The sequence below is a fragment of the Nymphaea colorata genome, chromosome 14 (genome assembly GCF_008831285.2).
Source record: "Nymphaea colorata isolate Beijing-Zhang1983 chromosome 14, ASM883128v2, whole genome shotgun sequence".
NCBI lineage: Eukaryota > Viridiplantae > Streptophyta > Magnoliopsida > Nymphaeales > Nymphaeaceae > Nymphaea > Nymphaea colorata.
The window spans coordinates 946386-1089393 of NC_045151.1; the positions used below are offsets into that span (position 1 = coordinate 946386).

The 143008-nt window shown below is 38.2% G+C and overlaps 9 protein-coding genes and 1 long non-coding RNA gene across 22 annotated transcripts; 4 read left to right on the plus strand and 6 right to left on the minus strand.

Annotated features, from left to right (window-relative positions):
- Nucleotides 1-9438: 9438 nt before the first annotated feature.
- On the minus strand, nucleotides 9439-23019 carry LOC116267431 (single-stranded DNA-binding protein WHY1, chloroplastic-like). The gene is made up of 7 exons (XM_031649139.2): nucleotides 22713-23019; nucleotides 20766-20860; nucleotides 17277-17369; nucleotides 12810-12904; nucleotides 11619-11692; nucleotides 11075-11163; nucleotides 9439-9822 (listed from the first exon to the last, which is right to left on the minus strand). Exons 1-7 carry the CDS (start codon nucleotides 22891-22893, stop codon nucleotides 9703-9705), a joined length of 747 nt encoding a protein of 248 aa, XP_031504999.1. The 5' UTR covers nucleotides 22894-23019; the 3' UTR covers nucleotides 9439-9702.
- Nucleotides 23020-27174: 4155 nt separating this feature from the next.
- On the plus strand, nucleotides 27175-42415 carry LOC116267714 (uncharacterized). The gene is made up of 8 exons (XM_031649581.2): nucleotides 27175-27547; nucleotides 28597-28652; nucleotides 30019-30181; nucleotides 30711-30799; nucleotides 32110-32236; nucleotides 32761-32853; nucleotides 33244-33346; nucleotides 42039-42415. Exons 1-8 carry the CDS (start codon nucleotides 27341-27343, stop codon nucleotides 42398-42400), a joined length of 1200 nt encoding a protein of 399 aa, XP_031505441.1. The 5' UTR covers nucleotides 27175-27340; the 3' UTR covers nucleotides 42401-42415.
- A 944-nt stretch (nucleotides 42416-43359) lies between these two features.
- Nucleotides 43360-48826, minus strand: LOC116267815 (disease resistance protein RUN1-like). Of its 2 annotated transcripts, none has more exons than XM_031649748.2 (4): nucleotides 48333-48826; nucleotides 46387-47491; nucleotides 46008-46298; nucleotides 43360-45303 (listed from the first exon to the last, which is right to left on the minus strand). In XM_031649748.2, exons 1-4 carry the CDS (start codon nucleotides 48749-48751, stop codon nucleotides 43723-43725), a joined length of 3396 nt encoding a protein of 1131 aa, XP_031505608.1. In that variant the 5' UTR covers nucleotides 48752-48826; the 3' UTR covers nucleotides 43360-43722. The 2 variants fall into 2 exon arrangements, with proteins under 2 accessions (XP_031505608.1, XP_031505607.1); XM_031649747.2 differs by having other exon boundaries at nucleotides 43360-45393.
- A 1380-nt stretch (nucleotides 48827-50206) lies between these two features.
- LOC116267810 (uncharacterized) lies at nucleotides 50207-54554 on the minus strand. Of its 7 annotated transcripts, none has more exons than XR_007572117.1 (4): nucleotides 53179-54554; nucleotides 52659-52758; nucleotides 51283-51339; nucleotides 50207-51180 (listed from the first exon to the last, which is right to left on the minus strand). XR_007572117.1 is itself a non-coding variant. In XM_031649725.2 (4 exons), the coding sequence occupies exons 1-4, from the start codon at nucleotides 53269-53271 to the stop codon at nucleotides 50608-50610; spliced, it is 270 nt and encodes an 89-aa protein (XP_031505585.1). In that variant the 5' UTR covers nucleotides 53272-54554; the 3' UTR covers nucleotides 50207-50607. The 7 variants fall into 7 exon arrangements, 2 of the variants coding, with proteins under 2 accessions (XP_031505585.1, XP_031505584.1); XM_031649725.2 differs by lacking the exon at nucleotides 52659-52758 and having other exon boundaries at nucleotides 50207-50611; nucleotides 51065-51180; XM_031649724.2 differs by lacking the exon at nucleotides 52659-52758 and having other exon boundaries at nucleotides 50207-50664; nucleotides 51065-51180.
- Nucleotides 54555-54737: 183 nt separating this feature from the next.
- On the plus strand, nucleotides 54738-59528 carry LOC116267808 (nuclear ribonuclease Z-like). The gene is made up of 8 exons (XM_031649722.2): nucleotides 54738-55075; nucleotides 56508-56670; nucleotides 56768-56838; nucleotides 56913-57008; nucleotides 57082-57195; nucleotides 58651-58719; nucleotides 58832-58906; nucleotides 59130-59528. Exons 1-8 carry the CDS (start codon nucleotides 54860-54862, stop codon nucleotides 59202-59204), a joined length of 879 nt encoding a protein of 292 aa, XP_031505582.1. The 5' UTR covers nucleotides 54738-54859; the 3' UTR covers nucleotides 59205-59528.
- A 10107-nt stretch (nucleotides 59529-69635) lies between these two features.
- LOC116267631 (uncharacterized) lies at nucleotides 69636-91149 on the minus strand. Its single transcript, XM_050075254.1, has 12 exons — nucleotides 91101-91149; nucleotides 88155-88267; nucleotides 87909-88019; nucleotides 87086-87155; nucleotides 86506-86561; nucleotides 83837-83887; nucleotides 73909-74013; nucleotides 73736-73780; nucleotides 72593-72746; nucleotides 71837-72045; nucleotides 71280-71360; nucleotides 69636-69894 (listed from the first exon to the last, which is right to left on the minus strand). Exons 1-12 carry the CDS (start codon nucleotides 91147-91149, stop codon nucleotides 69718-69720), a joined length of 1221 nt encoding a protein of 406 aa, XP_049931211.1. The 3' UTR covers nucleotides 69636-69717.
- Nucleotides 91150-91178: 29 nt separating this feature from the next.
- LOC116267513 (uncharacterized) lies at nucleotides 91179-98178 on the plus strand. Of its 3 annotated transcripts, none has more exons than XR_004175598.2 (8): nucleotides 91179-91466; nucleotides 91590-91873; nucleotides 92915-93025; nucleotides 93328-93404; nucleotides 93597-93686; nucleotides 97514-97566; nucleotides 97688-97794; nucleotides 98146-98178. It is a non-coding gene; the product is annotated as an uncharacterized LOC116267513 (long non-coding RNA). The 3 variants fall into 3 exon arrangements; XR_004175597.2 differs by lacking the exon at nucleotides 92915-93025 and having other exon boundaries at nucleotides 91210-91293; nucleotides 91383-91466; XR_004175596.2 differs by lacking the exon at nucleotides 92915-93025.
- A 3594-nt stretch (nucleotides 98179-101772) lies between these two features.
- On the minus strand, nucleotides 101773-106881 carry LOC116267511 (uncharacterized). 2 transcript variants are annotated; one of them, XM_031649267.2, is made up of 5 exons: nucleotides 106464-106881; nucleotides 105041-105357; nucleotides 103787-103918; nucleotides 103373-103489; nucleotides 101773-102588 (listed from the first exon to the last, which is right to left on the minus strand). In XM_031649267.2, the coding sequence occupies exons 2-5, from the start codon at nucleotides 105296-105298 to the stop codon at nucleotides 102265-102267; spliced, it is 831 nt and encodes a 276-aa protein (XP_031505127.1). In that variant the 5' UTR covers nucleotides 105299-105357; nucleotides 106464-106881; the 3' UTR covers nucleotides 101773-102264. The 2 variants fall into 2 exon arrangements, with proteins under 2 accessions (XP_031505127.1, XP_031505126.1); XM_031649266.2 differs by having other exon boundaries at nucleotides 105041-105365; nucleotides 106464-106880.
- A 1790-nt stretch (nucleotides 106882-108671) lies between these two features.
- LOC116267510 (nuclear ribonuclease Z-like) lies at nucleotides 108672-113573 on the minus strand. Its single transcript, XM_031649265.2, has 8 exons — nucleotides 113260-113573; nucleotides 111614-111776; nucleotides 111446-111516; nucleotides 111276-111371; nucleotides 111089-111202; nucleotides 109563-109631; nucleotides 109376-109450; nucleotides 108672-109163 (listed from the first exon to the last, which is right to left on the minus strand). The coding sequence occupies exons 1-8, from the start codon at nucleotides 113473-113475 to the stop codon at nucleotides 109089-109091; spliced, it is 879 nt and encodes a 292-aa protein (XP_031505125.1). The 5' UTR covers nucleotides 113476-113573; the 3' UTR covers nucleotides 108672-109088.
- A 3701-nt stretch (nucleotides 113574-117274) lies between these two features.
- LOC116267509 (uncharacterized) lies at nucleotides 117275-140311 on the plus strand. Of its 3 annotated transcripts, none has more exons than XM_031649262.2 (13): nucleotides 117275-119407; nucleotides 121705-121861; nucleotides 124303-124415; nucleotides 124560-124661; nucleotides 125416-125485; nucleotides 126010-126065; nucleotides 128697-128747; nucleotides 130360-130464; nucleotides 130599-130643; nucleotides 131682-131793; nucleotides 132333-132541; nucleotides 138377-138457; nucleotides 140042-140311. In XM_031649262.2, the coding sequence occupies exons 1-13, from the start codon at nucleotides 117407-117409 to the stop codon at nucleotides 140216-140218; spliced, it is 3279 nt and encodes a 1092-aa protein (XP_031505122.1). In that variant the 5' UTR covers nucleotides 117275-117406; the 3' UTR covers nucleotides 140219-140311. The 3 variants fall into 3 exon arrangements, with proteins under 3 accessions (XP_031505122.1, XP_031505123.1, XP_049931261.1); XM_031649263.2 differs by lacking the exon at nucleotides 140042-140311 and adding an exon at nucleotides 139816-140014; XM_050075304.1 differs by lacking the exons at nucleotides 138377-138457; nucleotides 140042-140311 and adding an exon at nucleotides 138013-138041 and having other exon boundaries at nucleotides 132333-132653.
- The last annotated feature ends 2697 nt before the right edge of the window (nucleotides 140312-143008 follow it).

A 143008-nucleotide genomic window follows, 5' to 3' on the forward strand; every position in this document is an offset into this window, starting at 1 on the left:
GAATAACACAATACAGTGCGACAATGACCATCGAATTCGAACTTCAGACCCCTTGAGTGTGAGCCACTTTGCCGCTTGGTTGCACTACACTTCTTCAGGTAATTTTAGCGTCCCTTGCTTCGTACTTCTTTCCCACCATTTTTCTTATTATTTGTAAAAACGAGAGCTATGTTGTATCTTTCAAATATTACGAGACAAATATTTACGCTGGCTTATGTGCATGTACATCACAAAGGGGGCTTACTTAGAGATCAATGTCATCAGAATTGGCCTGAATGGATAATTTGATTTGATGGCCAATTTAAGAGTGCCACATGTCAATTTTAACTATTTATTTTAAGAATTTTTTCTATTCTCTACTAGAAAACTTGGTGAGAAAGCAAACTTTGGGGAGTAGTTGCCTTTTGCTCCACCTCTTTTTTTATTATTATTATTATTATTATTATGAACTGAATGGCCCTTATATTTTCAAATTTTTTTACTCTTCCTCTCTCTCTCCCATGTTGTCGGCAGCCAGCTGGGGTTCAACCAGAGGGAAGGGGAGCCCCGGCGGCACCACCACCCAGCTTCAAAAAAGAGTCCCATCGCCGGGACCCGGGGCCTCTAAGGGGGTTGGGGGTGGGAAGAGAAGGCAGCCGTGGCCCCTACCAGCCCCCCTGCCAGAAGAACCCAGGGCCTTCAAGGCTTTTCGAGATTTTTTCACGGTGGCCCATTGTATCTTTTAAAATTTTTACAAAGATCAAACTAAACTTGTTGAAAAATATACCATGGCAATATTTTTCCTTTTAAATCTCAAGACAGCCATGGCCCCTGCCAGCCCCCCCTTGGCTCTACCCAAGACCGTCATTGTTGTTTCTTTTCGATAATAGAGAGACCACTTTTTATGTAGGCGGAACATCGCGGCATTAACGTGCTTACGCCCGCGTCATCCACAGTATGTAATCTTCATTAGCAATAAGTGGTTTTAAGTGTATTATTTGCATAGTAGAATGTCATGTTGTTATGTTGTGTGTTTTTTCTATTTGAAGCCAAGTGGGCTTCTAATCCATAAGGTAGGTCATGGTGTGGGGGAATTCGCGTCCTTTTGTGTAGGAAATTTATCAAAGCTGCCTGGCTTTTGTCCTCCAGTCAACAGCTCAAATGGAAATGTTATAGAACTTGTGGCAAAGTTAGAGCCTAGAGTAGCCTTGTTAAGACAACCTTTTCCAATGTTCAACTAATCTTGCTCCCCGCTAGTCATGAGCCACCATCATTGCCTTCTTTGATTTCCATTATATTGGTAAGAAAGAAAGTGTAACTACCCGACAAGGCAGTCATACTCAAGGGGTTCGAGGTTCAAATTCCCAGGTAACTGTGTGTGTTACTCCTCTGAACTGCAAACGGTTACAAATGTGACACCCAAGTTAAAAGATGTATCGTATGTCTACCGAAGCCTAAAGCTCACTAGAACTCTTAAAGGCATGTGGGTATTGGCGTTAGGGGTTTTGTGCAGCAAGTGGTTTTTCCTATGTAAATATTGAATAAAAAAAAGAGCAATTTACATATAAAAGTCTCATATTGTAACACGACTTTACAGATGCTTGAGATACAACTAGTGCATATAGGGGCTGAGGTTGTGTTGGCTATGTGTGGGCAATTGCCAACACAGTCCAACAAAAAAGTGTCTATTTTCATATTGATATATCAAGGTAACTTTTCCCATTTACATGTTGGTGCACTTTCAAAATTGTAAAATTTTACCAGTGCCCTTTAGCCAACGATTCCTAGCTTCGCCCCTAGACTAGTGTCATACAATGTGAATACAATAAACAGTGAAAATGGTAAATGTTAAATTCGATCAGCTGAAAATTAAGCAATGGCATTCGATGTTTTCATTGCTTTTAAAAGAAAACTATTAATAAAGCCAAACATGTAAAATTTTGAAACTTTTTTTTTGCTTATTTATTAGCTTTTTTTCATAAGAAAACTACTGGGAGATAGACTCTTATCCCAGATATTGCTGGAAAAAGTAGGTATTAGGATGATAAGCATCAGCCATGAGAGAAAACACAGGCAACAGAACAACTGTATCCCAAAACACTAGATTTTATATTTATTTAGCTAAGAAGCCCTCAGAGACCATCCATTGATGCATAGATAAATCACAGGTTGAGCAGGCTTTTGTTTTTCTAATGTTTTTCGGTCAAAGAAATATAGTTTAAGGTTCTTGAGCTTTTAGCCGATGGGCGTCGCACAACTGGTTGGGTGAGGTACTGGTAAGCGGCATAAGAGTGCCCCAACTCATGATGAAGTCTCTTAGCCCGAGGTGGTTTACCCCAATCAAAAGGCCAAAAAAAAAAAAAAAGTCTACTTTTGGAGGGAGCTGGTAGGTAGGGGCAATTTTTCATGAGGCTAGCAGAATTAAAGTTTCTAAATTTTGATTATGGCCGAAATATCATTTTTCAAATTTTTTATATAAAACAAGTGAAATTTTTTAAACTTTACATGTAAATTTAAAAAAAAAAATTGAGGTGGGGTTAGGGTCCAAGCGGCCCCTACCTTGCCTCCACCCCTATTGTTTGGCCAATGTCCACTTCAAATCTCGGAAACACTAAGTTTTTGTGCTGTAAAACCGATGTGTAAGTTGAGACATACCAAGGTGTCTTATCTTAAGTACCGAAAGCAGTCCTAAACCTTACGGGAATGGGAATTGGTGGGAGTTTCGACTTTCCTTTGGGCAGTAGGAAGAAATATTCCTCTTGTTCACACAGCATTAGACCCAAAATTTATAGTTCTTTTGTACGCTGGACGGGCTAGCACTTAGACATTCAAATTAATTTATTTTTTAGAATGTCAAAATTTTGTTATGAAGTAAGAATTAATACGTAAATCCTAATAAAAATCGTGAGTAGCGATTCATTGTTGCTTACTTTTTGCTCCTTTTGAAAGATGATCACAATGTGGGCCTGTTTCTAGAGCACTGTTTTTTCCAAGTAGCAGTCTCTTTAACACTGTTTTTCCAAGTAGTAGTCTCTTTAACACTGCTTTTCCAAGTGCAGTCTCCTTAACGTACTCAATACATTGATTGGCCTCCACCAATAACAGAACTAAAAAGTAGAGTTGAGGTCCAGTAAAGTGTTAAAACTTGTCTAGACATTCGAAACTCTTTTCACAAAAGTTGATGTGATTTATTTGGATGATTAAATTGACTTAGACGTTTTCATTATGTTCCTTCCGTCCAATAATATGCTCCTTCAAACTATAGAATCATGGCATTTTTATTTAGCCGTGAAACTAGGCATCACTAGTTAGGGATGTACAATGAACCAGCGAGCTTGGCTTTCATGGCTCGAGGTCGAGGCGAGCTTTATGAGTCAAGTTCAAGCTCGACTTGGTAAACCAAATCCAAGTTTAAGCTCGACTCATTTAAGTTGGTGTCACTTAATTCATATTTTTTTCTTTCAATGAAAATGAAAATCACAAAATGGGTGTTAAAATTCATTCAAATTATGGAAATGGTCCCAAAAATCAACAAACATGAAAGACACAAGTAGTTTAAACGAGACAAGCTAGTATGACTCAAAACCCAGCTCATTTATAACTCGAGTTTTAGCTCAAGCTCGAACTTGGTGAGTGTAGCTTTGCGTAGACCTTACATGGATGAGCTCGAGTCGAGCATGAGTTGGCTCAATTTGATGTACATCCCTACATCCGATATTTTTGCAATTTGAGAGGTGATTTGCATCAAATTAATTTATATGTCATGCAATATTGGCCAACTTGTTTTCGAGGACTCCCAAATATAAAATTTTGAGGAGGCAAAGGGTGTGAGAGAGGGAGACAGGCATGGCTGCAGATGCAAGAGGCAGAGAGAGAGAGAGAGAGAGAGAGCTTGTAGACCAAGAGGGACATCAAAAAATCCGTCTTTTTTCCCTTTATATAAGAAGCCATTTGGCAACAGTAATATTACTGTCTCATGAATCTATCTTACAAAAAACACTTAGGTAGATTCATATTCTATAATAAGTGTTCTATGAATTTACCTTGTTTTTCGAAGCAGATTCATATAATAGTAATAGTGTTTCTGCTACCAAACGGCTTTTAAACTTCCCTTGGGAAAAAGTTTTATGGATTTCTCTCCCTCATATGCACACTCAAGGCTTGACCATGCCATTGATATTTACAGATGCAAACAATTTGGATTTGGGTCGGATCGAGCCTTTACCAGATTCAACTTAATTTAGATGTAAACTCTAATTGAAGCACCACTTTCTAAAACCAAATTCAGATCCAAACATCATAAGGTTCAATATTTATGTTTGATCAGGCAAAATTCAGATTCATTTTTAATAATCAAAGTGTTTTGTCCTAATCCAATTAATCAGATTCAACATAAAAATTTTGAAATCAAATCGAATCAGCAATTATCATCTCCCAATAACTTACCACCACGTAGACATGAAAGATCACATTGGGTGGGCCATTTTCCTTTGTTTTCTACCATTTTTTTACTCCATTTTCAAGTGGGATGCAAGTAACATGACTGTTCATCTAACATGTTTCTTCTTTTAGAAGTTATGAAGGAACTTGTGACAGTCGCCAAATCAAACAAACAAAATAAAAAGGGTTGTTCTCATAAACGATGGATCCGTACCCTAATGGCATGTGAATGGAGCCTGCGAGTCAGTAAGGTCAAGTGCTTTCTCTGATCGAGACCATTGGAGACGATGGGAGAAGCCTCGTGGCCTCTCAACTCACTCAATTGGTGTACCTTACCTTCCTCGCTGTCCACATTCAAGAGGAATCAATCTCGGGGGAAGAAAACAATTTCATCTTAAATATATATATATATATATATATATATATATATATATATATATAATATAATTATGTTTTTGCATAAGATAGTTGGTATATATAATATAATTATGTTTTTGCATAAGATAGTTGGTCGGACAAGCAATATAAAAGGTACATCATCCATTCAATTCTTTGTTTGGGAGCGCGACATTTTAATTTTCGATGCAACCCAAGACTTTTAGGGCATGAAGAATAGTGGGCATTTCAGCTTTTTTTCAATGGTGGATTGTTAACTTCATGTTCACGTGAATATATATATATATATATATATATCAGAGTTGATCTTATGGAAAACTTAAAACCGTGGATTATCAGTTTATTATTTGCTTCAGCAAGAGTTACACTGATGAAGATTATATATATATTTATATATCAGAGTTGATCTTATGGAAAACTTAAAACCGTGGATTATCAGTTTATTATTTGCTTCAGCAAGAGTTACACTGATGAAGATTTGAGATAAGTCATAGTGGATTTCAAATCCGAGGCTAAGAATGCCACATATAGTTTAAGGGTGTGTAGCATCGAACGTGAGATATGAGGTTGATTTGAAATCTCTTTTACATTGGATCCACAAATAAAAGCAAAAACAAAAAAAACTATAAAAATGAGGGTTTGAGATTCCAAATATGTTGCCAAACCCAGTATTTGAGGTCCAATTAGCGGGGATCAGATCTCAATCCTCATATTTGATATCCTCAATGATTTCATATCACCAGGAATTTGAAATCCCAGGGAAACAAACACGCCCGATTAAGTGTATGATTCCTTCACAAGTTGGCTGTAACCGGAATGCTAGGACAATGAGATGTTTTTGTTGGTAGCTACTCTGCTTTAGATGCTCAAGTCAAATTTCGAGATATTGGAAGAACCAGGACAAGCAGTTCCCCAACCCACACCTTTTTCTCCCATCATGAACACACTAGTAGCAAAATCATTTACAATCTCCATATTTACTGCTGTCATTCTTCTTGAACCTCTTTTTATTTCTCTTGCCTTCAAGGTTTAGAGTTGTTGTAGATCACTGCATTGGGCATCGGATCAGCTCGAGTGGAATAAGATATTTTTAATATTATTTTTATTGATTTGATATATAATTATAATATTTTATTACAATTAATTATATTTACATATATTATTTTCTATTAAAAATATATTTTTTTAAATTTTAACCGGATCAAACCTGAGGTTGGGTTTCAGATGTCGAGAGGAAACCTAACTACAGTTTATCAAACCGGCCCGATGCTTAACCAAAAGCAACAGCTTCAATGTCTCGAGGTTACCAATTTAAGTGATTTTACTTTGTGGGAAAAAAAAAAAAAAAAAAAAGTGTTGTCTGCCGGATCTGGTCACGTGTATTGGAGTTGACGCCGGTCTCCGAGAAGCCAGACGTGCGTTAATGATCTTGATTTTTCTTTATAAAACATCTGCCAGTGGACTCGATGCCGTTGAACTTTGTGGCTCAAGGAAACGTGTCCTCGTTGCTTATAGAAAATGGCAGACCATTCATGGTCTCTTCATACAATATCTACCACTGGATCCGATACCATTTAACTTTTGTGGCTCAAAAAAACATGTCCAGTTTGTTATAGAAAATGATAAAACGAACGGCTGGTTCCTGTTGAATCCAGATTATTCAACATATGAATGGCGACAGATTTTGCCTAACATAAAACCATGGCACACAATAATTATATATATTATATATGTATGTATATATATCATCTTCTTCAGCCCCTTGTGACCCCGGTTGTCCAATGCATTTCATGGTGCGGGCATGATTAAATACAACACCTTCCGTCCAAACCTATATATGTATATATAAAGGACTCTTACAACATCAAATTTTTAATAGTAGAACAATCAATGTTTTTCTTAAAAGTAGCTTGAACTAGAACATATTTTATGTTGAATTAGAATTAAACATATTAGATTGTTCATATGTTGTTTAAAATATCTTTGATCAAAGATTTAAAGGGTGTGGTTTTGGTCCCTGACCTAAGTGGTCTGGGATACACCAATTTTCTATATATATGTTCTCCCTTCTTTATTTTGCAGAATGACGTAAAACCATGGTATGAAAGAATTAAATATGTTTGCTAAAGCTCCGTCTCTCTCTCTCTCTCTTCCTCTGTTTGGTTAACAACATAAAACCATGGCAAGCAAAACCTAAAGATGTTTGTCACATCTATTTCTCTCTCGCTCTCGCTCTCACAAGATAGCCTGGCTTCTGCGGCAGCTTTCTTTTTTCACCAACTATTGTTTCATGGCCATAGCTTGCTTCAATCTGCTGCAAAATGAAACAGTAGTTGGAACGAAGTCTTTATTGCTGCATTTTCAGAACTAAAAATTGAAGTGATTTTCAGGTGAAAATTGAACATGCCGGTTTCCAGCCTACGGAGCACCTTATACACACCGTGAATGAAACAAGTACTACCTGACAGTTATTCGTATTTTTCGCTGTGTCCATCCAGAACAAGTTTATGATCGGCGACTCATCTTACTGTCTGGAATGTATAATAATTTAACGTCGTCGCGCGCCTCTTCGCCAGGTTGAGATCACGGAGCAAACTATACGGCAGGACTGGTGAAGTCATGTGTTTGCTTCCACTTTTTCAAACGCATTGTAGAAGCACATGCGGGAACACAAGCAACACGTTGATCCAGAAGTAGAAGCAGGCGTTGTTTACGTGTGGACAATTGCCCACACGGACCCCCAAAAAGTTATTACTTTTATATTGATATGTCTGAGTAACTTTTCTCATTTTCATATTGGTGCCCTTCAAAAATTTTAAATTTTATACCTAATGTCCCGTAGCTAGAATTTTCTGCTCCACCCCTGCCTTGACCAATGTGTGTGAAGTTATTACTTTTATATTGATATGTCTGAGTAACTTTTCTCATTTTCATATTGGTGCCCTTCAAAAATTTTAAATTTTATACCTAATGTCCGTAGCTAGAATTTTCTGCTCCACCCCTGCCTTGACCAATGTGTGTGTGACAGAGGAAGAGAGAGAGTGGTGCTTCCTGAGTTTGGTGTGTTCTGGTGTTCAGCAAGCCCAAAAAAAAAAAAACCAATGATTTCACCTGTTCTCATAGATTTAGATGCATTCAGCATAATCTTCTCATTACAAATCTTGCGTATAATGATATTTTTTAGCAATAAAAACTTGATTTTGTAGTTTACCAAGTTTCGTTTACTGCCAATCGTCCACTTTTTATGCTGATTAACTTTATTGCCAAGTTTCGATGCACTTGAGTTATCTATTTTAATACCATCATGATTTTCCTTGCACATCTAAATGAAGGGATCTAAAGTTTGATGATCAAATAAACTATGTAGATGGCATACCAGATAATATTTTGGTCATGTAATCACGCGGTAGCTGGATAATTTTAGAACACGAAACATGGAAGTGCACTGAACTTGGGCACATTCAATTAGTCTATACAGTTTTGCTTCAAACAATTTTGTAGTTTTTTTCAAATTATTCTAGATCCCATCCTTAACGCGATCTATAAGCTTGGTGTTATGGAAACTAGTTTTTTAATCACCGAAATCCAGCATGTATCAACTTTTTCTTTGGGTGAGAGGAAGATTAACAACCCACCACCTGAAGAAGACCCAAAGGTCCCCTCATTCTCCTTGTCTCTGGAGTCCTATATCAGAACCTGAACCTAAGTGGGATATGCTAAACCCATCAACAGTGGAATGTTCATACCTTTTATGATACAAGAAAGTAGCACCCACAGAAATTGAACATTTCGACATACCTTCTACTTGCCCATTTGCATTTATCAAGTTTCTTCTTGTCATTCAAGAACCAACAGCTGAATATGCATCAAATCTCCTATTAATTTTTTCTTTTGGTTAACAGTAACTATTGATTATAAGTTTCACAGCACTTTTACATATTTTAGAAAAGCAAACTAGTTGAACACAAAGCTAACACTAGGAGTCGCCAATTACCAGCTTCCATTCGGGGATGCAACTAGGCGTCTTGTAGCACTGCTTAATAACTGTAGCCCGTGATGCGGCCGTCTTCCGTGCAGACAAATCCAAGGTCACTCCTTGAAAAGACGAAAGAGATGTCCTTGAGCACGAAGTTGGTGTTCAGCTTAATCTATTTAAACAGGTAATTGACTGTTTCTAACCTGTAGTTGGGCCCTGTGATGGGCAGACTTATCAGAAACAGAACCACCCAAGGAACGAACATTCACCAATTCGTATTTCACCACTTTATGCACGGCAGCAGAAAGTGTTCCGCTTATCTCATTTTGGAGAATCTCAGGAAAGAAAAGAACCTTGCTGTAACTCGGCATTTACAACCATATGGAAAGGAAAAAATGAAACATGGAATATAAAAACGCCACGACTGGTTGCATCTGGTTGGCAACAATATAATAATGGAATTTTTCAAAATAATGACTTTGAAATTATCGAACTTGAATTTTCAGTATCCTCACAGCCTTTGTACTTCACCATAAATTTGCAATATTTTTCGAAAAACAAGAATCGCAACTGGCACTAAGCATGGTACGAGGTGAGAATATCCACGTGCAGCACATCGGAAGGTACGAAGAATCGAATCTCACATAGGAGCTTCACAGACCTGCTCAAGTGGCTGTATAAAAAGGCAGTAAAGTACACAAAATTTTCCTTGTGAAGACAACTTCCATGAGCATGAACTGTCCACCAGCAGAGCAGTAACTAGTTTAATCCTTTCCATCAGTAACTTACAAAATGACATCTATGCAACATGAGCTTACAGCAGCAGCCCCATGTTTGAGATAACAAGATTCTTTCTCTTCTATTTGCTTTATCTTCGTTCTTTTACAGAAAGCCACAAGCAGACCGGTAGATCACCTGTTCCATTCTAAATCAGCAGCAGGTTGCTGTTGTGAATTTGTCCAACGAACAGAGTCCTCTGGAGAAATCGTCTCAGCAAATGCTTGCCAACCCATGAGGTATGGCAAGATAAACTGCGGTTGGGAAAGAAGTTTTTAAAGAATTGGAGAAATAAAAAAAGTCTGCAATAATACATCACCCAACACAAAGGCAAGCTGGTGCATAAAATTATCAATATTCACTATCAGTACTAGAATATCATGCATCCCAACCCCATAAAGAAGTAAGGAGGCTAACCTCCTGACGGAACTAAAAACGACATCAACATGATTCAAAGAAATGGAAACTGGAAACTTCAGGTTAAGAACCATGAAACAAAAAGAAATTCGCTTGTAAATGTGTGTGTCCTCAGATGCAGCTGTCTAGCTGCCTGAGTACTTTAAAGTGGCTGGTTCACTTATTTTCTGATCATTTTCCTGCCTCCAATATCCTAATTTCTAGTGTCGACAACTAGAAATGAACTGTTTTCCAGAAAAAAAGAGGCAAGAGAAAATTCATCATTCTCCACACCAGAATTGTTTTCCAGAATAAAAGAGGCGAGAGAAAGTTCATCAGTCTCCATGCCAGACTTGAAAATGAGGTGACCCAGGCCCATATGGCTATGGAACTGTCATCTTTGATTTCCTTTTGCTAGAGGGCAGCAATAAGCAGAAGACTTATCAGCTTGGGTATTTATGCAGAACTTAGGGGAATGACTGCAGGAATTTACATCAAAAAATATCCAGAACCTGTTAAGTGAGCTTAATTGAGGAACCAACTTTAAAGTGCTGTCTCTGCTTAGGCTTTGTCTGTTTCCTCGAGCTTCTATCTAAGCTTACGCTTGGTTTACTTTTATTGGAGACCAAGCCTCAGGCCAAGTTTTAACTAAACCCAGCTGGAGTTAAGTTCGAGCTGGTAAGCTTTTTCTGAATCCTTAGGCATGAAACATGGTAATAAATGACAATCATTTATCGCAAGCTAGGACCATGTTGCATACTAGTGAAGGTAATAAGACCAGCATTCTATGAGGATAGTAAATGTCATTGCAGTCAGCTGTAAAAAGTATCAAATTAATTAACTACAACTATGACCAGTAAGAAGTTTTATTGGCAAATAATTTATCCCTGCAATCATGCATCCAACGTAAGTAATTGCTTATACATCAAGTGTCTGTCCATACATCCAGCTGTGTATCAGTGTATGTGCACATGCATGTATCTACTTGTCTTTTGGAGGCATATGCATGCACAGAAGTTATTATGCTGGTGTGAATAAAAAAGCCTATCAGGACACTAAAGTAGCAAAAACTAAACAAATAAAGAGGTTTAAAAAGGTCAACTTGCTTACATTGCAGGCTGAAATAAGAACAGTGAACTCTGCCTTCGTTATAGGAATGTAAATGCTCTCATCCACATTCTGTAGCTTATTGGAAACACCTTCATAAAATGAAAAAGAAACCAGAGTATTACCAACGTAGTGCAACAATAGCTTAAAGAAAACAAATTGAACGTCAGGAAAGCACAAAATAGTGCGAAATAGCAGGCAATTGTGAACTACTTGCAATCCAGAGGATAACAGTGCCAATTATCATTTTGCTACAGTACCATAGCACAAGATGAAAGAGCTAGAAAAGAGGGTCACTTTCAAAAGTAGCTTTCTTGCATTTGCAACCAAAAAATACAGGATTTAGGAGTAGGCAATTTCCCAGCCTTACTTTCTGGCAGACAAACAAAAGAGAAAGGGAAAACATCTCCATAACCCTCAGAAAATTGTAAGTACTACATCCACCTATTTTCATGACTTTTCTTGCTGTAAATCTATTTTTAAGGGATATATTTTCCAGTCCTATGACAAAATCTGCTTATGAGTATTTGATAGGTAAAGTAATTACTCAAATTAAAGAAGTAACCAGTGCCATCCGAGAAAGGCTCCACTTTTAAAACTTTTCGGATCTTTCCTTCATCACTGCAAAACATGAAATGGGGAAGTTACTGAATTAGTAAATTGGTCTACCAAAAAAGAGAAGGAAAAATGCTCAACAGTGTAAATAGCATGAAGTTCACAACATGAAAAATGATATGATTGCCAAGATATAGACAGAAAGAGTACAAAGAAGAAACTGAAACAAAAGAAAGGAGAGTATCTTGATCGAATTACAAATTTGGTAAGTTGTGAAGTCTTTGAATGGGACTTTGTTGTGATCATTACATTACTACATCAAAGGTCCTTAGTCAGCGGCTTTCCTCTATCATTCCTTCCTGTCCTTTCTTCCTTCAACTTTCTTTATCCAATAGGGGTTTGTTGTGATCTCTATTAAGCTACACCAAGCTATAGCCTATAGGTTGACCTATGCCATAAATAAACTCACAAATTTTAGAAATCTATTAGAAACGAGGAATAAAATCTCTTAAAGCCTAGAAAGGCTGTGCTTGGACTGGAAGCAATTTGCTTATATTATAACCCATCCCAGTTGGGGGAAGGCTTTTCACCAATAAATTGATATTACCAAAACTCTTAACTTTTTAGTTTAGGGGGCATCATCATTGAGTTAAGCTGAATTAGTAGTATCACTTCACACTCCCTAGCTCGATCTTGGTGCAGTGTCCCTACCTATAGACTCAGTCTTCGTTAGAAAGCTTCTGGTATGGTTGTAGCCTTTTAAAACATTCTCCAGCTCTTTCTTTGTGTGCTGGTTGTGCCTGCCCAATATGTGTTGATGATGAATTAAGCCTAGCAAAAAAATATGTGCACATCACTCAGCTCTCATCATCATGAAAGGCAGCCACTTAGATGGAATCAAACAGTTAAGATTAAGGATCAAATTTGCACCCAAATTTCTTATTACTTTTTATCAGAAGGACCATTGTTTATTTTATACATGAGATGCTATACTGCAATTTATGCCTTACAAGTACAATTAAGATCCAACTAAAATTATCATAAAAAACAATTTAGTTGCCACCACTTGCCAATGCCATGATACATATCAGGCCAACATATGAGCAATTACATTACAATTCAATAAACACTATAATGATCATGTCATTTACTTTCCAAAATGAGAACCAGATTTGGATGGCACCTTTTCCCTTTAAAAGGATCGTGAAAAAATTCACAAGAATCCCTCATGCCAAGACTGATTAGAGTTCCAATCTCTGTGATTGAAAGTGAGAAAACCTGTACCAGAAATGAACAACAAGGACATTATGGAACAATAAAGAAACTTTGGAAAGGGAAATACAATTCCAGGTCTGCCATATGAGCATCATGCACACAAAACAAAAAGTGTCAACTGGGTTAACATAAGCAAAAAATCTTCCCTATATACCAAGAAGGCAAGCATAAATCCTAAACTTTATATCCTTGTCCACTAAGGCAATGGTACAAATTGCAGATATATCATGAAAATTTTACACATTCAGATAAAGATGCTGTTTGTTTTCCTCATACGCTTTTAAAAGCATATAATGCAATAAAAGGCAAGCTTTAAGTGTCTTGGATTCAAAGCCTTGTATATTCCAAAGCCAGGCAAACAAAGAGTCAACGTAAACCATCTTTCACACAGAGACTAATGCGAGCTCTTGAATTATAAAGCAAGATTTTCAAATTAAATGCCATGTAAATTAAAAAGCTTTTATTTGCTCCTATAGTATGATTCATGCAGCTACCATTTCCCAGTGTGCAGCCAATGGAATATCCAACTCAACTGTGATATGTTTTCTTCTTTTGTTCATAATAATCATGATGAGTTGCAATTTTGAACCAAAGAAACAAGCATCTATCAACCGCACTCAACAGAAATTAAAATTTGCAAGTCAAAGATGGTAACCAAACTAAGTTGAATTGGTTTGGCTTGTTAAATGTTTTTTTGAAGCTTGACTCCTAAATAACAATACATGAGAAACACCAGATGCGTAATCAGGTAAAACTCAAGCAACATGAAGGCTGTCATAATGTTGAACATAAAAAAAAATATCAAAAATATTTTTTAATGAACTATACCTTTTCAATGATGTGAAGATGACAAAACGCACTTAACAAAACTAAGTTGAATTGGTTTGGCTTGTTAAATGTTTTTTTGAAGCTTGACTCCTAAATAGCAATACATGAGAAACACCAGATGCGTAATCAGGTAAAACTCAAGCAACATGAAGGCCGTCATAATGTTGAACATAAAAAAAATATCAAAAATATTTTTTAATGAACTATACCTTTTCAATGATGTGAAGATGACAAAACGCACTTAACAGAAATCAAAATTTGCAAGTCAAAGATGGTAACCAAACTAAGTTGAATTGGTTTGGCTTGTTAAATGTTTTTTTGAAGCTTCACTCCTAAATAACAATACATGAGAAACACCAGATGCGTAATCAGGTAAAACTCAAGCAACATGAAGGCTGTCATAATGTTGAACATATAAAAAATATCAAAAATATTTTTTAATAACTATACCTTTTCAATGATGTGAAGATGACAAAACGCACTTAACAGAAATCAAAATTTGCAAGTCAAAGATGGAAACCAAACTAAGTTGAATTGGTTTGGCTTGTACTAAGTTGAATTGGTTTGGCTTGTTAAATGTTTTTTTGAAGCTTGACTCCTAAATAACAATACAAGACAAATGCCAGATGCCTCCTAATCAGGTAAAACTCAAGCAACATGAAGGCTGTCATAAGGTTGAACAAAAACAAAATCAAAAATATTTTTAATGAACTATACCATTTCAATGATGTGAATTGACATGGATTGCTAACATGTTATTAGAAAATCACGTTTAAAGCACTCGTATTAGTGGAAATATCTGAACTCCATACAATTATCAATAACCAAGACAACACCAATAGTACATAAGGAACCAAAACTGGGCAACTGACAGACTTACCCACTGGCATGTTCAATCTCATTTATTACCAAAGCTACAAGGAATCGCAGTGCATATCTCTAAGCGCCCGTTTGATGCCTTGGAAATATAGAAACTGAAAGAAGTTTTCACAAATTTATTTCTGGAATTGGTGAATTGGAAACAAAATCCTTATTTCCAAAACCTATTAATGTTTGATGGAATGGGATAAAGATTTCAGGCAATTTATTTATTAGTTTGATGGTCATGGATGGGGATAAGTTGAAAGAGGTGAAATGTGTGCCCTTTTTTAAATTTAATAAGAAGTTGTAGGGTGAGGATGCAATTGTTTTGAAAGCATTTCAAACTTTTCACAAATTTATTGAAATTATTGGACTGATTTGTAAAGTTTTCATAAAGCTGAATCCCTCGTTCTTCCTCTCACTCGCCGATGTTTCCCTTTTCTCATCTCCTTGCTCTTTGTCCGACCACTGTCTTCCGATCACCAGCGACACAATAGAGCCTGCGACTGATGACTCTCTTTTGAAGGTGAACCTCGTTCAGTTCTCTCTCTCTCTCTCTCTCTCTCTCTCTCTAACTGAACGCCTGAAACCCTCAGACTCAATGTGTCTTCATGGCAACGATTCTCTAGCTTCTTCCTCAAGAAATTGGGCAAACAGTGGATTGGTGTATAACGGCATGATAAGAAGGCTCCAGCAGCCAACGCATGCACTGGACATGATTCGAGGAGCAGATTCGAGGCTGGAACTGCTCACTCCCTTCTAGCCATGCTTATCTGGCTTCGTTCACTTCCAAAAAGTTGCAGGATGGGGAGGGAGGAGCTGCCATAGAGAAGCAGCACAAGAGGCTTCAACCGGCTGCCTCGTGAGATCATTTCCGTGCAAGCCTAACAGGCATTTTTTTTCATCCAGAAAAGTTTGTTCCACCCCTTGGGGTGGAATGATATTTCCAGAAATATCATTCCGGAAATCGATTTAACGGATCTTTTTTTCATCCCAAGTTTGTTTAGGTGGGAAATTTTTTAAAAAATTGAATTTTATTCTTTGAGCTACAGTAAATTTCCAAGGCATCAAAAGGGCCCTAATAGATCTAACTTATTTCAAGTTCTCTTTTAACAGTTTCTCTTCCTAAACTGTAGGATAACAAGTCTGAGTTTTCATGATAGCACATAGAAGCACACATATTCTTCTCATGATGAGGAAAGTGGAAAGAATGACACACAACCCATTGCACCGACTTCAGAACTAATCATATCTTAGGAACCACAATTTAACTGTCAAACCATTTTTCTTATTTAAAGGCATAGTCACAAATATTGCAAATTGTAGACAACAAGGTTTTTCTTGTGTATAATAAGGTAGAGTTGTTTTTCTCAGGAAAACCTCAGCAAAACAATTGAGAAAAAAAAGGAAGATCCTAAAAGTAAAATGTGAAAATAACATGTGGTAATAGAAAATGTAAAAAACGCAAACAAAAGAACTTTTTTTTTTTGCATCATTTTCATTATGGCATTTTATCCAAAAAAATGTGTTCGTTTGCCCTTTTTCAGCTGACTCACTTTTAATGTTTTCAATGAATTTTTTCAAAAAAAAAAAAAAGCAATACGAGCAACTATGTTTAAAGGAAATCTGTGTGTTTTGTCCATATACGCATTAAAAAAATCAACACACCACACAATAACTAAAGGGGGTATAAGGCCTGTACCAGTTCTGTGATGATACATCTATGCTGCTAAGGGAAAGATGAGGAAGGGTTGAATGCATGAAGGCTCTTAGGGCTCAATCTTCGACACTTAAGAGCACAGTAAGAAGCATCCATGCATATTCGAGGGAAAAGAGTTGGATTTTAGGTGTGAACTCATGCATGAGGATGAGGAACTTTTACCGATATGGTAACAAGAACCTGTTTTCTTCCTGTAAAGTGCAAATAATCATTAGACTGTGAAGATTGAGGAAATCATTGTTTTGTTATCATAGACTGATTATTCGTTTTATTATAAAAGTTAAGCATGATGGCATTCTTTTCAAATACTATGGAAAGTTTAGCATGTAAAATTATAGTTTTAAATTCTTAATTATTTCTCGTGAGATATGCATGTGATATATAGCTTCTATTTTTTATTTGTGCTTCAAATATTTTGTGCAATTCATGTGTTAGAATATCATATTAGTGGCTGATAGTTCACAAACATATATGAGTTTTTGCATTATGAACGCATGATCAGAACATGAATTTTAAAACATTGTGCCAAGAAGGACCATCCTACAAGATTGGAATCTCCCAAGCATGTTCAACCATAGCATGTCTTACATGAATCATGATGCATAGGTAACCACAAGGAGCATTCTGAACATGATTTTCTGCCCTATTACCAGATTTGACAACTGCATCACCTTATTTCAGAATAAACAGACTGATAATTTTAGCTAGCATGGTCAAAAAACATCAACTAACATAAATCATTTTTTTCCAATGCACGTGAATTGTACATCTGCCAGGAAAAGGTCAATTTTGCACATGAAGATATGGAAAGTTGACTGGAATCCCTACTCTGAAATAGTACCAAAATAGCAGAAAACCTGAGAGGAACTCAAAAAATATACTGACACAAACCTGAGAGGAACACAAAAAATATACTGACACATCTATACACTCATATATACACTATGTAAGAGTGAGAGAGAGGACCTGTTTCCTGTTCCAATCATATTGTCGAGTACCTACTGCAGGGGCAAATTGTAAAATAACAGAGCCTTCTCTTGAAAGTTTAAATGCTCCTGACTGGAGATTAAAATCAAGTCCAAAAAATCATTATCCACTTTTCAAGGGGAGAGAGTGAGAGACGAATATTACTTCTAGTATAGCACTTCACAGTTCACATTGCAACTGAAAAAAACAAAGATAAAAAAGTGAAACTTCAGGAGTGAAAATAAAGATTCTCCTTGATTTAAAAATATGACTAGTTAGCCAACTGTGCAATCAAAAAGCTGAGACATTTGCCGGCTGCTTAGTCCAAGACTATTTGTGCCTCAGCATCGTTGGGTGGGCTCCCTCCTATGTCACATGGGTGTGGGCTGAGGGTGCTGGTGTAGGGCTGTAGGCGCAGAGGCAGCAATTTTTCAAAAAATTTAGGTGCGGGTGTGGTGAATATATATATATATCATTTGTTATTATGTTATATAGTTATTTAATTGCTTAGTACCCTTAATTATCTATATTCACATATTAACTTTTTGTATTAGAGCTAGTTTAATCAGGTGCACATCTAAAATGCCAGTTTTGGCCCGATTCAGCTGACTGCACCAAACGTGCTGTCTCGGAGAAGCACCACAACCAGCATCGACATCGTCAGCCATTTAGGAGCATCCATGTGATATGAGCTCGCTCTCTCTCTCTCTCTCTCTCTCTCTCTCTCTCTCTCCAAGTTTGTCCTTTTCCTCAGTTTGCCATCTCCCTTCCTCCCTTTTCAGTCTCCCTCAATCTTACTAAGTCCCTCCTTCTCCTTCAGTTTTGTGCTGAAACAGAGCTACACTACAGAGAAGAGCAGGAGGAATAGAAACCAGAATAGGAAGGCCTACACATTTCATTTCCTACCACTATTTATAGTCACAAAGAAGGGTACAATGTGTAAAAACAAGGAAAAGGATTAATGAATTTGCTGCTTAATAATTGCAGATTCATGAACTGCCTAGAATGTTCTTTGTAACAGAATTGGTCCCTCACCTTTTACATGCATAGAGACATATTTTCTGCTGAGCGTAACAACCCTGATTTGAGCTCATAACAGAAATATGCTTGTGGTCCACAACATATACAATGAAACTCCTGCATCAACCTTTCACAACTTCCCCATCCCTCTGCCCTTTGTTTATCTTATTCCTGTATGCAATTTTTTCATACTATTTCCATGCCAATGTTTCTAATTTCCTCCTCCTTCAGTTTGCCCATTTCTTCCCTGTCTATATCTCATTCCTGTATGCAATTTTTTCATAGTATTTCCATGCCAATCTTCCTAACTTCCTCTTTCTCTTCAGTTTGCCCATCTCTTCCCTGTCTATATCTTATTCCTGTATGCAATTTTTCATACAATTCTTCTGTATTTCTTTGTTACATGCTTGTATTTTTACCCCTGCTTCTTTTTCTGTACGTTAAGGCAATACTAATTGGTTTCACAAGCATGCAATTTCCTCTATGCATACAAAATTACAAGGGAATAGGTATTGTCGCATGTTTCTTTAAACTAGTGTTTCCCGTTCATAGTTTTATTCATGTTTTAAGCATGATAATGTAGCTCATGTTTTCGTTTTCACCATAGCAGTTCCTGTTATGATTAGGATAATGTTTTGTGTGCTAAAATATAATTTAGCGTCATCTTGCGTACGTTTCTGCCTATCTAATTTGATTTCTTAACCTCATCACATGTTGTAGTTTACATATTTTAACAATTTTGTGATGTCAAAGTCAGTGGGAAAGCTAGAAATGTAAACCAACAGGGACCCGGTTGTACAGATTTCTTGGAACTGGATCCATTGTGCTCCGCATAGTATGCTTATTTAATTAGACTCAATCATTTTTATTACCATTTTTATTGTTTTATTTGAGCACTGCACCCATGTTGCAGGAAACGCATTCTGCACCAATGGAGGTGCAGCTTGCATTCAAGTGACATAATGAGTGGGAATTGATCATCTGACACCATGCCCTTTATTCAAAATATTCAGGCTAAAGTGAGTGTGTGCCTATGTGACATGGATGCACCCTACAGGTGCTACAACCACATTGTGTGGGTGCAGCACTCACCTACAAACAAAAACAAAAAAGAAAAGAGAAAGGATCAGGGAGAAGAAAGAGGTGAAGGAGATGAAATCATAAAAGGAGAAGGGAGGAGGAAGAAAAAGGAATAGGGAAAGAAAAGGAAGAGGGAAAGAACATACCTACCAGTCGTGCATGGATACAAAGTTGAGAACAGCCTAAGGATTAGAGTTTTATAATTTTTTTTGCTCTAAACCTTCTTTCATTAACGTTTTCAAAAGAGGCTCAGTTTTTTTTTAATATTTAACTATTCTCCTTTTAAATTTTCTTTTATTACAATAAGAGGCTTATTACAAAAAGGCTTATTATAGAAAAATGTGTTTGCTTTTAACTTTAATGCACACATATATATAGTTATATATTCCCATACCCAAGTTTTCCTAAAAAATGTTGTACTGGCACCTGCACCTGCACCCATGTGACATAGGCATGCGCCAATTCTGGAGCCTATATAGCTTCACTACTGCTACACTGCATTTTACTTCATTCACTGTGTCAGAGAAATGTTCCTTGTTAATGATTTAACTAGTGTTTTATGTCTCCCAGACTCTGCCTAGCTCTGGCTAAGCCTTTTAGGGACGCTACCGACTAGCATTTTGACTTCATATAACTTGTAGTAAACCCACCAAGTCACTAAAATTTAAAGGTATGCAGATAACCCATCCTTCTGGTTTTGTAGCATTATAGTTTGCATTTTCCTGGACTATCTTTAACAGTTTAACCAGTATCTACTATCTACTGCAGATTGACAATAAAAATGGTCAGTTTCTTTGGTCTTATATATGGATGTAAATCGGTCAGAAAGGGTTCAGCTTTGTAGGCTTTCAATGGTCAGTTCTTTGGTCTTATATATGGATGTAAATCGGTCAGAAAAGGGTTCAGCTTTGTAGGCTTTCCATTTGGTAGCTTGTCATTTCCAATTTTTACTTGACTTTTCCATCAACTTCTCTCATTATTTAGCTCATACTTCATATAAGACAAAATAACTTTGTTAGACATATCATAAACTTCAATACTAGTTTTGTCACTCATTCAATATAATGAATTTTTTCTTAAGGCTAATGGAAGGAATATACAAAAGCTGAGAAACATAGAATCTTAGAAACTGAATTCATGAACATAAGATTCAAAAAAGCTTCTTAAGATGCTTTATGCTTAAGTTATAATAGGAAAACTTTTAGATCCCAACATAATTTTTTTTCGGCAACATAGCTCTAAGTCACCTTATACTGCAAAAGATAATGCAACAAGGCAAAGACATTGGGGATATCCAATGCTAAGGACCATTTTTATACAAAGCAATCAGCATGACGTAACCACAAAAAAAAGAAAAAAATCAACACAACAAAAATAAAATCTACATACATCCAAAGAAGCAAATTCTGGTGCCCTTGGTTCTACTGTCAAGGCAGCTTTTCCCTTAAAAATAGAATGTCCAACAAAGACTCTTGCTAGTGAACCTGTAAAAGAAAATTGGAAAAAAAATTATATTAAATGTTAATCAACTTGATAACATGAGAAGGGAAAAAAAAACTTGAAACATGAATGCATATGATATAACATAAGAACCGGAAATTAATTGTGCCAGCAAGTTCCAGGAAAGGAGGAAAAAAGAATAACACCAAAGAACAGGATAAAGACACAAAATAATTACATTAAACCAATTTACAATAAAAGGAGGATAAGAGTATAGGTAATTATCAATTAAAATATCATGCAAGTCATTCAAATGTCAACAAGACAACCACCAACCAAAAATAGAAAACCAAAAGAAGATATCAGAGGCAGCTTGCAGAATAAAAGAAAAGCCCATCATGTACCACATCAACATTAGATTTCTGTGGTGACTCACCAAATTCTTGATAAGGAATCTCAAAGCAATTGAACAAGACAAACTATTATATCCACAATTCTGATTTTTCCAAAAAAGCAGCTTAATTATCTACATGCTTCACCTAGATAAACTGAAAATCCAATTTTTTTAACCTATAACAAAGACAAACAGAGGAAACTTCCCCAAACTAAAGATCTTGCCAAGTGAAAGGTTAGGTGCAGCAAAGGAAACTCATAAATAAGGAAATAACTTGAATTCTAACTTTTGTTTATACATTTTAATGGCATTACGTTATTATATAACTAAATTCTCACAAATTAGATGTACAGGAATTTTCTAGTTTGTTCTAGTAATAGTCATTAAATGGACATTTGAGACAATTTAAACCAATAACAGAGAAATAATATTAAGACAGTTTACTTGCAAAGAAAATACTCGATACATTTATAGCCAAATGTCAAGTCTAGCTATAATTTATCTTATTTGGTTTAATTTGGCTTTTTTTTCTTATTTTTGTACTTGCTCTGCTTGACGCAAATGGAAGGAATGAGAAGAGGAGAAGATCAATGAACACTTTGAAGGAAACATTGATAGGCAGTATGAAGGATTATAAAGTGGCTACAACCGCTGGTTTAGGCAGGAAGGGATGGAGAATTAGGACTCGTAACCAACCCCAAGTAGTGGTCACTTGTTATGAGGCTTGCCGATATTGGTGATGACTTCTATTACCCTTTCCATGATATTGCTTACTAGATCGGATATCCTTCCATGAACGATAGCTTCTGGCAATGAAACCATAACTACACCTGAAAAAAGTGTCATCCGAACTTTTTTTTTCTAATGTTGGAGGCACATCCCAACATTATTGCATACTATCTACAATGGGCAGTTCTCAAGATTGAATTGTACATTGTTGATTGCTAATGCAGAATATATATGCCCGTTGACAAATAAGCAAAAGCATTAATGCTCAATCTCAACAGAACTATGCTCTCTTGCACTGTCAAGTGTCAACCGTCACCAGCAGCAGCAACAGGAAAAGCAAAACCATTATGTTGCACGTCAAGTAAGCTGTACCATTCCTGTGACGAAGAGAATGAAAATCCATACACAACCTTGTCAGTTGTCTAATGGTGTTTCCTTATCATTCTAGAAAATGAAAAAGAAAAGAAGAATTCAACGACAAATTGCAGGATAATTTGGCGGCTTCACCTATGCGTTAGCCACTGTTTATTTCATTTCGTTCATTGCCCATCCGTCACTTTCATGTTACAAACCAGCTGATAAACGACCTATGAAGGCACAGGTCTCCTAAAAGTTTGTAACGGGAAAGCATGATCACTAGCAGTATTCGACGAGAATTCCTTCCTCCAGTCTATTGCTTTTTTACCATTGCTCATGGAGCATGAAGTAGAAGAGTCAAAAGCCACATAGAGCTGGGAAATAAGATTAAGAATGACAAGAAGCGAAGGCAAGACCTGATGTTTGGCTTCCGGGAAGCACGTCATCGGAATCTCGTGTGAACTTCTGCGACTCGAACGAGTCTGAACGACGGCATCTCACCGAGAAACTCTTTCTAGATGCCGCCGAAACGCCATTCAGACGGCAAGGGAGCTCTCTGTTGATCCTCAGAGGACTGTTTAGCGTCAGACTGATCATCGCTCTCGCTCTCTCTCTCTCTGAGGGTTCAGGGTTTAAGGAGCGGGAAGGATAACGTGGCCTCGCGCCCTCTTTGCAAGGAGAAAGGGAGGGGTTTTCAAAACAATGGCGGCCGAGTCCCTGCCCTCGAACCGGGATCGCATTGTGTACCTGTTTGTGCCATCGAAAAATCGGTTCCAACCCGCATAAATCCGTTCCTCTCTTTCCAACGTCGTTTTGACTGGCATCCAAATTCTTTTCGGTTGGATAAAGGCTTCGGTTTTTTATAGATGGTGAGTCTTATGTGCATTCAATCAACCTAAAGCCGTTGTAGACTGTCCTCCAATCCTGGCCACAGTTACATCCATGAACTGATGCTTGAGTTTAGTATGAGTTTTCTATGCAACAGTAGTGTAGCTACAATGCTACATGGGCAATGAGCAACAAAATTTTTATTTATTTTTACATATTTTTACATAGATTTCTTACAATTATTTACTTATTTATATAATTAGGCCCCTTCAGAAATGAGAATTTTTATATTATGCTGATATATTATCTCCTTTTAAATTTGGTTCGCCATCAAATTTTTGATGTTACTGTTTATGCTGATATATTGTGTGTCATCTTCTCTTATGTAAGCAACTTTGTGATAATGTTTCACCTCCCAAAGGTAGTTCCCTATGTCTTTTTAATTTCAGTTGCCATCAAACACATACAACCTAATGATTAATCTTTTGAACATATATTGTTGAGGCCTTGGCGATTATATTGCTCAACATATAATTAAGGGCAGAGCTATGAATTTTTCGTTGCAGAGGCTGAGCTATAGTTTTAAAATTTTAACAAGGGTAGGGTTGGAATATATTGTTTCAAATTTTTTATATAAGATAAACTAAACTTTTTGAAATTTATATGCAATTTTTTTTTTTTTTTAAATCTGAGGAGAGGCCACGGCCCCCGCCAAGCCCCCACCCTTGTTTACACTTGTGTTCGTTCAACGTTATCGAGTAGGCTATCAAAACAAGTGGCTATCTGCCCCAATTGGCATTCTAAGAGTTGTTTGGTAATTGGAATAATAACAAACTATTAAATGACAAACTCTTCAATGAACCTGCCCCCCAAATTGTCAAATTGGGATAGATTTATGAAACATTGTAACATAGTGTTTCATGAATTTGTCTCAATCAAATTCATATCTTTGAAGCAGATGCATCAAACAATTTGTTATTATTTCCCTTCTATAGATTGATTGAAGTCTTGAAAAAAATCTTTCATGATGTAAATAATTATTAAAACATTAGAAATGAACCTACATAACTTCAAAATCTATTGAACATGTTTGTTTGGAAAATCTACAGAAAAATATCACCATATTACCGTGATATTGTCACAACATTTTCACTTTGTTGATATTTTCAGTTTTTTACATTTTTGCTTTCATGTTTATTGAGATGCTTAAAAAATATTTTACTATGGCTAGTCGAAGCTATTTTTACCAACCATGAGAGGAATTTACTACTGCATGTGGATCTGTTCAATGCTATAATTTAAGCCTGCCTTTATATAGTAAACACCAATGCATTTGATAAGTTTCATTATGTATTGACTGCTTAATATGCTTCTCCATTCCTCCATTTGTTTTGGCACATTAATGGCAAACATAATCACAGCAAGGTTTTAATACTGATGAGGATTTTTCTAAAATATCATAAAGTTTAGATAGTGAGAACTTCTTACCTTGGGGGAAGAAAATGACATCATATGCAGGAAATGAGTGCTTCCACTTCACGACTTAACAATTCAGTGAGAAAATGTGGTTCCTCTCCCTGGCCAGCTTGATGCTCCTCTTACATCTCTTTTTAATAAGGAAAACAAAAATACAAATGAGGATACCTTATAGAAGGACATTTGAGTTTTATATCAGAGCTATTATTAACCAAAACTTCAAAGGGTTGAGTACATGCACATACCATTAGTACAGGCGCAGAGCCAAGATAGGGTCTGCATGGACTCTGGCTCCACCCCAAAAAATAATAATAATAATAATAATTTACGTAAATTTTAAAAAAATTCACTTGTTTTATATAAAAATGTTGAAAAATGATATTTCGGCCCTAGTCAAAATTTAGAAACTTTAATTTGGCCTACCTCATGAAAAATTTTCGGCTCTGCCCTTACATTAGTATCCCAACTTCTGTATGGAACTCCCCAAAAAAACTCCATTCAATTCAATATCATGCACCTTTTCTAAAGTCAGCCTTAATATTTGGCCTTTCTCAAATACACTTTATGTTTCAAAAAGGCCCTCTAATCACTTTCTTTCATTAGTAGATGTGGTCACAAAGCCATAAATTTCTGGTCGAGGGACAGAGCCTTCAAAAAAATCAAAGGCTGATGAGGAGGAGACCATATGTAAACATGCAAATGACTTCGGGTTTTAGTATTTAAACCAGTAATTTTTGTGGGTTTGTGTGGGCAATTGCCAGTAAAGCTCGCATATGCCTCTGCTACTTTGTAGTAAAAATAAATTCCTAGAGGAAGATGTAGATGATCGTGCAGTGGTAATTGCAGATTACTTAGGAAGTAATATTGGGATATCATGAAAACATAATAAACAGTATGAGAGCCAAATACATGGTCACTTAATTTTAGACCCTTAAAGAAAATCTTAAGAGGCATTTTGGATGACATTCCAAAACTAGGTTGTAGAACTAAAGTCTAGTTTTTGCCTTCAAATCTGGGTTTTGAAGTCTTTAGGTGATAACTTGGAGGAAAACCCAGTTTTAACAAAACCTGATTTTGTGAAAAAGAATAAAAAACTTGACCCCCTCGAGCTATTTATTAAAAAAAATCCAGGTTTTGGACATGTCATTCATATAAACAAACTTACTTTTTATAACTCATAAAAAACTTGGTTTTCATCACAAAACTATGTTAGATGAGGGTGTCATCTAATTGCCCCTTCAAACCTTTCAAATACATTATTGAAATATGTAGTTAAATGATTGAGCGACACTATTACATAGTAAACAAATTATATGAGTCCTTGGGTAGTTGCTTGCATTTGCTTGCATGAGCCAACACCTGGCTCCGCAAGTGATACTAATCCTATTTTGCAAACTAGATGCACATATGTCCCGAGGGGCATAGCTCAAACGGGCGGGTTGGGGAATGTTATGCAGCGTATGTTCATGTATCGTAAAAGAGGAGTAGATCTTACATGGGTGCGAGTTGAAGCACATCGAGATCTCACTGCATGGTACCAATGCAGGTCTGTAACTTATGGAGAAGGGGAAGGAGGGACACTTCTATTCTTGCTTGGGCAGTGGGATTAATCCTTCTGGATTCTGATGAATGCCATTTGCACTTTATTGAAATTGGAACAGGGTCGTTTTGCAGGAACAGTAAATCAAACGCCGAGCAAACACTCTCTGTGCACAATTGTGCCCTTTCAAAATTATTTGATAGTGTGTGGTGATCTTTGGAGGATGAAGTTCATCTTGTTCGCCGTGGTTCATTCGGATCACTCGGTAAATATATAAGACTAGAATACTTGGCTTCCTTCGTTTTTCCGAGAAATACTTAACAAAACCATCATGCCTTGGAAGATAATTTTTTATCTAAATTTTATAAAGATTAGCTTTTCACTTCTTAGGCAGAAACTGGAGCATGGGTTGGATGTTATATTGATGGCTTAACAAAATCTCAAAATGATTTTATTTTCTCAGTTGTTTTTATCTGCAAATGAAGTCTCATCAAGGTTGAGAAACTAATTAGAGGAAAACTTTAAAGTTTTCTGCTACGAAGTGAAGGTAGTGATCAATTGATAACTGTACTAGTAGTCTATTGTTCATGAATTTCTTGTTTAAATCGTTGGTCGATGGAACGCAGAATATTTCGTCCCAACTGCTCACGTGAATCAAACACTTGACAAAAGAACGTAATGAAGAAAACACTACTTTGATTTAATACAAGATTCTCGAACAATGAATTACTTTGTCCTACAATTGATAAATTTCACTATATACAGAAATTTTGGATACTCAGTCAAACAACTCGATGAATATTAAATTATAATTTTCTCATCATAACTCAAAAAATCAGTCCTAACAAACAAAAAATTAGCCTATTTTGCATGAATAAACATGCAAATATTGGTTTTCTTTCAGGACTCGAATCGTGGATCCAACAAAACCAAACACACTTGCAAATGGACACGCATCAACCGGATCTGGATCTGAACCATTTTAAGTGTCCAGTCCAGCAACAATCAAAATTGAACCCGGCAATTTGGACGTTTCCTTGCCACACAATCTCCCTCTCTCTCCGCCCATTGTCACAGACTCACACCACACGCCCTGCCTCCTCCTACTGTCTGTCTACTGTCTGCCATTTACAAGCTAGAGAATCTCTGCAAGCCAAACGCATTTGATTGTGAGTGTTTCGATTTTAGAGGAAAGAAGAAATGAACGTTGTTGGCCCAAAAACTGGCAGTGGTTTGATGCATCCCGTTCAACATGTGTGCCCAAAACGGGTTTCTTTGTGGAAGTGGGGACGACTGAACTTGTGGGTCTTTCTTGGGGATGGAAGATACGAAAAGATCAGATTCGTTTCTTTGGCAATTTCGGCCTCCAGCAGCGATGGTTTTTCCCCTCAAATCGGTGACAACAAGGTCCCGCTTTTTCTTCTTCATTTTCTTCCACTTGATCTTTCTTTTGCTACTGATGCTGTGACCTAAACGAAGCAATTGATGGTTGTATGCTCCTGTAACATAGGTACAGAGTTTGGCTTCTTCTTTTGGTTACTATTAGCACGATTAGGCTGGGAAATTCTCATGCTACGTGGTGTTGATAGATGAATTTTCCTCGATTACCATTACTTCTGAAACACAGGTGGTCGAATCAAGCACTTGAAATTATATGAGAAGCGACAATAGTTTACGAGTTTGAGAATTCGTCTCGTAGTATATTTTGACTTAACAATACTATTTAGAAGCACTCTTAAGATAGTTGTTTGAAGGAGTCGTGCGCATGTTACTGAGTATTCTTAAATTTGATAACCTGATGAAGAAGATTCAAATTGTAAATCAACTTAAAGACGGCATAAATAGACCATTGAGATTCGTGTTATTACTCTATTCCACTGCTGAAGGCTCAAAGATACTGCATTCGCTGTATAATTTCCTGGTTTAGTCAATTACATGGCCTGATACTCCGGAATACTCTTTGCCTATGGGCTTGTCACTGTTCAGTAGGATGTCGTTGGCATAACAAGGGTTGTCCCTCGCCTTCCCACCCCACTCTCTCTCGAAGGATAAGGGCAAAAATAACTTATCATTACTTAATCCCGATACACAGTGCTATCTGGAGAGAACCTCAGTAAGCTCTACACCGATAGACATCCAGAAGATTGTTTAAACTGCATTCCACGGGATCATTTTGTTTGTACTTTACTTTGTAGAGTATGACCATGATGATAATATAAATTAATCTACTGGTACACTTCATCCTCGTCTTTGGTGCTTTTGTGAAACCTGACACAATTAAATGTCTCATGTAAAACACAGACTAGAACATTTCATGAAACAAAGTTACCATTCTCTTGCATTTTCATTTTTCCTTTTTCTTGGATGTTCATGTCTAGATGTAAGGGATTTTCTAATGGCTCTTTTCTTCAAAATTTATGTGATTTAGCTGAAGTTCAATTTGATTTTTGGAACAGCTGAAATACAATCCGTCAGAGGACCTTTTTGGGCTTGAAGCTGATCCACAACCAAGGTTCTATTTAGTGGCTACTTGCCAGCTGCTAGTATTTTTTTTTTTACTAAAGTATTTTGTCATCTTGGATAAGTTATCTACTGATATGTATTGTTGAATTATGATTTATGATGGATATAAGATGCTCCTAACATGTTATTCTAAGAAATCACTTCTTATGAACCCACTAAATTTTTAAGATGCCAATTCACAACTATGGAATTCCTGTTCACTATGAATATCAAGTGAATCAATGAGTATACTAAATCAAGATTTTGATCCAAACATCTAATATTGCTTAATTACATGGTCAGTTAACTTCATGCATCCTCCTATTGCAATGTCAAGTATGCTAACAGCTAAAATCAGGTCCATCAATTTTGGAGGTAAGAGTGCATTAGAAGGTGAAAATATGTTAAAACTGCAGTTATTGCTGTCATGGGCTTTCTCTCAGCTGCATACAAGTTACAAACTCTAGTATAGAAACTCAGAGATGCTCCACAAAGCTTCTCAATCCAATCCTTAGCAGGATGTAAGTGGAATTCATCCAGGGGCCAACAGTCACGATATGCATCACCCCAGGGCTGGGTAGGCATACGAAAGGAAATTAAGAGCACACAAGGACATATTTGCATGAGTAGCAAAGGTGACTACTGATGCAGGTGTGATAAGGCTTAGTTTTGGAAACAATAAACTGAAGCAGCATCTGAGGTACATAGATGTCCATGTCAAACACCGAGATTATGTTCATGCACTTATCTGTGATGACTGATATTGACTTTCTCGAGAACGCACCAATATCTTGTTACTCAAGCTTAGTTTTAATTAAAACATATTTATATTGTAAATGTGGTTGCATATTTATATAAACTAAACAAATGCAGGTGCAAATGGATGATGAATTACAAACTTGTGCCACTAATTCCTGCAGCATCATGAGAGCGTAAAGAAGGATCCAGTTCATGTTTTGTACTAACAGTTTCTATCATGACCATCTAGAAGACACATAAACTGTTGGTTATAGGAATTCTTTTTGCATCTTTGAGTTTCTTTTGCTGATATAGTAACTATATGTGTATGTGCCAAATCTCTGATTCTCCTGATGAAATTTTCGTAGTTCACATTTAAAACAGTCTTATTCACTTCATAGTTCATATAGTCATGCAAGGTGCTATTTGAGATGCCTTGTCTTAACAGCTCTTCACATCTTATTGCTTTGGCAAATATGAAAATAAAAGTTTGAAGATTCTCAAGGTTTTGAATGTCTGATTATTGTCACGGTTTCATAGTTTTAAATTTAAATGACATTTTCTTAGAGGCCTGAATTTATTAAATCTAGCTACCTAATGGTACCACTATAAATCTTTGATGCATTTTTGTCATACAGGAAGTTGATATTCACTGGTCCCAAGCTTAGGTCTTGGTTTGGACCAAATGGGCAGTATGTCAGGGAATTGCCATGTCCTAGTTGCAGAGGCAGAGGTTACACACCCTGTACAGAATGTGGAATTGATCGGTCTCGTTTGGATTGTTCACAGTGCAATGGGAAGGTATTCCTTTTCTTACTGCCCTGTTCAGTAGCTGAAAGACTTGCTGGTCACCTATTTTGTCTCTGTATACATGATTCACTTGGACAAAGAGAACCTTGTGGGGTAAAACTCTCGATCTCTTAGCTTGTGAGGGCCAGAATGGCTGGTTCACATGGAGGCTGGCCCTTGCACCTTAAGTTGAGTTTAAAAACAAATTGTATCTTCAAAATGTAAGTGTCTTTTCCTTGTTACTATTTGTTTTTTGTTTTCAAGACAAAAATGCTTATCTGTTAAGGCCACAACTTCTTTTAATTGTTCATTTTTACACTTAAAAGCCCTGCACAGCATTGAATGAAGATATCTTTGTAAGATACATGGACACGGACATGTTTCAAACTTTCATGAAAGAAACAAAGGTATAACCATCTCTGTGTATGTAGTATGCAAAGAAAAGCATGAGAGGATGAAAAAATAGGAATAAGTTAAATAACTAAATGTTATAAAATATGAACATTTCATTGAGATATTATTCACACTCTAATTTATGTAGGGTGTAAGGACATGCCGGCAATGCTTTGGAGACCGTGTGATATGGGAAGAATCTATTGATGAGCGACCATGGGAAAAGGCACGTTCTAGGTATGATAAGCATGATCTGAGGATTTTAAGTGCGGAGCTGTGTCGGGATGATGTTATCTGAGATCTGGTTTCTGGATGGACATGGCAAGATGTTTGGATATGCCACATGTAAAAATGCTATAACATGTGAAACATCTCTATGTTAAACTATGTACGTTTTCAATAATGTGTTTTTTTTTCTGTAACTGCTAAAAATGTATTTGATATGTTAAAAACCAATAATATGGTTCAGCTGTTCTGTTTTTCATGAAACTTCATGTGGCTATATTGTATCTTTGGTCATGCCAGTCGTTGTTATTATAAGGGCTTCTGATAAAAGTACCTACTGAACTATTGATGGATGTTCAATTTAAGTTTTACTTGACTTGATATGTTTTTCTCCGTCATTTTTATTTGTGTCTTGGCTTTGGTCTTATCAACTGTTGAAAATTCACTGGAGCAGTTTCTCTATCAACTGTCAAGCTAAGCTTTTTTGTAGCTTGCAATTTTTTTGTACAAACACTACCGGTACTGTACTGGAGTGCTTCACAAAGTTAGCAGCACAACCTTGGAATGAAACGACTAAAAATGACGGTAAACCAACCTATGTAGAGGGGGAAATTCAAATAAAAAGAAAAAAATTCAGAACTGAAGTATGTTTCGGCAGTACAGATTTGAACCATCCAATTTGTTTAGCTTGTTTGTTTGTTCCCTCATTTTTACCTAATACATATTTTAGATATGTGAGATAAGCTGTGAGTGACTTATTTATGTGAAACTACTGAAAAATTTCAGTAATTTAGCCACCTACATTACTGAGAAATAGTTTTAAAACAAACCTTGATGCATGTAAATTGTAAACTAATGCTGTAATGGACTTGCATATATTGAATGGTAAATTTTCTGTAATTAGGGAACTTATTTTACTGAGAATTATCTTTCAAAATCCTTTTTGATTGGACTTCAGCAGTGTGAACTTAGTTAAAATATTTTTTCAGGATTTGCATCTTATCTCCTTGCTTTGTCATAATCATCACTTTTTGTCATATTATTTAACTTTTGTACCTTGGTCTCTATCCACATGGTTAATTGCAAAAGGGACATCTCTAAAATCAATGCTCGAAATAGTTGCTGTGTTTGTTGTTTTGCTGATGCAACGACACCAGAGCTTGTCTAGGCTAGACTCTTCTTGTCTTTCCATTCTGTCTGTATAAGAATGGAACTCTTGCATGTCTTGTTCTATTTTGTTCCTTCAATATGACTATCTGGCTGACAGACAGCCTGCAACATGGCAAGTCAATCAACTTTAATGATTAAAATCTATTGTGCAGCTCTCCATTTAAGGTGAAGGAGGATGATGATGTTGACAAACTGGTAGTAAAGCTGTCTTCAAGAAGAAAACGGGTATATAAGCCAGTCTCCCCTGAAGTTGGAGAGAAGATCAGCCGCTCTCTGAGAGTTAGTGTTTTACTTGCATTTCTTAATCGTAATTGCAGTTAGAATTATTTTCTTTGTTGTTTTGGTTCATTTATTTGTTAAATGTAGACAGCCTTTCGTAAGTGCTGCATATGCTTTGTGTTTATTTGAAAAGGATTGACTTGTCTTTACTTTACACGGTGTGCCACTGTCTGACTTGCTCTAGTGGAATTGGAAGTTGCATGTGATGTTTGTAGATATACTATCTTGCATGGTAGCAGACCATGACAATGAAATGTCTGATTTCTAAGCTTGAAACAATTAAGTGTGCTGAAGGCATGGTCCATGTTTCCTTTCATCGTCTTGTATCCCAGGATGTTCACCGTTTGCTTTTTTATTATTTCCTATGTTATCTGAACAATTCCTTGGTATGTTGATAATATACAAGCTTCCATGAGACTTTAAATTTCCGGGGCATATATATTTTGTCATGAAAGTTTAAGAAGCAGAAGCTTTGTAAGAAAATATAATCAAGTGATCATTAACAGGTTAAATATTTTTTGCAGAGTTTAAATGCTAAAACTGGAATGTTTACCAAAAGAATGAAGGATATACATTCTGATCCTGTCCTTCGTGCACAGAGGATTGCCGCAATTAAGGTTTGAATTTTAACTTCTGCTTAATTTGGGGATTGTTTTCCTTTCCAGAATTTGGAATGCTCATTGTCTCCATTTTATGTGTATAGGAGTTGACAATTGACTTCCTGTTGCTAAAAGCCTAAAACTGTGTTAGATGTATGGTTTTAGCAGAAACTGATTTTTAATCCTAAACCAAGTGTTTGACATGGTTGTAATGTCATCCAAACAGGCCTTGCCCTCATAATAAGTAAATGACTGAGTGGGGTCATAATCTCTGAGGAGAGTTGGGTTTGAACCCGTTGGTTGGCTACCCTTAGCTATTGAATAAAATAGTTAATTTCAGATTTGATTGCCGTTTGTGGAAATTTAAAGGATGATTTTTATTACTTATGTTTCAAATAATCATTTCAGAAAGCTAAAGGCACTGATGCTGCAAGAAAACGTACCTCAGAAGCTCTCAAATCTTTTTTCAGTGATCCACAAAACCGTCAAAAAAGAAGCATTAGTATGAAAGGTGAGCCACAAAAATCTACTTTGCTCTATTCATTTATTTGTTCTCTCTTAAGCTGTACAAGTTCCTCTCGTTAACTCCACAAAAGGAGGTCATTTCTCTTGCCCAAAACACTCATTATGCAAAATATGTTATTTTCCTGCACTGAGAGTTAAGAGAGAGTGTGGCATGTGTCTCTCTCCTTTCTTTTCTCTACTCGCTGCAAAAGGAGAAAAGAGGGAGAGGTCTATGTATAATTAAGCTTTCTCCTTTCTTCGCGATTTCAAGAGAAGTTTCTTTTTTTTGAAAATTTTCAAGTAAAGAATGAGTTATTGAGTTAAAATTTGATTCATTAGTAACATACATACACACACACACACACTTTTAAAAAGCTTGTCATGTCCAAGACAATTGAGTCTGGCACAACACCTGTAGTGTCCATGCAACAGTCTATTACAATGATGAATATTATTGGTTGGAGGGACATAATAAAATTCAAGTGATTTTAGACAAGTTAGCTCATCAATGTGTTCCCCTGTCAGCATTTTTTCATTGTCTAGGATGGACGACACCATCTCCTTTGAAAAATGTTAGTTGAAGCAATAGCAAAAGGTCTTGTGGAATATTTTTCACATTCCATGGAAGATTCACTTGGTTTTGCCTGGAGAGAAGTGAAAATATTTTCATAGGGGATAATGAATATGGGAAATGTGCACGTAAATTTTGTCAAGAAAATAAAATCACAAAGTGCGCATGCAGAGGAAAATGTGTGTTTGGTAATGGGTCCTACAGAAAATGGCCCTTTTGATGTTTGTTTCACCAAGCTAGGTAAGATCACTATTTTCCTGGCAAAATAGTAGATCTTCCATTGAGAAGTGGATGAAACAAATTGGGCCTAAATCATCTAGATGTGAGCCTTAACATATTCACATATTGATCAGGGGGTCATAGCACAGATATAGTTCTTGGGTTTCTATTAACGATGTTTTCATTGGGTATTAATAAAAAAACTGTTTTTCCTGGAATTAAAAATATGCAAAAGAGAGTAAAAATTATGAGTTCTCTACAAAATTTCTTATAAAAACATTAAAACAAAATAAATTAACTTTAATAAAAAATAAAACAACTGTTAAATGTCTTAAAATGCTTTGTGTATACACACACACCTTTTTTTTGTCAATATTGTTGTGTGATATTTTTTTCATATTTATGACCTGTGCGTGGGATGTTTGGAGTCCATTTGATGCGAGGTGACATAGCTTGCCAGTGTCAATTACATCATATTCGATACACTTTTGTCTAATATAGGATGATCTGTCATGTGATTCATGGTCTACTGTGATTGAATGTGATCACATATTTAGCTGCTTGGGTGTTGGGAATTTAAGCTGGAATGTTAGAGGGAGCAACTGAGCAAGTAATAATTTCCTTGGATCCTAATGACATTAAATCATCTTGCCCAAGCTCTGATTGCACTATGATTGCACCTACATTTACCTTACTGATGCAAACCAACTTGCAAATGAACGAGAACTACTTGCAGATGAACGAAAACTACAATAAACTAAAGTACTTACACTAGAAGACAATAAAGGAAGACAACACAAGACAAAAGTAACTTTAACTTCATTCGACTTCAACTGTATACAAAATAGCTTTGCCGTCCATTTATACGGTCGTGAATAACAATGGGTCGGGTCTTGAACAAGTGCCTGAATCCAAACAAACCCACTTAGATACAAAAATGAATATGCTAACAAAATGGATAACAAAATAACATGTAAACCAAATTTACATTTCAACCCTTGGTCCGCCTTGAGTATCTACGCAGAGGAACCTCCTCTCGCGCAAGCTTTGGGTCCACAGGGGATCCCACGGCTGAAGGCTCAAGGACTGCACTGATGCCTGAAGGTGGAACCTGAGGCGAGGAACTGGACCCAGGAGAGTGATGGGTCTAGTTCTGCCATGCATCATTCTCTCCTGGTTGGAGAAAAGTCGTCTCTACGAATCATTGTCACCAAAGTGGGGAAACAGATCAGAAACATTGAAGATCGACGAAATTTGCCAATCTTCAGGAAGTTCAAGCAGATATGCATTTTTTCCTAGACGTCGACTGATACAGAAAGGGTCATATTTCCTAGGACTTAACTTACTATAGGTGCCAAGAGGACATCGCTCAGGTCGTAGGTAGACCCAAACTTGTTGACCCACTTCAAAATTAACATCTCGGCGACTCCGATCAACACGGGACTTGTAGGTTTCATAGCTCTCTTGGAGCTTTTGCTTCACCTGACTATGGACATCACACATATATTCAATAGCATCTAGTGCCGCCAGAGCATGCTCTCCAACACCTGGTACTGAGGATAAGTCAACAACATGGTTGGAGGACCGACCATACACCACTTGAAAAGGAGTCTTCCCAGTGGAACGGTTGACTGAGTTATTATATGCAAACTCAGCTTGTGGTAGCACTAAGTCCTAGGTTTTGGTATTTTTTTCTACCAGACACCTAAGCAAGTTTCCTAAAATCCTATTGACTACTTCTGTTTGGCCATCGGTCTAGGGTTGATAAGCACTACTGAATTGAAGTTTCGTATTAAGTAGAGACCATAGGGAATGCCAAAAATGATTCAGGAACCTCGTATCTCGATCTGATGTGATGGAACGAGGAAGTCCATGAAACTGTGACACATCTTTGAAAAAGTAAGAGGCAACCAATGACGCATCTGTCGTTCTTTTGCAAGGAATGAAAACGGCCATCTTCAAAAATCTGTCTACCACAACCATGATTGAATCCACTCTACGGATCGTCTTGGGAAGCCCGACGATGAAATCCATAGAAACATGCTCCCAGGGCCTATCTGGAATAGGTAGGGGAGTATACAAACCACTGTTTTGACTAGGGCTGGGCATCGGGCCGGGCCGCCTGTGGGCTGGCCCCGCCCCGCCCGGTTGCGTTGTGAATTTTTTTTGAAAATTATATTATTATAAAAGTTTTTCTGAAAAGTTTGCAAATATGGTGGACCATTCTTGTAATTTTCCAAATTTGATATAAAACTTGTCAAACCCTAAATGTTTTTTCATTTCTCGCCCGATATTCTCTCTCCTCGCGGGAGCTGCTCCAAGCGCGGCTGCTCCTTTTGTTGCGTCCTCTGCTGGTTCGTCTTTTTTCTCATCCTCCTCGCGATCGCGGCCGGCATTGCCGCCGCTGTCTTGTACTTCGTCTTGCAGCCCAAAGCACCCTCCTACTCCATCGTTTCCCTCTCCGTCAAGGGCTTTGACGTCTCGCAGGCGCTGATCGCGTCTCCCGACTTCGATGTCTCCGTCCGCGCGGAGAACCGCAGGTCCGCAACAAGAAGATTGGGATCTCCCGAGTTCGACGTCTCTGTTCACATGCTTGGGATCTGCTCCCCTCTCCCTTCTCCTCCTCCTCTCCCTCTCCACTCTCCCTCTCCGTCTCTGCTCCCGCTCCCTCTCCCTCTTCCTCTCTCGATCCCTTGAGCTGTTTTACGGTGGGTGACGGCCGGCCGTCCTGGCGGCATCTACCGGTGGCTACCCACGAAGTTGGGTGGCCTGCCGCCTACCGATGAAAGACCACCGCCCTACAGCAGGCAAGCAGTGAGTCTGTGACGGGCGGTCGAGCGCGGGTTGGACTGAACTCATTGGAGCGCGAGAAGATCCGACCCGGACCGGCCCGCCAAACGGGTCAGGCTGGGCCTGATTTTGGTGGACTCGGCCCGGCCCGGGCCAGGTTTCAGGCCTGACGGGCTGACCCGGGCCGGGTTTTAGCAGACCGGGCCAGCCCGGCCCGGCCCGATACCCACCCCTAGTTTTGACTATGCCCCTTTGCGATTTGGCAAGTACGACAACATTGAATAAACTTGATGACATCCTTCCTCATCTTGGGCCAATAGTAACGTTCATCCATCAAAGAATGTCTTTTCATGCCCAAAATGCCCTGACATTCCCTTACCATGGAGTTTTGCAATAAGTTGTAATCGTAATGAATATTGAGGGATACACAACTTATTTTCACGTAAAAAATATTGAGGGATACACAACTTATTCCCACGGAAAAGGTAGCAATTGTGAATGGAGAATTTAGAGTCCAGAGGTGCACTTGAGCACTCATAACAAATGCGGCTGAAGTCTGGATCAACATGATACATGTCCTTGCAACTTTCAAATCCGACTACCTTCATAGACATGGACATCAGTAGGTTGTTCTTTCTACTAAGGGCGTCTGCAACTCTATTGAGCTTTCTTGATTGATGGCGAATGGAGAAGGTGTACTCTTGCATGAAATTAACCCACTTGACGTGACGAGCACGCATCTTCTTTTGGCTATGGAGATACTTAAGTACTTCATGATCTGTAAACAGAACAAATTCTTTGTAGATTAAATAGTGTTTCCAATATCGAAGGGTCCGCACAACAACGTGGAACTCCAAGTCATAAGTAGAGTACTGACATTTAGCTCCACCTAGCTTCTCGCTATAGAAAGCGACTGGCCTCTTGTTTTGACTAAGCACAGCTCCAATTTCAACTTTGGAGACATCACATTCTACCTCAAATACCTTAGTGAAGTCTGGTAAAACCAATACGGGGGCATGAGTCATCCGATGGTTGATATTGCAAAAGGCGTCCTCAGCCGCTTTGGTCCACTTAAAAGTCTCACTCTTGAGACACTCCGTGATAGGAGCCATAATGGTGCTGAAGTTTCTGATGAATCTGCGATAGAAAGTGGCTAGACCATGAAAGCTCCTTACATCGCCTATCGTTCTCGGCGTTGGTCAATCGACAATAGCTTGTACCTTAGAGGGATCAGCTTGCACTCCTTCTGACGAAACAATGAACCCCAAAAAGACAAGGTTCGAAGTGAGGAAACTACATTTCTTGGCATTGACAAATAACTTTTCCTTACGCAAGGTCTCTAGGACTTGACGCAGGTGACCAAGGTGATCAGAACTTGTGAGGCTAAAGACCAAAATATCATCGAAGTACACTACAACAAATTTTCCAATGTATGGCCGAAGGACTTGCGTCATGACACTCATGAAGGTGCTGGGTGCATTGGACAGTCCAAATGGCATAACTAGCAACTCATAGAGTCCGTCTTGTGTTTTAAACGCAGTTTTCTATTCATCTCCTTCCCGAATTTTTATCTGATGGTATCCACTTTTCAAGTCAATCTTCGAGAATACTTGAGCTCCCGCTAACATATCTAACATATCATCCAATCTTGGAATGGGAAAACGGTACTTAACAGTAATCTTATTAATAGCCCGACTATCCACGCACATCCGTTTCGTGCCATCTTTCTTTGGAGTTAGTAAAGCTGAAACTGCACATGGACTAACACTTTCTCGAATGTGACCCTTTTGCAACAATGCATTCACTTGCCTCTACCACTCAGCATGCTCAATGGGGTTCATCCGATAAGTTGGTAAGTTGGGTAAACTAGCACCCGGTACAAAGTCTATAACATGTTGAACATCCTGGTTTGGTGGCAAACCTGGAGGTAGGTCGTCTGACATAATGTCTTGAAACTCAGAAATGAGTGGCGCTACCTCTTTTGGAATGTCTGAAGAGATCAAAGACACATGTTTAACAACCAAAGCATAGCAAAATTCATTTTCGTTACAATGATCCAAGAATTCTTTACGAGATAGTCCCACAAAACTGGATGGTTGCACTGGACGACCCACTCGTGGTGTTGTGGTCTCCTTAGTGGGTAGCAAGACAACCTTCCGGCCCTTAAATCTAAATGAATAGGTATTCTTGTGTCCATCATGAACAGTCTTTCTATCATACTGCCAAGGTCGACCAAGAAGAATGTGATAAGCATTCATTGGAACAACGTCGCACCACACCTCATCCAGGTAATGTGGCCCCATAGAAAGCTTTAGTAGGCACCGTTGGGTGACATCAACTTCTTCTCCCTTTTTAAACCAAACTATCTTATAAGGTTGAGTACACTTCTCGAGCTTTAGGCCCAGGGTAGCAACTGCTTCTTGTGAAACTAGGTTCTCACACGCACCACTGTCAATAATCACATCACAAATATATCCCTCATACTTGCATCGAGTCCTGAAAATGTTACTATACAACCATGAAGAATCTGACTTTCCCTTAGGTGCAGTCAAGACGTGACATATAGATAAAAAGTTGCTTATGTCATCACCATCAAAGTGTACAACATCATCCTGATCTGAACTTGCATCAGATGAGCCACTCAAGACTTCCTTACCATCAGAATCTGGCGGTTCCTCTAAAGTCTCTGCTAAGTGAATTTTCTTTTGGGAATTTGGACATTTTGAAGCCAAGTGACCTAACTCATGACACCTAAAACAACGGATGGTTTGGTCAGAACTACGAGTTTTAGACCGGGTGTTATAAGCTGGACCTGATTGCTCGCCTTTACCAGAAGAAGGCGGGACGGGTCTGGACTCAATAGGTTTCGAGAAGCTAGTTCCCCTAGTTGGAAAACTTGACTTGGGGCGATGTGAGGCGTCACCCTTAGATACTTGGGTTTCATGCTTACGTTTCAAGGTTTATTCTATGTTCATTGCATAACTGCTTGCCTGATCTAGAGTATCTACTCTGGTATAATTCAATTCATCAGAAATAAAGGGACGAAGACCATAAACGTACCTGGTAACCTGTTGACGCTCAGTCTCCACAATCTGGACGCGCAGTGACAGTCGATTAAACTCTATCGTGTAACGCTACAGATCTCGAGCCCTGACGAAGATTGAGGTACTCATTGTAGGCCCTTTCAGGGTGGTCCGAAGGTACAAACTTGGCCTGCATCAGCCTCTGCATCTCGCCCCAAACCTGCACGGGTTGCTGACCGCGTCACTCATACGATCTCTGAAGCTCAAACCAGCATGTCTGTGCAAGCCCATGCAGTCTAGTCGCAACAAGTGGCACTCTATGATGCTCTTCCACCTGGTGGTAGTCGAAGAAAAATTGGACTGCATAGACCCAGTCAAAGTACTCCTATGCGTCGAATTGTCCAACAAACTTCGGAAGGTCCAACCTCACCCCATAACTGGCGGGGCGATCTGGACGCTCTGCGGTACGCCTATGTCGATGGTCAACTGGTCCTGCTGGATGCGCACGCCAGAACTCGTCATCGTCTGAATAGGCTGAGTCGCTGTCAATATCGGTTGGCGCACGAGGTCGGTACGGCTCAACAGGAGGTGGCCTCGGGCGGGTCTGTTCTGTAAGGGGACCCATCCGCTGATGCCTCTGTGGTGGAGCCTGCGGTAGTGGCGGCTCTGTGACTGCGCACCTGCATGAAATGGAACTGGATTTGGGGCTTGGGTCATATGGGCAGACAGATAGGGATATGGGTATGGATTTGTGAATGGATATGGGGTGTGAAAAGGATTTACATGTAGACTTGGGTATGGGTTTGTGAATGGATTTGGATAGGGGTTTGGATAAAAGTTTGGGTTGGATTGGGTTTGGATCGGGTTTGCTCCTAAACTATTTGTCGGACCCAGAGTGGTTTGGGTTGGATTATGGATCAAGTTTTGTGGATAGAAGGCTGGATTTGAACTCGATCCAGAATCCGTAAGAGAATGGATCTGGTTTTGATTCGGTCTAGGAAACAAAATGAGAGGGTTTCGGGTCCGATTATGGTCTTGGGGCAGGTTCGAGGCTAGAATTATAGGTTTGGATCAGATTTGGGGACACTAACAGATCTAAACCGGGTTGAAATTGGGTATTTATGTAACTTGGGCCCGGATTCAGACCCATATACCCATGAGTCGGGTGGTATGGATCCGAATCGGGGCCACGTCCCGATTCGGTTCGAACCGGTCTCGTGAGAGATCGGCTCGACCCGTCCAGCCGTTCGAAAGAAGTCGAGTGGTCGGGCTCGACGTTTCCCCTTTCTGCGTGAGGCAGAGAGGGGAAACCAGCGGCAGGGGGAGGGGCGCCCACCAGCCCCCACCCGCAATGATGGTGGGCGAGCGGCGGAGGGCGACTGTCCCTCGGTCCACGATCTGCGGTGGGAGGCAGTGCGACGGGCGACGGTAGGTTGGACGGAGGCGCCACCAAGTTTTCCCTTTTTCGTCGAGTGGAATAGCTTCCAACGTCTCCACCTCCACCACCGGCCGTTAAGTTAGAAGATCGAATAAGCTTCTTTCATATTTTCACTTGATGGATCTTGCAGGAACAAGAATTTCACTGTTTTAAGCATAAATACTAAAATTACTAAATAGTAGTTTTTGGGGAACAGACTTCAGCATAAACAGTCTCACAAACGTACACTGAATAATCAGACAAACATTTCAGTCCATGCCAAGATTGTCCTGGCAGCTGTTACCTGGTTATATGATCTGCATCTCCAAAGCCATCACTGAGATGCTGGTAAGTAGAACATTAAATAACGCCCGACTGTAAAATTTATGTTTAAAACGTTTTTACGAATCCTGTCCAGTGAGACCTTTTAACAAATAAGGCCAGAAGATGGTACTACTTTTCTACTGCTACAAGATCTCTTTTTCTAGATATCAATCTTTTTGGTCTCAAATTCTTGATCGACTCACATATGAAAGAAATTAATGGCAGCCGACATATGCTTCTACCATTCCTTATTAAAATGAAAGCTCTTAAAGTTGAAAATTTCATTAAGTGCCACACCTCAGGTTCTCATTGTCCTTTGATGAACCCAGACTTGTGATTGTTTGTCCTTGTACAGGATTGAAGTTTTACTGCAGAAATTGTGGGAAGGAAGGACACAGGAGGCATTATTGTCCAGAGCGAAAAGCAGGATCTTATGACAGTCGATATAAATGCAGCGTTTGTGGAGGACGAGGGCATAATAGGAAGACATGTGATAAGTTTAAGGGGTCAGATGAAACGAAGAAACCGGAGCCAATGGTCCATCGATGCAGGATTTGTGGTGAAGTTGGCCATAATCGTAGGAGATGTCCTAAGGTTACTCAACAGAGTGGCGCTTCAGGGGCTGGCTTATTGATTTCCAAGGGAGTCGGGTCTTATTCTTGTGGTATATGTTCAAGAAAAGGGCACAATGCTAGAACATGCAGAAATAGAACTTGAAGAACTATTTGTAGATGTTGTGCATCTCTTTCTCTCTCTCTCTCTCTCTTTCTCTCATCTAGATTAAGTTGTTGCTTTTTGCACAAAAATTTTCAGTAGATCACCCACAGATTTTTGAAGAATTTTATCTCCACATGCTTCATAATTTTTTATGACCAAAATACTGCCATGAGGGCGTTTCGTAATAGGAATGATGCAGTCTTTGGAATGTAGTGTTCCAGACTGTTCAAATAAACGAAAGTGTTCCAAATAATACAACATTCTTGTTATCAAACGTCTTCTATAGTACTAAGTATTGTTAAATTGGGTAAACATCAGAGTCATTTTTAAAAGTCTAAAAAACAATCACAAAAATACAAGTGCGCCTTTTCAAGCTTTAGTAAGTGAAAAGTATGATACGTAAGTGTAGAGAGAGAAAAAAAGAGAAAGGGAGGCAGAGAAACACGGTACTCAGACGAGAAGCCAAGGTTCCTCTATCTTCTGGGTTTAAAACATCTGATGGTTTTACTGGTTATCTGTCAACTACAACTAAAGTGTCACACTCACTATTATTTGTAGTCCAAAGACATAATGCCCATGAGAAATCAAATCCGCTGATGGGACTTCCACCCGACCGACTGACCATCCAGCTAACTACAGAGAGAGAGTGGTTAAACAACTCTTTATTACAGTAAACGAATAGGTTATGTGTCCTAATTTTACCATTTTTGTCTCAACCATTTAGGCGCCCTCCTCATGACAGGACACTTTAGATAGTTTGTCAAACAACCCAAAACACACCCTTAATTACCGTGATTAAATGTCTTAGTTTTTGAAACATCTCACCACCACCTGACAAATTGTGGCTAGCTTTTCTGTCTTTCTGATTTTAGGTTATAAGAACAAAGGCTGCAGTGGAAGCCGGAAGCCATAACCATTAAAAAGAAAGTGGAAAAAATTAATCAACCATACACCTAGAAGTCAGCACAAGCAAAAGGAGAACAAATTAAGTAGCAATAAAAGAAAAAAAAATTATATGTATTTCTTATTCATACATACATATACAAACCCAACTCTTAGAAGGATCCAGAACAGATGCGTCGGATTGTGTTAGAATTGAATCAACTTGATCTATCTAAAAGAAAAGAGGGAGAACGAGAGCCAATGTGCATATGTAACTAAATAGGCTTCCCAAAAATCGAGCATGACCGGTGGACCGGTGGTCTATACTCTATACAGTAGATCATTCGGATGATGAGTTTTATAAGCAGTTTTTGTTTCTCTAGACCGAGGCACCAACAGAAAGCAAGGTCCACTAAAATCATTTTCTACAGTGTAACTGTTCATTTATCATCAAAAACAAACTTCTGGGGAAAAATAAGACTCAGCCACTGCATACCCCGAAACAAACCCCATTCCTTTCTGTGCCTGTCCTCTATCACCATCGACCGCTCCTCATCCTGGTTCTGTACTTTTATCACCAATCTCCACTGAACCAGCCACCTGTGGGTTTCCTCTTTGCAGTCAACATATTCGAGCCTTCTGTACTCTTGACCCTGCTCAAAGTAACCACCTAATTTCTTCGTTGTTTCTGATATCTCATAGTATTCCTCATCTTTATACTCTTCCTCGCCTCTTCCCTTCACAAACAGATACTGCAAGTTTTTCATTTTTGCCAGGTCTAGGGTCACCAACTTAGTGCAGTTGCATATACCCAATGCTGTGAGCTTCTCGAGCAACTCTATGGAAGAGGGAAACTCTTGAATACCTGTTTCTGAGACATCAAGGTCGGCCAGGTTCTTCATTTTACCAATTAATTCAGGCAAGGTAGTTAAGGACTCACATCCACCTAAGTTTAGCTCCTCAAGACTGATCAAGTTTCCAATTGATTCAGGTAGGTTCTTCAACTCAAAGCACTTGAACAACAGCAGTCTCTTCAACTTGGAGAGCGATCCTATGGAATCAGGAAGCTCCTCAACGTCAGACCAAGAGAGATCAAGTTCAACTAGGTTGGTCATGTTGCCAATACAGTCAGGAAGCTCTTCAAGGCCGCTCCATGCAATGTTAAGTTCACTCATGTTTTTCATACAACCAATGAAATCAGGCAACCTCGCTGACAAGTTGCATTCACTCCAATCCAGCTTCTCAAGGTTGGTTAACCTCTGAAATGTATCAGGCAAGCCTCTAAGTTTTGTACATTTGTTTATCTTCAAGACCTTCAGGTTGTCAAGATATCCAATGGAATCAGGAAGCTCCTTAAGACAAGTTTCTGAGAGGATGAGCTCAGTCAGATTCTCCATATTGCCAATAGAATCAGGTAATCTTTCTAGTGACTTACATTGATTTAGGTCCAATTTCTGGAACTGTGTCAGCCTCAGAAATGTCTCAGGCAACCCACTCAGCATCTCACAGCATGACAAAGACAATTTATTCAGTTTCTCCAGTGATCCTATGGATTCAGGAAGCTCTTCAATGCCTGTGCTCTGCAGATGAAGCGTCGACAAACCTCTCAGATTCCCAATAGAAGCAGGCAACTTCCTTAGTAGCTCACAGCCACTCAAGTTTAACTCTTCAAGTTTGACCAACCTCCCTAGTTGTTCTGGGAGGGCTTTAAGCTTCTTGCAGTCAAACAGTCGAAAAATCCTTAACTTCTCAAGAGATACTATGGAATCAGGGAGTTCTTGAATATCAGTTGATGCAACATTAAGTGATGAAAGATCCGTCAGGCTGCAAATAGAATCGGGCAGTTTTCTTAGTGACTGACAGAAGCACAAGTTCAAATTCTTGAGTTTTGTTGCCCGTCCAAGTGAACCTGGTAGCTTCTGCAGTTGTCTACACCAAAACATATCCAACTCAACCAGTCTTGTAAGTTCACCAATTGATTCATGGATCATCACCAATTCCATGCACCAACTGAGAGACAACTTTTCTAGCATAGGCAGAGCAGAAAAATCAGGAGTGCATTTCAGATTAAAGCAATCACTCAAATCAAGAACTCTTAATCCATTGTAGACCTGAAAATTAAAGCATCCTCATAAGAAAACCATCCACATTCTTGAAGAACATGAAAATTTGAATATAATCTATAGCTACACTGTAACATAATAAAAGCATGCTGCTTTTGCAGTTTCCACTATCTGTAACTTCAGCTTCAATTTTTCCACATTTATGGTTATATCATGTTTTAACAGGCAAGTCAAATCATATTTATCCTTTAGCATCCTACAGGGCACACCATTCGTTTAATTTAGAGAGCAGCCTCACACATAAGGACCCCTTGAGGACTGCATTTTTTTTGAAATGATTCCAGGTTGTGTCAACAATTACAAAATAGTCTGGGGTTCCGGCCCTACTGGCACCAAATAATACCAGTCATGAGAGCGTTCACTAAGACACCACAACTTTAATCATCACCTCTGTTCCTTAGCACAACCTTACCAACGGCAATTTAGGTGATACTGAAAAGTAGCATGGAGTGAAATATATGGACATTGTAAATGTGAAAGTTCAGCACTTGATGTTATGCAGGGAATAAAAAGAAAACAGCTTGATTACATCTGATGCTAGTTTCCAATTCCAGTATGAGAAAAAAGAATAATTTGTATGTTGGAGATATATTGAGGCTAACCTTGTTTCTCGAGAACATGTTGTCATTCCATACTTGGACCATCTTACCTTGAGACAGATCAAGCACTGCAACTTTCCCAAGGCCAAAATCATCTGGCAGCATTTTCAGTGGGCAACCATGCCACTCTAACCATCTCAATTCTGCTGGCATGAATCTATATTGACCAATGAAATTTGAAAAATTGGCGCGAAGAAGCCTTAGACTGGTCAGCTTCCTAAATGAATCGACGCTAAAATCTCTCACTGGATCTCTTTTGAAATCAATCCCCATGCCTTCAAGATCTTCTCCTCCCTGTAGCAAAACAAGTAAACTATTGAGAAATGATGAATTAATAAAATACAAGAAAAGGACTTGGCTATGAAACTCTGCAATGTTTCACCTTTTGGTTGTCCAGTACATCCAACACTTCTTCATGAACCCATAGCCTGCTACGTTTACTAGGATCTAAGGGGTTTTCTTCGCGAACAATTCCTCTTCCCATGTCTCTAAGTTGGTCATGCATTTCCAATCTATCATGTTCATCAATTTTAATGAGACATCTTTGCATCAATGTTTTGATTTCTATCCTTGGAAAGAAGCCACATGCTTGCCATATGGTAATTGCAGTTTCTCTGTTCATACCAATAAAAAAACATGCAATATCAAGAAATATTCCCTTTTCATCTTCATCAAGTTCATCATAACTTATTCTCAACCTCTGTTGGACGTCATCAAATGGGATTAGTTCAAGTGTTTCCCACATCTGTTCCCAATCCTTGGGGTTCTTTTTATCAAACAAAAACGAACCAAACACTTCCACTGCTAAAGGAAGCCCACCTGCTGCCGCTACAATTTTCTCAGAGAGATCCACATAACCTTCAGGTGGTTCCTCTCTTCCAAATGCATGATGACTGAAAAGCAGCATGGATTCAGTATCGTTTAACTCATTAACCTGGTACCTTTCTTGTACCTTAAGTTTATGGACATTCATAACGTGCTCATATTTTGTCGTCATAATGATTCTACTTCCCGCTTGAAACCAATCTCGTGCACCAGCTAAAGCATCAAGCTGGTACTTTTGATCCACATCATCAAGGACAATGAGAACCTTTTTGGAATGGAATCTGCCTTTTATCACAGCAATACCTTGACTAACGTCATTTACTTTTACTTCGAACTTCAAAACATCCGAAATAAGTTTTTCTTGCATAGAGGTCATTCCTCCATACTGCTTGGACGTGTCCCTGACATTCGGAATGAAGCATCCAGCATCAAAATTTGTAAAGATGCGATTGTAAATGGTCTTAGCTAATGTTGTCTTTCCGATCCCGCCCATTCCATGTATCCCAATCATTCTCACATCTTTAACTCCAATACCCAATAACTCCATTATTGCATCTACCCGAGATTCAATTCCAACAAGGTACCTAGAAACTTCGACCGTAGCATTGCTGAACTCACTCAAAACCCGTTTAACAATCAACTGGATAAACTTGTCCTCATGGCTGCAAATATTCAAAACTAAACAATCACCACACATGCAAGTATTAGGTAATATCAATGTGGCGTGCCATCTCAATTTATTTCTCTCTTATTATGAGACAGATAAATGTTTTCAAATGCATAGTACTAACAGAACGCATATGTTCTGAAAACTTTGATCTCTTAATGGGGCCAATTCCATATTGAAATTCTGACATGGTAGTTTGTCTTATTTTTCTTAACCATCGTTTAGATTTCCGCACGTGCAAGTCTTCAGCATATGCACAGAAAAATGACAGTGGTCCATAAAGTGCAACCAAAGATCTTAGATACCTTTATGAATGTAAAGATCCTTTAACTTGTGATTGCTTGTAACAAGCGTGCAAACTACAAACATAAGTTGAAGAATTACTGCTGCAACTCCTCGGTCCCTGACTAAATAGACATGCACCTCGTACACCACGCAGTTTAGGGAAAACCGGGTCGTTAACTCACTCCGTCTTCATGACTTTGGTTACCAAGTCGCTAATAAGGCTCTGCTTAGGAGTTCGTTCATATGAAAATATGGTTTCCATGTATGGTGAAAGCATGATTTTCAAATTTATGGAGTTGTTAACCCCACAAGCCTTTTGCTAGCTCTTTGCGGTGAGTGGTAGACTTTCAAACTTGAACTTTTTTATTAGATTATTAAAGTTAGCCGTTTTCTGAATTTCATAACAACAAAATCTAAAGTGCGGCGAAGGTCGATTGTACGATCTTCATATAGAACGCCAGTGACAAGATCTTGAGTTTACGCCAGAAATCATAAATTACAGTTTTCTTTCTCCTAACCTAGGTCCGACAATTGAGAGATGAAGGGCGCACCTTTTATCGTCGTCGACGGAAAGGACGTAGCCGACGATTTCACCCGCCTCGCTCAACGCCTCCCTCCACTCCCTCACGTCCTTCTCTTCGGATTGGACCTCATGCATCTTGAACGCTACTTCAAAATGCCCTTTCTGGCGTCGGACATCCGATGGATCGACGCGATAGAAGACGGGAAGGATCTTGACGGCCTTCCCGCTCCTCACAACGCTAGCCAGATCGACAAGGCACCGCCGGCTGTCGGCATAGGATCTAGAGATGACAGGAATGCAGACGCGAGCCGATCCCTCGGCGACCACACTGACGGCCCTGTGACGGAGGGCGTCGTGTAGGCGAGCCGCGAAGCTGCCGACTCCAGCGTCGTCCCCCTCCTCTCTGCTGAAGCTGAGAAAGACTTCCACCGATGCAGGTGGACCCATGGACGGTGTTCGGTCGGAGTATCCCCGTGCACTCGCAGGAAGTGAGAGTTCCGGCTGAGGGGTGCATGAGGAGCGCGTGCGTGGTGAGTGCACGTCAACCAAATATGTTTGTTTCTTTTATCAAAATTTTCATAAAAGTTGAACAGAATTTCTACCTTTACAGTAGAATACTACGTATTCAAACGTGAGCCTAAAAGCAAAGGCTTTACAACCTCACGCTATCTCTAGGCCTCACATTCATCTTTCTTCACAAATATAATGGAAAGGAAAAATGAAAATGACGAAGAACCAAGACTCACCACCGATTCTGAAGTTTCCATGAAGTCGTATACCATGTGGGATCCTGTTCTTTTGTTCATCGACTCTTCAATACCAAGTGAAGGAGCATTTCCCCCCGTGGCTTTTAGCCAAATATCTTATAAACCATGTAGATTACATCTATGCAATGAAATTTAAAGATATATAATTTTACATAAAAACTGCATGGGTACTCAGCTTGAGACTCGAGCATATCCCTAACTACAACTTGGTATATCTCCAAGTCTTTGAAACCAATTATCTATGAATATGAATGATACTGCTAGACATGGTTTTCATAGGCAAGTTTAGAGTAATGTCCATTAGCAATAAACAGCTTTGATATTCTAATAAGAATGAGGATTTCGTTAACAGTTGATTTATATTTGAATCAGATCTGATTCAAAGGGCTTTAGCATTTTTGCTCAAATGGGAGAATGGGAAACTTTCACCAATTGACAGACTCAATAATCAACATCAACCTCCTTTTGGGGTTTCACTCCATCAATCAAGAAAGGGAAACGTTGAGAGTCTTATCATCTTGTAAGGCAAAGAGGACTTGCTTTTACTCAATGTGGAGCTTCCAACTACTCTCTGAATTTTACATTGGGAGGTTGACCCTATTTAGCAAGAATATGAGATACAAATAGGGACTCCACAAATTAAAGGTTTAAGCTAGAAAGGAAGTCTATCATCCATTTCAGATTTTGATAAAATAAGCCCTCTTATCAACTAGCTGTGTTAGAAGAAAAAGCATGATCAACTAAGGAGTTACCATAATAGCAGACCCATCAACCTTGACGTTTATTTCCAAAAAAACCATTAATTTCTAAAGGAGTCTAATGCACTTTGAAGACCTTAAGAGTCTGTTCCTAACCGCCAAGCACCATCAGGTCATCTTCATCGCAACTTGACACCAGAAACTTGACCATCCACAATCAGAATTCCACGGTCAGTAAGAAGCAAAGATCCTCAAAACGCTGTTTAAGCAAGAATAGTATGGTACCCTTTATCACTCAAAAATCTTTTATTAAAATTGGCTTTGATGTTATTGCATATTTTGCCCAGTTTCTTAAGCTTCTAATTCCATCGTAGACATTTTTTAAGTAATCTTCATCCGTTTTGGAAACCAGAAAACTAAAGACCGTCTCAGTAGCCATCCATAAGCAAAACAGCAACAGTTAGTTCCTTTAAGAACATTAAGCTGTCAGGTTACATCATTTAATGAAGACAATAATAATTAAATGAAGCAAGGCTCTTGGTTGAACTCCCACAGTGTGATTCAAGCTCCTTGACGATCATTCAGAAACTCAACGTTGAACCTTTTACAGGTTCTGCTCCAGTTCTGCTCCAAAACCAACATCAATGCCTTCACAAATGACAGGTCCCCGGAAATAGACAAGATAATATAAGTAAACAACAAATGAGAGAGAGAGAGAGACTTGCTTATACCCCTGCCCGTCCTTATTGGCCCTCCAAGTTCCAACACCATTTTGTGGAATCCCTAACCTCCTATGCTTGCCACCAACTAGAAAACCATTTTCTTCTCCTTAAAACCATCAACTGAGAAGCACGTCATGCATTTAACTGATTACTTTTCGCACCTTCAACCATAACTGTACAGGCATATAATGATACATGGACATGAAAGCAGTAGATAACCCATGCTTAAAATGAAATGACATTTCAAAAATGTGCAATGTGCGAGAACAATTGATGCCACACCCTTTTGCATCTTTCTGAGAGTGAGTCTCAGGTCTGATAATATTACCTTAAGGCGCAACTTGGAACAAGTTGCAACAGGAAAATCAGACCATGGTTATGCTTAGTCTTCCAAACTAGAGAGACCACTTACTAGTCACATATACGACTTTTACCTCCAACCCAGGGCCAGGGCTACAGCCTAAGGATAAGACAGTGCTACATAATCTTATCTTAGATAAATGCTCATTTTAGACAAACTATCTGGTGGACAATAACATTAAAAAAGATGTGAGGAAAGTGCAAGACTGAAACCTTGTCAAGCCTTTGAAGTTATTTTCAGATTCATCAATGCCATTCTGAAGCATTGCATTTGTTTTCGACTTCTCATCTGTCCCTGATTTTATGGTATCAGCTGTATATTGAAGTCCCTGAAAAAGAAAAAAAAAAGTGCTCACACAGAAGAATAGAATACAAAACATTGTGCACATTGATTTGGATGTAAAATAAGAGAAAGGTGGATGTGGACAAACCTTAGCACTCACACCATCTGTGAATCCCTGGAGACGCGTGGAAGTTTTTGGCCGCCCCTGAACATTGACAGAGCGCAATCAAGACATACTATATATATGCACGCACACACAGCATCATGGAGAGAGAGAGAGAGAGAGAGCAGCTTCTGGAGATTAAAAGTTGAAAACATGACTCATGATCATTATCAACAAGGATGGATTAGAACTTAAAAATCTCTTAAAGGATTCCATGCTTGATAAATTGATCACACCAACCCTCTTCCATTAGTTGTCCAGATGAGTCAAGAACTATTTCGTGAAAAGGGAATTACAAAACATGAAAAGTCACTGACCCAGGTGGAAGGGGAAGCAAAGGAAAAGATTGGCAATAACCTGCCATGCATGTCCAGAGAAACCCCTCACAATTACAAGTTGCTGCCTAATCAAAGGATAGCCCTTGGAGTTACTTTCTTTGAATAAAGAACAGGATGTCTCAGAATATAAAAGGTGCAGAGAAAAGTTTTTGAGGCTATGGAATCCCATGGTAGAAAGAAGAAAGAACATACGAAAAATCCCATGTGCCAATTTTTAAGACTTGAAAATTCATGTTTTTATGTCTAAAGGTCTAGTACATCACTTTCATCAGATAAGTCATGCTGAATGTGGAAACAGTTTGTGGTAAACACCACTACCTGGGTTCAGCTTCAACAATGTGAAAAGCCCTAAACTCACACGCTAACAACCCTAATCACAGATTAGGGCATCCCTCCCAGAAGGACACACAACTCAAACCATTGTGATGCCCCTAATCGCAGCCCCAACCCTTTATTTATAGCCAATCCCAGTTCAGGACAATGGATCCATGATCCAAGATCCAGTGACTATCAGTCTGAGTGCAATAATACAACCTATGGTTACCACAGCTTGGATATAGCTATTCCAAAAGCAACATATAATTACTAATACACACACACACACGTCTTTATATATAAAAGAGAGAGGATTCTTATTTTTAAAAAAATCTTCTTTTATGTCTAATTTCAATGAGATTGCAGTATCGGGCGAGGTTTTATGACAATTGACAAGAATTGCCCTCCAATTCCTTTTCTGGATGCTTTGTATACAAGGACACAAGGTGTTGGACATCCAATTCCGATTTTGCATGTTAGGAGAAATGAAGTGCCACATCGCATGTCAAGGAGTTTCAGTTTTCACTGTTGGTGTTTCAAAAGTGTTGGATGCTGACGGATGTCAAGGTAAGACAAGAGGAAGACCTTCCTGTTGGGATTTCTCCCATCATGCATATACAAAACCAAACGTATATACCTTAAAACAGGATCATGCTCATGCTAAATCATTGAATTAAACAAAACCTTAAACTTAAAGTGGAAGTGTACCTGAATCCATCTGATCTGATACACGGGAAGATCGCAGCAGGGTCTTCCAGGGTACGTGCGGCGTGCTTGAGGTCTCTCTCAGATGGGGAAGAGGAAAACCCTAGAAACCAATGTTTCAGGCAACCATTGCACGACCCCAGGGACCACTACCATTTTATAATAAGGACAATTACAGATTCCACCCATCAAAGAGTCCGTAATTCCATACTAGTATCTATACATTTTAAAATTGCCTCATACCATCTAAAAGGACGTAATATCCCGAAATGCAATCACTTAAGCGGATATTTACATTAAGACAACCATAATGTCCGAAATTCCTCATAGACATATGCAGGCCCACCAAAAGATCTTACACTTCCCCCTCAATCCAACTGCATATCAGAATCTGACCAAGCGCACATATTTGTCGAGCAAAACCGGCATACAGATTGTTTATGGTCAGAAGCACTTGATGAAAGCACCATATGTAACAAAGAAAGACTGATGTTTGATTTCAGGTATTTCTTATATATCTTACCTTTAAAAAACTCTGCCATTTTCCCATCTTTTGCACCTCCAACAAATTGACACAAGTACCACACCCCAACATTTGCAAAATCCTGAAAACCATGTTACATAGGTTGTCTACATTCCAATTTCATAGTGAAATATGAGAAATTTAATAAGAGAATAGCAACATTCATTTAAATTACAAAGACTTGAAGAAAAAGAGCATCTTGACAGGATGACCACATAAAGGCAGAAAGAAAGAAGTAGACTTGCAAGCTTCTTGTGAGTGCAATGTATTGTATGTGTACCTTAAATTTATTTTTTTAATTCAAAAAAGGAAAAAAATAGAGAAAGTTCAGATAAATCAAGAAAAATAAAAATTATGTTTTTTCAAATGAAAAAACATGTTATACATAATGGCACGCTTATTATAACCATGAAGTTACTTCACAAACATTAGCAAGTGGTCATAATATCATATAGTAACACAACATGAACTAAGACATCAAGAAACATAATTTATAAGATGATCTACATAATAACTCATAAGTAAGTCATAAGATCCATAACACATCAAAAACCTAGTTTTACGTACACTATACATCACATCACAGGACAAAATTGTTCAATGTTAATGCAAATAACAAAGGAAAACAACTTCATTCATAATCTTTATCATCTCATTCTCATTTTCATCTTTCATAAAAGACATAACCCTTTTTATCTAAATAAGAATCAATCATCCATGCATAAATCTGTCCTCAAATTGACGATTTCATGGTGAAACTAATTATTCCTTTTGAAAATTGCCACAATCTCTCCCTCCTTCAACTATTAGATATGTTCAAAAATGAAGAGGGAGACAAGTTTAAAAAATTAGTTTGAAAAAGGTAATTTAACCCCATATTTTTCAAAATAGACATGTATCGTGTGGTACAGAGTGTATCGCCTGTATCGTGCGATACAAGTTGTGTATTAAACGAAACATGCGATACACATATGATACACTACCTGTTTGTGATAGAGATGGTGTATCGTATCATAATTTAAAAAGCGATGGTACGTATCGATACAACCCTGTATCGTATGATAAGTGACACTAAGACGGATACAAAAAGAATCATCAATTACATGTCATATTGTACCATGATTTAGAAAGTGGTTATTTTTGGCATTCTTGCCCTTCTGTTGTAATTCTATAGAAAATTGTGCTAATCTAATACAGTAATTCAAAATGACTCTTTTTTTCTATCTCATTATCATTTGATGTATTAATATAAAAAAAAATTAAATAGGCTTTTGCTTAACTGAGCTGGCAGCATCTAGCGACACTCGACATAACCTAAAAGAATTATGCTTAGCTCCACATAGAACATCAACTACGGCAGACCTGAAGTTCATACGTGCATGTATTCTGAGCCCTCTTTGCCTTTTTCGGTTAGCTTGCTACTCGACATCTATTCAATTTCACCCTTTTTTTTTTTTTTGCTTGCCCAGAGAACATTCCTAGATAATGGGACAGCAGTACAGCATGCTAGGGATTACGGTCACACTCATGTTGAAAAGGTTTTCGGATCTGATGTCCCGGATGTTGGAGGTAAACAAACGTCCCAAGTTGAACAGGTTTTTGGCCGCCCATCTTATGAGAAGATCGCCAGATAGAGGGAGGGAACTGGGAACCCCAAGGTTTTGGAAGGAGAAGCGGATAGATGATGGCGGGAAGTGGAGAGTCGGAAGCAGGAGGAGGAAGGAAGAAAGGGGCGATGAAGATTGAAGGGTACCCGGTGGAGGGGCTGTCGATCGGAGGGCAGGAGACGTGCGTCATCTTCCCAACCCTCAAGATCGCCTTCGACATTGGCCGCTGTCCGCAGCGAGCCATCGGCCAGGAGTTTCTCTTCATCTCCCACGGCCACATGGACCACATCGTGAGATGCCCTCCTCTTTTCTCCTTCTCATGCTTCTTCTGCTATCCCTCGTCGCCGCACCGTCGATACCTCGTTTTTTTCTGTACAACTTATCTAAATATATTCAATATATATCATCGGATGACTCATGAATGAAGATGCTTGAAGGAGAAGGAAGCCTAAGATTCATTTGGGATAGGTGCATGAATCATAAACCTAAGGAAGAAATGAAGCCATAATACAAACGAAAATTTATTTTGCTCCAAGTGTTCACCCATGCTATCTGTCAGTCAAACCAACAATTCACATAGAGAGAGAATCTGTAGACTGTATCAAGAATTTACATCAGCACGGTGAAAGAACCATCTTATTCTATTGGATTCGTCTCCAATTTTCCTCTTGAATGCTTTTAGTGGCACAACCTGATCGAAAGATTGAGATTAGATACCCTTGTATAGATGGCGGAGCCTGGAATTTTTCATGACATGAGCTGAATTACAGTGTCAAAATTTTGACAAGTGCAGAAATACCATTTTTTTAAATTTCAATATAGGATAAATATTTAATTTTAAATATATATATATATATATATATATATAGAGAGAGAGAGAGAGAGAGAGAGATCTACCGGCTGCTGTAATTAGACGGATGTTTTTTTTTTCAAACTAAAAGCCGTTGCAAAAATGCATTCCATTGCTAAAAACTGTAGCCAAACAAGTGTTGTTGCCAATGTATCTTTTGCAACAGCTTTTAGCGACAGAAAACAAAATAAACCATCCAGCCACATACAGCAGCCGGCATATTTCAGTTTCTCTCTCTCTCTCCCACTCTCTCTCGATATATATATATATATATATATATATCATTGATTCTTGCTAGTTTCCTTAAGAGGATGTGGACACTTTTCTTTTCCTGAATCAAGTCAAAAAGGTCGGTGTTATTATCCTTTTGAGATCCGACCATATTAAGAAAAAACATTATATTGGTGGAAAGTAATGCTCACATTCCCAAAACTGCATATATTTGCCAAAAATTTTCAGGAAGATGATTATAGGTATTGGTATGAATTGTCAACAGTAAAAATGGTGTTACTATTTATGCATTTCAACCCTCTTTAGCATCTGATTCCTACAGAACCTGTTATATCTCAACACTGTGATTATCGTGTTTCATCTGTCCACTGACTGTGTGACGTTTTAGACACGAGAGAAGTTTTCCAGGATGCTAATCTTTCTCCACTTTTCATTTTCCCAATTGTGGTTTACCACTAGCAATATCTTTCTCTCCTTTTTATGTTATCTTTTGGCATGAATAATTATATATCCTACTGGGCCAGTCGAACCTTTTTTAGTGGACATACTTTGAGATGGTACCTGCCTTTGTGTTTCATGGTGGATGATGAATTATAAGTATTAGTGCTTTTGGTTTTTGTAACATTTTTTTTTTTATCTAGGGAGGATTGCCAATGTATGTAGCAACTCGGGGCCTATATAGCATGAAGCCTCCAACTATTTTTGTTCCCAGATCTATAAAGAACAGTGTGGAGAAGCTTTTTGTAGTTCACAGAGAAATGGATCAGTCTGAGCTTAAACACACACTGATAGGTCTAGACGCTGGTAAAGCTCCTATATCTTCTCAATCGTGTGGTTCAATATGATGTCATGTTCCAGGCTAAGTGTATGGCTGCTTGCAAGTAACAACGTCCAACTGCAGGAGAGGAGTTTCAGTTTCGAAGGGACCTTATTGTTAGACCTTTCAGAACATATCATGTTGTACCAAGTCAAGTAAGTCAGATTCTTTTGTAGCATCTTCTGCCTATATCTTAACACTTACTTTTGTAATTCTATGTTGGATGCAGGGTTATCTAATTTATTCGGTAAAGCAGAAATTAAAGCAGGAGTTTGTTGGACTTTCTGGAAATGAAATTAAGAACTTGAGATTGTCAGGTGTGGAGGTCTGTCTTAGCAGACAATAAGGAATCCCTCATATTTCATTTGGCCAGTACTTATTTGAAGATAATGTGACAGGTTACCAACACAGTCAGATCACCTGAAATTGCATTCACGGGAGACACCATGGCTGATTTTATAGTTGACCCTGACAATAGTGATGTTTTGCATGCAAAAGTTCTTATTATGGAGGTAATGAATTATATCAATTGAACATCTTTTAAATTTATCAGTCTCGAATTTGTTGGTGCTCACCCAAGGTTAACATCTCGGGAGACAGGCTTGTTAAGTGGTCTAGTCTTTGGAGGATTCTTAATGATAAGGAAAAAAAGAAGAAACATCAGATATTATGCAAATTAAGAAAAATTGAAAAAGGATCAGTTTAAACTTTAAATCTTAAACCATCATGATATTTTTAGTGAAAAAAGTTTGTTATTTTAAATCCAATAGTTCTTATGTATATAAATGTGTTTGTGCGTGTAAATCCTCCAGGTTTCTCCAGATTTCTCACCTACGGCCACTTATGTTTAGACTTTAAAGCATGTTCCTTCATAGACTTGTCATGCAAGAAATTCCATAAAAAAGATGGGGTTCATATATGTCATTCTTGTTTAGAGAGAGAGATCCTTGACTGACTCGTCAAATGCACTTGCATTTTACCATGGCATATGCCTATGCTTTGGTCTTGGGTCTCGGCCCTGGCCTTGGCTTTGGTCTTAGTTAGAGAAAGCTTGACTAAAACTTGTATGGATCTATGTTTGATCTTTACGTATGGAGTTAATTTTGATTTGCTTTTTATCTTTTTTGTTTGTCAAATGTTGATTGCTGACATGGATGGGCTTGACCATTAAAATGTTACAGAATTCTGTTAAGAAAATGAGAAGTGTTTGGGGCTAAAACTGACAAAATTCATGTTTGACCAACTGGACAAGCTTTGTTAGATGTCTTCGTTGAGTCTGAAAAGGTGTTTTACTTCGATATTATGTGTAATTCATAGCCTTTTGTACCACAAACTACCAAGTACCACCCAAGTGAACAAAGGACTCAATAACTTTTCTGTCAGCTCAAGGGAAATCCTTGCCTCCCGTGCAGTATTGAAATCCTTGGCTCCCGTGTGCAGTATAGAAGGCTATTTGTTTGCCCTGAAAGCTGTTTTCTTAGGGTACATTCATCTACTCACGAAATTATACATGCCAATTGAAGATTAACAGCAGGCCTCATTCTATCTTGACTGTTGACAATGTACAGATTTTTACCATTGCCACTGACTATCTTTAAGCATTAACTTATTGTACCATGATTTAGAAAGTGACTATTTTTGGCATTCTTGCCCTTCTGTTGTAATTATATAGAAATTTGTGCTAGTCTAATACAGTAATTCAAAATGACTCTTTTTTTCTATCTCATTATCATTTGATATATTAATATAAAAAAAAAATTAAATAGGCTTTTGCTTAACTGAGCTGGCAGCATCTAGCGACACTCGACATAACCTAAAAGAATTATGCTTAGCTCCACATAGAACATCAACTACGGCAGACCTGTAGTTCATACGTGCATGTATTCTGAGCCCGCTTTGCCTTTTTCGGTTAGCTTGCTACTCGACATCTATTCAATTTCACCCTTTTTTTTTTTTTGCTTGCCCAGAGCACATTCCTAGATAATGGGATAGCAGTACAGCATGCTAGGGATTACGGTCACACTCATCTCTCTGAGGTAATACCTATGTATATGCCAAATAAGGATTTATGGATTTCAAGAAAAAGTTTGTTTTGCATATCTGCATCATAATTTATGTATATTTTTGCCAAATTCTCCTTGTCTGCAGATTGTCGGCTATGCAGAGAGGTTCCACAATAAAGCAATTCTTCTTATCCATTTTTCTGCTCGTTACACAAAAAATGTGAGTTTGTTTGTGTTCGTTTAAAGTTAGTTGCAGTAGAAGGTCCATCTACAGCTTAAGATTTTTGTAGTATGGACCTTTGATTCTGCATGTCGTCTGACTTATCTTTGGTTTGAGTTGCTTTTTCTTGGTTTTGACAGAAAACAACCCCAAGTAGGGGTTCCTACTGAATCTGGGGTATATCCTCAAAATTAAACTACTATGTTTCTCTATGTTTCTGCAGGAGATCGAAGCTTCAATGTCTCAGTTGCCTTCAAATCTGATTGACAAGGTCTTCACACTAACCGAAGGAATTTGAGCAGACGCTATGAGATGAACATGTCTGTAGGACCAGAGAATTCAGCATTATGCTTTATATTTGGATTGCCAATCCAGCAGTTGGCTGGCAAGGGGACTTTTTCCTCGGTAGTCATTTCCTTGGAAAGGAAATGATAAAGGTCTGCAAAAAGAGATGCCACTGTCTTGATATTGCTTTGACAATCATGGACTCTTGGTCCGGAATGCTGGTTTATGATCTTAGATTGCTTCTAGAACAGGGTATATTTTAAGCTTACATGCACTCCGATGGTTTATGTATTAGAAGGATCGGACGAATTATCAATATAAACTGGTTTAGACTGCATATGAAGTATAGACAACCTACCAAACTCAAGGCAAGTGATATTAATGACTTTGGCAACACCAATGGTGGTGCCAAACGTTAGATTTGGTATAGCTACAATTTGAAACTTGAATATTTTCCTGAATCCAATCAACTTGTGCGTGCAACCATGTCTCCTTCTAATAAAAGACTTGGCCACGAAAAATCGAGTATAATGTCTTGTGTATAATTGAGCTTAATTTGCCATGGCTATAAAAGAAAACGCCAAAGTTGGTAAACTTGTGACTTAGACTCAGATCAGCTATAAGACTGGATTATCAGGTGAAAGATTTGATTCAACAACTCATCTGGGTTATGTTCTTCGGAAAATCTCACTTTCTTAGGAAAGCCCATTCGCCATTCTTAGGTTCCCTTTGTTTCACCTGCTTGGCTGGGAAAGTTCCACGTTTTCTTTCTTTTTTTTTCTTTGTTATGACTTTACTGGTTTTTCCTGTAAAAACACTGGTACGTTTTCCTTTCTTTGATGTTTAAGACTTTAGCATTGGCTTTTTCTTGCTTCGCTTTTAGGTTGTAGCAAGTACAAACTCATGTAGCGGATTCAAATCGATCGGTTGATTAACGCATCAATTGCATTGATGCAGTCTATCTTACGACAAATCCATTTACTTTTAGGCTACTTTTGAACACCTGGTATTCTTTAGTAGAAAAGGAACCTTCGTTCAAATTTTATGAAAAGTTTCATAAGAAACAAACGTGGAATAAATGTGTCCGAACTTTTTAATAGGCTTTAGTACTTTAGCATTGTGAATAAAATTCCACCTAAACAAGTGAAATTTTATGTTTGAAAAAAAAATTTAATCCATCGTAATGTCTTCTTATTTTCACACTGGGATATCAATTCTTTGCAACAAGCTTCCTCGCCGTTGATGCTCTGCTTTGACCCGTTGGCAAATTAAATACTTTGCTACATATTCTGCAATTTCACGCTTCATTCCAGGCCACCAAAAATTTCTTCTCATATCCTAAAACATCTTTGTACTGCCAGGGTATACAGAAAACTTAGATTTGTGAGATTCATGAAGTAACTGTCGCTTCACCCCTTCATCTATAGGGACCCACAATCTGTGTCGAAATCGCAATGAACTATCTTCATCTTGATACCAAAAAGAATTTGCCTTTTTGCTTTCTTCCATGTTCATAACAAAATCTAGATCTTCCTTTTGCTTCAATACAAGCTCTTCCATCAAAGGATGTCGTATCACGGCAGTCATCGTTGTTTTGTTCTCGTCACAAAAGTGAGACTGCCAAGCTATCACATCTTACAACAATGTCCAAGAATGAGTTAACATACTGCACATTGTTACCTTAGCATGTCTGCTCAAAGCATCAGCAACCACATTCGCCTTGCCTAGATGATATGATATTGTGAAATCATAATCCTTTAAGTATTCAATCCATCTTCTTTGCCTCAAGTTGGCATCCTTTTGAGAGAACATGTACTTCAACGACTTGTGGTCTGTAAATACCTCAAAAATTACACCATAGAGATAGTGTCTCCACATCTTCAATGCGAACACAACCGCTCTCAACTTCAAATCATGAGTGGGATAGTGTTGCTCATGTACCTTCAACTGTCTTGAGGCATAAGCCACTACACGACCATGTTGCATCAATACAAAACCATAACTGATTCCCGATGCATCTATGTACACTACGAAACCAGAATGACCTAATGGAAGCGTCAGAATAGGGGCAGTAGTAAGCTTGTCATTCAGAGTTTGAAAACTCTTCTCACACTCTTCATTCCAAACAAACATCACTCTTTTTCTTAATAGCTTAGTCATGGGTGTAGTTATTTTTGAAAAGTTGCCAATCCCAAAAAGCTTCTAACCTCAGTTACACTGCAAGGCGTCCTCCAGTTCTGTACAGCCGACACCTTGACCGGAACGACAAAAATTCCATAATTCGAGATTACATGACCAAGGAAGTTCACCTTCTCTAGCCAAAATTCACATTTCGAGTATTTAGCATATAACTTATGCTTGCGCAAAATACTCAACACACTCCTCAAGTGATCTCTGTGTTCTGCCTCACTATTTGAGTATACCAGAATATCATCAACAAAAACAATAACAAATCGATCAAAGTAGTCTTGGAAAACCTGACTCATGAGGTCCATAAACATCGCGGGAGCATTCATCAAACCAAAAGGCATGATGACCTTGAATTCATAGTGCCCATATCTAGTTCGAAAAGCAATCATAGTAACATCTTCCTCCTGTATCAAGAGTTGATGATACCATGTCCTCAGATCGATCTTGGAGAATACCTTTGCATTCTTAAGTTGATCAAGCAAGTCTTCAATTCTTGATGGTGACTTGATTCAACATGCGGTAATCTATACACAAACGCATCATCCTATCTTTCTTGTTAACAAACAATACTGGTGCTCCCCACGGTGACACACTAGGTCGAATGAAACCCTTATCTAGGAGCTCCTGCAATTACTTATTCAATTCTTCTAACTCTGTCAGTGTCATACGGTAGGGTGCCCTAGAAATAGGAGTTGTCCCTGGTGACAACTCTATCTTGAATTCCACTTTTCGTGTTGGAGGCAAACTTGACAGTTCCTCAGGAAACACATCGGGGTACTCACTCATAATGACAACATCCTGTAACCTCACCGGTTCAGTCTCATTGGTCAACACATTGACCAAGAAAGCCACACTTCCATTATCTATCAAACGTTTAGCGCAGACACCATTATCTTATCAGTTCGACTAGCTTTACGAGCATGAAATTCCACAGGTTGCATCTCATTAGTCAACAACTGTATCTGCTTCTTCCTACAATCTATATTGACATAATGCTCATATAACCAATCCATGCCTAAAACCACATCAAACTCACTAAAACTTATGAATTACCAACTGTGCAGATAAGTGAAATGAGTGGGTCTCCACGTCCACTGTTTGACATCATCTTTCAACAAATACGAACTATAGTTAACTTTGTTACATTCTAGCATCTTAAGGAGCTCAAAGATGCGTTCACCCTCTTCAATCCATTCCTCTGTCTTGTCTGGACTGCCATCTCCAGTAAAGACAGGCAACTGCATCGACATAAACTGGTTGAATGACACCGCTGTTGCTTTCTCCTTAGGTGGTGTCTTCAGTAGGAGATGGTCAGCAGTACAGTCTGTACATCCACAGGTGGAGTCTACCTTGATAAGGTTTGGGTACCCACACTAGTCTGGGCGTACTGTTGCCCTGACGTGCTATCATCCAATGGGTATGCCCATCTGAATGTGCCGAACTTGGCTCTCCTTGTGCCTCTGTAGCCAGCCCAACTCACTTCTTACCCCTACATTGGTACTCCAACAGTACACACAAGAACCCTCAATCTCAAACAAGGTCTATGACCAATCCTTTAAATCAAATCACAAACGTGCATCAGCACAATGTTTCAAAACATCAATCACTTAAAACAACAATCATCTTCTGTACATATATTTACTGAAAGATCAAAACTACAATAAAAGTTCAATCAAGTAAACGCGTACCTGGGCAACACGACTTCACAGATAGGCTTTAACTCACATTCATAGTGGGGTTTGCCACAGCTATGATACTAAAACTGTCACACCCTAACCTTTTTGACCCTCAAACATAATTTTTTTTTTCTAAACATAAAACATTAAGGTGCGACGACACAACAATTCAAAAAGGAGGAGCTATGTCATTCAAAACAATGGGGCGAACTTTCATTTGTATAATAATTTTGATTCATACAAAATCACATCTAGGTATATGATAAAAATGTCCTAAACCATATAATTGATGTCTAACACAAGACATCAATACAATCAAAATAAGACCGCGCCGGCACTACAAAAGACTCAAAGCCTCCCCAGTAGGACGTGAGTGAAGCCATCTGCTCAACCTGCTGCCCCTGGTCCAGCAAAACCTGAAAAACGAAACAACAGAAGGCTTAATCTTCACAGTATGGCAACAAGTCTGGAAAATTCCAAACCCTCTTAGGTAGGGCTCAAATATGAGAACAATCATAAAAACAGTCTATCATCATGTCGTGTCAGGGCATAGCCACATCATTTACCAAGAAAGCCCTAACATAGACCACGACATGTAAAGGCCACTCAATGGCCACAGTAACATGTTTTCAGTTCACATACAAGGCACGAATAAACATATCATTTCATTCATATCATTCACATGCACATCAATCATATACATTTCATTCATGTACTTTTCATTTCATTAATTTGAGTGAATTGACAGTTCTTGTGGGTGCAAACACAGGCACGTGCACACCGCAGGTGGCCTACAGCCGAGAAACAACCCTCGTGGTGGCCCAGAATAGTATGGATCCATTCACCTGCTGCAGCGGTAGAGCACTCATCCATGGATGTGTGAATTCTAAGGAGAGATACTCAGCCTTTCCTAGGACACCCAGGTTGGGAAGGCGGGAGCCCAACACTCCGACAACAGTACCATGGGGCCTTGCACCACCTGCGCTCCAAACAGGCGAGACCAGTGGCGAAAGCGGGACGTCTCCCAAACACATTGTCACAACCCACTGGCCTCTTATCTCTTATTTTTTTATTATTATCATTATAATTGCACATTCACAGAATGCCTGGCTAGCTCATGAGGTTGGTTCACTTCACGAGTGCACTCACACCTTCAATTGCCTCCACACGATGTCTACACATAACATTAATAGTCATAGCTACCTATCATACAATACGGGTACAATTACCCTCCAATATCAATCAATTGCATTATTGCCCACGGCAATACATATGCAACAAATCACAACATTCACATCCATGAAAATTCACATCTTATCAAACACATCAATCAGATCTTTCAAAACTTGGTCAAATCTCGAAGAGTAGCCTCGATCTGTGATGACTCGTAGTTGTCTTATGCAAGTATCATTCTATGATGCTCTCTAATGCACAATCGGGGTCGAGGAGACACTCGACTCGATACCTCACCTCATCTGTCCTAAGCAGTTATCAATTCTAGCATGCACATACAAATGCGTTATAATTTTCAAAACAAGCTTCTAATAGCTTTCCAAAACAAAACTTGTCACGTGACAAATCATTCACAATCACACACATCAGTCACATCTTTCAAAACTTAACCAAACCACAGAGAGTAGTCTTGATCCGTGATTGGCTCGTATCTATCCTAAACAATTATCATTCTATGATGCTTTCTAATGCATAATTGGGGTCGAGGAGATACTCGACTCGATACCTCACCTCATTTGTCCTAAACAGTTATCAATTCTAACATGCACATGCAATTGCGTAGTCATTTAACAAAAACAAAACTAATCACATACATTCAATCTTATGCATACATTCATTCAATCACATTACAATCATTCAATCACACCACAATCCGAGGATCCGAGGATCCAACAATCCTGGAACACACATTCACAAATTAGCCCCAGACAGGGATTTGCCTGGAATGCCGCCATACCTGTCGCGCGTCTACAAAACACTTCAAAACTACAACTCGCGTTGCTCAAGGTCTACTTGACGTGCCTAGTGTACCTGCAACCACAGTCAGACGATAAGTTCTCTATTCGCATCGTTTTACAATCGATACAAATCTGAAAATACCATCATCGAGGCATGTCTTCGCCTCAAATCGGTGTCGACCCACGAAGCCCTCCAAAAAGGGTCTCTTCCCAACCCTCAAGGTTGCCACCAACGATTAGAACTCAAAACTTGTATTCGACTTATCACATGTACGATTCTCACTTGTTTACTTTAGTTGAGGCGTCTTCCCCACCATAAGATTCTCAACATACAACATATATGCATATCAATAGCAACATATCTCTCAAGCTTGCTAAAACGATTCTAAACGTTCACCACAACAATGCAATCTCTACCATGTTCCCAAATAGCTTCGAAAAATCAACACTTTAAGCTTGAAAGATCATGATAGACATGAATTGGCGCTTCTCCAACATAATCCTAAACTTTAGCCAAAAAGCAAAGTCGCTAACATGCATCCCAAATCATCAATTCTACATTTTAGCATGCTCAAACAATAATTATACATGCTCCAACAATAAATATTCGACAATTTAGGTTCCATTAAGCCTCGCTCACCCAAAATGTAGAGTCTAAACTGCTGCAATCCTCTCGGCAGCCACCTCACGAGCTCAAGTGATCCTCAAGCAGCCAAAATCCTTCAACGCCGCCACCACCAACGCATTCTAGTCGCTGGTATGAGGGGAAAGATGCGTCCCCTAGCTGCAAATCCAATCCAACAACTACCAAAAGTCAAAATCAACGAAAAGGTGGTTTAAGAGAGGGGTCTGTCATTAGAAGAAGCCCACGGTAGTGGTGTGGGAGACTGAAAACAAGTGAGAGAGGGCGCTGATAGAGAGGAGAGACTGAGAGAGAAGGGTTGGACAAAAGGGGAGAGACAGGAGAGGGCAGCAAAGGAGAAGGACCGTGCGGGTGAGACCTGGCGGGAAGGGGAAGAAGAGAGTGAGGTGCATAGACAGAGAGGGCGAGACAGTGTGGGAGAGGCGGAGAGAGGGGCATAGCACGGGAGAGTGGGCATGCGAGGGGAGGAGGAGAAGAAGGAAGAAGGGGAAAGAAGAAGAAAGAGGTAGAGAGAGAGAGAGGTAGGGAGGGTTTACCGGAGCACCGCCGCCGCCGTCGCCCTTCCTCCGCCAGCCCAGAGGTCGCCATAGCCACAACCTCCGTCGTCGGTTGTTCATCGCGCCTTCTGTTTCTCCTTGCCATGCCACAGAGCAAGGAACGAAGAGAGAGACGAGGGAGAAGAACTCCCTCGTGTCGAAATCACACGCGGGTGGCGGGTCCGGCAGCCCACCTGCAAAAAGAGTCTAGCGTTACATCAAGTGTCTTAATATTGATGAATTACTGCTATTTTTGTTAAGATTTCACATTGTCTAAGCTATGGTGGGTTTTTTATGGAAAACATCTAGGGATTGTCCTTCTCGGATCTCATGGACAGTATGGCAAATGTTGTTACAAGTATTGCAAAACATTTGGAGCAAGTTTCTCCAGCTTTTGCGGTATGGTTCATTGACCAGATCTATGAATTGGTTGTTTTGTGTTTCCCAAGATAGTTTGGTTGCAATATTACTGTTGTATAGCCACTGGTTCACTATAATAAGGAAGTGCCTGTATTTGAAGGGCTTCAGGTCGCTGGTTTTGGTATTTGAATTTTGGACTCATAAAATCAGCTGCCCACGTTTTAATAGTCTGGTGTTGGAAACTAATATTCTTCTTGAGGATTTATCTTTCATAGCAGAAAGAAAAGATAGAGGGAGTTGCCTGGTAAATTGTTAATTACGTGTATGTCTTTTTACTATGTTCGGGATTTACAAAACATATTGAAGTGGATTGCCACTATGTTCGGGATTTAGTTCAAGAAGGAATTATTAGCACTATTCATGTCTCTTCCAAAGGAATTATTAGCACTATTCATGACTCATGTCACGTAGATTTCATAAAAACAGCTGCCCACGTATGTGTAACTTTCTATCTCTCTCTCTTGTGGCCATCGAAATCACCAACCTGTCATCACCCATCAGCAATGGACCCCCTCTTCTCCTCTACATGAAGACATCGCGAAGCTTAGTTGTGAAGATATTGTAAATCAATGGAGTCTACGTATACTTTTTTCTTACATTTCGGAGAAGCTTAGTTGTCTGTTATTTCTTGGAGAAGCTTAATTGCTAAATCTTTTCCCATCTATCTTATCTCTTCCTTCTTCTTGCTTGCAATTCATTATCGTGTTTTTTTTGTCTACAATCATATCTAGAGGAAGCATAGGTGCTCATTGAGGCCTTTTCTCTTGGTATGTTGGAATATTTGGAAATATGCTGGTATTTGATACAAACAACCGGTCTTACGACCCTAAATGAAACGTAGCATGCATACTTAGATCTTCTGTCAAAATCATCTTCCAAACCACTTCTCTAATCTGTTGCCTTTAGGTTCCACACAACTTAAATTTTGGTCGAACTTGTTGAAACAGTTGACGAATATAGGTTAGACCTTGTAAATGAGGGAAAACGACATTAAATTACCAAAAAGACAACAATTACCAAAAAAAGCACTCAAACCACCTTCAATTGAAGCGATCATTTATCACCGACCCTGCAGGCCATTCCTGCGCGTGCTCATATGGACATCAGACAGCATTCCTTTTTGCCGGCACCCTTTCACCAACCGGAAGAACGAAGTCATCCCACCGGAAATTCCATCCACGCTTTTCGCACCTTGCAGGGATGTGAACCAATGTCCATGCAGTTAGTTGCGCTTGTCGATTAACGATGGGTCCCCGAACTGAGTTACTGACGGCTGCCTGCAGGGCTGCAACATTGCCAATGGCTCCTTCCCAAGGCCAGAAACAGTTCTCCATCTAATCGAGTCGGCACCCAGTTTGGAATTGCCATTAGCCCTTCCGTTGACACCATTCTCGGCTAGAAAACCTTCGCGGAGACCATATCGGACGTCTTCGGCAGCCCCTAGTATGGCAGGAAGGAGGACTGGTCCACTCTCGAATGTTTGCTTGAAACTGATAGCATGGGATTCTCCACATCTTCCGGCGAGGACTCCATACTGGGCATTGCCTTCAGCATCGCCGGAGTCATGTCCCATGTAGGGGACGATAGCCGGTGACCCTCACCTTGGTCATTCCTATCCACTCCAACCCTCCCATTCCCCGCTCCCCAACTGACACCACCGCCGTCTTCTTTGTTCTCTTGTCCCCACTGCCACCATCCGTCAGCATTCTCCCTAGCCTTCCTCCAAGCCTCTCAGAGTTGCAGTAGGCGGATGAAATGCCTCCCACCACCATTGTGACCTGTTCAGCCTCCAATGCGCCTTGAGTTGCTTCTTGCTCACTGGGGATATTGCTAGAACCGACGTTATCGGTGCTTAATTTCATCTTGCACTGCCACTGGTGTAATTAAAATTTAATTTCCAGCCTCAATATGTGTCGACACTTATTTAGAAATGAAGTTAAAAAAAATAAAGAACATTAATGTTTCGTTCCATATTAGCCGATACTTGGAAGGGGCGGTTTCGAGCCCATTATTGTACCAATTTTTTGGCAATTTGGTTCATCCATACGGGCTGATAGGAACTGATATGGAAAACCTGACTCAGACCAGCAATGGGTTAGATTTGGTTAACTACTGGAAACCATTCTCATCTGAGCACTGGTCTGTAAAATTGTATGAGATGCGTCCTTTTCAAAATCCCTGTATGGAGTGCCCCAAGTTTATCTTGTGGCCAAGAAGAAGTTATTACATTTTGGTAAGGAGATCCACAAAATTCAAATGAGTTTCCATGTGAAAGAATAAATTGACAACCAAAGATGACACAGAAGTGAAAAAAAACGAAGAACCTAGAACCACCAATCTGGTCAAGATATGTCGATGTCTCAGTTGTGTAATTTTGAAGAATGATACAGCCTGTTTTTTTCTTGTGACAATTTCAAAATAGCTTCTAATTAATTTTAAATAATCAAAGCATCAGAAAAAAGGAAACTAGCCAAAAAAAAGAAAAAAATCGTAGCAGCTTGCCACCCTTTCGACGAAAGCGCATGCAAAAGTTGCATATTGCACCAATATTGATTTCATTAAAAAAAATTCAACTCCTGGCGCCACATTACCCCAATGCTCTGAATCAGCCCGTGGGGAACTTCTTCAATCATATGACAGATTTGGTTTCCTTGGATTTAAACGCCTCCTTTTCATTTTGTAATATTAAAGATCTAAACTAAAATTATCAAAGAATATTGATTCTAAAGTGAAGTTGCATGAAGTCATGAACCTTTTTTGTCCCTATACGTACGGTACTTTATGGTTTGAAATACTGAAGATCTAAATTGAAATTCTCAAACAATAATGATTCTGCAACGAAGTTGCAAAAATCTGTCTTACGCCCAGGGCCGGCCCGGACCCAGCCCGATAGCCCGGTACCCGACCCGAACCCGGCCCAGGCTCGGCCCGTTGGGCCGCTCAGCCTGACCCGGCCCCGGCCGGGCCCGACCTCTTGACCCCCCTTTCCCTGCCCTCTTGAATGAAACCATTTTCCTTTTCTATATATACAAATTACAATAGTGACAACGATGGATGATCAAAATTGTTCAACTTAATACAGAATCAGTAACTAATCATCCTCCACATCAAGCCCACCGATGCGCTGTCGTCTTCTATCGAAAACGGCACGGAAAGACTCCTGCTCTGCACGGATATGCTCAAGAAACATAGTTCGCCTCTTTGACTCCCCGGAACTACCATGGTCACTCTCACTTGCAGTTTCTTCTTCAGGTAATGGATTGGAGTCCTTTCAAATGAACACCACCACGAAGTGAGCAAAAGGGTACAGCTAGCATAAAGAAAAATTTACCGTGGAATTCACGTGACGTGAGTGAGAACTAGTTAATGTGTCCTATCGCCTACCGACATAAGTGAAGGAGCAACCTATGTCAACTTCACGTTTGGTTTGCTTCCAAACGACCCTTAGCAGATGGTCAAAACAAAAATGCAATGTTTTTATTGTTTCTGGCAAACTGCAATTAAATTCAGGTTCAAATTAGCATGTCAATGGAGATCATGCAGAAATGAATAAACCATATGTTTATCCAGACTCCAATATGTTAAAACAAGCCAAGAAACGCTGAGATGCAGGTTCTTTATAGTTGGACATGGCATGACTTGAATAAGGGCAAGCAGACTGACCGTCCAAAGCATGCTTCTTTGTTTATGATATGAGCTCAATCAATGGAATATTAACACCCATTGTGGATAAGCAGCAAATAAGAGAGGTGAAACTCAATCGGCTAAAAAATAAAAAACAGCAGAATCTCTTGGCAACCAGCAGAGACAGCAATAGCCATACCTCCAAAAAAAAAAAAAAAAAAAAAGAGCGTGAGAACTGCAAAAAACAAGTAAAGCCAGACAAAATACGGAATCGCTGCTTTACAGACAGCAGTACTGGCTTGAGATGCGCATAGGCAGTTCCTGTCTGACATGAACTCAGATCAAGTCATCACCAGTTTGTGTCACCCAGTAACTTGGACCACAACTCAACCAGATCAAGAACTCCTGTTGTCAGGTCACTTAATAAGGTGAAATGGATGGCGATCTGAACTTATTTATCTGATACACCATAATGTAATTTTAGATTTATCTTTCCTCGGACTCTGCTCAGAGGGGAAAAGACATCTGTTCCATTTCTATACATCCCAGTTTTAAGTTTTATACCATGAATCTTCTGTTCCTTGTGGATGCAACTGGAGACAATATTCTGTCCCCACAATAACTAAAACCAAGCATCTTTTTCTACTCCAAAGCATAAGAAACATAATTAGCGGGGCTTTAAAGCATAACCCAACACAAAATTAGCCGCTTACAATCTTAAAGGATAACTTGAACTTCCTAGTACCAAAGACACAAGAAGATAGACTTGAGACTAAATTCTTGAGTCTTATTCAAGTTCATATCAGCTCTAACTGAACACTTGTACTTTTCCTTGAGCAAATTGTCCTTCATCTAATGAATAAAAACAGGATAGGAAATACAGATACTCCTCTTATATAGAAATGCAACAATACTTTAAGATGCTCAAAGATAATAATAGACAAAGATACTGAAAACAAAAATAATGGGTTTGATTAACATGCATGTTGTTTACTATGGTTAAAAGAATATGACGAACAGATCACTCACCAAATTGTAACCCGCTCCAGGTCCAATTATCAGAGACTTAGACTTCTTTCCAACTCCTATAGCAAAGCCACTCCGTCCTTCCTGCACAAGCAAGAATCTGCTAAGCAAAAAACCATGCAACTGGTAACTGTGAATGCAGGTGAACAAGTGCCAGTTGATGCAGGACTCATGATTGCCAGTTGTAACATGGGCATACCTAAAAGGCACAAGCTATGTAACATTGCCCCACTTTCATATTCTAAGTCATATAAAAATGGATACGACACAAGGGGAAGTTGAGGTGCCCCACTGGCATAGCCTACCAGCAGAAGACAATGCAACATGTAGAGGATGCAGACACAAAAGAGAAACAAAAAAAATGTCAGTAATATGTGTACATGCAAGTGACGCAGAGAAATCCACGACATTGCCAAATAAAAAAAATGCCACTGCCCACTGAATTATGCACATGTTTTCATGTAGAAATTCATTCTTATGAAGCATGATGCTTCTGCAGAAAAGAGAAATCGAGAGAATCTCACCACAAAATTAAGACCAGCTGGGATCAAATGACTTACATGATCACCCCAACGGACGGATTTATCTCCCTTGCCATATGCCTGTATCAGTCCAGAGAGTGCAGTCTGAGACGTATTCTTAGGTGGTTTTACCACATCAGCAACCTCATCCATATTCGTGGACCATTTACTTTTCTCTGTTTCTTTAACTTCTTTTAACGAGTCAGAAATTTCAGCTTGCCACCTCTGCCCAATTCCAGACTGATGCCCTAAGAAAACCAACAAAAGCAATCACACAAGAATAAGATGCAAACCATTATTCATCCCACAGAGATGCAAACCAAGGCAGAAGGAAAGTACAGCATGGCAAAAGAGAGGAAGAATGAGAAACAGGAAGAAGGGATAGTTTGTGGTAAAACAATGCATACCCTCAATGCACCTTCTCATTTTAAAAACATTTCCACATGATTGATCAGCTTTCCCTTCACAAAATATAAATATAATTTCCCAACAATGGAACTAAAATATATTTAGGAATATGAACCTATATAACCACTATGTACCCCAGCAGTTAGAAAAAGAAAAACGAAAGAAAAAAAAAAACCACACACTTGACGAGGGAGAGGATTCCCAACCTTTTATTAACAGGCCAAAGAAAAAACGAAAACACACAGAGTACAGTAGATTTATACAACCAGCCCAACAAATGGGCTTACAGAATTCCAAAGAAAAAAGGCAACTGCCCCAAATTTTGCAATTATCAGTGAAAGCCGAGTCAGAAGATTTATTCTAAAAGGTTACGAAAAGGATATGTACTTTCATATTCATAATCTGGTGATGGGGAATCAGGATTCTGTATAAATTTCTCATCGTTCTTCAAAAGGGGTTCTTCCATACTGCAGTCCACTTCCTCCATATCCATCTCCACTTGTAAGCAAGACATTATCATGGACAGGTGTACTTTCTTGCACTACTAACAAAAGAAACAAGGCTATTTGGAGAAAAATGACAAGGTTCAGATAAAGCAGAACAATCAGCATAGGATTTTTGTGGAGAAAGGTCAAGCTAAAAATACATCTATACATGTAATGAAAACAGTATGTTATGCTTCATTAACAAAAATCAGTCATACATGTAAAACATTCCATATATCATATCATGGATGATATCAAACGTTCAAAGCCCAAACCATACTCGTCAATATCCCAATCATTCGGTTGTTACTGACAAGAGTGTTCTAAACGAACAACTAGCAAGTCAGACTAGTCAGCCATTTAACTTAGTCTATCTTTCCCACCTAGTTAGTTGGAAAGTACTGAAGGAAACATTAATTAGTTAGTAATGGAACCTCAGCAAGATGTCTCCGCTTATATGTATGTGTATATCGCATATGCACATGTACATACAGCACACACACACACACACAGAGGTACTAACAAAGGCAAAAGAAAAAGTCTTAACGAATGCACCTAAGGCCCAAAAGCTTAACTAATCAATTAATGGTCCTGAAACCATGGCCCAGCCAACAAGGATTAGCCGATAGCCGATAGTCCCCAACTAGTCGCTAGGTTGACAGTTGTTCATCAGGAGACATCCACCACCTAGGAATGTACAAAATACTCTAACCTAAACTTGGTGGAAATTGAGAAAGAAAAAAAGGAATGTAAAATCATCATTATTCCCAACACTTACCACCAGCCACTGAAATACCAAGTTCACCTTTCCTCTTACTCAAGTACAGAGGCATGAAAAATAATGTGTGAAAAAGAAAACACAATCAAAGAACATCAAATGGGTAGTAGTAGTAAACAGAGCACATTGACGGAAAAAGCGTACTTTCATGGTACAAATGGAAAAAGCACATTTTCAGACAATATATCAACCAATATAACTTTTTTGTCATAACAACATGGATGAAATAAGCACACGTTTTCTCATCTCTAAAACAGAAATAATTACCTCTGCAATCCCTTGGTCATTCAGATCATCATCGTGGAATAGCCACTGCAATAAAAAATGAAAAGGGAAGGTTACTAGATGATCTAATCATGTAGCTGAAGACAACTGCAGCACCATTGATGATCAGGTTAGTAAATGCCAATGGAATAAATGATGCGAGCACCAGCGCAGACCTGGGTATTTAGTTGTAGATATAAAGGGGGAGTGTGTTCCCATTTATTTGCCATTTTCTGAATGTCCTCAGAAGTAAAGCCATGCACATTCCTAGCCGCACATCCCTAATTTGGCATAAACCAACATATTGTAAAGGAGAACTACAACATGTTAACGCAAAGATGTGCTCAGTTTACATTTGTAAGCATCAAAAGTGGAAAGTGAATAATATTTATGTTTGGCATCAGATGGATAAGAAGAACAATAGAGTTCAGGACTTAGGGAAGAAAAAGACAAGGGTAAGGCCTGCATATATGAACATAAAATACTAGCATCATGAGCTACACCTTTTTCTAACTACATCAAAACAGAGAGGCTCTCAGTGGTGCTAATATCAAAATCTTTAAGCCTTTAATACTTGCAAAAACAACAGAAGGTCTCAGGATATTCTGAAGATCTAGTTCCTTTGAGAAACCCAAGAAAATATATCTAAAGAAAATCATAATACGTTGAAATATTTCCAGTCAAATACCCCTTCTATGCTGTAGGTTACAACGGTACCACGTATAAGTGGTAACATGAATGAATCACGTTGAGCTTGCAAAAATATCAAAGCTACAAGAAACCACCCTCAAGTTTTTCATAACTTTGCAACACAAATATTTCCATTGAAAACAAAAAGCGAGATTTTAAGATAAATCTCCATTAGTCCATATAATACTTGAATTAGTGGAAACACAATAGACATCAATCTTGCATCTAATGCGCCCGCTCCCCCCTTCATAACTTTGCAACACAAATATTTCCATTGAAAACTGTTGACGGATCTTGATGTATGGGTCCGGGTCTGGATCCGATCCATTGTGTCCTAGTTAGGGCATACTTATACCATTGTAAACTCTAATCTTGTGAGTTAATGAAGTTTCTAAGAGAGAGAGAGTATGGCGGCTAGTGGGCACCAGACCTCCTTACCCGTGGTTTTTTTCCCTCTAGTTGAGGGTTTTTCCACGTTACATCTGTGTTTGATCTTTGGTTCTTGTGCATCTATTATTTCTACATGGTATCAGAGCTAGCGAGCTTGGAAAATTTTTTTTAGGGTTGTGAAGTTCCAACCCTGGACCACTTGCTGCTGCCACTGCTCCTGTCGCCGCTGCCGCCGCCCGGCTGCATCGCCTGAGACCCTCTGCTCTTTCGCCGCGGCCATCTATCATTGCTGCTCCTTTGCCGCCCGTGCCCTAGTCGTGCACGTGCCCTAGCCCGTGCCCTAGATCTGTCGTTCTACTCCAATGCCGCTGATTGCTCCAGCGTCGCCCGACCAGGCTCCAGCGCCGTCCGACCAGATCCCAGCGTCTCTGCATCGTCTACTGCCCTCTGAGCCACCTGACTTGATCCTTGCTATCGGTGACTCTAAGGTGCGCTGTTCTCAGGGGTTGCAGTCAGCAGTGTGTAGTTGGTGATCATGGCCGACTCGTCTTCCTCCTCCACAGTCCATACCGATCAGCCTGATGTTGGGACCGTGAGAACTGATAATGTACCGGTTCAAGTTACCACCATTTGACTTACCAAGGAGAATTATCTATGATGGTCTGCTGCAATTATTATGGGGATCACTGGTCGAGGACGAATTACCTATGTGAATGGTAGAAAGGTCGAACATGTTGTGGATAGTATGGCTTGGGATACATGGTTTCTTGAGAACAACCAGGTTAATTCAGTGTCTTCAGATATTCAACCCCTTATTCTTCGTAAGAAGACTGCGAGGGATATGTGGATTATTTTGGAGCAGATGTATGGTCAAAAGAAAAGAAAAGTCCGTGTATATCAACTAATGAAGGACGTGTATGCTCTGCGCCAAGGGGACCTCTCGGCCGCAGATTTCTACGCAGCATTAAAATCTAAGTGGGAGGATCTTGACTACCATTCTGATCTTACATGGAGTTCTCCTCAAGACCAGACGCAGTATATGGCCAAGGAATGGGAGAATAGGGTATTCCTTTTCTTAGCTGGACTGAACGATGAGTTTGAAAATATAAGGAGTCAAATTCTTAGCTTTGAGGAATCCTTCAGTATTGAAGATGTTTATTCTCGTGTTGAAGCTGAAGAGCAGAGGAGACTGATCACAAGTGGGAGAAAGGAGGATCTCATGTCTCACAATAAACGGTCTGCCTTCGTTAGTCGTATCTCTGTGGGAACTACCCGTTCTTCCCGTAAATGTACTCACTGCAAGAAACTTGGTCATATTGTGGACTTTTGTTGGGACCTGCATCCAGAGAAGAAGAATAGTAGGGGGCGGTCTTCTAGTGGGAAGAAGCCTATTTCTTATGCAACGAATCCTAGTGATGGTAAAGTTTTTATTTCTGCAGAACAGATTCGTGAGTTGTGCACATATTTGAGCCAGATTGATGTTGGTCAGACACGTCAGATGAGGTGAAGGTCAATCAGGCACTAGCTGTTTCAGGTGAACAAGGTACTTCTTGCATGGGAGAGTGGATTGTTGATAACGGTGCCACTCATCACATGACTGGCAACCCCAAACTCTTTCATGACTACAAGCTTCTTTGTTGAACAATTTTTTAGTGCATGGTGCATTGCATGTTCCCCATCTTCCCTTAAATCTTTTATCTGAGCAAGATTACCAAGGAACTCAACTGTGAACTTATATTTTCTGAAAAACGTTGTGTTTTGCAGAACTTGGTGATAGGAAAGAAGATTGAGATTGGTTTTGTGTATGATGGGTTATATCGGCTTCCTATACGCGTTGCCACAGCCCTTATGTCAGCAATTAGCAGGACAGAGAAGAAGAAGGAAGAGTGTCGTCAGTTATTTTTATATTGGCATGAACACCTTGCTCATCTCCCTTTTGGGATTTTGAAACAATTGTTCCCTGAATTATGTTCCAGTTTAAACATTTCCATGTTATCTTGTGATGTGTGTCAGTTTGCGAAGCATGTTAGAGCTTCGTATCCAATTTCAAATAGTCGTGCTAATAAAGCTTTCTCTTTTATTCATTATGATGTGTGGGGCCCTTCAGGCATTCATTCTCGTGGTGGTTTTCAATACTTTATGACTTTCATAGATGACTATTCCAGATGTACTTTTGTTTATCTGTTGAAAGACCATAGCGAAGTGCATCATATTATAGAAACCTTCATCCTCCTAGTGGAAAACCAGTATGGTGAGTCTGTCAAGACATTTCGGTCTGATAATGCTCGTGAGTATATGTGTCTTACTGTCGATGAATTCCTTCGAAAGAGGGGGATTGTTCATGAGACATCATGTAGTTATACTGTAACGCGCGGCGTTTGGGGCGAATCGGGTCGGGTCCAGATCCGGACCCGAACCCAAACTCGTGAGGAGCCCGACGTGAGGGCCCTTCTCCCTCGCATCTCCCTTTTCTTCCTCGTCGCCTTCTTTCTTCTGTTTCGCCCGTGTGAGACCAGGAGGAGGACGAGGGAGCAGTGGCGACGCTGGAGCCGGCGGAGGAAGGAACGGCGGCGGCGGCGCCGGTGTCGGCATTTGGGTAAGCCCTCAACCTCTCCCTAACTCTTCCTTCTTCTCCTCCTCCCTCTCCCACTGTCTCTCGTCTCCCCTCTCCACCGAACGACTCTTCCCTCTCCCACTGTCTCTCATCTCCCCTCTCCACCGAACGACTCTCCTCACTCTCCACCGTCTCTCTCTCCTCTCACGTGCTCTCACCCTCACTGCCTTCGTTTTCCTTTTTTTTTGTATGGCAGACCCCTCCCTTGAGGCCCCTTTTCACTGATTTTGATTTTATTATGGGTTTGGTCGTTTTGCAGCTAGGGGAAACGTATTCTTCCCCTCATAGCAGCGACTAGGTGGTGGAGTCTTGGCATGGTTTTTGCCGTTTGGAGATCGTTTGAGCGCTTGGGGTGGCTGTCGAAGGCGTTGCAACAATTTGGACTTTTGATTTGGGGTGAGCTAGATCTAATCAAGCCCAAACTATTGAATATTATCGATTAGAGCATGTATAATTACTGCTTGAGCATACTAGAGTTTAGAATTGATGATTTGGGACACATGTTAGAGATTTTGTTTTTGGGGAAAGTAGGATTATGTTGGAGAAGCGTTGATTCATGGCTATAATGATCATTTGCGCATGATGGGTTAACTTTTGAAACAATAGGGAAGCATGGTAAAATTTGAGATGTTGTGGGGAAGATTTAGAACCGTTGTTGCGAGCACGTGGCGCATGCTTTTGTGAATGAATGTATTTTGGCGTTATTTAGGGGGAATACGTATATTGGATGTATCTTTGGGGTAGACGCTTTAACTATAGAAAGCATTTAAGAAGTGTTAAGGATGAACTGATTGAAGCATTGTGTTTTGACGTTGGTGGCATGCAACGGCAAGAGGTTGGGAAGTGGCCTATTGGAGAGCTTGTAGGTCGACACTACTCATCGACACCCTCTTGAGGCGATGACACGCGCCTCAATGCTTTTGTTTTGTACTTGCTTGGAATGTGTTGATAACTAGTAGAAATCTTATCTTTTGTTTATGTTTTCAGGTGCATCGGGCATGTCCCGTCGACCTTGAGCTACCTGATTCGAAGTTCAATGCATTTTGAAGAGTGTTGTGAGCGCGCCACAGATATGGCGACATTCCAGGCAAATCCCTGCCTGGGCAAGTGAATGATTGTGTGTTCCTAGGATCATGGGATCCTAGGATTTGTGATGTGAATTGATTGATTGTTCCGTGAATGAATGTGTGTATGCATGTACATGAATTGATATAGGATATGAATTGTTTTTGAAAGGCTTATAGTAATTGTTTTGGAAATGTTACGCATTTGCATATGCATGCTAGAATTGATAACTGTTTAGGACAGATGAGGCGGGGTATCGAGTCGAGTGTCTCCTCGACCCCCAATTGTGCATTAGAAAGCATCCTAGAATGATAACTGCATAGGACAGCTACGAGCCCACCACAGATTGAGACTACTCTCTGTGGTTTGGCTAAGTTTTCAAAGATGTGATTGTTAAGATGATGAATGTGAATGTTATGTTTATTGAATACCCATTGCCGCGGGCAATGATGCAAATGACAGAGGGTAGTTGTACCCATATGTTATGACGGCTAGCCAAAACTGTTGTGGTTATGTGTAACCCTCGTGTGGAGGCAATTGGAGGTGTGGGTTCACTCGTGAAGTGAACCAACCTCATGAGCTAGCCAGTTAATTGTGTTTGTGCAAGTATAAGTATAAGAATGAAAGAATAAGAGATGAGAGGCCAGTGGAATGTGACTAGGTGTTTGGAAGTTGTCCCGCTTTCGCCACTGGTCTCGCCTGTTCGGAGCGCAGGCGGTGCAAGGCCCCAGGGTACTGTTGTGTGATGTGCTTGGAGCGTAGGCTCCCGCCTTCCCAACTTGGGTGTCCTAGGGAAGACTGAGTATCTCTCCTTGGAATTCACACATCCATGGATGAGTGCTCTACCGCTGCAGTGGATAGATGGATCCATACTGTTCTGGGCCACCACGGGGGTTGTCTCTCGGCTGTGGGCCGCCCGCGGTGTGCACGTGTCTTTGTTTGCACCCACAGAAACTGTAAATTCACTGATGGTAATGAAACTGAAATGTATGTGATTGAAATGTACAGGATTGTTGTGCGTGTGACTGTTGTGCTTATGAATGCAAGTGACATGTTTGAGGATGCCTTGCATGTGATCGAAATTATGTTATTGTAGCCATTGAGTGGCCTCTGCATGTCGTGTCCTGACACGACATAATGATAGATTGTTCTGATGTTTGATTGTATAATTGAGCCCTACCTAAGTGGGTTTGGACTTTTCCTGGCTTGTTGTCATACTGTGAAGGCTAAGCCTTCAGTTGTTTCTCTTTTCAGGTTTTGGCGGACCCGGGGCAGCAAGCTGAGCAGATGGCTACACTCACGTCCTACTGAGGAGGTTTTGGTTTTGGTTTTTGTAGTGCCGGCACGTCGGGTTTTGGTTTTACTGATGCCTTGTTTTTTATTAGGCATCGATGTTGTGATTTTGGGGCATTTTTGGTCAAATGTACAGCTAAACTGAAAGGCTATATAAAATGGAAAGCTTGCCCCATTGTTTTGAATTGCTTGGCTCATTTCTTTTTGAACTGATGTGTAGTCACACCTCAATGTTGGAGTTTAGAAAAAAAAATGGTTGTGTCAAAAGGTCGGAGTGTGACATATACTCCTCTTCAAAATGGAGTTGCTGAGAGAAAAAACTGTCAGTAGCTTTACTGTTCCAAAGGAATCTTCCAAAATATTATTGGGGAGATGCAGTCATTACTAGTGCCTATTTGATTAATTGCATACCTAGTCGAGTGCTAAATGGTCGTACACCTTACTCCATGCTTCCAGGGAGTAGCCGACCTTTCCACCTCCCTCTTCAGTTCTTTGGATGTGTGTGTTTCATTCATAATCACAGCCCGAATGTAAAAAAACTTGACCCCAAATCAATTAAGGGAATATTTCTTGGGTATTCTCCTACTCAAAAGGGGTATAAATGTCTAGATCCCACCACTGGTCGTGTTCACATTACCAAGGATGTCACATTATTGGAACATGTCTCTTATTTTGGTGAGAATTCTCTTCAGGGGGAGAAGTCAATGTCTAAGGAAGAGTATTCTCTAAGTCAGGACATTCAGTTTACAAATTTTCTAAATTACGGGTGTGAAGAGAATCCATCTGTCGATGTGCTTGGAAAAGAAGAAGATGAGACATCTATTGAGGTACATGAACAGGGAAAGGAGAGAGAGTGTCCTATGGAGACAGAGAAAGAATGCAATCGTCTGTTCGGGCAGGTGTATTCTAGGAGGAGAGTTTGTACTGACAAGGTGATTGATAGTGAGAAGCCCACTCCGAATCTCAATCATACTTCTTCCTTGGATGACCCAAGTCATGCTCAGAAGCAACCTGTTGAGAGAGAAAGTCAAACAGAAAATGAAAATGATGATCTTCCCATTGCCCTAAGAAATGGTGTCAGGTCATGTACCCAACACCCTATTGGTAACTTTGTATCTTATCCTAGATTGAGCACTGACTACAAATGTTTTGTATCCTCTTTGTTTGTGGCTGTGATTCCCAGGAGTGTTACAGAGGCTCAGAGTGACCCCAAGTGGACTCATGCTATACAAGAAAAGATGGAGGCCTTAGACAGAAATCAGACATGGAAGGTGGTAGAGATTCCTGAAACAGCTCATTTGGTGGGGTCAAAGTGGGTCTACACCATTAAGTACAAACCAGATGGGAACATTGAGAGGTACAAAGCACGTCTGGTGGCCAAAGGGTTCAGTCAGAAATATGAGATTGACTACTTAGAGACGTTTGCCTCAGTTACGAAGATGAAGACTGTTAGGGTTATCATTTCTTTGGCCGTACTGAAGGGTTGGAAATGTGCCAACTCAATGTTAAAAATGTCTTTCTCAACGGAGATCTCAAAGAGGAAGTATATATGTGTATGCCCCCGGGTTTTGAGAAACCTGGAAAATGCTGTAAACTGAAGAAGGCTTTGTATGGGCTCAAACTGTCTCCTCGAGCATGGTTTGAACGTCTCAGACTTGTTATGAAGAAGCATGGTTACAAACAAGAAAATGGAGATCATACTCTCTTTGTAAAGAGGATAGAGGGTAAAGTTACTCTACTGCTGGTTTATGTTGATGATATGATTGTTATAGGTGATGATGAAAAAGAGATCGCAAGATTAAAGGGTTTACTATCGACTGAATTTGATCTCAAGGATGTTGGCAAGCTAAAGTATTTCCTTGGTATTGAAATTGCCATATCAGGTACAACTCTTGTGTTTAATCAAAGGAAGTATACCTTGGATTTACTGAATGAGACAGAAAAACTGGGATGCAGACCAGCTTCTACTCCTTTGGATGTTGGGCACAAACTCGGTAGCAAGGATGGAGAACTTTTGTGTGAAGAAGCTAAAGGGAGATATCAACGGCTAGTTAGTAAATTGATATACCTCACTCTGACTAGATCAGATATCACCTTTGTTGTAAATGTGATGAGTCAGTTTATGCATGCACCTACGGATGTGCACTTAAAGGCTGTAGATAGAATCCTGTGCTACTTGAAGAAGAATCCTGACAAGGGAATTCTATATGTAAAACAAAGATCTATAGAAATTGAAGGGTATTCTGATGCAGACTGGGCATGCTGTGTTGACACCAGGAGATCTACTTTAAGGTACTGCATTTACTTGGGGGGAAATCTAGCTGTTTGGAGAAGCAAGAGACAAGATGTCTGCTCCCGCTCAAGTGCAGAGGCTGAATATCGGGCAGTTGTTACTGGAGTATCAGAGTTGTTGTGGCTAAAGATCTTGCTGACTGATATTGGGATAGAGATTGAAGGGCCTATGAGGATGTATTGTGACAACAAGTCTGCTATTAACTTGGCTAACAATCCAGTGCTTCATGATCGAACAAAGCATGTTGAGATTGACTGTCACTTCATTAGAGAAAGAATTGATACCAAGGAGTTAACATTACCACACATGAAGTCTGAAGACCAAACTGTTGATATTCTAACTAAAGCTTTACATGTAACTCCATTTGAGAGAAATGTATCCAAGTTGGGCATGTTTGATATGTATGCCCAACTTGAGGGGGAGTGTTGACGGATCTTGATGTATGGGTCCGGGTCTGGACTCGATCCATTATGTCCTAGTTTGGGCATACTTATACCATTGTAAACCCTAATCTTATGAGTTAATGAAGTTTCTAAGAGAGAGAGAGTCTGGCGGCTAGTGGGCACCAGTCCTCCTTACCCGTGGTTTTTTCCCTCTAGTTGAGGGTTTTTCCACGTTACATCTGTGTTCGAACTTTGGTTCTTGTGCATCTATTATTTCTACAAAAAAAATGCAATTAGATAAATCTCCATTAATCCACATAATACTTGAATTAGTGGAAACACAATTAGACATCAACCTTTCATCTAATGTTCCCGTTCCCCCCACCCCCCAAACAGTTCAACCTGTCAATACTCTGATCAAACGGACTACCATTTCGGCTCTATAAATTTCATATAAAAGATGTCAATACTCTGATCAAACGGACTACCATTTCGGCTCTATAAATTTCATATAAAAGAACATCATGACCTGAGTGTAGTCTATACAGTTTATGCATTGAATGACAGTATGACCTGATATTCTAAATTTCTAACCCCAGAATACATTCTGATAATCAAACTTCATTCAAAATAGCTATCTATCATGAGAAAATCAAGCAAAGACAAATCAAAGAACCACTTTATTGAGAAAAAGGGGAACAATAAAGATAAACAGACTCAGGTTCTCAAGATGAGAAACAAGAAACATTTATAGATAGGCTCCAGAAGGCATGCCATGAAGTTAGGAGAAGCATGGTATCCACGATACAAATCAGAAAGTGAGAAATGTTTATGAGTAGGCTCTGAAAGGCATGTCAGTTGATGATTAGCATGGTATTCATGACAGAAGACATAAATGACTTGAGAGGCTGATAATGAGAGACTTTGATTATAACTATGCTCATATATTGACACCATCAGGTGGTGCTTTTTCTAATACGAAGATCATTGTTGGCTCAACATAAATTAGAAAATACCACTTTGAGATGTCAATGTTTTTATGTTCACTACATAGGGAATACCACCTTCCAATGGCATGTTAGTAATATCAGCAAAAAAGTGACTTTATTATGTTAACCATAGAGAGGTATTTCTTATACAAGGAATTTGTTTTGCCCCTTAAATCAAAGATTCAGTAACCCCTGTCAGCAATAACCAATGTAATAAACTATTCCTTGTTATCCTTTCCTTAAAGCACCTAACTTCAGGATGAGGAAAAACCAGTCCAATCAACCATAAGAACTATGAATATGATCAATATCTACAATGTAAGAACCGTATAAGCATTCTCAATTTAATCAGAATGCAATATAGGACAATGTGACAAAAAAACTCACCGCAATGTCTCTGTAAGTCGCCTCAAGAATGTAAACTTCATACCCCGACCTCTATCACATTAAAAAGGAAAGCATGAGCCCAAGGAGCCAAACACACTAGAAGAGCCTTAGAGAACCTAAAATATTGTAGACTTAGCCTACCCATGAGAAATTGACAATCACATTAGAAATACGGCATAAGGAAGAAGAAAAACAAAAAGAAGCAAAGGTGCTAGAGCACCCAGTAGTGAATCTAGTAGAAAGACAAGAGGTAGAACAATAAATAGGTTTTGTAACAGAGCATGGAGCACCAATGGTAGGTTGAGTGCTTCCACCATAATTAGAAGATTTTTTTTTTTCTAATACTACTTCAGGTTGTCAACCTAAGACGGCTATGACTACCAAATATTTGGTATAAAAAATAAATAATGCAATTGGGAGGTGGTTTCAACTTAAAGATATTATGTTTTTGAAATTTGTATTTTGTTTTGTACTTTTAATGATGTGACGAAAGAGATCAGACCTAAGAATGTTTTGTGGTTAATCATGGATGATGCAACAAAACGTAAAGTTGTGTATAGAATGCTGGCTTCAGAGTATGGGCATTCTTTTGGACTCCATAATCTACTCATTGCCACAATCTTATGCTCAAGGATCATGGTGAGATGGATGAGATGAAATCAATTGTTAAACAAAGCCAAGAGATTACAAAAGATTCACAATTATCCTGATGTGTTAGGTTTGATGAGAAAATATACACATGGGGTTGACTGATCTGACCTTCACAAACTAGATTTGCTACAATTGTTTGCAGACATTTTTAAGTCCCAAATGGATTCTCCATCCACAAGCTCATAAGAGAAAATCAAGGGAAGTTGTGAACATTGTGTTGGACAGTTGAATCATGTTTTAATTACTGAAAGTCATGATACCCTTATTAAAGTTTTAAGATCGGTAGATACTGAAGAAAAGCCTGCCATGGGGTACCTGAACCTCTATGAAGTTATGGAGCAGCAAAGGGAAAATTAAGGAGCACTTCAAGGAAAAGAAGTTGCATATGGCCACATAAAATATTACAGTTATGAGGTGGACTGGGCAACTTTATCATGCCCTTCATGCAGCAGCATATTACTTCAATATTATGTTGAGGTATTCTGGAAAATTTAAAATGGATAGAGAGGAGAACAAAAGTTTACTAGACTGCATTGAGAAATTAGTCATTGAACCTATTGTGCAATGAAAATATATGTTAATTGTCAAGGTGACATGGGAAGAAGTGCAGTCTCTTGAAACAAAACCACAACTTGTCAAGGTATTATAGACACAATTTATCTTTCATAATTGTCATTCAGTAACTGTATTTATTGTTTCTCATAATGTTTTATTTATATTTACATATATGGTGGAATAGGTTTGTGATTGACTGCCCAAACCTTAAAGATTTCACAATCAAATTCCTCAGTTAGACGTACAATGCAAGTGCATATGAAACAAATGAGAGTATTTTCCAACAAATCAATACTAAAAAAAGAAAAAGACTATAACATAAAAGAGCTGAATGACCTTGTTTATGCTGCATATAATATGTGTGAAATGAGATAAAGGTAGTAAGTTATTGTAAACCCATTAATCTACACTTGCTTTTTAATATATATTGAGTTATTAGAAAAAACTTCAAGAAAAAAGCATAAGGCAAGTTGAATAAGGGCCTGCCACCAAAGACCGAATAGACCTGCTCAAAGGAAGATCTTTAGTGATTTGATATCAAAGGAGCAGAGAAAGTTTATACTTACGCCAGAAAATATGTTGAATTTGAAGCAGACGGTAAAAATGAAGATCAAAACAAAGATGATCAACAAACAGATTCTCATTTGTCTTTTTATTTGAATAAGTTTGTTTCCTGATGTAGAAGACTAAGCTTTTTTTTTATGGGTTTTGACTTTATTTGATTTATGCATGCCAAAAATTGATGAGTAGTCACTTCAATACTTATGCTTCACATGCTTTTTATAAAACACATTCTTCTTGATTTGTTCTATTTTTGTACAATTTTTCCTATTTTTATAATTTTTTGAAATTTTGAACATTAAAAAAATTAAATTTATAAATGTTTTGTGACATATCTAGCTATTGACCCAACTGATATGGGTTACGTTATGTGCTTTAAAACATTTATTCTAACAATGAAACAGACAGCTATAAGCATCATTGGCTATACTTAGTCTGACTTCAGAATCCCAGTTTCTTAATATCAGAGTCCACTAGTTGGTTTCCACTCCACACAAGGAGAGTAGCCTCAAGGCAGAAGGTTTTGAATCCATTTATTACAATAATAAATGGTGGTATTCCAACCAACATGTTATTTTGCATAAACAACAAAAGCCAAGACCCATATTTTCACATGCATACAAGTACTGAGTACGAGATACTGTGAAGACCTTGTGGAGATGCCATAGTCATGCTTTGAAGCAGACGACCATAAAAAGGCATATGATATCTATTTGTATCATTAGGTTTTACTCTTAACAATTTGTCCAAGGAACTACTAATATGCAAGTTTTAAACACAAGTGCAAAGTGAAGATTCACAAGAACAACAGAACCTGTTATCAGTCAAAAACAAGAAAAAGTGACAACAGAAAGCCATGAAAGTACTTACTAAGGTTGTCAAAACAGAGAAAAAGGTTATACCTTTGCAGGTGCCAAAAATTGAGCAAAATCAGCTAACCACAGATTTCCGTCATCCACTAAGAAAAGGACACATTCCACCAACAAATGGGTCAATTGTCGAACAGCACTGCATCTGTGGTTAGTGAAACTGAAGCGGCATGAAGACACCGCATTTTGCTATCCTAAACCATGCTAGAAGTATTCAACTTACCAATCAAAAGCAGCTAAAGTAACAAAAGAACCTATCACAATTTCATGGATCTACCCTTAATCGTAGCTAGTTTAGCTAACAATTACAAGTTACAAAGGGGTAACTTTTAATACCCATTCCAAGCAAGTGACCGAAATCCAAATACAGTATGGGCAAGCAAATGTATTCAAGGCAAACATAGCAAATGAAATGAAATGAAAAAAGGTACTTTCCACAAGAATGCATTTACATTTGAAAAGTATAACATTTCACAAAATATATGACGAATTTCAATTAATACTCACACAAGAGCCAAATCTACCAGGAAAAAATGCCGAACCAGAATCAAAATAAAAAATCAAGAAATAATACAATTCATCTCATAATGCAAATTTAACCAAAAACTCATACCAATCACAAACTTGAAAATTCCATCCTCTAGTGTCTTCTTAAACGCTTTCAACATGCTTGCTCGATAGGCCTACCATAGAATAACAAAATAATGATATATAGAAGGTTCAGTGCATTTAAATTTTGCAACTATGATAATTTTCATGGCCAAGACAAACTCTATGTTTCCCAGACCATCAGCAAACTTTTTGGTCTTGACTCTGAATCTCTGATCAACATACAAAATCTTTGGTGCCATTTGTAGAACCCAAATGTTAGGAGAATGCTTTGAAGTATGCAGAACAGTTCAATGCCATTATTTCACTCTGACTTTTCAGACACATACAGTCTCAAAATAAAAAGTTTCAAATTTTCATCTATAAAGCAAAAGAATGAACATCGATACATCATAGAAGTACTAAAGAATCAGAACTTTCCCCAACAAATTTTCAAAATATAGAAAAATAAATCCAAAATGAAGGATCAACATTGTGAATTGTCTAACTGTATTTAAAGGACCATACCAAAGAAAAAACAAAACTAATCAAATTTTCCACAAGACTAAGAAACTTTGGTTTTTCCAACATCAATTTTGCAACTGATATCTTGTGAAAACAAATACAGAAACAGTTTCATATGCTACTTGAGTCAAAAAGCTGACAAGTGGATTCATGTTTATGCAAAGATAAGAGAATAGCAAATTCTGGAAAAGTGCAATGACATCAGAAAGAGGCAATGATAAAAAACATGTATCCCATGACAATGTCCGTAAAACAAAATTTGGAAGATGATGGAAGTTCCAAATGCAGTTCTTATAATGTAAAAAAGCATTCCAAAATGCTACCTCCTCCATTTCTGGCTCATAACAGTACTCCATTACTTTCTTTGTGATGGTCCGCTTCCCCTTGGCAGCTCCAGAAGTTTTGGAACTTTCGCTCTCCTCAACCTGTTTCAGCTACTTTTTCAATCTCCAGAAAATATCAATGCTCTTGAAACTCAGACAGTGAGCATACAATAAGATGCCATGCAAGGGATAAGCAAATATTGACTGAAATTAGCAAGCACAATACACTATATTCAAAGAATAAACCTTTTCAACTTCAGTCATGAAGTAATCATCCATGGAATGGATTTGTAGTGCATTGCCACCATTTGAAACCTCTAAATCACTTAATGCCTTTACCAAGTAACTTTTACCACTTCCTGAAAACAATAAGTATTAATTTGTCTTATCTTTCTGGAACCAGTAAGAGACCAAAGAAAATAAACAAAATGATAAAATCATAAAAGTATAATCCCAACACAAAGATAACACCACGTCACCAACCCATCTGTTAGAGGTAGAATTCCACTGGAAACAAGAATAGTAGAATCATAGAGGCAATCAGCATTCAATTCATTGCTAACATGGTCCAAAAAGTACCCTTAAATAGCAAAAAAACACAAATTATGATGTGTATGAGTTAGACAAACAAGATATAGATGTGATATAATAGCCAAAAAGTTATATCATCAGTTGTTTCAACTTTCATGGTCACTATTGTGAATCAACAAGTGACAACCTAGGAAGAAAAGAAGAAGGTAGTGAGGAATTTGGAAACATAATAAGAGTAACATTACAAATGTTAATGTAGTGTGAAATGAAGTTGCAGATTATACCTCTTTACTGGGGAAGACGGTAAACAGTGTTTCCCCTATCATGCACATAGTTAAATAAAAAATTGAAAAATCTTCACAAGTATGTAAAATGTACACGGATACCTTGTGTTTGAAACATTTAAACCTGACCCAGGCATTTCCTTCAATACTTCTTAATACCCGTGTAACTCTCTCTCTCTCTCTCTCACACACACACACACACACACAAATGTCTCCACTGCTGTAACCTCTTTTTCCATGAACACATAGAGCATCCGTTACCAAAAGAGATTTCAGAGGCCATCTAATACAGATTACAGCCTTGTTGAACTGTACAAACTAAAAAGCTTAACAATATGAAGATAATAGATTATAATGCAAGAACACTAAGTATTATTTGGTTTTGTATGAGTTTATTCCCTCTACCTTCTCCCAAACCATTTGCATCTGTAACAACCTTCCCCCCCTCCCTCCCTTTCCCCCCCCCAAAAAAAAAAAAGAGCACATGCGCACACACACATTGGGAAATAAAAAATGAAGGAAGAAAAGCTCCTCAAATCTTTCCTTCTGAAACCTTCCATGCCCTCTGACGTTAATATAAAGACTAACAACTCCTGCTATCAAAACCATAAAAAAGAACCATCATTCGGTCCTTAACAGAACACTATGTGCATAGTGTTCTTGCATTAACAATATGAAGAATATAGATTATAATGCAAGAACACTATGCATTGAAGAATAAGAGTTTCCAAATGGTACAAACTAGTGCTTACAGCATCCCAGAATATTAGACAAAAATTGCAACATCTAAAAAGCCATAAAAATTAGGTTTTAAAAGAATCGGATACAATTCAGATATAGATCAAACTTTGTCCAGTAAAAATCAGGTATCAGCTGAAATTGGATCGTGATTCAAAACCAAATGCACAAAATTTCAAACCAAATTTAAGCCTAAATGTGCGAAAGACTAGACACTAGTGTGAGGTGGGAACTCAGGTAAATCCAAGTTAGTTATTTCAAGATTAATTTTTCGCTTGTTCCAACAACCAACACAGTGTGCTAGTGGCCAACATTTGTTGACCAGGTGAGCATCTTATTTCAGGCCCCTGTATGCATTTTTATATGAATGGTGAAGTTCAGATGTCTACAAACCATAGTCATAAATAACGTTTTCGGAGTTTTAAATAGCGAGGTTTTTCTCGAGTATAATACGATAAACTTGAAAAAATGGAATGGAGGGGGAAGGAGAATAAAATAAGTGAGAAACTAATAACACAAACCAATGTTATCTGTATCGTATAAGTCGAAGAAACCTATGCGATACACGTTCGACACGCGATACACGCGTGCGTATCGTAACCGTATCACAGATGATGATGAAGAAAATGAAGATGATGATGCAAATGACGATTGACGAGGATTATTGTTGAGTCATGATAATTATATGTTTTGACTTTTGAACTTATGAATTGTGATGTAATCGATTTCTCTTTGGATGCTTATTATTATTTTGAATGTTTGATTTTTTTATTTTGGAATGTGTTGTTCATACTTCATACTTTATATAAATCGATGTTCCTTTAAATACATTTTTCTTGATTGTTACTTGTTTTTTTCATTTTTTATGATTTTTAATATTTTAAAAAAATTAAAAAATTAATTTTACGATACGTTACGATACAACGGTCAGCCCGACCGACACGCGATACGCTACGTCTTTGATAACATTGACACAAACATCAAAAGATAAGTAAATTTGCAACAAATAAAAAATAGAAACTGAAAAAAAAAAACTGTTTGACTTTGGCATTAAAAAATGAAAAAAAAGTCGGAAAAAAAGTTTTTTTCTATTTTTTACGTTTTTTTAAAACAAACATGTTCTTTTAAGTTTTAAACGGCAATTTAATTTATCGCAAAACAACCAAATGCAGTCCTACATCCATTGGTAAACTGAAATCAGATCTCATGTTCAATGGGACGTTCATTTCTTTGCACAAAATCCAAGAAAACAATACAGACCAGCCAGATACCCAGACTACTTATATATTCCTATCAGACACTACTCAAACTCTAAAAAAATTGAAGTATTGATGCTAAAAATGTTAGCTTTGTAGACATACTACAAAACAGCTTATCATTCAAAAAAAAAGTGCCACAAAAAATGATAAGGTTTTAAGCCCCAAAATTACAGGCGCCACAAGGAAGTTTACGATAGTCAAGGCACACTAACTTGTCCTTCACCAAATGTTATTTTGCATCTGTGACAAATAAAAGCAAAAAAAGTTATTCCAGCACCTATGACAATCTTGCAACTAAATATCATTGAACAATGCAAAAAGGAGTAACCAGTAAGCCCTACTTTGAGTTCTACAAAATAAAGCAACATAAAACTTGTTACCAGGAAGACCGCGAAGTTTGATAACTATATGATCAGGATCGGGTCCCATGAGCGAGTCCACCAATCCACCAAGCACTCAGCCCGCCATTACGCTCAAATTCACCGACTAAGGGGGAAGGCCGAAGGGGTGAGCGAAGCGCTCAAACCGCGAAACGGCGAAGGGCAAGGCCGCCGGCAGGGCGACGAGCGGCAGGTTCTTCTTCTTTTTGAGTGAATGGTTGAATCGAGATTTTTCACCGCGTGATACTAACACAGTTCAGTTTTAAACTGTGTGGGCAAAAGAAAGGGAGGGAAGTTTTAAACTGAATTCCGCCATGGACGGGCAGGGAATAGGGCTTGGGAAGATCCTCTTCCTGGTCGGTGCAGGTCTCCCCCTATTCTCTTTCTTAGTCTCTTTCTAAAGTATTTTTGTCGTCTGGAAGTTGAATTTTGAATGTTTTGCTGGTGGAACTTTCATTTGTGTCATACGGTTTTGTTTTATGGTTGTAGGATGCACAGGATTGATTATTATGAAGAAAGGAAAATTATCAGAATTTTTGGGGGATTTCCAGGCGGGCGTTTGGTTACCTTCGTCTGGTTTCGGTGGGCTTGGCAATTGCTGTGGTGGAGGTTTTGGCAGTTTTCCTGGTTCTTGCTCGCTTTTGGGTCGGATTCCTGCTCCGCCCTCTCTTGAATCTGATTCCCTCCGCTTCGACCAGCCAGTTCCCTTTTCCGTGCTACGTGCTTCTCTGTTAGATCTTCATCATCGGCTGCATGGTCATCTCTCTGTTTGGGTAAACTCTCTCCCTCACTCTTTGCAGCGTATTTTTCTTTTTATTGTTTGATTCTGATATCACGCTCTTTGCAGCGCATTTTTCTTTCCACTTCTTTTTATTATGTGATTGTGATATTTTCGTATATGCACAGTGTATATTTTTCTCTGTTTTAGTGTGTTGTTCTCTGTTTTAGTGTGCTGTTTACATTTCTGAAATAGTGATGCAACCTGGTGGTTTGTTTATGAGGTCGGTCGAGAGAGTTAGAGAGACTTCATATTAATACTTATTAGGTGCCTGAGTGGCTTTGTACTATAATACTATTCAGTTATTCTTAGGTTTTTATTTTCCTACTGTTCTGTTTTTAGTTTTAGTTGTGATTCTTGTGAAATTTTCTTAAGTTTTATTCTTGCTGCAGTGGTAAAAATAAAATGCGATTTTTTCTCTAGTTTTTTAATTTATATTCTATTCTTTATCAGATGATTCTCTGATTCTCTCTTTGCTGTTCTGCTATATTATTATTAATTTATTATAATAAATTAATAATAATAATAACAATATAATAATAATAAAATACTTTCGCCGCACCGCCGCACCTAAATTTTTTGAGATGTCCCATGCCGACACCCGCACCCCGCACTCTGGTGACATAGTTTTTATCAGATTTATGCTTACTAAGGAGCAACTCAAAATAAGGTTGCTTCTTGGAATGATGGGGCAGTCGAAATGGTATGCTTTATAAGGATTCAATGATAACACAGAGGCTGGATGAAAACTGTGTGGTTCATGAAATATTGAAAGGCTATTGCTGGCCCAAAATGGAGCAAAGCCTGGTAGGGTCATTAGATCTCTGTCACAAAATATCACCACACTCCACAGGGATATTTGAGCCCTGACATCTTATTCTGCTGCATAAATTTCTTCATATGCTTTATGCCGTCTTAGAATACTGTGAACTAAAAATTTTTCGGCAAATGAACAATGTTTTATTAACGATTTAACGGTTATAACTTATTGTAGCTTATAACTGTATGATTCATTGTTTTATTTGAATTTATCTAGGTCCGGCAACAGCGAGCCTCTTCACGACATATAACTGTTGTCGATGGAGATTCTGGTCAAATAGTATCCTCCTCACTGTATCATGAAAATCAACATATGTTACTGTTGTAGGTAAACTAAGATATCATTATGAATATGGAAATTGACTGACTGCTATACATCATCAAATATACTGTTTCCTTCCTTATACAACCCCCAGGTTTCATATGAAAGATTTTTCTATTGCTTTACCACTTTACGTTGAGATATGTAGATTGACATTGTGTTACTGCTTTTCTTGGAAAATACTTGCTTTTCAGTAAAATTAAAAATATGCAGATTTTGTTCATAGTCTTTTAAGGGGCCATTTGTGTGAATCATTTTATTTTTGCTTGACAGGCACTATATTTTTAAATTTTGACTTTTTTTTCCAGGTAATATGACATCAGGTAATATGACATCTCTTCTGGTTCCAGCTGCTGCCTTAGTTTATGGGTACATGTGGTGGAAGGTACATGTGCATCACAAGCATGTTCTCTGTATTTGCATGTGCATGCGTGTCTCTTTCTCCGAGTAGTACATGCATGTACTTTAATTATGCATATATCTGCTTTAAAGTGTCTTAATATTGATGAATTGCTGCTATTTTTGTTATGATTTCACATTGTCTAAGCTATGGTGGTTTTTTATGGAAAACATCTAGGGATTGTCCTTCTCGGATCCCATGGACAGTATGGCAAATGTTGTTACAAGTATTGCAAAACATTTGGAGCAAGTTTCTCCAGCTTTTGCGGTATGGTTCATTGACCAGATCTATGAATTGGTTGTTTTGTGTTTCCCAAGATAGTTTGGTTGCAATATTACTGTTGTATAGCCACTGGTTCACTATAATGTCCCTTGACGTGGATAAGGAAGTGCCTGTATTTGAAGGGCTTCAGGTCGCTGGTTTTGGTATTTGAATTTTGGACTCATAAAATCAGCTGCCCACGTTTTAATAGTCTGGTGTTGGAAACTAATATTCTTCTTGAGGATTTATCTTTCATAGCAGAAAGAAAAGATAGAGGGAGTTGCCTGGTAAATTTTTAATTACGTGTATGTCTTTTCACTATGTTCGGGATTTACAAAACATATTGAAGTGGATTGCCACTATGTTCGGGATTTAGTTCAAGAAGGAATTATTAGCACTATTCATGTCTCTTCCAAAGGAATTATTAGCACTATTCATGACTCAGACTTCATAAAAACAGCTGCCCACGTATGTGTAACTTTCTATCTCTCTCTCTTGTGGCCATCGAAATCACCAACCTGTCATCACCCATCAGCAATGGACCCCCTCTTCTCCTGTACATGAAGACATCGCGAAGCTTAGTTGTGAAGATATTGTAAATCAATGGAGTCTACGTATACTTTTTTCTTACATTTCGGAAAAGCTTAGTTGTCTGTTATTTCTTGGACAAGCTTAATTGCTAAATCTTTTCCCATCTATCTTATTTGTTCCTTCTTCTTGCTTGTAATTCATTATTGTGTTTTTCTTGGTCTACAATCATGTCTAGAAGAAGCATAGGTGCTAATTGAGGCCTTTTCTCTTGGTATGTTGGAATATTTGGAAATATGCTGGTATTTGATACAAACAACCGGTCTTACGACCCTAAATGAATCGTAGCATGCATACTTAGATCTTCTGTCAAAGCCATCTTTCAAACCACTTCTCTAATCTGTTGCCTTTAGGTTCCACACAACCTAAATTTTGGTCGAACTTGTTGAACAATTGACGAATATATCAAAATGGGGCAGGTTTGAGAACTTGTTGCTTCTATCAGCAAAATTGTCAGCTGGTGCATGAAAGCGTAAAGGTTAGACCTTGTAAATAAGGGAAAACAACATTAACATGGAAAGGAAATTGCAGGGTGGTTCCTTTTGAGGATTCAATGAAAAAAAAAATAATGATGGAACTTTATAGTTATGCAGCTTCTGTTTTTTCTGGCAACAACCCATGTTGTGATTCATGTGGTAGTCAAGTAACACCGGTCTAAAAAGGTTGTGATAATATTTCAATCTATGAGGTGAAGAGTTTCTTTCTGTCCATTGAATAGAGTTATTTGATGCTTTGCTAAACGATGCCCTTTTAGGGAATCAAAGGAGCGAAACGTCAGTTATATTACAAGAAAGGGATTCTTGGGTTCCCTCCTCAGTCTCGAAGAGGAGCACTCACTCCTTGATTTCTTTGTTTCATTTCAAAATTTTCAATTCATACACACAAAAAAATAGGCTGATTCGGCAGCTTTTCGTTCAATTTCTCATGGAGTTGAATTCTCATCAGTTCTCCAGGTGAAGAACGAAGCATTCACAAAGCTTTGTGTTAGGGCTTTGTCGTCAGGCAGCTATTGCGAGTGATGCCTTTTGAGAGCCTCATCTCCTGCACATATGTGGTTGTGGGGCATGGGTACATGCCTTTTCAAGAAAATGAGTTGATAGGTGGCTTTAATTTAAAAAAAAAACTTTATCTACTTGAAGACTATAATCATGGCCGTTTAAGATAATTTGGCTCAGAGAAGTTCTGAGTCTTCTGACCTAAACAAATTTCATATTCTACCTGATACATGCTTGTGGTCATGGGATCAAAGTCTAGCATTTAGTAAGTTTAGCTGAGGCTACGTTTGATTGCAGGGGGAAATTGGAGGGGCGGGTGAAAAGTGTACGACCGGTTGAAATTTCAACCGCCGTGACATGAGAGCATCAAACGCGTGAAAAATTCACGCGAATTATTCGTACAAATTGGGTAAATTTAACGTGGAAAAAAGTCGGAGGTTGGACTTTTGACGTTTTACCGCGAACAAAATTTTGAGCCGTTAGGGCTCAAAATTTCATCCTCCCTTTCTCTCGGTTTCCCCTTCCATCGAAGCTCTCGCGTCTCCACCCTTCCGCCTGAAGCTCTCGCGTCTCCTCCCTTCCGCCTGAACCCTCGCGATCTACCTCTGTCGCTGCCTAAAGCTCCCTTCTCCTCTGTCGCTGCCTGAAGCCCCCTTCTCCTCCTTCGCGATCTACCTCCGACGCTGCCTGAAGCTCCCTTCTCCTCTGTTGCCTGAAGCTCCCTTCTCCTCTGTCTCTGCTTGAAGCTCCCTTCTCCTCTGTCGCTGCCTAAAGCCCCCTTCTCCTCCTTCGTGCAAGTAGATCTGACCCAAAAAGCAGGGACAAAGCTCCCGCGTCGAGGTTTTCAAGGATTTCGCTGGCGTTCGCTTCATGTAAAGGTTCTTCGGAAAGACTTATGCGGGTTCCTCGGTTCAGTGGGAAGTTGGGAGTCGTTGGTTGCTCTCAGAATCACAGACCACAACAGGATCTCTCTCATATATGGTATAACGCCGTCACTTCCTCCCATTTTTTAAAAAATTTTTGCTCTACAGCTTGTCTTGAACTTGTATAAACCATTCTTTGCTGGAGGTTCGTGCATTCACCGATATTTTGTTTGGTTGGTCATTGAAAAATCTCAAATCTTTGTAGGTATTTTGCTCTGGTTGTGCGCTTTGATGGGAAATGAAACATAGGCCGTGTGTGCTTTCCTGTAGTCGCTTTTTTCATTGGTCCTGATTTATTTTCTTTAATTTGGCATTGCAGTGTTGATTGCCACAGGGCTTCCCTTTAGCTCGTGTTCCTGAATGATTATGGCATTGTAGTCTAAAGCATATACAGCGATTTGAGTTCGAAATGGACCATATTACCCGTTAGAACTATTTAGTCTGATATGTCGCTTGCTTGGATGCATGAATGTTGTGGGGTTTCGAGTTTTTAGAATTGTGTTAATGGTATTTGTTTACATCATCTTTCATTTTGTACCATCTTCTGATTTGAGGAGAACCAATATAACAAGTTCTAACGATCCGAAAAAAAGTCTCTCCTATTTTTTACCCTGTGCACCAAACACAATTAAATTTACCCAGCAAAAAACTACCATGTGCATCAAACACAGTTAGTTTTACCCTGCAAAAAACTTCCCTATAATCAAACATGGCCTCAAATCGGAAGAGGGTTAAATTTCATCATGTTTTTTTTTTCAGAAAAACTTACCATGTTAAATTCTTCCTTGCGATCAAACGCAGCCTGATGGTGGTGCAAGGTATGGAAACTGTAAACTAGTCAAATCGAGTTTCCTGGTTCTTGTACATGGTGAGAACCAGGAAAGTGATTCTTAGTTTTCCATACTTGGAGTACCTGATGCACCTATTATTTAGGCAAGGGCTGTTTTGTCCAGAGAGCCCTGTGCACAAAGAATGGGACTTCAGCACATTCGTCTATTCTGTTGTGGTTGGGAGAAGTAGGATTTTGCACCTGCAGAGATGGGAGCTAATCAGTGATTTTTTTTTTAATCATCAACCTAAAAAATGGACACTAACAAGATAATCAATGTGCCAATGAAAGATAAGTAAGCGAATTCCCTTTCTCCTAAATTCTGTGTTAGCAAGTGAATCCTAAGTTTCAGGAAAAGGTTCCAGACGTGGCATGTTTCTCAAGCAAAATGCAATATGAACAACAGAATTTGTAGCTCCCTTCTTTTCTTTTGGCTTTTTCATCAAGTATTCCTGTTTGGATTGGGAAGCTCAAGTTTAATGTATCTTTCTTTTCTAGGCATTTTGTAAAGTTATTCGAAGCTGGGATTCAAAGAAGTTCATGATAGGATGGTGAGTGTCTTCTTTTCTAAGTTACAGCAATCAAATTTTCTTTTCCTCCATTATACAATAAGAATTGGTTATTTTGATGGTTTATCAATACTTTGCTCTTATTCTTCTGTGGTCCTTGTAGTTGGACAAATACAGAACAACCAAACATTCAAGGAAGTTGCCATCATAAGACACTCACAAGTTGGTGAATATTCATTTGGTTTCATCACCTCAGCTGTTACTCTTCAGGTTTATACTGATTCTTCCTAGGAATCCATTGGTTTTTGTTTGATTCTTTCAAAGGAAATTCTGATGCTTTGGAGATTATTCACCTCAGCACAAAAAAAAAAAAAACTATTTTAAGTTTGATTTGTGTATGAGTTTATCAGAAAGTTACAAGGTGCTTCCCAACTCTTCTGAAATCAGTCTGTCAGCTTTTCCATTTTTTAACGAGTTTTTATGTATCATGTGGATTAAAATGGGTTAGGTAATCTAATTCTAATTTGAATAATACAGACATTTGTCTGATTGCTTGTTTATTTGTTTTTTTTGTGCTTGTTTTAAATCTCTGTCATTATAACCTTATGGTCCCTCATTTAGCACGATTCTGGTGAAGAGGAGCTTTGTTGTGTCTACATACCCACCAACCACCTTTACATTGGTCACATATTCCTGATCAATTCGAAAGATGTTATCAGGCTAAATTTATCAGTCCGTGAAGGAATTGGTAAGCATTCATTTTGCAGCAGCTTTTCTTGATCATCATTTAAGCGATAAAGTGATTTTGTGGGGTAAATATTGCAGAGATTTTCGTTTCTGGTGGAATTTCAATGCCCCAAATATTGTCAATGTTAGACTTGCAAATTATTCAAGCTGATAGGACAAGTTCAAGCTGAAAGGACGAGATCTACCAAAAGCTGAAGCATTTAGGACATTGTCATGGGGTACATTTTTTTATCATTGCCTCTTTCTGATGCCGTTGCACTTTTCCAGAATTTGCTATTCTCTTATCTTTGCATATACATGAATCCCCTTGTCAGCTTTTTGACTCATGTAGCATATGAAACTGTTTCTGTATTTGTTTTCACAAGATATCAGTTGCAAAATTGATGTTGGAAAAACCAAAGTTTCTTGGTCTTGTCAAATTTTTTATTAGTTTTGTTTTTTCTTTGGTATGGTCCTTCAAATACAGTTAGGCAATTCACAATGTTGATCCTTCATTTTGGAATTTTTTTTCTATATTTTCAAAATTTGTTGGGTAAAGTTCTGATTCTTTAGTACTTACTATGATGTATCGATGTTCTTTCTTTTGCTTTATAGATGAAAATTGGAACTTTTTATTTTGAGACTGTATGTGTTTGAAAAGTCAGAGTGAAATAATGACATTGAACTGTTCTGCATACTTCAAAGCATTCTCCTAACATTTGGGTTCTACAAATGGCACCTTCAGGTAAATGAGGCCGTCCTTGGAACGTCGTAGCATCAAAAGAACCATCAAGTGGATAATGTGATGTCGGCTTTTCCTGAAGCTTATTCTGGCCAACGGGACCACTGCATCCGCCATGATCTCGAATCAGATTGGATATCCTTTCATTTTTACGCGTTCGTTTACCTGCATTGGCCGAATTTGGATGGCCATATTCATCATATTCGACCATGCGACCGTTTTCTAACCTGGATCGCTTGTGAACAGTTCCATTCTCAACCAACCGCTGTTCTTCAAACCCTCTTCCAACAAGAGGCGCCCCCCAATCGTCGCCAAACGTTCCAGCATATCCCAAAGAACCCCAGTTCCCGTTATAGCCCACGCGATTGTCAAACCCCTCACGGGCCGTTTGCATTTTCTCGTTCCACCGATCGACACTCGGTGCCGAGGTGACACCAAACGGGGGATGGTTTCCTTGCCCGTCATTCAAGCTTCTCCTATCAAGATTTGGGGCCGGGAAAGAATTCCAGCTCGAGGGATCGCTTATTCCGCCCGGGACCTGAGGGTTATCCCACTGGGCATCAAGTGAGAACGCAAATGGGTCGGCACTGACTCTTATTATTACTGCCGGGGAAAGGGAAAAAAGAAAAGAAAAAGAGGAAAGTAATTACAAAAAATAAGATGTTTGGAGGGAGGGAAAGTGAGAAGACAAATGAAGGGATGACGAAGTAAGAAATGAAAGAAAAGATACGTTTATCTGGAATCCCTCTAATATTAAAAGGATTCGAAAGAAAAGTAGAGGGCGTTAACCAAACCACTTGCAAGGAACCGCTTCAGTCTCCTGCCATCCGATGTCTCACCTCTATCATTTTCTTTTCTTTTTTTCTTATTTATATATTCTATACTACAAAATATATATATATATATATATATATATATGTTTTTTTTGTTCTTTTTTCATTTTGTTACTCAAGCTGATCAAACACATTTTCGTCAAAATTAGTTTTTTTTTTTTTTCGTCGGAGAGAAAGGTGGACAATCAACTTATGCTATGGTTAACTTATTATTCAATGGGTTTCAACTTATTGTAAAAATAGAAAGAAGAAAGAGAGAGGAAAAACAAATGAGAGAAAGAAAGAACTACTACGCTCATAATAGAATGGGTGTTAAGGGTATATTTGTCAATTAAGTCGTTTTCTTTCATATCCTTTACGCAGTTAACCAAACATTATTTTTTGTATTTACTTTCCTTTTTTTTTATCCAAACATACTTTTTTAATAGTTTCTTTTTTTCCTTTTCCCTCCCCATGAATTTTCCTGCCCTTTTTTTTTTTTTCTTTCATTTCCATTTATTAAAATCCATCCATTCAAACGTACCCTTAAGAACGGATCTGATATCATCCTTCCCATTTAATTGGCATATCCAACGCGGGAGTAGAAATTGATATATATTATATACAAGTAACCTTACTAGAAAATGCATTCAATCAAATGATTCACGAATACACGTTCCATTGAAAAAATAATAAAATATATTTTGAAAACGTGTTTTTATCTCTTATAAAAGAATACTATTTTGTAAAGGCTTTATGTTAATGACCAATAACTTTAAAAAAAGAAATGAATTAAATCAAGTAAAAGAAGTAGGTAGTTAATGTCAGTTTTAATTTTAAAAGCACATAAGTATGTCCAAGTACCCCTTTTGCAAATATCTCAAATCTACTATACTATGCAAAAAACATGGGTTTGAAGTCCAAATAGAGGGAGGAGGTCATACCTCGAAACCTGGGATTTGAGGTCAAGCCGGGTCGGGCTTTTTCGGGTTAAAGGAGTTGAAGAACATGGGGAAGAAGACAAGTGAGCTTGGCACCGACGACCTATAGAAACGGAGGCTTAAGTTGTAGCGATTTTCAAATGACACGGGTGGAGAGATATAGGGGAATGATCATGTTTTGACAGACTTCGGGCAATGCGCGTCGTTCGCTACCTCAACATTTAGTTTTTTGAAAAAAAAAATAATGATGTCGGGCTTCTCGGGCCGCCGACAAGCACAACGGCAGGCCCGAACCCAACCCGTTAATTACCGAACCGGACTGAGCCCGTTAACCTCAGCCCGAAAATCATTATTTCAAGGCCCGGGCCTAGGCCCGTAACGGACCGAGTACCGGGTACCCGGCGGTGGCCCGACCCGTTGCCCAGGCTTATCTGTACATGCAGCCTCAAAAACTAGATCTAGCTGAGTATGGTCATGAGGTGATACGGCATTGGCGTATCAATTAAGTTGAAATCTGGCCTTCCAGGTTCCATGGTAGGGTCCGCTTGGATCTGATTCTAAATGCCTCAGAATCAGATACAGATCTAAACCCAAAGTAAGTTTCACTCACGCGCATGCATGTAATCTTCCCGCAGCAGTAGATAATATCACATCATGGTCGTGTGACAACAGTAACAAATTACTGAATTTATTGTTCTATGCATCCGTCCCGAAAAAGTTGGGCAGATTTATGGTATATTTTTTGAACTGTTTTATGAAACCGCACCAATTTTTGAGGCATCCCCAACAGCCCCCGTAAATATGCAGTACAGGCTGAGTCCACAAAATATATCACATTCTCATTACACAAATGTGGTGCAACAGTCCAATGATTAAACATTGGCAACATTAGGGGCCCCTTTGATAACAATAACAAGTTGTTAATGTCCTATTAATCTACTTTAAAATTGAAGTAAATTCATAGAACATTGGTCTATAAATCTATCTCAATCTACCCTTTCAGGGGTAGATTCATAGGACAGTAACAAATAATAACTTGTGCTGCCAAACACGCTTTATGAGAACATGGGAAAGATGAATTCAGCTATACATGATCCATATAACCATGAAGAAAAATTAAGGACACACCAAATATATCCCTGGCCACAAGGGGATGCCTGAAATCTTGATGCTGCCCCATTCGTTTGCATGATTATTAGACAATGGGATCAAACAATATGTTATAAAAGGGGTAATTTGGCATTAGGAATACCATGTGAGTTGTTCCATCAATCTATCCCAAAATTAGGGTAGATTCATGAAACTTTTGAATAAGTATTTCACAAATTTGTCCATGTTTTGGGAAAGATCCATGAAACACTCACATGATATTCCCAATGCTAAACGGCCCAAAAATATTATGCCTCAAAATGGAACCAGTGATGAACTGCACCAAATCAACCATAAAAAGAAAATGCGGCACCTAATCATGCAATTGCCTTGATTTTTTGTGCCAGCGATTCACGAACCAGGAACATTATCACTGGAAGAGCTCTGGAAGATGTGCATTGGTCAGCTTGGTCCTCTTGGTGAACTCACGCTTCTTTTTCTGTTTCTGTTTAGGCTTGATTCCCTGCACCTGTGCCACTTCTTTCCTTTTGGCTGTGTTGGTTGCTGGTTTCATTCCATTCTTCTGCAGATCCTTTTCTATATCAACCATGTCTCTAGGCAATTCTATCCCTCTGAAAAGCTGCTTTATGTCATCATCTACTTTCATTATCGCCCTTGGATCATTTGGGTACACAATGTCTTCCTGAGAGTCCAAGTTAGAAAGCAACCAAACCTCACCAGCTGCTTTAAGTTCCTGCATGTGACCTCTCGGTAGTTAGCAGAAAGAATCATTCTCACAAGTGAGCACGCACCAGATTCACATGGAATCATGCATAGGCGTGTGATAACAAATAAAAAGAAATCAATCTCTCAAACCGTATACAGCAAAAAACACAATTGCACTTGCAAGAAGCCAGTTCATAGTTCATAGGTGTCACAGATATCACGATATTTACAAAAATGTCGTGACATTAACATCAAAAATAAGAAAAACGAAAAAAGGGGGAAAAATAGCGATATTTTGAAAAAAAAAAGGAAAAATATTTATCGCAGTTTTTTCATAATTTTTCCATTTTTCTATTTTTTAGTATTTATGTTATCATGGACTCAAATATAAACTTAAACTAAGTTATTTTAAATATTTCTATTATCATTATAACACACCCTTTTATGTTTTCCTATTAGTTTCTCATTTATTTCAATTTTCAATTATACCTAATTTTTTATTTTTTAAAAAAAATTCTAAGTTTTACATGAGATTTAAAAAAAAAAAACAAGTTTGCCATGAAAACCCCGAGAAAAATCTCTCCATTAAAAACCCGAGAAAGATATTTGTGATACAAGTTCTCTCACAAACATTTCAACCTTTCTCAAAGTTTAGATTCATCCAACCGTAGAAATTTATGCATCTTAACCTTCTGAATAGTGAGAAGACAAAAGCTGGAATGTTCAACAGATTACAACGAAGAAAAAATTGGAATTCATCCAAATTCCAGGAAATAAAATATCCATGTGTTCAACGTGCAATTGAAAGCTACCTGCAGATCCTCCATAACAGATGGATATGCATCCTTGAGGTCAATTACGGCAACCCCCTCTGGAGCTTTACGGATAAGAACAAGAAGCTCTTGTTTGCTCTTTATGTCATGTTTTGACTGCATATAAAAGAAACAGGATAAGTACTGTCAACCTTTCAAGTAAAACTAAAAGCAACTTAATGTGACGACATTCTGTGCATGTATGCAAAGATGTTGCATACATGCATATTTGAACGTATATGACCGTGAAGGATATTTTTTTGACAAATACACCATGTTCCAGCCAACATCTAAATTTATTATTTCAGCTTCAGCCAATATTCTGTATGTACTTGATGTACAAAGTTCCAGAACTGCTGTAGCCAAACTTAAATGGCTAAGTAAGTAAATAATACACCGGCAAGATAAATGTACCTTATAAGAAAAGCACCTTCCGTCATAATTTACTTTGACATTCTTCCTCAAACTATCGAACACCGTCTTATTTGCACTGATGTCAACATAACAGAACTCGTTGATTTGCTCAGGTGTGAGTGCCTGCCTTGTCTACATTAATATGGAAAAAAGTGGAGAACTTAGTAATTTTTAGATAGGAAATAAGCTAATAAAAGTACCTACCAAGTAACAACATGCAAGGAAAAAAAAGAGGAGCATTTCAGATCCCCATCCCCATCAACACATGTAAATACATTATGCTTTGTTTGCTATTAGGAAACAAGTTAAATGATTAATATATTTCAATAAAATAATAGCTTTTCTAAAATAGCAAACTTCAAGCTGCAGTATCTAGCTTTTTTTTTGTTTTAATTCATGAGCCTTGCCTTAACAGAACAAATTCCTCATCGGACAGAACTCTCTATCACCTGAACTAAAAAGATCACTTTGTAATGATTGATCTACAAAAGCATCAAAAACATTATGTCCAAATATAGCTCATGCTAGATTCTGCCACAAAACACAATATAGTATTGTGGTTACATTCTTATTCGTGTGATCCAGCAGCTAACTTTTACATCTACCTAAAAAATATTAAGAATAACCTCAATACACTATTCTCCGAAGAATAACTAACTGCTCAGTTTATAGAAAAGATAGAGGGAGAGAGTCTCATGTACTCCTCAACTAGGTCATAATTCTCATTCTGATAAATGTGAACTTTTTATTCCACATATCCACAGGAATGACTTTTATAGCATCTGTAAAGATATTTTGCACTAAGACATTAACTTTAGATGTCTTTTAAAGTTTCTTATTCATATCAAGATTTAATTCTGATTTTTGATGATATATAAGGCTGTCAATCTGCACAAGCTGCAGTGAACCTGCCAGAAAAAATTATATCAGCTCGTCCTTTGAGGTAATATGGTTGAAGATTGAAACAAAAATCAAGCGCATGTACAAGCACAAGATTAAACACCACAGAGAAAAAAGACACTCTCGATCTTCTTAAATGAAACCAATCATATGGTACTGCTGAGGTTCCAAAAGGTATCCACCCACAACCAACCGAAAAAATGTACATGCCTATATAACAGTATGATTGGCTTACTAACTCTACAAGCAAGCCCGCTTAACAAGAGAAGGCAGGTATTAGGGAAACAAAAACTATTCAAGATGTATACTTTTATATGCTAGCAAACAGGAAATGTAGACAAAGTTAACACTTACCTCAAAAAGCAGGTCTATAACACGCTTAATCTGTGAACCAGCTGTGGATTTTCTAATAGAATTAATGTACTGAAGCCTTTCAGTATCATTAGAAAATTTAATTGGAACAGGGGGTTTCTGTGGAACTGAAGTTGTGGGGGCAGCCCTATGAGGCTGCTTTGGCTTGGAAGCTGTTGCCTGTGCTGAGATACCTACAAGAGTTGACTGGCACTTCTCTTGTTGACTCCTGAATTTGTTTAGCTTCTCCTTCAGATCCATAAAATATGGACTGGTATATCACCACGTGGCCTCAGGTAAAGTGCAGAAACTAGAACAACCTAACAAACTTTACAAATCAGTTAGTCAATGCAGCAGCAAAGGTGTCAATATATACATAAGTAAGCAGCAGATGGTGCAGCCATGCATGCACACAACCCTCAGTAAGCCCAGTCTCCAAAGCTGACATGTTTTATAAAATAATTTAAAATAGATAGCAGATGAGTCTATTGGTGGTATCTACTGAAGAACATCAGCCATCATGGCCACCAAAATTTGTTTGATCTCTCTAGGTGGGTCACCATTTAATCTTTCCCTTTAATCCTATATCTTTCCATGCACTGACAAAAAAAATATGGTGCAACAACACCCAAAAGTTTAGTCTCGTATCTAAGATTGTGAGGAATCTTGGGAGTCATATAAAAGGGATTTTTAAGTGATTGGTTGTCCTGATCCTAACCCTTTTCGGGTTGAAACCTAAACTGCTATGGAGCGGGTTCGGATCCATCATATCAAAGCCCGACCCGGTGTGAGAGTGGGTCAGGGTCATTGTACGATGGTATCAGAGTCATGGTATAAAGTCGGTTCGACACTTAGACCTAAAGTCATGGTATAAAGTCGGTTCGACACTTAGACCTAGAGTCTCGTACACACAAGACATAGACACACAAGACATAGACAAGTGTCTTAGGATGGTGGATTATAACACCCCAAATGTTTAGTCTATATCTATATCTAAGAGTGTGAATAATCTTAGGGGACTTACAAAGAAAATTGTGAAGTGAATCCTAGCATATGAGAATACATAATTGTTGAGATTAAATTAGAATTAGCAGTTTGAATATGTGAAAAATCACAATCCCATGGTTTCACACATTAAAAACAAATATGGCTTTCTAATGGTTAATGAGAAGTTGCGGGATTCAGAATTTCAATGCCTGTTTCGTCAAACAGCAGAATTTTTATTCTGGAATGGAAACTCCAAACCATCAAACTCAACGAAAAAAAATAGAACATGAAACTTTCATTCCATTCCAATTTCAATTGTCATTCCAGAATCATAATTCCGGCATATCAAAAATCAGAAACGGTGTAGAGAACAGAAGGATCAGAACAGTAAATTGAAAAACCGGGAAAAAGAACAGGAAGCGCGAGGGTTCCGGCTTACTTGAAGAAGAGTGGAGGGAAGCAGGGCGTGCGGGAGGGTAGGTCATGCGACGATCGGACAGTGGGGAGGGCTGAGCAAGCTCCAGCGGGATCACAGCTCCGAGGGAGGCAGCTCCGGCAGCGACTGGACGGAGGAGAAGGCACGACGACAGTGGTAAGGGAGGGAGACAGCTTCTCCGGACAAACCGGACGGCCTTAGAGTGGCTAGACCACAACGGACAGCATCGCCCGATCAGCTCCAGTAGCGATCGGGGGAACGGAAGCTGAGAGGGAGAGTGGGTAAAGCTCGGAGCGGGTACAGGTCGTGAACACACGAGAAAGGCCGAGGGAGTGCCTTGGAAGAGAAGGCTTCGTCTCACCGGGTTAAAAAATAATTGTGAAGAAAAAACGATCGTTCCACAGACAGCAGGGCACATGTGCCCCGAGGAGGTCCTCGGCTGGTCATTGGGGAGTCCAGTGTGAATATTTCCACTCACAAAAAATTCTTATTTAAAAAACACTTCAAGATTTTTTTATTTGTATATTAATTCTCCTTAAAGATTCAAAATTTTATAACTTGCACTCTTTTCTCAAAAATTCCTGGTCTCGACGCTGATTGAGAGTCACGAACCAAGGGGAAAAAAAATGAATTAATTAACTTGTCAACGAAAATTTGGAAGAACCAGAGTTAATGTTTTAAATGACCGATGTGGCTCTATGATTCTATCAAACCAGATTTTCTCATTTGAATTATCAAGAAAATGGCAATGAGGTCGGCATGTCTCCTGGTTTTTACGGCTTTTAATCACGAAAAGAGTCTACAAATATAAATATGCTTATATAATTGATTTCTAAGGTAATATTTGAATACATGGTATTAAATATAGACACGCCTATATGACCAATTCCTGTATTAAACTTAGTCGTAGAAAATTCATTTAAAAAAAACAAAAGCTATATAAAATGTAAGAAATAAGTCAGCCACTTAAAACTTTAAAAAACACTTTTTCTTTGAAAAAAAATGTTTTTTTCTTGTTTTTTCATTTTAAACATTTTCCATATTTTTAAATACAAAACTGCTTGTTTTCATTTTCTGTTTTTTATTTGTTACTTATTTACTTACTTTTTATGTTTGTGTTATTAATTTCTTACTTATTTTAATTTTTCATAATTTTTAAGATTTTTACAAAATTTAAAAAAAAATACAGTATTTTTTTCTCTTTTTTTTGTTCTTTTCAAAAATTGTCGTATTATACGTGAGAAAAACCTAATTGTTTAAAACAAGAAAATATTTTTTATATCTATGGCATAAATACTCGAGCATTAAAATGCAAGGTATTTAATATCGGGTGGCTTTTTAAGTGGAAGAAAAGTTTCAGATCCTATATACTCCATTCTGTGAGTTGACTTATAACTTTTGTTTCAGACATTTTAGTTCTATGAAAGTCTTCCTCATATACAAACAGGGCTGAAAAGCAGCGGTCAAAATTTTTATTCAAACATAAAAATTTCACTTGTTTAGGTGGAACTTTATTCACAGTGCTAAAGTACCAAAACCTATTAAAAAGTTCGACACATTTATTCCACGTTTGTTTCTTATTGAAACTTTTCATAAAATTTGAACGAAGGTTCCTTTTCTACTAAAGAATACCAGGTATTCAAAAGTAGTTCAGACATTTATCAAATGGATTTGCCGTAAGATAGACTGCATCAATGAAGCACAATTGATGCGTTAATCAACCGATCGATATGAATCCGATACATGAGTTCGTACTTAGCTACAACCTAAAATCCAAGCAAGAAAAAGCCAATGCTGAAGTCTTAAAACATCAAAGAAAGGAAAACGTACCACTGTTTTTACAGGGAAAAACCAGTAAAGTCATAACAAAGAAAAAAAAGAAAACGTGTAACTTTCCCAGCCAAGCAGGTGAAACAAAGGGGACCTAAGAATGGGGAATGGGCTTTCTTTCCTAAGAAAGTGAGATTTTCCTAAGAACATAACCCAGACGAGTTGTTGAATCAAATCTTTCACCTGGTAATCCAGTCTTACAGCTGATCTGAGTCCAAGTCACAAGTTTACCAACTATGGGGTTTTCTTCTATAACCATGGCAAATTCAGCTCAATTATTTCAAACAGAGGACATTATATTCGATTTTTCGTGGCCAAGTCTTTTATTAGAAGGAAACATGGTTGCATGCACAAGTTGATTGGATTCAGGAAAATATTCAATTTTCAAACTGTAGCTATACCAAATCCAACGTTTGGCACCACCATTGGTGTTGCCAAAGTCATTAATATCACTTGCCTTGAGTTTGGTAGGTTGCCTAGACTTCATATGCAGTCTAAACCAGTTTATATTGATAATTCCTCCGATCCTTCTAATACATAAACCATTAAGCTTAAAAAATACCCTATTCTAGAAGCAATCTAAGATCATAAACCAGCCATTCCGGACCAAGAATCCATGATTGTCAAAGCAATATCAAGACAGTGGCTTCTCTTTTTGCAGACCTTTATCATTTCCTTCTTTCCAAGGAAGCAACTACCAAGGAAAAGGTCCTCTTGCCAACCAACTGATGGATTGACAATCCAAATATAAAGCATAATTCTCTGGTCCCACTGACATGTTCATCTCATAGCGTCTGCTCAAATTCCTTCGGTTAGAGTGAAGACCTTGTCAAACAGATTTGAAGGCAACTGAGACATTGAAGCTTCGATCTCCTGCAGAAACATAGTAGTTTAATTTTGAGGATATACCCCAGATTCAGTAGGAACCCCTACTTGGGGTTGTTTCTGTCAAAACCAAGAAAGAGCAACTCAAACCAAAGATAAGTCAGACGACATGCAGAATCAAAGGTCCATACTACAAAAATCTTAAGCTGTAGATGGACCTTCCACTGCAACTAACTTTAAACGAACACAAACAAACTCACATTTTTTGTGTAACGAGCAGAAAAATGGATAAGAAGAATTGCTTTATTGTGGAACCTCTCTGCATAGCCGACAATCTGCAGACAAGGAGAATTTGGCAAAAATATACATAAATTATGATGCAGATATGCAAAACAAACTTTTTCTTGAAATCCATAAATCCTTATTTGGCATATACATAGGTATTACCTCAGAGAGATGAGTGTGACCGTAATCCCTAGCATGCTGTACTGCTATCCCATTATCTAGGAATGTGCTCTGGGCAAGCAAAAAAAAAAAAGGGTGAAATTGAATAGATGTCGAGTAGCAAGCTAACCGAAAAAGGCAAAGCGGGCTCAGAATACATGCACGTATGAACTTCAGGTCTGCCGTAGTTGATGTTCTATGTGGAGCTAAGCATAATTATTTTAGGTTATGTCGAGTGTCGCTAGATGCTACCAGCTCAGTTAAGCAAAAGCCTATTTAATTTTTTTTTTATATTAATATATCAAATGATAATGAGATAGAAAAAAAGAGTCATTTTGAATTACTGTATTAGACTAGCACAAATTTCTATATAATTACAACAGAAGGGCAAGAATGCCAAAAATAGTCACTTTCTAAATCATGGTACAATAAGTTAATGCTTAAAGATAGTCAGTGGCAATGGTAAAAATCTGTACATTGTCAACAGTCAAGATAGAATGAGGCCTGCTGTTAATCTTCAATTGGCATGTATAATTTCGTGAGTAGATGAATGTACCCTGAGAAAACAGCTTTCAGGGCAAACAAATAGCCTTCTATACTGCACACAGGAGCCAAGGATTTCAATACTGCACGGGAGGCAAGGATTTCCCTTGAGCTGACAGAAAAGTTATTGAGTCCTTTGTTCACTTGGGTGGTACTTGGTAGTTTGTGGTACAAAAGGCTATGAATTACACACTAATATCGAAGTAAAACACCTTTTCAGACTCAACGAAGACATCTAACAAAGCTTGTCCAGTTGGTCAAACATGAATTTTGTCAGTTTTAGCCCCAAACACTTCTCATTTTCTTAACAGAATTCTGTAACGTTTTAATGGTCAAGCCCATCCATGTCAGCAATCAACATTTGACAAACAAAAAAGATAAAAAGCAAATCAAAATTAACTCCATACGTAAAGATCAAACATAGATCCATACAAGTTTTAGTCAAGCTTTCTCTAACTAAGACCAAAGCCAAGGCCAGGGCCGAGACCCAAGACCAAAGCATAGGCATATGCCATAGTAAAATGCAAGTGCATTTGACGAGTCAGTAAAGGATCTCTCTCTCTAAACAAGAATGACATATATGAACCCCATCTTTTTTATGGAATTTCTTGCATGACAAGTCTATGAAGGAACATGCTTTAAAGTCTAAACATAAGTGGCCGTAGGTGAGAAATCTGGAGAAACCTGGAGGATTTACACGCACAAACACATTTATATACATAAGAACTATTGGATTTAAAATAACAAACTTTTTTCACTAAAAATATCATGATGGTTTAAGATTTAAAGTTTAAACTGATCCTTTTTCAATTTTTCTTAATTTGCATAATATCTGATGTTTCTTCTTTTTTTCCTTATCATTAAGAATCCTCCAAAGACTAGACCACTTAACAAGCCTGTCTCCCGAGATGTTAACCTTGGGTGAGCACCAACAAATTCGAGACAGTGATAAATTTAAAAGATGTTCAAGTGATATAATTCATTACCTCCATAATAAGAACTTTTGCATGCAAAACATCACTATTGTCAGGGTCAACTATAAAATCAGCCATGGTGTCTCCCGTGAATGCAATTTCAGGTGATCTGACTGTGTTGGTAACCTGTCACATTATCTTCAAATAAGTACTGGCCAAATGAAATATGAGGGATTCCTTATTGTCTGCTAAGACAGACCTCCACACCTGACAATCTCAAGTTCTTAATTTCATTTCCAGAAAGTCCAACAAACTCCTGCTTTAATTTCTGCTTTACCGAATAAATTAGATAACCCTGCATCCAACATAGAATTACAAAAGTAAGTGTTAAGATATAGGCAGAAGATGCTAAAAAAGAATCTGACTTACTTGACTTGGTACAACATGATATGTTCTGAAAGGTCTAACAATAAGGTCCCTTCGAAACTGAAACTCCTCTCCTGCAGTTGGACGTTGTTACTTGCAAGCAGCCATACACTTAGCCTGGAACATGACATCATAATGAACCACACGATTGAGAAGATATAGGAGCTTTACCAGCGTCTAGACCTATCAGTGTGTGTTTAAGTTCAGACTGATCCATTTCTCTGTGAACTACAAAAAGCTTCTCCACACTGTTCTTTATAGATCTGGGAACAAAAATAGTTGGAGGCTTCATGCTATATAGGCCCCGAGTTGCTACATACATTGGCAATCCTCCCTAGATAAAAAAAAAATGTTACAAAAACCAAAAGCACTAATACTTATAATTCATCATCCACCATGAAACACAAAGGCAGGTACCATCTCAAAGTATGTCCACTAAAAAAGGTTCGACTGGCCCAGTAGGATATATAATTATTCATGCCAAAAGATAACATAAAAAGGAGAGAAAGATATTGCTAGTGGTAAACCACAATTGGGAAAATGAAAAGTGGAGAAAGATTAGCATCCTGGAAAACTTCTCTCGTGTCTAAAACGTCACACAGTCAGTGGACAGATGAAACACGATAATCACAGTGTTGAGAAAAATATAACAGGTTCTGTAGGAATCAGATGCTAAAGAGGGTTGAAATGCATAAACAGTAACACCATTTTTACTGTTGACAATTCATACCAATACCTATAATCATCTTCCTGAAAATTTTTGGCAAATATATGCAGTTTTGGGAATGTGAGCATTACTTTCCACCAATATAATGTTTTTTCTTAATATGGTCGGATCTCAAAAGGATAATAACACCGACCTTTTTGACTTGATTCAGGAAAAGAAAAGTGTCCACATCCTCTTAAGGAAACTAGCAAGAATCAATGATATATATATATATATATATATATATATATATATCGAGAGAGAGTGGGGGAGAGAGAAACTGAAATATGCCGGCTGCTGTATGTGGCTGGATGGTTTATTTTGTTTTCTGTCGCTAAAAGCGGTTGCAAAAGGTACATTGGCAACAACACTTGTTTGGCTACAGTTTTTAGCAATGGAATGCATTTTTGCAACGGCTTTTAGTTTGAAAAAAAAAACATCCGTCTAATTACAGCAGCCGGTAGATCTCTCTCTCTCTCTCTCTCTCTCTCTCTCTCTCTCTCTATATATATATATATATATATATATATATATATATATATATATATATATATATATATTTAAAATTAAATATTTATCCTATATTGAAATTTTAAAAAATGGTATTTCTGCACTTGTCAAAATTTTGACACTGTAATTCAGCTCATGTCATGAAAAATTCCAGGCTCCGCCATCTATACAAGGGTATCTAATCTCAATCTTTCGATCAGGTTGTGCCACTAAAAACATTCAAGAGGAAAATTGGAGACGAATCCAATAGAATAAGATGGTTCTTTCACCGTGCTGATGTAAATTCTTGATACAGTCTACAGATTCTCTCTCTATGTGAATTGTTGGTTTGACTGACAGATAGCATGGGTGAACACTTGGAGCAAAATAAATTTTCGTTTGTATTATGGCTTCATTTCTTCCTTAGGTTTATGATTCATGCACCTATCCCAAATGAACCTTAGGCTTCCTTCTCCTTCAAGCATCTTCATTCATGAGTCATCCGATGATATATATTGAATATATTTAGATAAGTTGTACAGAAAAAAACGAGGTATCGACGGTGCGGCGACGAGGGATAGCAGAAGAAGCATGAGAAGGAGAAAAGAGGAGGGCATCTCACGATGTGGTCCATGTGGCCGTGGGAGATGAAGAGAAACTCCTGGCCGATGGCTCGCTGCGGACAGCGGCCAATGTCGAAGGCGATCTTGAGGGTTGGGAAGATGACGCACGTCTCCTGCCCTCCGATCGACAGCCCCTCCACCGGGTACCCTTCAATCTTCATCGCCCCTTTCTTCCTTCCTCCTCCAGATTCCGACTCTCCACTTCCCGCCATCATCTATCCGCTTCTCCTTCCAAAAACCTTGGGGTTCCCACTTCCCTCCCTCTATCTGGCGATCTTCTCATAAGGAAGAATGAGTATCCGACTCTGTCTGCTCAAGCTCGACTCGACTCATATTAAACATAACTCAATTTTGAGCTCGAGCTCAAGCTCAAGCCAAGTTGACAAGATTCGCTTGAGATCGACTCCATACTCGAACTTGATTCGACTCGTATTGAACTTGGCTCGAGCTCGAGCCAAGTTGACATGGTTGGCTTGAGATCGACTCTGTACTCGAGCTTGATTCAGATAAGCTCGTTTACTTTATGACAATATTTCATAACATATGTAATATTTCATAGCATATGTCAGTGAGCAAAAACTTTTAACTGAGCTCAGCTTCTCGATTGTTTTGATTATTCTAGTCTGATTTATTCAGTTTTACGAGGATGCATAAATGCAGCCAAATGGCTGGTAGATGCATAAATGCAGCCAAATGACCTCATGAGCGAGCCAGACCATAGGGTTAAAGGGAGAGAGCCGCGATAAATCCTCAAGTTGAGATCAGCCTAATTCCTAATTCGTAAACATGTTAAACAGTGGAAATTTTGTCAAAATTCTTCGGCTTACTGAGCCTTGTCGAGTTGAAACAAGTCTAGTTCAAAACTCGGCTCCTTTTATAAAGCTCAAGCAAAGTTGAGCTCGAACTCAATTCAAGTGAGTTCGAGTAATGTGCATTCAGTCACAACTCAATGCTCATCCTAAATCAACATTAGAATGCTAAAAACTTTAAAAAATAAATAAATAAATAAATAATCAACCTTCCTACCCAATGAAAGATATTGACTATTTAGTTGAATCATGAACGCCAATTTATAAACAAATGCAAAAAGAAGAACTTGACTCTGTTCCCACCTATGATTTTAAGTAACTAGTTACCTGTGCAGTAAGGACTTCTGAATACTCAGACTCAGAACCAGATGACTCCCCAGATTTATCCAATCCCTTTAGCAATGTCTGTGCCAGTAAAATAAAAGGAATCAAGACTCTCATCAGAGAATGAAAAGATTAACCAGATCAATGTAAGCCACAATTAGCCACTTAAGATCAGAAAATGCATTAATGCATATACTTCCAGGTATGATGTCCGCCGTAGTAACTCACTTCTAATAACTTTGTGTGCGTGCATGTTGTGTGTGTGTGTGTGCGTGCATGTATACAGTATGTCTTAATTGCCTTCTGTCAATGTCCTGGGGCTGCCAAAAACTTCCAAGCGCCTCCAGGGATTCACAGATGGTGTGAGTGCTAAGGTTTGTTGTCCACATCCACCTTTCTCTTGTTTTACATCCAGATCAATGTGCACAAGATATTGACTATAAGGTAATGTGGACCAAGCATCCACAACTTTTGTCATTCTGATCTTGGGAGCCATATATTCATTATTCTATGATCTTTGCATGTGTGGAAAACCTTTTTGCAAAGGTAATATTTATCAGAATTGGAATTTATTAGCAGAAATCGGCTCCTGCAATAGGGAATGTTTGATGAGGCCTGAGTTGTCGCACTTTAGAATTAAAATTATTATTTTTCATAAAATGAAAATTATGTCGTCAAACAAAGAATTTTGATTCTGTAATTAAACTCATTCTTGAACCAAATTCCAAAATTGTGATTCTACAATAGAGCATGAAATTAAGATTCTAGAATTTTAGAAATTTTTCATCTCTCTTTACGGCACATGTATAATTTTAATTATTGTTTTATTAAACACAATATTTTCAATTCTTTTTTCATCTCTCTTTAGGGCACATGTTATACGGGTTTAAACCCATTAATTCTGAAATTCTAATTATTGTCTTATCAAACACAACATTTTCAATTCTGAAATCAATATTTCATACTATTTAACACATAGGAAAACTAGAACTAAGATTTTCATTATGATTCTAGTTTGATGTAAAACTTTTGTTTCTATAGTTTTAACACTATAATCAAAATTCAAGGCCGTCAAATGCCCTCTTAAATCATGCATGCCTACTCATACTCATGCATTGATATAAGTTGGTAAACAAAGACCCACTGCACCCACTAAATATCAAGAGAAGAAGGAATAGAGAAAAAACAAGAAAGAAGAAGACACACTCTACTTACCGGCCTAGCCCCTTTTCCTAATTTTTTGAGGTAGTTTTGTCACTACCCACTACCACCAAAATAATGGCTCCAAGTGGAGAACCGAAACCAACCACTAAAAGAAAATAAATAAAACCAAAAAAATTTACTTGACAAGTAAATTATGAGTTAAAAGGCCATATTTCCGAAGAAAAAGAAAAATGCAGGAGTTCCAAGATGGCTTTTGGCAATAGTAACATTATGTTTGTATTTCATGAATCTATTCCATTTAAATAGTACTAACATAATGTTCTTCTTACCAAATACCAGCATTCATGCTCCAAGAAAATTTTGGCAATAATACAGCTGAGGGCCTAACCTTTCACAGGTTTTCACCAAAAATTTGGCAAGTTACTGGCACTCTGTCTCCTATATCTGGGAAAAAAAAAATACATTAGTTGTTGGAGCCCTAAAGTAATGGAGATTACCTTCGAGCACAAAAATAAGACCTTTTCTATTGTAAATGCGAAAAAAATTTACATTGTTCTTAAGGTGGAAATGTTTTTTTTTTTTTTTTAAAATGCTAAAACGTCCCTCCTCTCAAAAAAGTAAAATGGGGACTTATCTCGCGATATCAGTTGTTGTTATATTATTTTGATAAATGTACAAATAATTACTCAAATTTTGATGTATTTATAAGTAAATATCATATAACTTATATGAGTTTGTAAGTAAGTTACACATCTTATTAGCAAAAAATGTTTAAGGTTTATGCAAAAAACTTTTACCTTTTAATAAAAATGATCACAAAGTTCACAAAAACATACTTTCGAATTTTGTTTATGAACAATTTCACATGTGTTGCACATTTTTTGCCGCACTAAAATGCAAAATCGTGAACACGTCAACTAGTAAAATGTGTAAGTGAAAAACATTTACAAAATAGTTTTTTTTATTAGAGATAAAAAATGTTTTAAATATATTTTATTATTTTGTCAATGGAACGTGTGTTGGTGAATGGTTTGACTGAATACATTGGCTAGTAAGCTTAGTTGTATATAATATATATCAATTTCTATTCCCGCGTTGGGTATGCCAATTAAATGGGAAGGATGATATCTGACCCGACCTTAAGGCTATGTTTGGATGGATGGATTATAATAGATGGAAATGAAAGGAAATAAAAAGAAATTGTGGGGAAAGAAAAAAAGAAATTATTAAAAAAGTTTGTTTGAAACTTTGAATAAGAAAAAAAGGAAAGGAAAGGAAATACAAAAAATCATGTTTTTTTTAACTGCACAAGGGAAATGAAAGAAAATTTGATTAATGAAACTACTCTTAACACCCATTCTATTATAATTGTAGTAGTTCTTTCTTTCTCTCATTTGCTTTTCTTCTGTATTTATTATTTTCATCTCTACAATAAATTGAAACCTATTGCATAGTTAACCACTCGTATAGCTAAGTTGATTGTCCATCTCTCTCTCTCACAAAAAAAAAAACAAAACAAATTTGACGAAAATGTGTTTGATCAGCTTTAGTACGACATGGAAAAAGAACAAAAAAAAAATTATTATTTCGTAGTATACAATATAAAAATATGAAATTTAAAAGAAAGAAAATGATAGAGGTGGTTTGGTTTTATCTTCTCACTTTCCCTTCCTCTAAACATCTTATTTTAATTACTTTCCTTCTTTTTTCCTTTTTCCTTTCCCGGCAGTAAGAGTCAGTGCCGACCCATTTGCATTCTCACTTGATGCCCAGAGGGAGCTCCTAACCCTAGGTTTTGATCCGTATGTCCTTTTGGTAGAGGTTCCGTCCGGTTGATTCCCCGGTGAGCATGGAGCACCCTTGGAATTTCCGGCCAGCTCAGGCTGGCCTTCCTCGGCCTCCGCCATTTCCTCCGGCGAATTCCGGCTTGGACTTCCGCCATCCTCACCCGTTGCCTGGCTTTGAGAATCCTCCGCAACCGGTCTTCCAGGGACCCTTCTTTGATCCTCCAGGCCATTTCCGCCACGATGATCGATTGCTCGGTCCGCCGGGATTCCATCCTGGAGGTTCCGCGGCAATGCGCGGCTTCGAGCACGGGCCGGGCGCCATAGGATTCGTTCGGCCGGAGTTTAGGGTTAACCCGGCGCAGGTAGATGGTCACTTTCCAGAACAGAGGCGGTGGGATAACCCTCAGGTCCGGGGCGGAATAAGCGATCCCTCGAGCTGGAATTCTTTCCCGGGCCCAAATCTTGATAGGAGAAGCTTGAATGATGGGCAAGGAAACCATTCCCCGTTTGGTGTCACCTCGGCACCGAGTGTCGATCGGTGGAACGAGAAAATGCAAACGGCCCGTGAGGGGTTTGACAATCGCGTGGGCTATACCGGGAATTGGGGTTCTTTGGGATATGCTGGAACGTTTGGCGACGATTGGGGGGCGCCTCTTGTTGGAAGAGGGTTTGAAGAACAGCGGTTGGTTGAGAATGGAACTGTTCACAAGCGACCCAGGTTAGAAAACGGTCGCATGGTCGAATATGATGAATATGGCCATCCAAGTTCGGCCAATGCAGGTAAACGATCGCGTGAAAATGAAAGGATATCCAATCTGATTCGAGATCATGGCGGATACAGTGGTCCCGTTGGCCAGGAAAAGCCGACATCACATTATCCACTTGATGGTTCTTTTGATGCTACGTCGTTCCAAGGACGGCCTCATTTACCTGAAGGTGCGCAAAATCGGTGGTCAGGTGTTGATCAGTTAAGAGAGTTGAGCATGAATGGGGCTCGCTCTGGCCTGGACATGGAGCATCAGAGGCGGTTTGGAAATGAATTCCCCGCTATTTTGCAACCAGAGCTGGGTTCCCCTGTGCCGCATGGAGTGGGTCTATCGCAATCTAACCTTGGATCTGGAAATTATGGCTCTCATGGAGCAGCCGGGAATCCTCAGTCCAATGACCACCCTGAACGAGGTATAATGCAAAACCATGACCATTATCACCATGGTCAAATTTCTCATGATAGTGATAAATTGGCATCTGGTGTATACTCAAAGGACCGTGAGAACCACTTTTTGTCTCAGCAAATGTTGCCACAAACTCTCAGTCCGCAACCCCTAACCCAAATGCGTGTTGATCCTTCTGGGCATGCAAACCAGAGAATGTTGGATCATACAGATCAAAGTCAGGAGAAAGCAATCAGTCATCAAGAGCAGGCAAATTCGAATAAACAAGATCAATTTTTTCTACCACCATCCATACAAGGCTTCTCAAAGGTCGACCCTCAAATGTCCCAGTTTGCATCTGATCATGATGGCTATAGTTCTCGAGTGTATATGGCCTCCAAAAATTCGCAGCTCCCATTGTTAGATAATTCATTTGGTACCAGGCACCCTACTCAGCAATTAAGGGACGGACACAGAAATTATCATACCGTGGAAACTGGAAAGCTGCAGCATCCGCAAACTGTAATTGGAACTCCAAATGAATCGCATGGGCAACAAGATATGGCCTTACCTCTGGAGAACAGCCGGAGGAACTTTGGTCAGGGTAGACATGAAAACTACTTTTTTCCAGAAATGGGCCCAGCGTCTCACCTGAGAAATCGTCCGCAGATGTCTCAACCGCTGCTGGGGGCTCTTCCTTTGGCAGGGGAGTCACCAGCACCACCGTATCCATCCAGTCATGAGAGCCAGATTACTGCAGCACCTTTACCAGCTTTGAAATATCCGGGCCTTTCAAGCACGTCATCTGTGTTGCCATCTTCAGTGGCAATTCCTGGTCATGTCCTATCGGAAGCTAGACCTTCTGCGCAAGGATGCCATGCTAGTTTGCCAACAATTCCGTTCCCTCGGGAGGTACTATGGTTTTGACAGTTCTTCATTATCTTTTATTGGTTCTTGCCTTTTATCGTATATAGTTAGCAGACTGTTCAGTTCTTCCTCTCCATCTATTATGATTAAAAGATTTTAAGATTTCTTTTAAGTGCTAAACGTGCAGAGTTAGCAAGTATCTCATTTTCTTTTAATGATTATTTGCATACACATACAATTGGTTTTTGGTCAAGATATTATATGACGTAATTTTTTGTACAAAAAATAATTCTACTCTTACTTTATTAGTGTATTATTTATAAGGTAGCAATGAGGGGCACAAATGGACAAAATATTGCCCAATGAAATAGAAATAGCAGAATATTTTCCTCCAAGGTTTCTCACTATTATTTTTTTATTTGCTTCAAGTTCTTTATATATAGACAAGCTACTCTTATTACAACAATGGGTAAATTGTACTTTTTTTAAAAATTTTGGGTAGTTAACGTAGACACATCTCTCAGTTTTATTTGAAAATTGGAATTGATCATGTTTAGCAAGGTGAGAAGAAGTGCTAGCATTCTAGAAGTTATTTGAAGAGTTGGAAACTAAATCCCACATGTTTCCATAACGGAAAAGGTTCTCGTCTAAACAAGTAGAGAAGAGAAATTAGCAAACTATGGTCTAGATGATCACACACACACACACATTACACACTACACAGGTATGAGGTGGAGGTCTGAGTGTGGATGCAGCATTTTTCAAAAAAAAAAACATGGGTGCGGGTGCAGTGAGAACGCACACACATACTCTTTGCATGTATGAAATTGTTTACAAACAACAAATCTGGCAATAAAATTGCCCACCCCCCCCCCCCCCCCACCACCACCACACACACACACACATCCACATACCTGCACAGAACTATGTTACACACTACACAGGTATGAGGTGCAGGTCTGAGTGTGGATGCAGCATTTTTCAAAAAAACATTGGTGCGGGTGCAGTGAGAATACACACACAGACTCTTTGCATGTGTATGAAATTGTTTACAAACAACAAATTTGGCAATAAAATTGCCCACAAATAACAGAAATAGCAATAAAAATTTAACAAGCTATGATTTTTCAGATGATTCAATGAAAAGGAAAATAAATTGCTTGTTGCCTTGCCACACGTGAGCTGCATCCAAGTCGAGTCCATGCTAGTTAGGGAGCGAGAGCATGAGAAGAAGAAGAAGAAGCTTCTGATTTTAGATAATCTGATAATGTAAGCATATTTGCTCAACGGATATGGTCTTTGGTGTACCTATAAATCATAGAGAGGAAGCGAGAAATAATTAGCCTACATAGAAAGTGCTAGAGAAACATAGGCGTGCATGCCAGTGTCACCAATTCTCCAAGATAAGCATCCTTGACTGGTAAAGTTCCAGGTGACATGAGATTACTGTGCACGAGGTTGTTGTCATTGTTGGTCTTGGTACCACCAATTGTGTTGGACACAAATATGGCTCCTAGGTGGAGCAAACTCCCCAGGTTGGTGTTGACTGTTGAGTCTGTTGACTTGCTGAAGGTACTTACAATGTGATATATTGGAAAGGTTATGAATATCCATTGTTCACTTGCAAGTGAAGATGTTTTCATGTCCGTGTGTTTGGTCTCAATTATGGTTCTATGAGATCGGAACAACAATGTTATTTTGGCAGTTTAAGTAAGACTTCTATGAACTATGGAGCTTCACTCAAAGGGCGTCTATGTCAGATGCAATATTCATATGATAATTTCCTACTAGTTGTATCTGAATTCATGACTTGGGTCTGAGCACATGCATGTAAATGTGTGCATCTATTCTGCAATCTGCATGTATTCAAGTCACAAATATCAATGATTTCTTGAAAATTTTACCTCTGAAATATCATATTTACCATTTCTTAATTATTTTGGTAATTTTTTGTGATTCATTTTATTGTTTGATAGTTTTGCATCTTGAAAATTTATATGTTATTTTGATCTCATTGGGAGGAAAAAGTTGCAGGTATTCTGAGTTAATCTTTAAAATTATAGAAAATCAGCAACATGAAGAGAAATGTGCCTAGTACCGCCATATCTACTGCTTTATTAAGTATTCAAATAGTGTGAAATTATGTGAATTTGTTTAATTCTAACTCTTTCTCATGTATGACATCTTTTATGTTTCCCAGATCCGTAGTCCGTAAAGTTTAGCTCTTAGGTTAAGATGCTTGTTTGTTCCGATCAGCCCAACCTTCAAATTTTAATTCGTTGTTATAGTTGTGTGTATGTAATTGAAGAACTAATAAGATTTTTTATGTATTTAATTTCCAGGGACAATCTCTGCATGTCACAGAAGAAGTTCAGCCACTCTCTCTGAAGAAATCTCCAGTAGCTAAGCCAAAGGTGGTTGATGCAACTCATTTGTTTATGCTGCCTCATCGGACAACTCGTCCTGATCATATAGTTGTCATACTTCGCGGTCTTCCTGGTAATAATTTTTATGTTGCTTTATTTTGTAGAACTCATAGTTGGACTTACTAGTTACTCCTTTTTTTTGCATTGTTCAATGATATTTAGTTGCAAGATTGTTGTAGATGCTGGAATATCTCTTTTTGCTTTTATTTGTCACAGATGCAAAACAACATTTGGTGAAGGACAAGTTAGTGTGCCTTGACTATCGTAAACTTCCTTGTGGCACCTGTAATTTGGGGCTTAAAATCTTATCATTCTTGGTGGCACTTTTTCTTGAATGATAGCTATTTTGTAGTATGTCTACAAAGCTACCATTTTCAGCATCTATACTTCAAACTTTTGAGAGTTTGAGTAGTGTCTGATAGGAATATATAAGTAGTCTGGGTATCTGGCTGGTCTGTATTGTTTCTTGGATTTTGTGCAAAGAAACGGACGTCCCATCGAACATGAGATCTGATTTCAGTTTTCCAATGAATGTAGGACTGCATTTGGTTGTTTGCAGCATAGTCACAAAAAACGCGAAAAAATGCGATAAGTTAAATTGCCGTTTAAACCTTAAAAAGACACGTTTTTTTTTTTAAAACGTTAAAAACGAAAAAATGCATGTTGTCCCTTTTTTCATTTTTTTATTTTTTTAATACCAAACAGTTTTTTTTTTCATTTTCTATTTTTTATTTGTTGCAAATTTACTTATCTTTTGATGTTTGTGTTATTTGTTTCTCACTTATTTTATTTTTTCCTCATTTTTAGTTTTTTTAAATTTTTAAAAATTTACGTATTTTTTCCTTTTTTTCTCCTTTTTTTTCAAGCTTGCCGTATTATACCCGAGAAAAACCTCACCGTTCAAAACTCCGAAACATTATTTATGACTATGGTTTGTAGATATCTGAACTTCACCATTCGTATAAAAATTCATATAGGTGCCTGAAATAAGAAGCTCACCTGGTCAACAAATGTTGGCCACTAGCACACTTTGTTGGTTGGTGGAACAAATGAAAAATTAATCTTGAAATAACTAAGTTGGATTTACCTGAGTTCCCACCTCAGACTAGTATTATAGGCTAGTCTTTTGCACATTCAGGCTTAAATTTGGTTTGAAATTTTGTGTATTTGGTTTTGATTCACGATCCAATTTCAGCTGATATCTGATTTTTACTGGACAAAGTATCATCTATATCTGAATTGTATCTGATTCATTTGAAACCTAATTTTTATGGCTTTTTAGATGTTGCAATTTTTGTATAATATTCTGGGATGCTGTAATATTTTGTCTACTACTAGTTTAGTAGTTTATACCATTTAGAAACTCTGTTACTCTTCAATGGATAGAAACAAAACACTTATTAAGGACTGAATGATGGTTCTCTTTTATGGTTTTGGTAGCAGGAGTTGTTGGTCTCTATATTATCGTCAGAGGGCATGGAAGGTTTCAGAAAGAAAGATTTGAGGAGCTTTTCTTTGTTCTTTTTTTATTTTCTAATGTGTGTGTGTGTGCGCATGTGTTTTTTTTTTTTTTTTGGGGGGGGGGGGGGTGTGGGAGGGGGGAAGGTTGTTACAGATGCAAATGGTTTGGGAGAGGGTAGAGGGAATAAACTCATACAAACCAAATAATACTTCCTGTTCTTGCATTATCATCTGTTATCTTCATATTGTTAAGCTTTTTAGTTTGTACAGTTTAACGAGGCTGTAATCCGTATTAGATGGCTTCTGAAATCTCTTTTGGTAACCAATGCTCTATGTGTTCATGGCAAAAAAGGTTACAGCAGTGGAGACATTTGTGTGTGTGTGTGTGTGTGAGAGAGAGAGAGAGAGAGAGAGAGAAAGAGAGAGAGAGAGAGAAGGAGAGAGAGGGAGTTACACGGCTATTAAGAAGTTTTGAAGGAAATGCCAGGGTCAGTGTTAAATGTTTCAAACACAAGATATGCATGTACATTTTACATACTTGTGAAGATTTTTCAATTTTTTATTTAACTAAGTGCATCAGGGGAAACACTGTTTACCATCTTCGCCAGTAAAGAGGCATAATCTGTAACTTCATTCAGACTACCTTAACATTTGTAATGTTACTCTTATTATGTTTCCAAATTCCTCACTACCTTCTTCTTTTCTTCCCAGGTTGTCACTTGTTGATTCACAATAGTGACCATGAAACAACTGATGATATAACTTGTTGGCTATTATTTCACATCTATATCTTGTTTGTCTAACTCGTAAACATTGTAATTTGTGATTTTGCTATTTAATGGTACTTTTTGCACCATGTTGGTGATGAAATGAGTGCTGATCGCCTCTATGATTCTACTATTCTTGTTTCCAGTGGAATTGTACCTCTAACAGATGGGTTGGTGACGTGGTGTTATCTTTGATTATACTTTTAAATTTTATGATTTTGTTTATTTTCTTTGGTCTCTTACTGGTTACAGAAAGATTAGACAAATTAATACTTATTGTTTTCAGGAAGTGGTAAAAGTTACTTGGTAAAGGCATTACGTGATTTAGAGGTTTCAAATGGTGGCAATGCACCACGAATCCATTCCATGGATGATTACTTCATGACTGAAGTTGAAAAGGTTTATTCTTTGAATATAGTGTATTGTGCTTGCTAATTTCAGTCAATATTTGCTTATCCCTTGCATGGCATCTTATTGTATGCTCACTGTCTGAGTTTCAAGAGCATTGATAGTTTCTGGAGACTGAAAAAGTAGCTGAAACAGGATGAGGAGAGCGAAAGTTCCAAAACTTCTGGAGCTGTCAAGGGGAAGCGGACCATCACAAAGAAAGTAATGGAGTACTGTTATGAGCCAGAAATGGAGGAGGTAGCATTTTGGAATGCTTTTTTACATTATAAGAACTGCATTTGGAACTTCCATCATCTTCCAAATTTTGTTTTACGGACATTGTCATGGGATACATGTTTTCTATCATTGCCTCTTTCTGATGCCATTGCACTTTTTCAGAATTTGCTATTCTCTTATCTTTGCATAAACATGAATCCACTTGTCAGCTTTTTGACTCATGTAGCATATGAAACTGTTTCTGTATTTGTTTTCACAAGATATCAGTTGCAAAATTGATGTTGGAAAAACCAAAGTTTCTTGGTCTTGTGGAAAATTTTGATTAGTTTTGTTTTTTCTTTGGTATGGTCCTTTAAATACAGTTAGACAATTCACAATGTTGATCCTTCATTTTGGATTTATTTTTCTATATTTTGAAAATTTGTTGGGTAAAGTTCTGATTCTTTAGTACTTCTATGATGTATCGATGTTCATTCTTTTGCTTTATAGATGAAAATTTGAAACTTTTTATTTTGAGACTGTATGTGTCTGAAAAGTCAGAGTGAAATAATGGCATTGAACTGTTCTGCATACTTCAAAGCATTCTCCTAACATTTGGGTTCTACAAATGGCACCAAAGATTTTGTATGTTGATCAGAGATTCAGAGTCAAGACCAAAAAGTTTGCTGATGGTCTGGGAAACATAGAGTTTGTCTTGGCCATGAAAATTATCATAGTTGCAAAATTTAAATGCACTGAACCTTCTATATATCATTATTTTGTTATTCTATGGTAGGCCTATCGAGCAAGCATGTTGAAAGCGTTTAAGAAGACACTAGAGGATGGAATTTTCAAGTTTGTGATTGGTATGAGTTTTTGGTTAAATTTGCATTATGAGATGAATTGTATTATTTCTTGATTTTTTATTTTGATTCTGGTTCGGCATTTTTTCCTGGTAGATTTGGCTCTTGTGTGAGTATTAATTGAAATTCGTCATATATTTTGTGAAATGTTATACTTTTCAAATGTAAATGCATTCTTGTGGAAAGTACCTTTTTTCATTTCATTTCATTTGCTATGTTTGCCTTGAATACATTTGCTTGCCCATACTGTATTTGGATTTCGGTCACTTGCTTGGAATGGGTATTAAAAGTTACCCCTTTGTAACTTGTAATTGTTAGCTAAACTAGCTACGATTAAGGGTAGATCCATGAAATTGTGATAGGTTCTTTTGTTACTTTAGCTGCTTTTGATTGGTAAGTTGAATACTTCTAGCATGGTTTAGGATAGCAAAATGCGGTGTCTTCATGCCGCTTCAGTTTCACTAACCACAGATGCAGTGCTGTTCGACAATTGACCCATTTGTTGGTGGAATGTGTCCTTTTCTTAGTGGATGACCGCAATCTGCGGGTAGCTGATTTTGCTCAATTTTGGGCAACTGCAAAGGTATAACCTTTTTCTCTGTTTTGACAACCTTAGTAAGTACTTGTATGCCTTTCTGTTGTCACTTTTTCTTGTTTTTGACTGGTAACAGGTTCTGTTGTTCTTGTGAATCTTCACTTTGCACTTGTGTTTGGCACTTGCATATTAGTAGTTCCTTGGGCAAATTGTTAAAGAGTAAAACCTAATGATACAAATAGATATCATATGCCTTTTTATGGTCGCCTGCTTTGGCATGACTATGGCATCTCCTCAAGGTCTTTACAGTATCTCGTACTCAGTACTTTTATACATGTGAAAATATGGGTTTTGGCTTTTGTCGTTTCTGCAAAATAACTTGTTGGTTGGAATACCTCCATTTATTGTTGTAATAAAAGGATTCAAAACTTTCTGCCTTGAGGCTACTCTCCTTGTGTGGAATGGAAACAACTAGTAGACTCTGATACCAAGAAACTGGGATTCTGAAGTCAGAATAAATACAGCCAATGATACTTATAGCTGTCTGTTTCATTGTTAAAATAAATGTTTTAAAGCACATAATGTAACCTGTATCAGTTGGGCCAATAGTTAGATGTCACAAAAACATTTATAAATTTATTTTTTTTAATGTTCAAAATTTCGAAAAATTATAAAAATAGGAAAAATTGTACAAAAATAGAACAAATCAAGAAGAATGTGTTTTATAAAAAGCATGTGAAGCATAAATATTGAAATGACTACTCATCAATTTGGCATGCATAAATCATATTAAGTCAAAACCCATAAAAGAAAGCTTAGTCTTCTACATCAGGAAACAAACTTATTCAAATAAAAAGACAAATGACTGTTTGTTGATCATCTTCGTTTTGATCTTCATTTCCATCATCTGCTTCAAATTCAACATCTTTTCTGGCGTAACTATAAACTTTCTCTGCTCCTTTGATATCGAATCACTAAGGATCTTCCTTTGAGCAGATCTATTCCGTCTTTGGTGGCAGGTCCTTATTCAACTTGCCTTATGCTTTTTTCTTGAAGTTTTATCTAATTGCCTAAATTTATTAATAACTCAATATATATTATAAAGCAAGTGTAGATTAATGGGTTTACAATAACTTACTACCTTTATCTCATTTCACACATATTATATGGAGCATAAACGAGGTCATTCAGCTCTTTTATGTTATAGACTTTTTCTCTTTTTAGTATTGATTTGTTGGTAAAAACTCTCATTTGTTTCATATGCACTTGCATTGTACGTCTAACTGAGGAATTTGATTGTGAAATCTTTAAGGTTTGGGCAGTCAATCACAAACCTATTCCACCATATATCTAAATATAAATAAAACATTATGAGAAACAATAAATACAGTTACTGAATGACAATTATGAAAGATAAATTGTGTGTATAATACCTTGACAAGTTGTGGTTTTGTTTCAAGAGACTGCACTTCTTCCCATGTCACCTTGGTTCAATGACTAATGTCTCAATGCAGTCTAGTAAACTCTTGTTCGCCTCTCTGTCCATTTTAAATTTTCCAGAATACCTCAACATAATATTGAAGTAATATGCTGCTGCATGAAGGGAATGATAAAGTTGCCCAGTCCACCTCATAACTGTAATATTTTATGTGGCCATATGCAACTTCTTTTCCTTGAGGTGCTCCTTAATTTTCCCTTTGCTTCTCCATGACTTCATAGAGGTTCAGGTACCCCATGGCAGGCTTTTCTTCCGTATCTACCAATCTTAAAACTTTAATAAGGGTATACTGACTTTCAGTAATTAAAACATGATTCCAATAGTTTACTGTTGAGTACAATGTTCACAACTTCCCTTGATTTTCTCTTATGAGCTTGTGGATGGAGAATCCATTTGGGACTAAAAAATGTCTGCAAACAATTGTAGCAAATCTAGTTTGTGAAGGTCGGATCAGTTCAACGCCATGTGTATATTTTCTCATCAAACTTAACACATGAGCATAATTGTGAATGTCTTTTGTAATCTCTTGGCTTTGTTTACAATTGATTTCATCTCATCCATCTCACCATGATCCTTGAGCATAAGATTGAGGCAATGAGTAGATTATGTAGTCCAAAAGAATGCCCATACTCTGAAGCCAGCATTCTACACACAACTTTACGTTTTGTTGCATCATCCATGATTAACCACAAAACATTCTTAGGTCTGATCTCTTTCGTTACATCATTAAAAGTACGAAACAAAATACTAGTAGTTTTTTGACTGACTGATAAATCAATAAATTTCAAAAAACATATCTTTAAGTTTAAACCACCTCCCAATTGCATTTATTTATTTTTTCTACCAAATAGTTGGTAGTCATAGGCGTCTTAGGTTGACAACCTGAAGTAGTATTAGAAAAAAAATCTTCTAATTAAGGTGCAAGCACTCAACCTACCATTGGTGCTCCATGCTCTGTTGCAAAACCTATTTATTGTTCTACCTGTTGTTTTTCTACTAGATTCTCCACTGGGTGCTCTAGCACCTTTTCTTCTTTTTGTTGTTCTTCTTCCTTGTGTTGTATTTCTAACGAGATTGTCGATTTCTCATGGGTAGGCTAAGTCTACAATATTTTAGGTTCTCTAAGGCTCTTCTAGTGTGTTTGGCTCCTTGGGCTCATGCTTTCCTTTTTAATGTGACAGAGGTCGGGGTATGAAGTTTACATTCTTGAGGCGACTTACAGAGACATTGCGGTGAGTTTTTTTGTCACATTGTCCTATATTGCATTCTGATTAAGTTGAGAATGCTTATACGGTTCTCGCATTATAGATATTGATCATATTCATAGTTCTTATGGTTGATTGGACTGGTTTTTCCTCATCCTGAAGTTAGGTGCTTTATGGAAAGGATAACAAGGAATAGTTTATTACATTGGATATTGCTAACAGGGTCTACTGAATCTTTGATTTTAAGGGGCAAAACAAATTCCATGTATAAGGAGTACCTCTCTATGGTTAACATATGAAAGTCGCTTTTCTGCTGATATTACAAACATGCCATTGGAAGATGGTATTCCCTATATAGTGAGCATAAAAACATTGTCATCTCAAAGTGGTATTTTCTAATTTACGTTGAGCTAACAATGATCTTCATATTAGAAAAAGCACCACCTGATTGTGTCAATATATGAGCACAGTTATTATCAAAGTCTCTCATTATCGGCCTCTCAAGTCATTTATGTCTTCTGTCATGAATACCATGCTGATCATCAACTGACATGCCTTTCAGAGCCTATTTATAAACATTTCTCATTTTCTGATTTGTATCGTGGATACCATGTTTCCTAACTTCATGGCATGCCTTCTGGAGCCTATCTATAAATGTTCCTTGTTTCTCATCTTGAGAACCTGAGTGTTTATCTTTATCGTTCCCCTTTTTCTCAATAAAGTGGTTATTTGATTTGTCTTTTGCTTGATTTTCCCATGATAGATAGCTATTTTGAATGAAGTTTGATTATCAGAATGTATTATGGGGACCAAGTACCAAATTAGAAATTTAGGGTCATACTGTCATTCAATGGATAAAATGTATAGACTACACTCACGCCGTGCTGTTCTTTTCTATGAAATTTATAGAGCCAAAATGGTAGTCCGTTTGATCAAAGTATTGACAGGTTGCACTTTTTTTTTTTTTTGGGGGGGGGGGGGGAGTGTGTGGGGGGAGCGGGCACATTGGATGCAAGGTTGATGTCTAATTGTGTTTCCACTAATTCAAGTATTATATGGATTAATGGAGATTTATCTAATTGCTTTTTGTTTTCAATGGAAATATTTGTGTTGCAAAGTTATGAAAAACTTGAGGGTGGTTTATTGTAGCTTTGATATTTATGTAAGCTCAACCTGATTCATTCATGTTACCACTTATACGTGCTATCATTGTAACCTACAGCATAGAAGGGGTATTTGACTGGAAATATTTCAAAGTATTATGATTTTCTTGAGATATATTTTCTTGGGTTTCTTAAAGGAACTAGATCTTCAGAATATCCTGAGACCTTCTGTTGTTTTTGCAAGTATTAAAGGCTTAAAGCTTTTGATATTATCACCATTGAGAGCCTCTCTGTTTTGATGTAGTTAAAAAAAGGTGTAGCTCTTCAGGCTAGTATTTTATGTTCATATATGCAGGGCTTACCCTTGTCTTTTCCTTCCCTAAGTCCTGAACTCTATTGTTCTTTTTATTCATTTGATGCCAAACATAAATATTATTCACTTTCCACTTTTGATGATTACAAATGTAAATTGAGCACATCTTTGCGTTAACATGTTGTAGTGGTCCTTTATGATATGTTGGTTCATGCCAAATTAGGGATGTGCGGCTAGGAATGTGCATGGCTTTACTTCTGAGGACATTCAGAAAATGGCAAATAAATGGGAACACACTCCACCTTTATATCTACAACTAAATACCCAGGTCTGCGCTGGTGCTCGCATCATTTATTCCATTAGCATTTACTAACCTGATCATCAATGCAAATGGTGCTGCAGTTGTCTTCAGCTACCTGCTTAGATCATCTAGTAACTTTCCCTTTTCATTTTTTATTGCAGTCACTATTCCACGGCGATGATCTGAATGACCGAGGGATTGCAGAGGTAATTATTTCTGTTTTAGAGATGAGAAAAAGTGTGCTTTATTTCATCCATGTTGATATGACAGAAAAGTTATATTGGTTAATATATTGTCTGAAAATGTGCTTTTTCCATTTGTACCATGAAAATGTGCTTTTTCCGTCATTGTGCTCCGTTTACTACTACCCATTTGATGTTATTTGATTCTGTTTTCTTTTGAACACATTGTTTTTCTTGCCTCTGTACTTGAGCAACAGGAAACGTGAACTTGGTATTTCAGTGGATGGTGGTAAGTGTTGGGAATAATCATGATTTAACATTCTTTTTTTTTTCTTTCTCAATTTCCACCAAGTTTATGTTAGAGTATTTTTGTACATTCCTAGGTGATGGATGTCTCCTGATGAACAACTGTCAACCTAACGACTATTTACTTAGTTGGGGACTAGTCGGCTAATCCATGATCGAGTTGTTGGCTGGGCCATGGTTTCAGGACCATTAATTGATTAGTTAAGCTTTTGGGCCTTAGGTGCATGTGTTAAGACTTTTTCTTTTGCCTTTTTGTTAGTACCTCTGTGTGTGTGTGCTGTATGCACATGTGCATATGCGATATACACATACATATAAGCAGAGATATCTCGCTTAGGTTACCATTACTAACTAATTAATGTTACCTGCAGTACTTTCCAACGAACTAGGTGCGAGAGATAGACTAAGTTAGAAGGTTGACTTGTCTGACTTACTAGTTGTTGGTTTAAAATACTCTTGTCAGTAACAACTGAATAATTGGGATATTGACAAGTATGGTTTGGACTTTGAACGTTTGATATCATCGATGATATGATATATGGAATGTTTTACATGTATGACTGAATTTTGTTAATGAAGCATAACATAGTGTTTTCATTACATGTATAGATGGATTTTTAGCTTGACCTTTCTCAACAAAATTGCTATGCTGATTGTTCTGCTTTATCTGAACCTTGTCATTCCTCCAAATAGCCTTGTTTCTTTTGTTGGTAGTGCAAGAAAGTACACCTGTCCATGATAATGTCTTGCTTACAGGTGGAGATGGATATGGAGGAAGTGGACTGCAGTATGGAAGAACCCCTTTTGAAGAATGATGAGAAATTTATACAGAATCCTGATTCCCCATCACCAGATTATGAATATGAAGGTACATATCCTTTTCGTAACCTTTTAGAATAAATCTTCTGACTCGGCTTTCAGTGCTAATTGCAAAATTTGGGGCAGTTGCATTTTTTGTTTGGAAGTCTGTAAGCCCAGTTGTTGGGCTGGTTGTATAAATCTTCTGTACTGTGTGTGTTTTTGCTTTTTCTTTGGTCTGTTAATAAAGTGTTGTGAATCCTCTCCCTCGTCAAGAGTGTGGGGTTTTTCTTCTTTTGTTTTTCTTTTTCTAACTGCTGGGCTACATAATGGTTTTATAGGTTCATATTCCTAAATATATTTTAGTTCCTTTGTTGGGAAGTTAGATTTATATTTTGTGAAGGGAAACTGATCATTCATGTGGAAATGTTTTTAAAATGAGAAGGTGCATTGAGCGTATGCATTGTTTCCCCTCTTCCTCGTTCTCATTCTTCCTCTCTTTTGCCTTGCTGTACTTTCCTTCTGCCCTGGTTTGCATCTCTGTGGCCTGTGGGATGAATAATGGTTTGCATCTTATTCTTGTGTGATTGCTTTTGTTGGTTTTCTTAGGGCATCATTCTGGAATTGGGCAGAGGTGGCAAGCTGAAATTTCTGACTCGTTAAAAGAAGTTAAAGAAATAGAGAAAAGTAAATGGTCCAAGAATATGGATGAGGTTGCTGATGTGGTAAAACCACCTAAGAATACGTCTCAGACTGCACTCTCTGGACTGATACAGGCATATGGCAAGGGAGATAAATCTATCCGTTGGGGTGATAATGTAAGTCATTTGATCCCAGCTTGTCTTAATTTTGTGGTGAGATACTCTCTATTTCTCTTTTCTGCAGAAGCATCATGCTTCATAAGAATGAATTTCTACATGAAAACATGTGCATAGTGATAAGATGTTGGATCTAATCTGATCCAGATCCAACATGTCTACTGAATCAGATCCAACACGTCTACTGAATCAGATCCAACACGTCTAACCATGTCTGAGCGCATTTATCTAGGCAGGGTTATGATTGTAATTTTTGTAATTGTTTTATTCTAGACTCTAGATTAATGTGTTGCTTCACTCTAGGCTCTAGATTAATGTGTTGCTTCACTCTAGGCTCTAGATTATTGTGATTGTTTCATTCTAGATTCTTGTAAATTGTGTAGAGTGATCACTATATAAATGGGTTGTGTGAGAATGTAAACACTCACCTCCCTTCCTCATTTTTCTTTTCCTATTCTCTCTCTTATCTTTTCTTTGCTCAATCTGGACGTGGGTTATACTTCGACACCCAAAATCTAACATGGTATCAGAGCCAGGTTTGGCTGGTTCTACCAAGGAGAATGTTTGAACAAACTTGAAATTTCCTGGTTGGTTTTCTCTTATACTCCTTCTAACATTCTGCTCATAATCCTTCATCTATCTTGACAACGCTCTTATATTTCTGTTCGTATATATCTACGTTGATAGATATATAATGGATATTTTCTCACAATCCAATATGTCCTCCAACTTCTTGCCACACCTTATTTCTGAAAAACTGAACCACTCCAACTATCTTACCTGGAAAAGGCAGATCACTCCTTTCATAAGGAGTCAGGATCTGTACAGACATCTTGATGGCTTCATTCCAATCCCACCATAGTTACAGGTGACGAAGGTTTTCATCCTATCACACATATTGGAAATGCACAAATTTCTCTTCCAACATCACCATTTCCACTATCTTTGTCAAATGTTACCCTTGCTCCAAATATAAAAAAGTATTATTTCCATTTCTAAACTTGTAGATGATACAAACTCATCTGTTGAATTTACTTCTTCTTATGTGTATGTCAAGGATCTTCTAACGAAGAAAACATTCGCTGAAGGGGAACGCCAAGGAAATGTGTATGTTTTCAAGTCCTCTTCAAGTCCAGCTCAATTGACCTGCTTTCCTTCCAAACCTTCACAAATTCCAAGTTCTAGCTGTCTCCAATCAGACGTCAGTAAGCCAAATTTATGGCATGGCCGTATGGGACATTGTAGTCGTGGGTTTTTGGAAAAACTTGCATCAGATAATCTCATTCCAAAATCCAGTCTATCTTTTGATTCCTATGACAAAAAATGTTCTAGTTGTGAACTATGTAAGAGTCATATACTTCCTTTTCATAATATCAATAAAAGAGCTTCTAAACCTTTTGAGATTGTCTATTCTGATGTATGGGGGCCAGTTCCCTTTGATTATTTGTCTGGCTCTCGCTATTATGTTTTGTTCATAGATTCTTATTCTCAATATACTTGGATTCACTTCATGAAATAAAAATTAAAAGTGTTTAGTATCTTTCGAGAATTTCATGCCATGATCCAAACACAGTTCTCGTCTAAAGTTGTGCATTTCCATTGTGATGGTGGGGGACAATATTCTTCACATGACTTTATTAACTTTTTACGAGAAAATGGGATAATTCGACAGATTTCATGCCTATACACCCCACAACAAAATGGTGTAGCTGAACGAAAAGAAGTCACAAAAAACGGGTACGGGTATTGTACGGTGAAGAAAAAAACGGGTATAATACGGCAAAGTTATATATCTCGGAAATAAAACTGGAAAAAGACGGCAAATTTTTAAAAAATAAATAAAAAATCCTGATAATTATATAAAAAGAAAGTAAATGAGAAATTAAAAAAAACAGTGAAAAATGACTAGATAAGCAACAAATTAAAATTAGATAATGAAAACTAACAGTCTAACAAATGCATAACTAACAAAAGTTTTTTGCCTTCATGGCTTTACAACACAAATGAAGTCGTTTCACTTGGAAAGTAAAAAAAAACATGTCCTGGGTATAATACGTTGCTTGATAAAAGGCTTTATGAGATATTAGCAGGTTTGAGCAGGCTAACAATCATCGTCAAGCAACAGGACGCATAAGCCACAGAACGTAAGCAACACATGCATTGATGCATACGGCAACAAGAAAAATGCAGGGGAAACAACTTAAAAAGAGAAAAAAACAAACCAAAACAGCTAAATCGAACATGGAAAGAGAACTTGTCACCGTTTGAATGAAAAAGAGACTTCAACCGAATGAAAACGAGATGGAGACAAAGGAAGTCGAATCTCGAATGCCCTCCTCTTCAGCCGGATGAAAACGAGAAGAAGACGATTAGACCAGACGAAACCAGCCGAATGTCGAATGCCCTGCTCTTCAGAATAATCTCGAACGCCTCTCTGTCTCGAACGGTCGAAGACTCACGAAGAACGGAAGAAGAACTCAGAACAGTCGAAGACTCACGAAGAACTCGTCGATTTCAAGTTTTCAACCTTAAGCCCTCTTTTGCTATGTGAAAATACTCTTTTGCCACTAAAAGGTCGAACAAGTTTGAAAAAAACAAATGTTTTAAACAATATTACAACTGTGCCATTTTCATTCGTCGACCGTTAAAGGAAAACGCGAAACGCGTTTTTTAAAATTTGCCGTTTTTTTTTTAGAAACGCGTTTTATTCCCGTTTTTTTCGGCTGAAACGTTTTTGGCGTATAATACGCGTTTTTTTTAAAATAACACCGTTTTTTGTGACAATGAGTCGAAAACATCGTCACATCGTGGAAAGTGGTATGAGTATGATGCATGATAGTAATACTCCTATTACTCTATGGACGGAGGCTTTTCACACTGTTGTGCATATAATAAACCATCTGCCCATGACAGTTTTGGATTCAAAATCTCCTTACTTTACTCTTTTTGGTTGAAATCCAAACTACAACGATTTAAGGGTTTTTGGATGTGTGTGCTATGTTCACATTGACTCCATTGAGAAATAAATTTCAAAGCAAAGCAGTGCAGTGTAGGTTCATTGGCTATGCAGATGAATACAAAGGTTTCAAATGTTATGACCCTACAACCAAACACATCAAAGTATCGAGAAATGTTGTGTTTGATGAACACAATTTTAACATTTCTACTGAGAATTCTCAAACCGTGGAATCATATGATCCTTGGGTAAGTGTTGAATTATTTGCAGGAGGCAGTCTATAATCACATCCACATGATGAGATAGGATCTTCACATATCACACAAACAAAAGGAAACAAAGAACTTGTTCCAGCTATGAAAGAAGGTGAAAACAATGCTTCATGTCGATTTTCAGGACGAGTTTACACTCGTCAGAAAAGAAGGAGAGATGGCAATCCGACCTCTTCGCACATTGAAGTCTATGATCAGCCTGTTAGAAGATCGGTGCGAGTGCGACTCCCCATTCATAGATGGGTAAGCTATGATAATCTCTCCTTAGATTTTCAGCTCTTTATGTCTCAAGTTATAAAACAAGATGAATCTACTTCTTTTGAGGAAGCATCCAAGTCGTCGCATTGGATCAAGGCAATGAATGAAGAAATAGATGCACTGCATGAATGCGGGACATTGAAAGTTGTTCCTAGACCCAAAGAAAAGAATGTAGTAGGTTCGAAATGGATTTATAAAATTAAATATAAACCTGATGGCAGTGTATAAAGATACAAGGCAAGATTGGTGGCACGAGGCTTAACACAACAATATGGAGAAGATTATGATGAAACATTTAGCCTTGTGATCAAAATGGGAACGATCCGTGTGATTATATCATTGGTAGTTGAATATGGATGGAGACTACATCAAATGGACGTGAAGAATGCTTTTCTTCATGGTGATTTGAGGGAGGAAGTATATGGAACAACCTCTAGGATATATGAAAGGAGATCCTCATGCATGGGTTTGTAAACTAAGAAAATCTATTTAAGGACTCAAACAGGCCTCACGCTCGTGGTTTGACAGTTTCTTCAGCAAGATTCAAGAATGTAGTTTTCTGAGATGTCCTTTACATCACTCTTTTTTCATCTATCGAAAGGAAAACATATTTACTTTACTTCTTATATATGTTGATGATATTGTTATCACAGACAATTCAGAAAAATACATAGAAGAAGTTAAAGTTTTGATGATGCAAAACTTCAAAATGAAAGAGCTTGGTGATTTACGATTTTTTCTTGGAGTGGAAATTGATAGGCACAATGATCGCCTCACATTGACACAACAGAAATACACGTTGGATCTACTGAAAAAGACAGGTGTGTCTGCTTGTAAGCCTGTTGGTACTCATAGTGTTCTAAATCAAAGACTAAGTGCTCAGGATGGAGAGTTATATGAAGATCCTACACAATATCGAAGTATTGTTGGGGGCACTTCAATATCTTACATTCATTAGACCAGATATTATGTATGCTGTGAATCAAGTATCTCAATTTATGCATGCATCTAGAGATACTCACATGGATGCTGTCAAAGGAATATTAAGATATCTAAAAGGGACAACAGGAGATGACTTAGTTTATGGTAAGAGTGAAAATATAACTGATGGGCATCAACTTATAACATCCACAGATGCAGATTGGGGTAGAGATCCCGATCAAAGAAAGTCCATTTCTGGTTTTTGTATTTTCATTGAACGTAATCTTGTGTCTTGGAGTTGTCGAAAGCAAAAGGCAGTGGCAAGATCCAACACTGAAGTAGAATACCGATGCATGGCTGCAGGTGCTACTGAAGTCACATGGGTTAGAGTTAGACATTTGCTAGAAGACATTGGAGAAAAGATTAAAGCATCAATGTTAATGTGCGATAATCGAAGCACTATTAACATTGCTTTTAATCTCATACAACATGGTCGAACAAAGCACATTAAGATTGATCAACACTTTATTAGACAAAAGGTGGAAGACAAGGAGATTCAGCCTATTTATGTTCATACAGATGAACAAGTTGCAGACTTATTTACAAAAGGACTAACGAAACAACGATTCTGGTTTCTAAAAGGCAAGTTGTACATGGTGCAAAACCATATACAACTTAAGGGAGGATGATAGGATGTTGGATCTAATCTGATCCAGATCCAACATGTCTACTGAATCAGATCCAACACGTCTAACCATGTCTGAGCGCATTTATCTAGGCAGGGTTATGATTGTAATTTCTGTAATTGTTTTATTCTAGACTCTAGATTAATGTGTTGCTTCACTCTAGGCTCTAGATTAATGTGTTGCTTCACTCTAGGCTCTAGATTATTGTGATTGTTTCATTCTAGATTCTTGTAAATTGTGTAGAGGGATCACTATATAAATGGGTTGTGTGAGAATGTAAACACTCACCTCCCTTCCTCATTTTTCTTTTCCTATTCTCTCTCTTATCTTTCCTTTGCTCAATCTGGACGTGGGTTATACGACACCCAAAATCTAACACATAGTTCAGTGGGCAGTGGCATTTTTTTTATTTGGCAATGTCGTGGAATTCTCTGCATCACTTGCATGTACACATATTACTGACATTTTTTTTATATCTCTTTTGTGTCTGGATCCTCTACATGTTGCATTGTCTTCTGCTGGTAGGCTATGCCAGTGGGCACCTCAATTTCCCCTTGTGTCGTATCCATTTTTATATGACCTAGAATATGAAAGTGGGGCAATGTTACATAGCTTGTGCCCTTTTAGGTGTGCCCATGTTACAGCTGGCAATCATGAGTCGTGCATCAACTGTCACTTGTTCACCTGCAATGACAGTTACCACTTGCATGGTTTTTTGCTTAGCAAATTCTTGCTTGTGCAGGAAGGACGGAGTGGCTTTGCTATAGGAGTTGGAAAGAAGTCTAAGTCTCTGATAATTGGACCTGGAGCTGGTTACAATTTGGTGAGTGATCTGTTCGTCATATTCTTTGAACCATAGTCAACAACATACATGTTAATCAAACCGATTATTTTTGTTTTCCGTATCTTTGTCTATTATTATCTTTGAGCATCTTAAAGTATTGTTGCATTTCTATATAAGAGGAGTATCTGTATTTCCTATGCTGCTTTTATTCATTAGATGAAGGACAATTTGCTCAAGCAAAAGTATAAGTGTTCAGTTAGAGCTGATATGAACTTGAATTAGACTCAAAGAATTTAGTCTCAAGTTTTTCTTCTTGTATCTTTGATACTAGGAAGTTCAAGTTAGCCTTTAAGATTGTCAGCGGCTAATTCTGTGTTGGGTTATGCTTTTAAAGCCCGGCTATGAAATATGTAATCTTCTGTCTTGCTATTATTTAGAATTGTTGTTGTCAGAGAAAAAAATTACTGACTTCATCCATATTGGGCAATCAATGCATTCAAGTCATCTGTACATATAATTTATAGTTATAACCAACACCTTTCAACGTCTTCTAGAGTATAGTCAATGGGAAAGGCAAATTGCTAAGTGGAAGAAATTCACAGGAGGGATATATTTTTTGGTGGCTTATGAAGACTTTGGAGTAGAAAAAGATGCTTGGTTTTAGTTATTGTGGGGACAGAATATTGTCTCCAGTTGCATCCACAAGGAACAGAAGATTCATAGTATGAAACTTAAAACTGGGATGTATAGAAATGGAACAGATGTCTTTTCCCCTCTGAGCAGAGTTCGAGGAAAGATAAATCTAAAATTACATTATGGTGTATCAGATAAATAAGTTCAAATCGCCATCCATTGCACCTTATTAAGTGACCTGAAAGCAGGAGTTCTTGATCTGGTTGAGTTGTGGTCCAAGTTACCGGGTCTGGTGATGACTTTAGCTGAGTTCATGTCAGACAGGAACTGCCTATGCGCATCTCAAGCCAGTACTGCTATAAAGCAGCAATTCAGCATTTTGTCTGGCTTTACTTGTTTTTTGCAGTTCTCTCGCTCTTTTTTTTTTTTTTGGAGGTATGGCTATTGCTGTCTCTGTTGGTTGCCAAGAGATTCTGCTGTTTTTTATTTTTTAGCCGATTGAGTTTCACCTCTCTTATTTGCTGCTTATCCACAATGGGTGTTAATATTCCATTGATTGAGCTCATATCATAAACAAAGAAGCATGCTTTGGACGGTCAGTCTGCTTGCCCTTATTCAAGTCATGCCATGTCCAACTATAAAGAACCTGCATCTCAGCGTTTCTTGGCTTGTTTTAACATATTGGAGTCTGGATAAACATATGGTTTATTCATTTCTGCAGGATCTCCATTGACATGCTAATTTGAACCTGAATTTAATTGCAGTTTGCCAGAAACAATAAAAACATTGCATTTTTGTTTTGACCATCTGCTAAGGGTCGTTTGGAAGCAAACCAAACGTGAAGTTGACATAGGTTGCTCCTTCACTTATGTCGGTAGGCGATAGGACACATTAACTAGTTCTCACTCACGTCACGTGAATTCCACGGTAAATTTTTCTTTATGCTAGCTGTACCCTTTTGCTCACTTCGTGGTGGTGTTCATTTGAAAGGACTCCAATCCATTACCTGAAGAAGAAACTGCAAGTGAGAGTGACCATGGTAGTTCCGGGGAGTCAAAGAGGCGAACTATGTTTCTTGAGCATATCCGTGCTGAGCAGGAGTCTTTCCGTGCCGTTTTCGATAGAAGACGACAGCGCATCGGTGGGCTTGATGTGGAGGATGATTAGTAACTGATTCTGTATTAAGTTGAACAATTTTGATCATCCATCGTTGTCACTATTGTAATTTGTATATATAGAAAAGGAAAATGGTTTCATTCAGTATGGTGTATATGGCCTTTCCTTGTAAGACTTCTTTTCGGTGCTCAGTTTTTTGTGGAGAAAGGATCCCCAAGGGAAAAACGTAAATGCTGTTCACCGTCTGCACCGCTCGCAAAGCGTCATGAATTGGTTCATGTCAGCTTCTATGAAAGGATTCATTTTTATACCATTAACATATGGGCGTAAGACAGATTTTTGCAACTTCGTTGCAGAATCATTATTCTTTGAGAATTTCAATTTAGATCTTCAGTATTTCAAACTATAAAGTAATATATAGGGTAAAAAATGGTTCACGACTTCATGCAACTTCACTTTAGAATCTATATTCTTTGATAATTTTAGTTTAGATCTTTAATATTATGAAATGAAAAGGAGGCGTTTAAATCCAAGGAAACCAAATCTGTCATATGATTTAAGAAGTTCCCCACGGGCTGATTCAGAACATTGGGGTAATGTGGTGCCAGGAGTTGATTTTTTTTTTTTTTTTTATGAAATCAATATTGGTGTAGTGTCTCTATGTATGCAACTTTTGCATGTGCGCTCCTTTCGTCGAAATGGTGGCAAGCGGCTACGATTTTTTTTAGCTAATTTCCTTTTTTCTGATGCTTTGATTATGTAAAATTAATTAGAAACTATTTTGAAATTGTTACAATAAAAAACAGGCTATATCCCCCTTAATCTAGCTGGTATCTGCTGCATCATTCTCCAAAATGACACAACTGAGACATCGACATATCTCGACCAGATTGGTGCTAGTTTCTTCGTTTTTTCACTTCTGTGTTATCTCTGCTTGCCAATTTCTTCTTTCACATTGAAAACTCATTTAAATTTTGTGGATCTCCTTACATTAATGTAATAACATCTTCTTCGCCACAAAGATAAGCTTGGGCACTCCATACAGGATTTTGAAAAGGTCGCATCTCATACAATTTTACTGGGCAGTGCTCAGATGAGAATGGCTTCCAGTAGCATAAAACACTTAACCAAATCTAACCCATTTCTGGTCTGAGTCAGGTTTTTCCATATCAGTGCATGTCAGCCCGTATGGATGAATCAAATTGCCAAAAAAAATTGGTATAATAATGGGCTCGAAACCGCCCCTTCCAAGTATCGGCTGATATGGAACGAAACATTAATGTTCTTTTATTTTTTTTATTTCATTTCTAAATAAGTGTCAACACATATTGAGGCTGGAAATTAAATTTTAATTACACCAGTGGCAGTGCAAGATGAAATTAGGCACCGATAACGTCGGTTCTAGCAATATCCCCAGTGAGCAAGAAGCAACTCAAGCGCATTGGAGGCTGAACAGGTCACAATGGTGGTGGGAGGCATTTCATCCGCCTACTGCAAATCAGAGAGGCTTGGAGGAAGGCTAGGGAGAATGCTGACGGATGGTGGCAGTGGGGACAAGAGAACAAAGAAGACGGCGGTGGTGTCAGTTGGGGAGCGGGGAATGGGAGGGTTGGAGTGGATGGGAATGACCAAGGTGAGGGTCACCGGCTATCGTCCCCTACATGGGACAGGGCTCCGGCGATGCTGAAGGCAATGCACAGTATGGAGTCCTCGCCGGAAGATGTGGAGAATCCCATGCTATCAGTTTCAAGCAAACATTCGAGAGTGGACCAGTCCTCCTTCCTGCCATAGTAGGGGCTGCCGGAGACGTCCGACATGGTCTCCGCGAAGGTTTTCTAGCCGAGAATGGTGTCAACGGAAGGGCTAATGGCAATTCCAAACTGGGTGCCGACTCGATTAGATGGAGAACTGTTTCTGGCCTTGGGAAGGAGCCATTGGCAATGTTGCAGCCCTGCAGGCAGCCGTCAGTAACTCAGTTCGGGGATCCCATCGTTAATCGACAGGCGCAACTGCATGGGCATCAAACGCAAATGTTGTAACTCAAATTAGCAAAAGCATGACCTTCGCCCTTATGTTGTGCACAATTTTGTAATTCTATAAAATAGGTGATAACTTACTCTAAACAAAGCAAAATGCGAAATAACTACTGGATTATTTATGTCAAAAGGATGTAGAGGCGTTTGACAACAAGAACACATTGTTACTATCCCATGAATTAATTTTGTAAGTGGTTCATGTGGGTTACTGTTTTCAAACATCCCTTAGATGCCTGAAATACACCTAGCCGTGCTCTATGTACTTACAAAACCTGTCCTGTTCTGAATTGTCCCGAGTAAAATGAGCATTGTTCCTATTCCAGAAAATCAAGTTGGCCTCAACATGGGCCAATGATAAGCAACACTCCGGGATTTGAAGGTATCTTAGTCAACTTAGCTTTGATGCCTAGGGTCTATACTTTTTTTTTTAATGTTTAGTTAAGGGAAACTGCATTCTTTCATAAGTTTTTTTGGTTTGATAGGTTCAGTAAATTATCTTGCAGGCCTATGTGTGCTAAGCTTGTGTTTGACTAAGTTAAATCGGTCAGACTACTTTGACTTGATCTTGATTGAGGTAGGGCCTAGATCGGATCTAGATACATGTGTTTTAACCTCACAAACTTGACTCGTTTTGACTTTGGTTGGATCTGGGTTCGTGCCCGGTTTAGATGTTGGTTATAAACCAAATGTGGATATTGGCCCAAATAAATCTGAGTCTCCACGAGTTTGGATCTTGGTTCCAAGATTTGGATTGTCCTAGTTCAGATTTATGGTTGGACTTTGGATTGGATCTTAATTACCTCCT

Bases quoted from the DNA above. Each gene is read 5' to 3' on its own strand.
- LOC116267808 (XM_031649722.2), top strand. From the start codon at position 54,860: ATGATGGCGGGAAGTGGAGAGTCGGAAGCAGGAGGAGGAAGGAAGAAA. The intron at 56,839-56,912 runs GTAAGTCAGATT...TGTTGGATGCAG, and splicing joins ATCATGTTGTACCAAGTCAA to GGTTATCTAATTTATTCGGT. The intron at 57,196-58,650 runs GTAATGAATTAT...TTGCTTGCCCAG, and splicing joins CAAAAGTTCTTATTATGGAG to AGCACATTCCTAGATAATGG.
- LOC116267810 (XM_031649724.2), bottom strand. From the start codon at position 53,271: ATGGTTTTCAGGATTTTGCAAATGTTGGGGTGTGGTACTTGTGTCAAT. The intron at 51,340-53,178 runs GTAAGATATATA...GTCAATGTTCAG, and splicing joins AATGGCAGAGTTTTTTAAAG to GGGCGGCCAAAAACTTCCAC. The intron at 51,181-51,282 runs GTTTGTCCACAT...TTTCTTTTTCAG, and splicing joins CAGATGGTGTGAGTGCTAAG to GGACTTCAATATACAGCTGA.
- LOC116267509 (XM_031649262.2), top strand. From the start codon at position 117,407: ATGGAGCACCCTTGGAATTTCCGGCCAGCTCAGGCTGGCCTTCCTCGG. The intron at 124,416-124,559 runs GTTTATTCTTTG...TAGCTGAAACAG, and splicing joins TCATGACTGAAGTTGAAAAG to GATGAGGAGAGCGAAAGTTC. The intron at 128,748-130,359 runs GTGAGTTTTTTT...ATGCCAAATTAG, and splicing joins CGACTTACAGAGACATTGCG to GGATGTGCGGCTAGGAATGT.
- LOC116267815 (XM_031649747.2), bottom strand. From the start codon at position 48,751: ATGGGTCCACCTGCATCGGTGGAAGTCTTTCTCAGCTTCAGCAGAGAG. The intron at 47,492-48,332 runs GTGCGCCCTTCA...GAATATTTGCAG, and splicing joins TCCGTCGACGACGATAAAAG to CCATGAGGACAAGTTTATCC. The intron at 46,299-46,386 runs GTGAAACATTGC...GTTTTGCTACAG, and splicing joins ATGTACTGGACAACCAAAAG to GGAGGAGAAGATCTTGAAGG.
- LOC116267631 (XM_050075254.1), bottom strand. From the start codon at position 91,149: ATGGGACCCGATCCTGATCATATAGTTATCAAACTTCGCGGTCTTCCT. The intron at 88,020-88,154 runs GTTTATTCTTTG...TTGAAAAAGTAG, and splicing joins TCATGACTGAAGTTGAAAAG to CTGAAACAGGTTGAGGAGAG. The intron at 69,895-71,279 runs GTGAGTGATCTG...TTCATTTGAAAG, and splicing joins CTGGAGCGGGTTACAATTTG to GACTCCAATCCATTACCTGA.
- LOC116267714 (XM_031649581.2), top strand. From the start codon at position 27,341: ATGAACGTTGTTGGCCCAAAAACTGGCAGTGGTTTGATGCATCCCGTT. The intron at 30,182-30,710 runs GTATTCCTTTTC...TAATTTATGTAG, and splicing joins GTTCACAGTGCAATGGGAAG to GGTGTAAGGACATGCCGGCA. The intron at 30,800-32,109 runs GTATGATAAGCA...TCTATTGTGCAG, and splicing joins TGGGAAAAGGCACGTTCTAG to CTCTCCATTTAAGGTGAAGG.
- LOC116267431 (XM_031649139.2), bottom strand. From the start codon at position 22,893: ATGATCAGTCTGACGCTAAACAGTCCTCTGAGGATCAACAGAGAGCTC. The intron at 11,693-12,809 runs GTGCCATCCAAA...CATGTTTTGCAG, and splicing joins GATCCTTTTAAAGGGAAAAG to TGATGAAGGAAAGATCCGAA. The intron at 11,164-11,618 runs GTAATTACTTTA...CATTTTATGAAG, and splicing joins TGGTTACTTCTTTAATTTGA to GTGTTTCCAATAAGCTACAG.
- LOC116267511 (XM_031649267.2), bottom strand. From the start codon at position 105,298: ATGGATCTGAAGGAGAAGCTAAACAAATTCAGGAGTCAACAAGAGAAG. The intron at 103,919-105,040 runs GTAAGTGTTAAC...ATATTAATGTAG, and splicing joins TTATAGACCTGCTTTTTGAG to ACAAGGCAGGCACTCACACC. The intron at 103,490-103,786 runs GTACATTTATCT...TTTTATATGCAG, and splicing joins GAAGGTGCTTTTCTTATAAG to TCAAAACATGACATAAAGAG.
- LOC116267510 (XM_031649265.2), bottom strand. From the start codon at position 113,475: ATGATGGCGGGAAGTGGAGAGTCGGAATCTGGAGGAGGAAGGAAGAAA. The intron at 111,372-111,445 runs GTAAGTCAGATT...TGTTGGATGCAG, and splicing joins ATCATGTTGTACCAAGTCAA to GGTTATCTAATTTATTCGGT. The intron at 109,164-109,375 runs GTGAGTTTGTTT...ATGTTTCTGCAG, and splicing joins CTGCTCGTTACACAAAAAAT to GAGATCGAAGCTTCAATGTC.